The sequence below is a fragment of the Excalfactoria chinensis genome, chromosome 9, assembly GCF_039878825.1.
Source record: "Excalfactoria chinensis isolate bCotChi1 chromosome 9, bCotChi1.hap2, whole genome shotgun sequence".
NCBI classification, from domain to species: domain Eukaryota; kingdom Metazoa; phylum Chordata; class Aves; order Galliformes; family Phasianidae; genus Excalfactoria; species Excalfactoria chinensis.
Window position 1 is genome coordinate 8,963,223 of NC_092833.1, and position 115,049 is coordinate 9,078,271.

Sequence of the window (115,049 nt, forward strand, 5' to 3'; positions counted from 1 at the left end):
CAGCGCAGGCTGCGAGAACCGGAGGGTGTTCCCTGAAGCAGGGACATTAATCACCGCCGTTTTACACATCACTTTGTTCGCATTTCTTCTTCTACATAAAAAGGGTAAGAAGGAATTGTCATCAAATGACTGGGAGGAACAATAGCTCAGCTCACTCCGTCACCGCCCCGCAGAGGCTGAATCACCACCGCAAGGCACATCGTCCCCGACCCGCCGTTCATCTCCTGCATACCGGTGACTCATTCTGGAGCAGGGATAGGAGCGGAAGGCGGACGCCACAGCCCCCCTGAAGCAGCCGTGAACCGAGTGCTGATCTGCGGCTGGCATCGGTGGGTCAGGGCAGCGAGGGGGCGGTGTGGCTGAGGATGATGCACAGCCACGAGTGGAGCTGTGCGGGGCACGGAGGGCGCAGGCAGCCCCTGCCTGTCAGCTTTGGGCATGCAGGGCTGATGTTGGGCCGGAGAGCCTCGTCTCGGGGCTTGGATCTCATCTCAGCCCCTTCTGCCAGCCCAGCTTTGCAGTTAGCAGGGGATCCCCGTGCCCAGGACACTGCAGGAGTCATGTGAGCAGCCGGTCACCCTGGGGGTTTGGCTCTGCCCGGTCTCTCCCCAGCACAGGGCGGTGGTAGGAAGGCAGCGGGTGCCGCAGGCTGCTCTGCTGTAAATTAAGCGGTGTAAGAGAAGGTCAGAGCAATAGCTTGTCACTAACAGAAAAGTTCAGGCAATTAAGCTTTAAGACACATTGGAGGGTACTGGCAGTGATTACAAATGTCAGAAAAACATTTTATGGCAATAAATAAGAAATGAACGCAGACTTTTACCAGGCTCTTGAAGCCCGGAGGAAAATAAGGCCTTTTATTATTTTTTATCTTAGAAATTTCCCCTCTTCAAAGGCAGCCAGCAAATGCCAGCCATTGTAGGAAGGAGGCTGCCTTACTCCACCATCTCCGAATAGTCAGATCTGTCCCCCCATATAACTTGCTCCGAGATCTTACAAACAGACCAGCAAGTGAGCAGGAACGGCAAGCTGCTGCTGCCTGAAGGGCGGTGTGGGCATTACAGAGGAGCTGGGCTGCGGGTGGTTGGAGCTTAGCAGAGCTGGCTGTAAAGCTTCACCTCGAGGTACTGTGTACTGCCTCAGGACATGCTGCCACAGCCATTTCCAAGTTATTTTTGAAGCCAGAAAAATGAAATGGAACTCCATCAGCTCCAAGAAGAGGAAAGCCATCAGCCTCCTGGGCTTACATGGCCATCAGGAGCTGCTGGCAATGCCATCCAGGCCTGTCACCAACTGGGGAAGGCACAGTCATATACAGGGATGTGTTCTGGCTGAAAGCCTGCTCTTATCCAGTTGCTGCCTTCCCTCACAGAAACCCCCCAGGATGGCTGCAGTCTCTTCTGGAACGCTGCTATCTGCACCCCCACCTCTGCCCACTGCTGCAGCACTGCATGGGCCCCCATGAGCTCTCCTACTGCATCTCAGATCAAAGCCAGCCAGCCCAAGGCACTGCTGAGAGTGGGTTTTAAAGAGTTGCAGCTCAGTCCTAAATAAATCCCATCTGCTCTCATCCTCGCTGCAGTTTAACAGACACTCACAGGCCCCTGGGTAGTGCCTCAAGGATTCCCTTTCTCCCCACTGTATCAAATGGGGATGAATCCCATTGAAATACCCATTTCAAAGACATCGGCATCTCCTCTGCCCCATCTGCATGGGCGGGGAGCAGTGAGGGACGTGCAGTGCAGGGGCTGCACTCTCCAGGAGCACATTGCTGTGTGCTCGTGTTGCCTGCAGCATTGGGCTCCCGGCCCTCACAGAGTTCCTGCTACAACAAACCTGCTGTTTCCTGTGTCAACAATGCACAGACCTGGTGTGCTGGTTCAGCTGTGATTACTGATAGCATTCAGATTCCTAAGGCCTGAAAAACTGGCTGCAGGTCTCTGTGGCAACACGTTATCTCACAAGATTTACGGCCCACCCCGCTCCAGGTGAAGTCAGAAATACCACTGCAGTGATCCTTCCTGATGTTGCTACATTTGTACACTGCTGCTCTGATGCTCACCACTATGGGAGAAATGATGATAGGAACACTGTCACTTGTACCCAGAGAGCTCTCCAGGGGCTGTGCTGGTATCATGGGGTGATGACAGCTGTGCCCTGCTATTCCCAACCTGTAGTACTGGCTGGAGAATAAGATTAGGTTGGACTCGGGGAGGAGTACCTGGGTTAGCCTAGGGATAGAATTTGGGCTTTTTTTCTTCTATTATTTTCCATCAGTAAAGGTGTGGCAGAGGAGGTAAGTGAGGGGACCAGCACGATGGAGTTGGTCAGAAATGCAGCCCCTGCACTGCTGGGATGGCTGTAGTGGAACCACAGCTTCCAGGGTGCAGTTTCTTCCTGCTTGTCCCATAGCTGTGAAACAGGGCCAGCCCTGCCTCAGGAGAGCACTGCTTCTGCAGGACTGGGGTGGTGTGTGATGACAGCTCTGCTGAGCTCTTCTGCTAAAGCTTTCCCACGTCACACCAGGAATTACACAACATTATGCTAGAGGAGGAAGGAGAGAGAAAAACTCAGCGAGCCTGCAGTCAGGGCAGCTGCATGGCACGTACTGGTCCTATCCCTCTTCCAGATCATTATGTATACCCAATGGTAGAGCTCCATAAGCACAGAGACTCATTTGCGATCGGAGACAGACACTGACAAACAGTCATCTTCAAACAAGCACATAAACAGCAAACAAAACACTCTGTTAGCAAACACGACTCTAAAATAGCAGCCTACATCTTACCCAGCTTCCCCACCCCCTCCACCTCCTGCAGGCTGCCCTGAGCTGCTGTCTGGGTGTAGGAACCCGGTCTGAATTTTTCCTGTCAGTCCTTAAGTCCTGGGGCCCTTCCAAGGCACAGTGGGAGGCATTTGTTCCCCGCTGCCCCTCACCTGTTGTGCAGGAGCTGCAGAACGCATTGTGCCACTGCACACCTCTCAGCATGGTTGTGGGTGACACCAGTGCTCTGTCCCCTGGGAAGTGCTCCCGGAGAGCCATCCTTGGGTCTTTTCTAAGCTATGCATTCAATCCCCTCCTGGTTTGCTGGGACCAAGCTGGAAGCTGCTCATTTTTTCAGAGCCAGGGACCCTGAAGTGCCAGCAGCTGCATATCTGCTCTGCAGCAAGGTCTCTGCTTGAGTCAGATCTCAGTACAGACTTTGTGGCTCAGCAGCTGAGCCGTTTGCATGTTTAATTCAGTAACCATTTCATTCTTACACTCAATTCACTTGGGGGAGGCATCCTGCGCTCAGCTATGTAATGCTGCCAGGACTGGATTGACCCCTTTCACTTTCTGTTTCCAGAGCAGCGAGTCTCAGGACAAACCCACAGGGACAGCAGTCAGGTTCCTGGCCGTGAGATAATTTGGTGTTTAATCGGGAGATCCCCGCAACCAGCTGTCACACAATGCTCATCTCTAACACTCACTGTCCTCAACTCAAGGAACAACAAGACCTTAAGTGGGTTGGGCTTCAAGATTTCCTCGCTAAGGCTTAGAACAACATGTAACAGCTGTAGTTAAAATTACCCCATCTCTGCTGCCTCCCACCACACCACAGAAGTTATTTTTAGGTTATTAGAGTCTTACCATGGAAAGCACTGGTGACAATCTGCTCATCTCCCAGGGAGATGAGGCAGATCTCAGCCTTGTGGATGCATGGAGAGCAGTGCTGGCCAGTGGCTTTCTGACAGCCTCTGCTCAATAAGCTGAGCAGTGAACCACTTTTCTCCCATTTGATTAGTTATGTAAAGAAAAAACAGCAGATCCCCCATAGCTCTAGCAAAGAGGAAGGATGTGTTCCCCAGCAGCAATGTGGTCTCAGTCCAGACTGCCCTGAAGGTCCCTCTCCTGCCTTAAACTGGACACACACCTGTTTTTCCAGTACTGTTTGTTTTACTTTCAAATAAACTTGGTGGGCTGAAGCTACTCCAGGAGTCCCAGCAGCACCATACAAGCAGGACTCGGTGTGCACTAAGTTGCAAGGATAGTCAAGCAAAGCCGAAGGAGATTAGCTTTTAATGCGATTCTGAGGGCAAACCCTTAAACTGTGGGATTGCCAAGACTCCAGTAGGAAAACTAACAAGCTTGCTGCCCTCATGGCCATCAATCAAACTCTCCCAGTGTCAGGAAAAGTCACAAAGAAACCCAGGCATGGCCCAGACACAGAGGAGCATCCCGGCCATTGCCTCCCACACCACATACTTGGCAGCACAGTCCTCTGAACCATACTGCATTGCAGCCACTGTTATCCAGATGTTTTGCTCTGCCTTGCAAATTAGTGCCTGCTGAGTCTCTTGCGGTCTATCTCACATTCTGTCCCAGAGAGAAGGCCACGTATTGGAAAATGTGGCAATGCTCCTCCCTGTACCACCAGATGCAGCTACCACATCCACGTCACTTCAGGACCCAGGGGATCACGAAGGTCTGGAAGCTGGTTCATCACACCCAAGGTTTCATTTTAGGTTTGCCAGGGTTCTGCTGCACGCTGCCCTGCTGAATCATTGCCATCCCCCTCCTCCCCTCTTCATAGCTCAGTGTCTCTTCCTACTCCGTGGGAATAATCCATAATAATCCTTTGTAATCCGTGGGAGCCTGGTACAGATGCAGGCTTAAGAGCTGTGAACATACAGAGTCCAGGGGTTAGATGTATTTGTCACAGGAGGCAGGAGGAGATGTCTGGTACTCGTACTGAAGCCCGACACAAATGTGGACATGTGAGACTCCAGGCTGCAAATAAGCCTCTGAATGAAGCGTGCATGTGTAACAACAGATGTCCAAAGTAAACAAACAAACATATACTGAAGTATATAAGCTTTTCACTTCAAATACAAAAGAAAAAATAGAGAAGGAGCCTCAGAATTTTGTTACCATCCATGTACACATTTATTGAGCCAAAGGAGTTCAATCATGTCATGGTACATCACTAGAGCACATGAGATCCCTTCTCTTCAACTTGCTAACAACAGTTATTTTAATCACTTTGTTTTTTGCCTTTTGAGCTCAAACAAAATTAACTCTTTCCACTCTTCCCCATGAAAGGCTCTTTTGTGGCTTTTTCTTTCTCTTACCCTCTCCTTCAGTACAAAACAAATGCTTCACAGATATGTAAACATAACCACCATGGAAATTAAACTGCTCTAAAAGTTTCCTTTCTTATGTTATGGACGTTTTGTTAAGATTTATATCCTGTTACATGTACTTCGGCTCGGTGAATCCTTCAATGAGAGTTATGACCAGAACCCGCACTGCGATAGTGCCTACGGACCCTAGAGAGGGTTAAGGCCCTTCTGTGCAAGGTGCTGCACAAATACTTCGCTGTAACACACTGAGGTCTCTGGCAAAAAAATGACATTCACTAATGCTACTACAACCCTCTATGCTTCCCTCTGATCAGCGATGGCCCTCTCAAATTACAGGAGATGGAGTGAAACTCTACCCCAAATGAAGTCTGGAGTTGATGTTCAACTACCGTTGAAGAGAAGAGAAATGTTACTGTGGGCCAATCCTGATGACTGCAGTCCTGTCAGTAAAGCTTTTCATGCTCTTGGGAATGCTCGTATGGTTAACAAACTTCTGTGGGAGAGGTCTGCCAAACTGAGTCCCTTGGCCACTGAACTCCTTCCTTTGCAAGAAAGCGCACAAGAAAAGCAGACTGGTTCCTTTCTCTAGTAATTATTGGTACAATTCTAAGAGAAAAAGGGATATGTCAGCTGCTTGGTTGTTTTGAGTTCTGATCCCCAAATGAAAGAAGCCTCTGCTTCACTATGGGCTACTGTGACCAGGCCTGGAAAAGCCTGTTGGACACTCCCAGTCATCAGGAGGCAGTGGTTTGCCACTACAGCATGGAGGGCCTATATGGTGTGAAGGCTGCATCTTAAGCAGGAATTCTGAAGATTGTGGATGATCAACAGCAGAAATTATTTTGGTACCATTTCAGAGCAATTGATATTTAAATAATGATTTTATCTCGGCATTTGAGGTGAAAATAAAAAGATCACATGAAATAAATAGCAAAGAAACAACGTCCCTGCAAACATAATACATTCCTGCCCACGAAGCATCCTTTGCAAGTTATTGCCCTGTAGGTTATGTCAGATGTTTAAATGAACCCTTTAGAGCTACAGTACTCTGAAATGAGGTTAGAAAAAATTTAAAAAATGGGAATTGTGTACAATGCTCTCCTTAAAAGAAAATCCCCCCATGGGGTAGCCTAGGAGTGTGAGGCCTCAATAGACATAGAGCCGGTCTGAAATGGCTGCAGGCATGTGCGTCATGATCTGCATACGCAGCCACCAGTAGTAATCCATGGGGTGGTAGCGAGTGTAGGGGGCCGTGGAGGTGAGCGCGTGGGCAACGCTTTCAATGACGGGTGAGGTGTCTGTCGAGCCGCTGTTGCAGTACGTCTCCATCTTGCTGACCTGCTCATCAAAGTACTTTCTGCCGTAGTCTTTGCGCACGATCTCGGGGAGCTCATCCCACATTTTGTCAGCTATGGCTTTGATTCGCTCGGGGCTGTACAGGTTGGTGGCAGCTATGAAGTTGCCGGGCTCCACGATGCTGACCATCACCCCCTGGGGCTGCATTTCGTACCGCAGGCAGTCAGAGAAGGCTTCCACACCAAACTTGGTGATGCAGTATGGTGACCGGGCAGGACTGCCCATCCGACCCATCATGCTACTGATGTTCACTACACGACCTATGCAGAGGCCAGGAAAAGCACAACTGAGCTGACACGTGTAGAGCAGACACTTGACACACACAACCCACCAGATTTGTGAAAGTGCATCCAGTTCACCCTGCATATCTCTAAGAGCTGCCTGACAGACCTGCTGCTGGTGCTGTGTGAGCACTGCTGTTCCATATAACAGCCTTCAGGCAGGAGAACAAGCCCACTGCAGGGTGCTCCCTTTACATGTGGGCATATACTCATGGAGATGCAGAAAGCACAGAGCTATGGGGAACACAGAAAAGGCTGGACAGAACCTGCATAGTGGGAAATAGGAATGCTCAGCAGCAATCAGGACTGAGCTCAGACAAGAGGAAGCAGCAACAAAGCAAACCTCTGTCACCAAGACTAAGCTTGGTTATTTGCAAGGCAAAGGCACAATATTCAGGAGTCCAATGGTGCCTTATAGTGCCTGCCTCTCAAAGTGATTGCTCCTGTACCACAACTGGGAAAAACATTCTAAGTCCACTGCTTCTTTTTCTACCTGACTGCTGAATTATGGCTTCAGAAATAGAGCTGGGCATTCTCCCCTCTCCAGAAGCCACCCATTTTGGTAGTGGAGAGGACTAGTAGGAGACTGCAGCCTAATCAGAGGCTGTACATCACAGCACTGTCTATCAGTGCTCTGTGCTGAGTTGCTCTAAAAAGAGAAGGTTTGACCACAGAAATAGCTACATTCTCATGATGGAAGAAATGCTCCCTGGGCCGCATATAGCCCAGGTGTCCAGCAAGACTTGGGGCAAAGGAGAGATCCATTTCACAGAATGCCAGTCAGGAGGAGATCACTCACCCTTTGACCTCCGGATGAGTGGGAGGAAAGCCTTGGTGGTTCGCACGGTCCCCCACAGGTTCACTTCAGCTACTTCCATGTAGGTGTCCATGCTGGTGAACTCTACCTCCCCAAACGTGGAGATCCCAGCATTGTTAACCAGCCCCCAGAGCCCTAGAAGACAAACAGAAACCTCCTCTATGAGACAAATGAGATCAGCTTGGGAAAAGCTTTGCTAACAGATCATTGAACCATTTAACAGAGCCCTTATGACCTGTAGTGATGAAGCCGGGCAGAAAAGAGCCCAGAATGAAACTTAAGTCTTCTGAGCAAACACAACCACAATCAGGATCAGCCAGAAAGTACTGGGGAAAATGTAGCTTGACAGACAGTGGAATGGTTTCAGGAATGCATAAACAACTGGGATTTTCACCATACTGGAGCAAAATTTGCTCATTAGAATGAAAGATGGGTACAGCTGCCCCCTGAACTTGGACATCTATGGTAACATCTACAATAGCATTAATGATAGCCAGCTTCGTGAGAAATCCTTTGAAGAACCTCTCTACTTCCTTTGCCAATCTCTGAACACTGGCTAGGATTTATGCCATAAAGGGAGTCACCAGAAACCTCAGGTCACAAGAACAAGGCACTAATCCCAGGGTTCTGAAACAGCACCCCAATTTCCGCTAATGTCCCCTATAGGAGTTGAGAAAAAGCAGAGTGTTTTTTTTGTTTTGTTTTATGGAGATGTCATGTTATGGTGCAAGTAGGAAGCTGCATTCTGGTACGGCACATTTAAACAGATCATTTGCTCCACACTGCTGCTCCTCAAAGCATTTTGCCCTCTGATGGCAAGCGCAGCTTCTGAGGTATGCCCTGAAAATGCTTTCAGAGCCCAGCTGAGGGAGCTCTTGTCACCTATCAGTGTATGACCTTACAGCCCGCTGAATGCACTCACCTTTTTCTGGGTCCTCCAGGCTGCTGTTCACGTGCTCCACTGCTCGGTCCACCTCTTTGCTGTCACAGACATTGAGCTGCACAGTTCTCATTCGATCACTCTTCATGTTGTCCAGTTCCTTGGAGCCACCCTCTCCCTTATTCTAGAGGGGAAGAAAGAGCTGGTTTGAATTTGGCCAAAGAGTTGTGTACAAGATAAAATACGCACTACCCACCATAACAAGGAAAAGAGACTATGCAGGGCAGACAGCATTATCAGGGAAGTCCTGCAGTTCAAAGAGAAGGAAGATGAACAGGGATGTTCCTGCAAAAGAACACCATTCCCTGAGCCATCTGGCCAACAGCTCTGCCAATGAGTCAGCTGGTACCAACTGCTTTGACCCTGGGAAGCAGGCAGAGCTGGATCTGTCCCAGCAATGTAACACAAGCTCCTGAGATCAAGCTATGGTCTCCCACCACAGCAATGTGAATGTGGTACCACTGCCACTTTTGCCTGCATATGGTGCACAACAAATAGTGTGGCAGTGGTGTGGTATAAAGTAGTTGGTGAGTGGCTGCACATGTACACTGCATGTGTTTCTCAGTCACACTGGCAGCCCTGAGAGTGACAGTCCTATAAGAGGGACTGCCTGCCTACTGCTTTCTCCCTTTAACTGATCTGTACACGCAGCTCCTGCTGCCTGGAGACGTATCTGCTGCCTCCAATGGACTCCTACAGAGTACAATCATCAAATGTCTGGCAACTTGCCTGTTAGTAATTCCCCAGGAGTCTTCTCCAGCATCTTACTCTCTTCTCTCTCCATGAGCTATTTCTCTCTCCTGCTTCCCATCTCCACTCCTTTCTTCCTCATCTCAGAGCAATAGACTCCCGCAGCTTACACATAAATATCAGCTCATAGTCCAGCCATATAACTGCAGCCAACTCCTCAGATACCTTTCACATGAGCAAGCAACAAGGCTGCCATGCCCTAGGTGTGCTACTTCAGAGGTCTCACAGCCTAGTTTTGCTACGGTGCTACAAGGACACAGACACAGAATATTAATAGGAGTATGTAACTATTCCTGAATTGCTTTCACAATTATGAACTGCTGTGTTGGCCATGCCAGGGTACTTTTGTGCAGGATATTGATTACATGGATCTGAAAATAAACACTGTTTTGAAACACCTCTGTCTTTACTGTAAGAAATGCCCCATGTCCCTCAGAATCATCCCTCACCAGAAGCTCATGAACATGAAGCATGTTCCACAGAATGGTCTGATGATTGCTCCCCTGGCTGAGCTCTCAATCATTCACATACAGTGCAGAAGTGTAGCTGAGGCCACAAGGGTGACCATGTTCTCAGCGCCACCTTATCTTTCAACACCTTCTGGCTCCTCTTGCTCCTGTGCTTATCTGCCACACTCACACGCAGTACCCTGAAATTCATTAACTTAAGTGTCCAGTCTCTCCAGCATATTCTTCTCCACCCTCTCTTTTTAAAGGACTCAAACCCTTTGCCCACAAGCAGCAATGGAAGGACCTTCTCACACTATCTCAAGTGATCATTGCATCTCTGCTATCAGCCCTAAGGTTCACTGACCCCATGGCAAGAGGTGTCACAGCAGTGACAAACATCACATGTCCTCTGGTACAGATACTGATAGGAAAATACCTTCTTCATCTTGTGTCAGCTGGATCCTCCAGCTGTTAACCAAAGAGGAAAACAAGACAGCTGCAGTACACTGAATCCACTGTCTTTTGGCAATGAAGAATCAATATAACTCTCAAATGAACATCTGTTAGTAAAAATAGTGAAACTAGTGAAATAGCACTGTTAGCACAGATGCACCGTTGTGCTGTCCAAAGTCATGACTTTAAAAACCCCTCAGATTTCTTTCAGTAAAAAATACAGTCAGGTGCTCAGGATCTGCCCACTCTAGGAAATGCTCCTAACAGAGTCGGCACTGCACATAGTTTGTATCTGCATGGAGAGTGCGTACCCTGGGGATATGACAGTGCCCTGAGCTGGAGTGTGTTCCTGATGTGCAGCTGTGCTCTGACAAGTAGTCATGTGAAAATAACACTGAAGTTTCATACTCATTTCCTCTCAGTCAGGGCAAGGTCAAATATATCCAGTTTACAAGCGCAAAATATGATGCTGCTTATTTCCGCCTTTATTTCTTTCTAGATCCAAAATAAATACTAGCATTGTTCTGCCCCTAAAATCAGCACCACCAACAATACACTGATTTTATAGCACGTGGTTCTGCTCACAGTTTTGCTAATGAAACCTGTGGCATAACCAGAAATCAGTTCAGCGTCTTGCAGTTTAGTTCTACAGGGTTAAGAGCCTGTTGTTTTCCATAATGAATATGATCTGAAGATATATAGTACACCAATTTGTTGACTGTGTCATTTATAGCATTTTTCTGATGACAGCTACTGTTACCAGTCTTACCATTGTCACACAGGCTTTGGAACATGGTATATGAATCCAGCTAAAAACTCAACAGTCAGTTACCCAGGGATACAGTAAAGATTTTTGCTGGTTCTTGGAGAGGAAACAAACATTGATCAAAAAGTTCTGGCATGCTGCTTTATGTCAGCTTATGCTGAAGTTGTCAGAGGCCAAGATTTTCCACTAACATGCTGTAGGGAAAATGCTCAGCCGTGGCCTGAAACAGTGATTGAGCACCTGGTTGGAAGGCAGGGCCAATCCAGGGTTGCTCAGCTGCACACAATGCACCTGAGTGACTGGAAGGAGTGGAGCCATGATCCACCCCTTCCTAGACCTCATTTAAGGGTTGGCAGTGGAAGCGAGGGCACCTCAGTAGACATTCCTGCTTACTGAAAGTCTTCTAAAGGTAAGCAGTTTTTCTTCTTTTGCTTCTGCATCCAGAGGTTTCTATTTGGACTTGTTTGAATTTGCTACAGCCTAGGATTGTACTATTCCACTATTACTGCTGCACTTTCCATCACGCTATAACATTATGTATGCATTCAGCAGCATGCATACAAAAGGCACCAAAATAGAAGGGAGGCTTCAGTAACACTTAAATGCATACTTGTGTTTTTCTGGCAGCTCAGACTGAGGAAGTGAAATAAGGAAGTAACCCTGTGGCTCTGACATTTTTGGCTACTGTCAATATACAGGCAGGCTATTATTCTGAACAGTAGGTCTGTAAGTTTACAGTATTATCTTCCCCAATGCTGATTTCTTTCCACAAAAGGATAGTAAAAACAAACAAACAAACAAACAAAAAAAAACCTGCTAAAACAAACTCTTCTATTCTTTGTCTTCTCAATGTCTTTAGAAAAGCAGTTGTTTATAGCAAGTATCCTGTTCTGCTGTAAAGCCTGTAGAGGGAGCCAAAGTTATAAAATGAACCCTCGACTCAAAGCTGAGACCACGAGTCAGAGCAACCTGAATGCATTTCTCAAACTGTGGTAGAAAGTAATAATTTAAGGAGAATGTTGTGATAATGGCAAGACTAACAACAGAAAGAACTGATAATACCTACAAAAGCACCTGATAAAGTCTCTTTAAATAATGTAACTATTTAGGAGATGCTCACAGTGATTAGTGAACAAAAAAGATTAGGCTCAAAATAACTGATTCACCCCAGGATATTCTGAGAAGTAAGCTGGGAAATAACTGTGCAGCTGAAAAAGAAAGCCTCCTAAGTAGAAGCTAAGACCCTCATTCTTCATGACCAAGTACATTGGACTGCTCTTGGAGAGCAAACCAAAGACTGCATTGCTGAGTTATGCGTGTCCTGGTTCTGCCTTGTATGTACTAGTGGAACTATTGCTTTCACATTGATTTCAGTGTGTAACTTCAGTGCATGCTGCATCATGGTTGTATTCATGAATGAAGAAGAAAATGCTCATACCACGTGCTATAAAATCACTAGTGGTTTGTTGGATGTCATGACTAATCGAAATAAACTCTGTATCATTATGTATAACCTGAATGCAGCTCCAAAGGTTCAGACTACACTAATCCTAAAATCATTTGCAAATAAGACTGTAAACTCAGATTTGGGGTTTGAGTCAATTGTATTTGAAAAAGACCAGGATGTCTTAATTCAAATAGGACTGCTTCCAAGCCCTGATGTGCTCTTGCTATGGTCTAGACCAGGTAATGCTCTATGAAATTCAAACATGCGTGTCTTTTCTGCTGAGTGATCAGCAACCCTCCTCTTCACTGGCAAAATGTTGTGGAGAGTGGAGATGAATGACAGGATTTACCATGTGTCTGTTCATATGCCACAGATGAAGAATAAAGCTTTTGGTTTTCCTACCTTTTGCAAGCATCCAGCATAAATAATGAAGCCTTTGGCATGTAGGTGCTTGGCCAAGGCAAATCCAAACCCAGAGTCACAACCTGTTATAAGCACAGCCCTGCTGCCAATCTGCAAAACAGAACAAAACAATGCGCTGAAACTGAGAAATCAAAAACAACGATCTGTGTGCACTGAACAAATGGTGTCCTTGGCCAGGAGCAACCTGTTCTAGGGATGTTTTTCACTGCCACACAGTGCCTCCTGAAGACAGGAAACTATGGCTTCATAACAAACATCGCTCCAGTGAGGCAGGATCACTGTCCTCCCAGTACTTCTGGCAACAGGCTTTCAAGGCAAAAAGATCAAGTAAACCAGCATTCTCTGTCAGTTTATATCTAGTTTGGGAACTGTCTGGTTTATTTTCAGATTTAAGGAAAAGCTTTTCCTTTAATAGAAACTGTCCTTATATTTTCAGAATAGGCAGGAATCCACTCTTCCCTACCTTGCAGCCTGTACGGTGTGGGGAATATAGTTTATCTGAGGAAGATGATGACAGGTCAATATTACTGACTGCTCATTTATCTTTCTCCTTCCAGCATGTAAACCCTCTAGCACTCTATTTTAAAAATTAAGTAGCATCACAAGGGTTGTACACTTGAAATTAAGTCCAGTCAGTGATTAGACTTCTATTCAAATTACAGGTCTGAAAAATAAGTACACTTCTTTTCTTCTCCAAATCCCTTGCCATAACACAAAGAGAGGCAGCAGTTAAGTGCTGTGTTAAGAACTGCATCATGTATCAACCATTCTAGCAGCACCAGGTGTGTACACAGCAAGGTGCTGCTGTGGGTGGGATTAGGTAATGGCTGGTTGCAACTCATTTCAGCTTATCTCTGTTAAAACTAGAAGCTTGGCTTTTCTTGGGATACAAGAGGACTGATAAGAGTTACACCAGAAGCCTGACAACACAAGGGCCATACAAGAATTCCTTTGAAACTCTGTCCTAGGCGAAATGTGCATGCTCATGTACTACTACAGAGCTGAGTTCTATGCCATGTTACAGTGCCAGGTAAAAGGAAAGAGGATGTTATGCACTATTGCTTTTTTTTTTTCCTTTTCTTTTTTTTTTTCCCTCCCCCTGTTAAGTTAGTGCTTTCAAGGAAAGTACTATTAAAGAAGAGGGTCAGTCTCCAGAGTGAGATGTGAGAGCACACCAACTTATTTACATCACTTTATACAGACATACTCTGGAAAGAGTGCTTTATTAAGAACATGTCATGCAAATTCCCTCCACGCTAAGGTGGAAGATTTCATCTGCTGAGTAAGTTCCAGAAATAGAAAAAAAAACAGCGGTCTGATTGTTTATTGCTATCCTTAGTAGCATGTACCGTGTTGCGTCAATGGAATCTCTGTGCTAGGAAAGAATGTGGAGTATGTTGAAGAGGTCTAGCTCAGAGTTGTTCTGGCAAATAGGAAAGAAGAACTTGGTCACCAGGCTCCAGAGAGTTTAAAGCTCCAGCTTAGTAGAACTAGCTCTTGGAAACCACAATAATACTCACCTGATCAACTTCACTTGCATAAGAGCGGCTGCCAGATGAGGACAAGAGAGGGAAGCAAAATTTTTGCGTGGGTCTGTTAAAGGAAAAACAACAATATGGAACAGTCAAACATGGAATATCCTGTCCATACCTTGATGCTGCAGAATACATATGAGAAATGTATAAAGGCAACACCATATTCTACATAATGCAGACTCTTCATCTGAGAAGACGAGCTCATCTACAGCTCAGTCTGAGCCTGTCTGTTTCCTACAGTAGGTAACGCTTCTTTCTCACAAGGCTCTGATGCTATTTCTATCTGTATGGATATAAATGAGAATTCTAAAATAGCTCCTGGTCTGAAGGCACAGAGTTGCCTCCACTTGCAAAATGGGCAGTACAGTGTTTTCATTTTCAACAGCAACAACACTCTCACATAGAGCTGCACAAAGCAGGGGTAGTGGAAGTTATACATTTGTCTATTGAAAATATGCTGCTGTGGCACTGTCTCTGATATCCATCCGAATGATTTGTTTGGAATCATCCTGCTGTTTTTATACACAGCTATACCCTTCTGTCATCTATAACACTTTTGCAGCATGTACCCATTAGATCCTCTTAGATCTCATATCCCCTCTTAGCAGGTGTTAAAACAGATGTTTTTGCACAACGTTTGCCCCACAGATCAAAAGCTACTCTACAAAGTATGTTTGACTCTGAGGAATATATAGTGCGTTCAAACATACAGATCAGAGCAAAGCAACAATGCCTTGCAGAGGAGTATCTGTTTAGAGAAGCTTTGTTACCAGTAGTATGTTATCTTAAGCCTTGCTATCATTCTGCAAAGCTGGGTCTAGAGAACACACCTGACCTTGCCCTCTGACCTTGCCAGCCACCTCTCTGGGCTATATCAGCTTTTTCATAGTTTGCTTTGAGTGCTGTCATGACCTGCTGCCTTCTTGCTTTCCTCCAGATACGCTGTATTTCAGCTGCTCTCTGGTTCCTCTGATAATATCCTTCAGTAGAGCTTCTCTTCCAGGCTGAATTTGCTTAATCACTCACAATTATCTCTGCTCAGATATCACAGGCACTCCCAGGGTGACCTATGCAACACTGAACTGCAAGCTGCAGATGCTGGCCTCTGAGCTGCATGTTCAGAAAACAAGGCTACAGAAAGGTTCTAACAGAGCAGAGGCTTTGAACTAGGCGGAAAGAGAGCTGATCTACAGTCATATGATACAACAGACGTCTGCTGCAGGTCAGTATAGGAAATATCTAACAGATCAGCTGTCTTAGCTTCTCTAGCAGAGTTGTAAAGAGCAATCTTTGCTCTTTACAACTCTGTCTCAAGAGCCAACCTTGACAGTGTGGTGCCATTATCAACATTGACACTGAAGGTGTCAATTCTTGCTTAGCAGACCATTAAGTGGCTTCTCTACAATCGGTGTCACATGCTGTTGTGTGGGAACCCTGTTCTAAAGCTGGTGGAAGTACTCAGTTTGCTCTAGGTTTGGACTAGCAGGGTTCTTGTCACAAACCAGTACGAAGATGTTTGTTGTTTTCAGAGATAGGAATTAGAACAGATAATTTTCTGCCTATTTATCTTCAGGAAAAAAAAAAAAAAAAAGCCTTGTTATTCAATCTACCTTTCTTTCTCACTAAAATTCTTATGAGCTTTCCCATTTTACGTGATTAATTATCTCTTCATTAAAGTCATAGAAATGTGATGGTTCCTTGCACTGCACCAAAGCCTACTTGCTGATATTCAGGAATGCTCCAAAAGGTTGTGGAATCTCCATCCTTGAAGACACTCAAAAGCATCCTGGAGATGGTCCTGGGCAAGCAGCGTTAGGAAGTCTGCTTGAGCAAGGATGTTGGCCGTGTGACCTCCAGAGGGCCCTCCAAACATCAGCCATTCTGACATTCTGTAAGTAAACTGCCCCGCTGAAATCAAGTAAGGCCCTGATGTATGCTTTACTCAAGACCTCGTTCTTCTTCTTTACCAAGTTACTTACCTGAAGTTGTTCCCTAGATTCTTGAAAGTCAGGGTTTTTACAGGAAGGTTCAGGAGAGGCCGGGACAGCTTGGTTGCCAACATGCTTCCAATCAACACACTCTATCAACAGCAAACCTGCTCTTCCTTAGCTCTGCAAGGCAAGATAGCGCCTCACCTTTAGTTGCTCAATTATTTTGTAAGCCATGCTGACTCTGTACATTTTAAAGACAAAATAAAGTCCAAAGGAACTCATCTTTCCCCTTTGTGGTTCCTCACCCTGAGATAAACGGCCCAATCTTCTGCCACCTCAACATGCCTTTAAATAAAGAAAAGGCTACGTGTGGGCTGACAAGCAGGAAGTCGCCTGAAGAAAATGTCCGTTTCTCTTTGTTTAATGCATCTTAAACCGCATTCTCTGACACAACTGAGAACTGAGTTATTTACTCGTGGAATTTATTATTTGGAGTAAGATATATGATGTAAAACAGGTGACATTGTGCTCCATGTTCCTGAAGCAATGCAGCTCATACAGCCACGTGGTTAAAAATGCATTTCCTTGTAATGGAGTAGCTGTGACCTGGGGAGAACGTGGCTCAAGAGTGGGAATTAAGCTCAGAAAGCCCACTACGTTCATTTCCTTTCTGTTTAAAGCCGATCTGGTATATTCACCCCATCTTAAAGCCCCATCTCCTTCACTGCAGCTGAGAAATGCTCTCTGTTAAGCTTTATGTATGTTTCTATTGAATTCCGCAGTTTTAGGGCCTGCTGGAAACGGGCCTAAACTTGAAAGTGCTATGAAAGAGCTGCTGTTGGCCGCAGCTCAGCAAAGAAAGGTCTAGAAAGCTTGCATTATAGCGCGCCTACGTCGCTCCGCTTACAGGAGGGACCGGGTGGCTCCGGGAACCCCCGGAACGCTGCCGGTGGCCCAGAGCCGCCCTTCGGCCGTGCCCAGGCGGTGCGGACCCATGCTGGGCGAGGATGCGTCCCTGGGCGGGGAAGAAACAGCCGGGCGGCCCGGCGAGCCGCTGTCACTCGGCTGCGCGGCCCCGCGAGGGAAGATGTCGGCGGGGCCCGGAGGAGAAGGAAGAGAAGAAGGGGCGCAGCTCGCCCACCCCCTCCCCGCGGGCACTCGAGGTTATCGGGAGCCCCTTACCTGCAGCCGGCGGGCGTCCCGGGCGCTGCGTTTGAATGAGGCTGGGCCGCTAACCCGGCGGCTGGGGCGCGGCGGGGGGCGGGCCGGGGGAAGGGCCGGGGCGGGCGCGGGCGGCGGCGGCGATAGGCGGCGGCCATAGGCTGAGGCCGTACCGCCGCGACCATGCGCGGTCCCGCCGTGCTGCTGGCGCTGGGCGCTGCCTTGTGCCTGGCCCGCCGCCTCCTGCAGCGGCTCCGCCGCGCCCTGCCCGTGAGTACCGCGGCGGGGGCCTGCGGGCGGCGGGGCGGCCTCGCTCCTCTCGCGGTAGGCCGCTGTGTCGCCGCCGTGCTGGGCCTCGCCGCAATGTGGGGCTGAGGGAGGCGTAGTGTCGGCGGTGCGAGGGGGAACCGGGCCGCTGAGAGCCGGAGCCGGGTATCTGCGGTAGCTCCTGGGCCGTTCTTTGCCGAGGCCGCGGTGTGAGTGCTGGTGCACGACCGGCTGTGCTGCGCGGCATTCGGAGTGCTGAATGCACGAGTCTTCATACGGCCTTGGAAATTAGGAAGTGAGCGTAATGGAGTAAAAAGCCCCATGCGTAGAATAATTGCATAACCGGCCTCCTTTAGTGTGTCTTCAGAAGTCTAGGATTGTGTAGGTGCTCTTAGTGGGTCGGGGCCAACTCAGCTCCTGGTTGTGCTGCAGGAGGAATCCCCGGCTCCTGCACCCTTGGCACTTCCCATCGCCATCCTCTGCCTTCTGTGGCATGAGGAACCCCTGGTGATGGTGGTACCTGAGTAGAGGTGGCACCGTGGCCTTCTCCAGACACCCAAGTAGCAGCTCAGTGTCTCCATCATGAAGGTGATGGATGGCGCATGACTTGGCCTTCAGCCTTTGCCTTTGGAGGCCTTCCAGGTGTAATGACTTGTGCCTGGCTTCTTGTGCTTTAGCATGCCTATACAACTTTGCCCTGTGAATGTTTATTCTGCTGAAGCAGAGGCAGTGCCTGTGCATCGTAACCAGGCAATCCATGCTAGCCAGAACTGTGGGAAAGTTAATAATTCAGAGGTTCCTCTAGCAAAGGAATCTTGTGTCTGGTGGCTGTTCTGCAGGTAGTGGTTTCTGCATGTTAGGAAGACCTCTAGAATATACCTTTAGTTCCTTTTCCTGGGATTGAAAGCCCCAGGTTCATAAATAAGGAAGAAGGAAAGTTTACAATGTAACTGCTTGTTCTTATCTTCAAATTAACGTACCTGATAACAAGGAAATGATCAGGGAGGTCATCTGAGGCAACAAGATGCAGAAAATAACATGGCACAAAGTAGTAAAGGAAAATGTCAGGGCAAGGATGGTGGGCTCTGAAACTATGGGAAGACTGGGGCTGACAAAGTAGCCTTATTTAACTTTTACTGCAATAAATGTGTGTACTTTGGATAAATCACCTTTGTTGGTAAAAGCTTCTACTGTTTAACAAAGCACTTGTATCCCAGTAGGAAAAGCTTATGGAGTGTGTGTGCCTCTGAGTATAATAGCAAATAATTAACGATCACAGGAGCCTTCTGTACTGTAACTTGTTACTCACCTTTCTGGTCACTGTAGGGAGCTGGGAGGTATTTTCCTCATCCTTGTTTTTTGCATACATTTTGGTGGTTGGTTTGTTGTGTTGTTTTTTGTTTGCTTGTTTTTAACCAGAGGAAACAAAAAAGCTGCCATGAGTTAAACTTGATGGAGATAGGAACACAGCCCAGCCATTTATGGATGGATTGTCCTTTATTTCATGCACCTGAGCTGCCCTTACCACACTGACTGATAAGGGGCAGCTGCCTCTGGCTGAGGGCTGCACTTCTCCTTTTGACCTTATTGGTCTTTGGATGTGATCAGAGCTCTTTATGCGCTATAGTTCTTAATCACTGTATGTCCTTTAGCTGTAGCTATCTTTAAAGCTTCAGTAGAACTAGCCTGTAGCTGGGTGTGCTTTTGTCCTGCTGTAGGAATGGGTATTTGTGTGGGAGTTGATATGATAAATGCAGGAGAAACTTTTCATCAGCTCTCGCTTCCACTTCTTGATTGTCCTTTGAAACAATAACTTGTGGATGGGAGAGGGCGTTGCTCATTTGCCTGTTGCTGTTTGCTTAGGCTCATTTAAGTATGTGCAGTAACTGATCACTATCACCCTGCAATTATCCCTCATTGCCATTTCACTGCCATGTGTCAGCAGATCAGAGCACTGGGGGCTGCCTGATTTCTGTCTGAAACAGTGGTTAAGCAAGATGGTGCAATTCCTACACAGGTAGTATAAAACACAAATACTTGTAATCCAGATGCCATTAATATGGCAGTGGGAAATATTAGTTGTGAATGCCTCCACAGAGATGGAAACGACCTCACTTCCTTACTGCATTCTCCAGGCATTTATTGCCATGTCACGTTATCGTCTGACAGATACGGTTTCAGTTTGGAGCAGTCTGGAGCTCTGCATGTGGATGGCTGCTTGTTGGGATACATGTTAAGAGTTCACTGCTTCACAGCAGTGCCAAAGAAAGGCTTTCAAGCAAAGAAAGGGGGGTGAATGTGCAATGTTTTGGTACAGAATTCTATTAGGGATTTTGAGTTCTGTTTTCAGAACTATCGCAGGCCCGTTATGTCAAAGCAGATGTAGTATCAAATCTTCTTTCTCAATTTATCTGTCTGTCAAAAGATAATAATGTAGGAGAGAACTGCGGGATTTGATAAATGGTTCCTGTTAAGAGTTCGGTGCTTCAAAAGGAAGCCCTAAGCTGTAGTCACACTCCTGTGTGCTAAAATACAGCATGGAAAGTACTGCATAGAGTGGGAGTAAGAAGGGTACAGACAATAGACACTGCAGTTAAAAGAGCTGCTGTACTGATTGGACAGGTGACATACTGTTATTGTAACTTCTTCTGTGTAGTTCTTTCTTATATGCCTATGAGCTGATAGATCACTAATTTAATTTAAAATACCTCTGTACAGTTTTGGCCACTAATACTTGGTAGCTGCAGTTTTAGCTAGGGTGTCAAGATAACACAAGTTGTTACAGGCCAGTGATAAATAAACTTAGGATTTCATGGTAGTTGGGAGCTGGTTATGTTTCTGCACAGGAATCTTGTGTTCTCCTTTATGCTGGTTGCCCCAGCAGAAGCTCCATACAGTCACTGGGTCTAGATTGCTGTGAGACAGGTCAGAGGTCATTGTGATTTGTATCTGTGCCCACCACTGTGCACAGGGGCAGAGAGCTGAGCTGCAGAGAGTCATGGCTGGGTTTTGTTGCATTTAGGTTGTTGCTGCTTTCAGAGTGATACTTGTCCAGAATTGTGCACCAAATCTGCGATGGTTATCTGAGCTCCCTCTGGTCTGGAGGGAGGTTATCTCAGCTCTTCTGGAAATGTACTGAGGTGGGCTATAGGGCCTACCTTTCCTTCTCTGTGAATTTCACAAGGGCATTTGACTGCTGACTTGAATGGCCATCTTTCACGTAGTTCAGATCAGGTGAGCTCAGTCCCACAGAGTCCATGTATCAGCCATACAGCCTCTTAGTTGCTAGCTTTACCTTCTAAACACTGCAGGTCTGCAAGCTGCTCTTTTGCTGTGTAGCTCAATGCTGTGGGTACCTGCATGATTGCAGTGTCTGATGATGATAACATATTGTCTTTCCCCCTACAGGCTGAAGGGAAAGCAGTGCTCATAACAGGCTGTGACAAAGGTTTTGGACATGCCTTGGCAAAACAGCTTCATGCAAAGGGATTTACTGTTTTTGCTGGATGTTTGCTAGCGGTGAGTAATAATATTGATCAGAATTCTTCTGGAACTGGAGAAAGATTTTTCTCAAGTAACAGCCTTTTTATTTGCAGCTTCCATTTGCCCTAATCCAAAACCTGTGGGAGGTAAGGTAGGAAGGGATCTTTATGTATCTTGTGTTTCTTCATCCACCTGTTGAATCTTGTTGTTCCTGTAATTCTGAGCTCTTTAGGGCAGGAACTGTCTGTTGGCTGCATGTCTGTACAGCTTGCACAATAGCTTGCAAGGTTTGAGGTTGCTGCTGGAATGCAGCATAATTTGCAATAAACCTGATGGTTCAAAATTGCTATGGCATTGTGCTTTCCTGTCTTCTCGGGTATCTCTGTTGCTATATTTCGTTCTATCACTTTCCTCTAAGAACATTTTACTGAAACTTCTCTCCAAGCCACCTTGGTTGGGTTTATCCCCGAGTGCTTCTGTAGCTTCTCTGGAAGCTGTCTGCTTTTTGGATAAATGAAAAATTCAACAAACCATACCCTTCCGATAGCTGTAGGTCTCACCTTCTGTCATTTGTACTTGGTAGGTAGCATCGATTGTAAGAGATAAGTTTAGGCACACTGAACCAGAAGAGGCTGCAGCACTGCCAGTCCAGTCCTGCTCTTGCAGGAAATCATGTGTAATCCCCTATAAATTGGGCATGGTCTGCTTCCATCTGAAGCTTTATCCCTTTTTTTTTTCACTTTATACTGTCGAAACTTATGTAGTTTCCAGCATGAATTGGTCAAAATCAGTTCATGCTCACTTGTTTGTCTAATCTGATTTCTTATCTCTTCTCTGGATCCCATCCCTGTGATGTATTGACAATGTGCTCAAAGCTTCTCTTAACATTTGTTTTTCTAGTCTAAACAAAGTTGCCCATATAACTTCTCTTAAGCATCCTCTGTTGCCTTAAGCACTCCCATCTAAATGAATGTCAGGCTTTCCTATTTATTTCACACTCTAGTTTTTGTCCTGTTCTTCAACTTCATTGTTGGTGGCCATCCATGTTGTGCTGCGTTTCTCTGTACCTCTGATTTCTGTCATACACACTCCTGTGTTATGGATTAAAGTCACTGATGAAAAATAGTGGATGAGATTTGTCCTTTGGGAACTCCAGTGGTGACTCTTAACAGAAAGAGTATTTTCATTCCAGTATTGTCAATTGCCATCCCTCTTAATGGGTGCTTTACATCCTCATTTCAGTCTCTCACTTTTTAGACATTTTGTTTTCTTTTGGTGCAAGTGCTACTTCTAATGCTTCTAATCAGCACAAACACTGGAGAGTTAGAGAGGAAAACTGACTTACCTATTTCCTTAAGCCAAGGTAAGAGGTAAGTAAATCAAGTGTAGTAAGTAAATTCAGTTGGCAGTATAACAGTCATCACTTCTAGCACTAACAGATGACATTAAATAGATAGTGAACTTCTTTGTTTTTGCTCTTACTACTTCTCAGTGGAACAGATGCCATTTGACTATGTCTGCTCTAGTCCAGATGCTCAGAGTGATGACCACAGGCTGACGAAAATTATGAAGGGAGAGAACAATAGAAAAGCAGCGTGGCCATCCTTGTCTGTGTGATTTCAGCGGAGGTTACGTTCTTCCTCCAGACCAGCAGGGAAAGTTATTATCAGCTGACATATTGTGTAACTTGAGAGCAAACAAATCCTCTTGGAAAGCTGACGTTGTTTGGAAATTTCCATGCAGAGGCTCTGTGAATCCTTCAGTAATTATGTCATTTGCTACTTTGGGATGTCTGTCTTTGTAGTGGTAGCAAGTCAGGCACTCACTTTACACAAGAGCAGGTGTAAGGAGCAGAAAATAAGTAACAGAGGGGTTCTGAGGAGGCTCTTTCAAAAGGCAGCACACTTTTGCATTACAGAGGAACAGACACTATTTGTAGCTTCATAAAGAAGTGAAGTGCACCCAATATGAGCCTTGTTTGTTCACTTTATTGACAGACCAAAAAAAAGTATATATTTCTGGTTATAGGCTTGTTCTTAGAGTGGCCGGGCAGCTGCTGGCATCCTCTCTAATCTGGTCTGGCCAAAATTGTTGTGATCCTCTCTTAAACTGTGTAAGTGGAAAATTCATCAACAATCATAGCTGGTCTGCAGGCAACTTTTAAGATGTTAACTGAGTGCTTTGATCCTGAAGAGGAAGAGAGTAGGAACAGGTTAATGGGGGAAAATGTCCTCAGAAATTTGATCAGGAGGTTGCTGAAAACCTAATGGTAGAATGTGTTTGGGGTGAAATCCAGAGCTGGCTCTTCCAAGAAAAGGAAGCAGTCACTGCAGAAAAGGGCGATGGGTCCAAATGAAGTAGGAGACAGCAGTGAAGGCAGAGAGCTTTTAGGTAAGATCACTATTGAAGAGTAAGGTAGGAGTATGTGAGTGATTATTACTCATGAGTGAAGCTGTGCATATGCAGTGTGGTTTAGGATGCAGCCACCCTGTGAGAATTGGCAGTGTACAAGTAACGCTTATGGCAAATGCATAGAAACTTGCTGCTTGTAGGTTCACTGCAGAGTCAGAGCAGGTATGGGAACAATTGACACAAAGTAGATGGCAGCCTATTAGCTCACTCATAGTTATTCTACCACTGCTTACTTCCTTTCATGCTGAGAACTGAAGGTTCCCTGATGTACTACCAGTCACAGAAATCTTGTATTAAATGGAAGTCAGTACACCATGAAGTGCATGAGCAGAAAGTAAAAAAATAAAGTCATTTCAAAAGTACAGCAGGCAGGTTGGGGTAGAATTGTCAAGAATCAAGTGTAGAAGGAGTTCTGTTTAACAAAGGTAACTCCACAGGGAATATTTTCCTTAATATATTAGAATAAATAAATAAATAAAATCAATTAAAAATAACTGAAAAAATAGGAAGTACTGAAATAATTAGTCTTTTCTCTGAGTTTACTGAAAAAATATGATTTGTTTTCAGAGGAGATAAGGGTTTCTGTTTTGCAAAATGGGAAAAGGGAAGAATAAGGAGTGTTCACATCAGTGTGTAGTCCAGCTGGAAAGGACCTTCAAAGATCATCTGATCCAACTGCCTGGTCGCTTCAGTCCTAACCAGAAGTTAAAACATTATTGAGGCCTTTTGAACGCCGATAGGTCTGGGGCATCAGTTACCTCCTAGGGAGCCTGTTCCAATGTTTGACCACCCTCAAGGGGAATAAGTTTTTCTTAATGTAATGAATGTACCAAAAGAGCATTGAGAGGGTGAGCCAAAGTGTTTTCTACCATGGGTGATATCTTCAGGAACTCTTGAAGGTGAGGGCATTTCCAGAAGGCTGTAAAAGGGCAGATGCTGTAGTTGTCTCTCAAAAGGTGGTGGACCTCTGGGGTTATCAACCAGACAGTTTACCTGCTGCATACGAGATGAAGATGCAACACACACAACTGTCGATTTGATGATCTAGGCATTTATAGTGCCGTGTGTGATGTACAAGTTCACTGGGAACAGGTTGTGCCATGTCAGCCTAATCTCATTCTGACTAAGCAGCAGCGTGTTTAAAGGAGAAGGAATAAGTGCACCTCAAATAAGGGTTTTGATGCAGTCCCTCGTAATCTGACGATCAAACTTACGCTCTAAGCCTGTGACTGCTGTTCAGCCCCAGTGAAATTTTCTTGGAAGTGCCCTGGATCAGAGTTCACATAGAGGAAAAATAAATATGAGCGTAGTGCCAAGCGGGGAGGATTGCATGTCCCTGTGGGAGTAGTATTCAAAACGATGCCAACAAATCAGTTGCAATCTGAAAACAAATAGCTGGAATCTGGTAATGACAAATACAAGCTTTTTTTCCTGAGGAAATGCGAAGAAGGAATGGGTGGGTAGGCAGCAACGAGGGAACTGAAGGTGACAGGAGAATGCAAGCACCATGAGTCAGCCCATGTCCTGCTGTGCCTGAGTTGCTGTGTGGTGCGGGTAGGTCTGAGGCACGTGCACATGAGAAGGAGATGAGGTGTGGGAGAGCTGCCAGTGGGATAGGTGGCACCTCAGGGATGCTGCTCAGCACTGGGCTTGTTGCTTTTTGATTCCCAGTCAAATCACTGCAAGCGCCCAAGCCAGGGCCAGTGCTGCCAATGGGACCAAGATGTAGCCCCCCACCCTTCTGGTGGCATCCTGGATAGGATTGCTTGCAGGGATAGAGGAACCAGCCAATGTGTGAAGAAGAACAAATGCCAGGTTCAAAACCAGTCTTCAAAAAACCAGGAGGAGGAACCATGGGAGCATATAAACTGTACAATGTGCTCGCTGTCCCTGAGGTGCCTTGAACTATTGGTTTTATAGCTAAATAGTGTCTGGAATGGAGTCTTCCAAGATAGCTGTGTTTTGTTAACAGCGATTAACTTCTAGCTGGGAAGGTAACTTTGTAGATGGAATTGCATTGGCACAGAGGAAAATTTCTTTCACTGTGAATGGTACAACTTATATTGGATTTTTAAACTGCTGATCTGCAAGTTTTTTCTCAAAAAACAACCAACCAACCAAACAGTGCAACTATTTCTTTATATCATGAAGGTTATAATATATATAAACAACAAACAACACAGGGAAAGGTGTGTTCTGTGCTCTGTGATTACAGCTGTAGTTAAGTGTTTGTTTGCAGTGAGATACAGTAAACCTCTTCAGAAGCAGAATTAACTCCGCTTTATTCACAGTTAGGTATCTGAAAGTCACTTTGTGTAATTCAGAGCTGAGATGCAAGAGCATCTCCCAGAAATACAGAGAGACATCGCACAACCTTCACTCATTTCAAAGGGAATATAGTATTTTGATGACTGTGTTATTAAGTACTTGTAGTGTCTCTTCTAGAGATTCCTTTTATGTGTGGATAAGAGTCACAGTGCGCTGGAAAACTTCAAGTCTGTCTTTTTGTGATACTTTGAAATAGGTCAGTTGTGACGTGATCTGCAGCCATAGGGACAGAAGCAGATTCCTACTATTGCCGTAAATCTGGAGTAATTATATGCTCATATTAACAGGGGTACCCTGTTTTTCTCAGTGCCCAGATGGAATTTCAGCTCTTTTCCTTCATAACATGTCACTGTTCACTGAACTGCAGGTGGAGGCAGGATGGTTTATGCTGTGCTTATTGAATAGGTAGCTTGAGATGCATGTAGGAAAACAAGTTGTTACGGTTTTACATTAGCTTTGCTGTGGAGGCAGCGTGTTGCTCTCCTTGTTTGCCCTTGTGCTGTGGGTGGGTGTTGGTATCAAGTACTAAAGGAAGAGTGGCGGCCAGGCATGTGACTCACCTATTCATAATTTCTTCCTCCCTATCAAGGCAGATCCTGTAATTCAGGGAGTAGTTTGGCAAACTAAATCTCCAGCCTGCTGAGGAACTGCACGGCTAATCTGTGCTCTATTCAGTTTCATTGTATGGTGTCTGAGCATGGCTATCTATCCTGTCTGGAAGCAACCAGGTAAAATTTGAAGTGTGAACCACATATGGGTTTGGTATACAAAAAAAAAGCAACCCCAGAACAAACCAACAGATAGTAACAGAATGTCTGATGGTAACAGCAGTAAGCTGTTAAGAAGCTGAGGGCTCGTAAAACTATCTTTATTATTCTAAGTTAATCGTACATTACTTTTCTCAAACATATTTGAGAAGGTGAGAAATGCCTGGTGGAAAAGACAAAAGAAAGGAAAAGGAGAGAAAGGAAGCCATCATATTATTGGTAGAGCAAAGAGCCTTGTTCTTGTTTCTTTGGACAGAACTTCCTCCTTTCATGCTCCGGCCACACAAGACAAGATTATAGACATCTTCACTGTTCATGCTTTCCTGTGCATCCTGTTCTGCTGCATATTTAGAGCAAAATATTACTATTATATAGGTTATAGGCTTTCTGCTGTATCCTGTAGCATCAAACTGTTTGCTGGTAGGCATGCCAGAGGTGGACCTACTGTTTTGCTTTCTGATAGTGCCATCTCATTAGATGCTAAGCAGTATTTTGGAATTAGATGAGTAAGGTGCCTGATTGACCTTTTGCTTTTAAGCCTAGAAAAACTTCCTCTGATCTGTGTATAAATGTTTGCTGTGTTACCTATGGAGCATGGGATGAGAGCCACCTGAGGCCATCCTGAGCTGATGCAGTATATGACATTGTTACGATTGTGGAACCCTTCATGTGAGGAGCACACAAAGGCTTTTAACCAGTCAGAGCAGTGGGTCACTGATGTAGATGTAAGGGCTGTGCTGGAGGGAACAGATTATAACCATGGGTTGCACAGTGGGTTGTATGTCTTGTGTGCCTGTTTCTGTACCAGGTTTACACCTCTGCATGCAGTTTTTCAATAGGTGGCATTTCCTGTCCCTGTGAATTTGTCTGCAGCCTTAGCAAGGCATCTTTCTTTTCTGCTGAACAGGATAAGAATGGAGACGGAGCCAGAGAGCTGAAGGACATGAAGTCAGATCGCATGAAAGTGCTACAGCTGAATGTGTGCAGCGACCAGGAGGTGGCTCAGGCTGTGGATTATGTGAAGATGACCCTGAAAGACCCAGAGGAAGGTGTGTGGGGACCTTTGTTTTTCTGGGCCAGATGATTCTTCAGATGATACAGGTGACAGGATGTTCCATGTCTACTCTCACACTGGGCTGGAATGGAGCAGAGGTACTGGGGAAAGGGTGACTGATTGCATTGCTGCTGCAGCACAGCTTGGCTCCTGGATTGGGCTTCAGACAGCTTCTGTGAGTGGTCTGGCAATGGGATATGAGCTTACAGACAGAGCCTGTGTGATACCTCACCTCTTCCCACATGATGAGGCTGTGAGGTTTCCTTGCCCTTTCTGGGTTTCTGTGCAGCCTCCGTGTGAATAACAAGCTGGGCAGCAGCTACAGTGTCTGGCTGAGGGTGGACTGAAGTTTCACATCTGTGTCTCCAGCATTAATGGATTGTGTGGCTGGATGGTAATTGCTCCTGAGGCTTGGATAAGGCTACCATGAGCCTGTTCTAATTCATATAAATGCATAAAGCTAGTAAATAACAGTTCTAATCTTCTTGCAAATTATGTAGCACACCCTTCCACCTAAAACGAGCATATGAAACTGAGTTACATACAAGCTCTGTTCCCACACATGCTCTGCATGATTTTTCTTCCTACGCAATTATCCAGCCCTCGTCACACATTTCACAGCTTCTCGAGCTTTCCCTGAAGAACCCAGCGACAGCAGTGGTGGCACAGTGCCATTTCCCACTGTGAGTTAACTTGTAAGGGGGCAGCTCTGCTGCTTCAGTAAATGCAGCAGTGTTCACAAAATCTTGTGTGCAGAATGAACAGTGAAAGCTTGTGCCCTTGATCAGCAAGTTGGACCGGTTTCTCCTGCTCCTAAGAGCCTTACCTTGTAGTTGGTTGCTGCAGCACAGAGTGCAAAGCAGCAAAGACCTCTTTTTAGGAGGCATGTGACTGAGGTTTGGAGCTTGCTTATAAATAGTGCGCAGTAACATACTGGAATATAGTCTGCATTCAGACTGAGGTGCACTGCACAGCAAGTGTGGCCCTGGAGGTAGCACAGAACGGTCCTTGTATTAGACTTCTCTGTCTCTTTCCACTGTGTACATAAGGCTAAACTCATTCTGATGTTGGGAGTGCCACTGTTTGTCTTCAGTGTTATGTAGTTCCCACTGTATTATTGACATTAAAGAAGTAATAGTGATAAGGCTGTGCTCTATAAACACACCACTGTCCTGCAAACAGCCTTGTGACCATTTAAGTATTAGCTCTTTGTTCTGTTTGTAACATGGCCTGACTGGGACAGACTGTGAGGGAATGCGTGGTTATCACTGGTAAGACATGACTCCCCCTGTGCCCCTCTACGTGGGGTGGCCAGAAGTTTTCAGGTGAAGTGAACTCAGCTGGGAGCAGGAAAAGGGAAGGCTACCACAGCCATCATGAAAGCCAGCCTAGCAGGGGCAGGTGGGGCTTTTAAAGTGATCCAGGAGAATACATTCTGTTGACATTAATTGGGTGAATGGGGGAATGTTACAACTTGCTTAGACTATGTTTAGTAAAATATGCGGTTACTGTCATCCTGCAAACAAATCTAGGCTGGAAGACTTTCATACATGGGAGCAGAGGAGGTGTGGAACAGAGGCTGGGCTAACAGCCAAACTTTTTTCAGAGGTTGATAAGTTTTTGTGTCAGGGTGGCATGGCACGGGTACTTGTGACAGCAGGGTCTGAGATCCCTGTGCGCAGATATTATTTCCTACTCCCATGTGTGTTCTTAATATTAAGAAGAGGATCAGAAAGCAGAAAGGGGCACCAATTCAAGCTTGCTACTTACACAAAAAATGACAACAGCAGGACATCTAATTAGGACAACTCTTATCTTGTTCCAGCTCTTCTGTTTGTACTTACTGCAGTTTATGGCTGCATAGTCCTGTGCTTCAGCAATTTCACAAAGTGTGGACTCCGTGCTAAAGTATTTGCCATGGGGACTCCTACAGTAATGACTTCAAAGGGTCAAATGCTCAGTGACCTGCTAAGTCTTGGACATGTAAGGAGCTGAGTGCAGGAGCTTTGGTAAGTGCAGTCTATTTAATCCTGATGGGACTGCATGCACAATAGAAGTTCTTATTCTAGTTCCAGTTGTTTAAGGGTTGGTTGTAAATTTGCCATGTCCTGCATTAGTTAGAATTGAGGGAGTCCAAATATCTGGACTGAAGTACAGGAGCTGGTAACTGGGCCACAATCCTGCAGGTCAGTACTGAACGCTCTCCGAATTAGTGCATCACAGCCTGGAGTAGTGAAGTAGATGAAGAAATCTAAGGTGGTTGTTTTCCTTCTGTTTTATTGTTTGCTTAATTGAGGGAAAGTCCAGCCCTCTTCAGAATGCAGAATGGCATGATGAAGTCCATGAGAGAAGACAAACCTGGGACCTACAAGAGGCATAAAAGAGGGCCAGCCAGATCCAGTCATACAAAGTAGAGCCTCTGGCCTTAGAGGAGACGTTCAGGATTGCTATTCTTGTGGACCCCCCTCACTATCCCAGAAGCTCCAAAGAAGCCCTACAGGCTTTATATCTGGTATCTTTAAGGTCTTTTTTCTCTTTGTTTGGTTTTTATCTACAACTTTTTTTTTCCTATGGAAGTGTCCAGTTCTTTGTCAAGGTGCTGGGTTACTGCGAATAGAGCTGCTTCTCTGTGACTTCTTCCTTGTCCCATTCTTTAACTTGTTGTTGTTGTTGTTGGCAGGTCTGTGGGGCCTGGTGAACAATGCTGGTGTCTCAACTTTTGGAGAGGTGGAATTTACAAGTTTAGACAACTACAAGGAGGTGACAGATATCAACCTGTGGGGCACCGTGAGGGTGACAAAGGCTTTTCTGCCCCTCATTCGCAGAGCTGAAGGTATATGCTGGGTAATGTGGCAAGGTTCATGTATATTTTGCCATGCAGCAAAGAAACATAGATAAAATGTATGAACCAGCCTGCTTCAAAGAACACCAAGGAGGATGTCTGCGGCATGTAGGCAAAATAGACAGCATTGTTTGATGCATTGTGTTCCAGACAGGGGGACTGTCTAAGCACTACACAGCAGGTGTGATCTTAGGCATTCCAGGATATCAAAGATCTCCAAGCATTGCTGGCAGGTATGAAAGGAGAACTTGGACCACCTTTAGAAGAAGTGTCTGATTGCCATAAGAAAGATACTTCTGGCTTCCGAAGTCGCATGAGTGCTTAATTTTGGACAGCTGAATCTTTCCCTTCATGTTACTCAGCTCACAGACGACTGCAGAGGGGTTGTCATGGAATAAATGAGTCCGTAACAGCCATTTTAGATGGAATACGTGAAGGTGGTTACCATCAAAATTCTATTTTATGGAGGGGGGAAGATACCTATGAGCAAAGCTCTGAAGGATTTCTTTATTTAGTGTGTGTGGGAGAATGCTGGTACAGCTATGTGTTCTGTGAGGACAGAAAGAGGCTATATTGAGCAGATTGCTCAGATACCACTTCCAGAAAGTACCCACTAAACAAGCTCCATCTTACTACAAAATGCCACTTATCAATCAGGTCAGTAAGTGGTTCTCACAGTCCCTCCAAACATGGGTTTGCTCTGTAATGAGAGCAGAGCCACCCACTTGTTTCTCAGCTAAAATTTCAAGCTGCAGAAATGTGTCATACTCCATGGCTGTGGAAGTGCTCTTTGTGATGAGATTTCAAGGGCCTGTTTTGTAAGCGTGGACAAAACTGTAATCCCACATATGTTGGAAAGACAGTTCCCCACAGAGGGGTGGCTACCACTGCCCCCTAGACAGTGACCTAGCATGAGCTGCCAGGGCTCTGCCATTAGGCTGACATGGGCTGCTCATAGGAGTTTGAACGAATGCTCTTTGCTGCTCCATAGACAGAAGCACATCAAGTCTCTTCTCCATTTATCCCAAGCATGTGCTGCTGTAGATAGTCCTGACCAGCCAGTGGGGTGAGCAAATTACAGTGCTTGTGCTGCAGGTTCTTCTGCTGGTTCTGCTGGTGCATGTGGGTGTAAGAGCATACAGCTAGTAGCCTGAGAAGATAAAGACACTGACTGACTTGGGAATTAGAAGGAAGGAGATGTCTTGTATGCTTTGTGCATCCTTAAATGTGTACCACCAGCCAGATGAGGCTGGCCTGATGGAGTCTAGAGAGAGAGAGAGGCTCCTGAGAGAGGATTTGGACACTACTTCAAGATACAGATTTTACAAATCAGTGCCATCCAACAAAGCACCTTTTTACTAGAATGTTGTCACTGCTGCTTCTGCAGCCCATGCTGACCTCACTGGGAACAGCCAGTTAGTCATTTCTCAATGCTTTTTTCTCCTCCAGGCCGCGTAGTGAATATCACAAGCATGTTAGGAAGGATGGTGAGTCCATCTCGCTCCTGCTACTGCATTTCCAAGTATGGGGTGGCAGCCTTTTCCGACTGCCTGCGGCAGGAGATGTATCGCTGGGGGGTCAAAGTCGTCCTCATCGAGCCCAGTAACTTCGTGGCAGCGACCGGCATCCTGACAGAGGACAGCATCGACAAGCAGGCTGAGGTGCTGTGGAGTGGAGCCAGCAGCACCGTGCAGGAGGACTATGGGAGGGAGTATTTCACTCGCCACGTGGCCCTGATGAAGTCCTTTGTTAACAGTGGCCTGAAGGACATGTCTCTTGTCTTGAATGACATCACCAACATGCTCATCTCCGCACACCCAAACAACCGCTACAATCCCATGGAGACCTACTGGTGGATGAGACTGCAAGTCATGACCCATCTGCCCACTGCCATTGCTGACTGGCTTTACATTCCTGGAGCCACACTGTGAAAGGCCATCCTTCAAGCATCCTTCCAGCGCTTGTTTGTACACACAGTTTAGAGTTGACTTAGTTCTACGCTGATCACTGGTGCATCTCCTCTTTAGATTTTATGTGCCTTCAGTTTAGTTGGGTTATGGCTTCACGTTTTGTGTTGTGGGATGCTGAGAAAAGTTATGTCTTTTCTGTCTCTTTCCTAACTTGGTCTTTCCTCTGCTGCCCTGATTAAAGTTGAAAGGTGTTTTGCTTTTAACTGTGGAGAAGCAAGAGAAAGGTTAACATAATGGGTCAAATATGTGGCTAGTGTAACTAGGTCAGCTGAGTTCCCCTAGTGATAAATTGGACTCATTACTGGGCTCCTGGTTTTCCTTACAAGGATAGGCTGGTAATAGCAGAGTGAAGCTGTTGCTATGAGATGTCTCAAAGGGAAAAAGCTAAAATGGGAAACAAAAGCAGTTTTCCATTTGATTAAAAATGGGTCAGTCACAGCCTTATTTTGTTTTCACAGTGCTGGTAGGAAGCTCTGCTGCTCCATAACTGTTTGCTCTTTCCATGAAAACAGCCGCACTGCCTCTAAACAGCCTCATTACCTAATTGCAAAGAAGGGCTGTTCCCTCCCAGCACTGTGATCAGGAGCTGCTGGAGCCAGGAGCCGGAGACAGTCTGGGCAGGGAAGAGCCCTGTAATAACTCCTGGTGTGTGAGCTGCCCCTCAGCCAGTGGTCTTTCCACCCACTGCCGATGAGCTTTGTGAGACAGTCTTGAATCTGAAGTAGCAAACAAATTTGACTTCTTTAACTGCAGTGTCAGGTACCAGTTGAAAAAAGGCACCGTGTGGTCAGTTTGGTCTGACTCTGAGCTCTGGAAGGATGTTTCAGGTGATGTGTTTCTTTTGAATCAATACTGCACAATGAAATCTCTATGTCACACACGATTGTCTCCTCAGAACTTCATGACAACTGATATGAGCTACTTCTGCAGAATACCCCCGAGGGTCTCTCCTGTTGGCTGTATCCAGAGCATTCAATCATTTTTCCAAGTGCTGAGGCTGCCAAACCTCACACCTTCTGTCCTCTTTCCAAGCGGTGACCACCAGCAAAGCAGCTAGTGGGGATCTGCCCTCTCATTCTAGGGTGTCAGCCTCCCATTCTGCTGCTACATTTTGTTCTGTGTTGTCTTATGTGAGATTAAATGAACATAAGAGCTTGTAATTTGCTCTTACCTCATCTATCTCAGGTAGCTATGACTTTGAAGCTGTGCCATAAACTTTTATATGCTGCTGTTTGTAACTGCTCGGAGGCTGGATGCAGCTGTGAATGCTGTGATGCCTGAGGAGGCAGCTGTTTTCCTTTGGATATGCTGCGGAGGTAGCTTGTATTACAGATAATTTCTGAAAATGCTGTCCATGCAGTTCTTTTTTTATTTCAGATCATAATCACGTGGAGACTGTCTGGGATCCAGCACCCAGAATGATTCCACAGTCCTACTGAACTGCAGCTTGTTTAGGCAGTGTTGAAATCACTTCTGCCCCTTGCACTGTGAAATGGGAGTAATGTTAAGTAGCACTAATTTGCACAGAGGAAAATAAACTGTGAGATTTGTAAAGCACATGTCCGTGTCTCCAGTGCTCGTTTCTCCAACATTCTGAACGTCTCAGTGTCCTGAGCAGTTTTGTGTTGGTTGATTGTAGCCATTATTGCTCGGGTTTACTTGGAGAAATGGGAAGTGAGATGTTTGAGCTGCTATTGGAGTTGATGGCTTCAGTTATCAGGCCAGCTCTTCTGTGCAAGGTGGCTTTGTACTAAAACAGTGACAGTATTGAGATCCTTCCTCCAGCAGCTCTTGGCCTGGACTGATGGAGGGAATGGGTGGAAGGGAAGAAGGAATTGGAGAAAAGGTTCTTCAGAAGATCCCAATTTTGGAGCCGTGCCTGGGAATCGCTCACTGCTGGCTGTTTGTGTTCAGTCTTTGATGCAAAGCAAAAAGCCTCTTAAGTTGTGCTGCGTTTGCTTAGGTCTTCTCAGCTATCCAGTTCAGGGAGGTCTCAACAAGTGCACTGCCTGTGTTGTGACTGCTGTTCCCAGACCAACAGTGCACTTAGAGTTCCGCAGGTCCTGTGTTTCTTTAGGAAAAGGCAGCTGGAGAAAGGCCTCGGCAAGCACACACGTTACCGCTGTTTATATTTTATGTGGTTTCCCTCAAGTGACATTGGTGAGAAAGTGTTGATACAAGTTATTCATTGCCTCAGCATTCTACGTGTAACTAATCCAAATGCTACAGCTGTCAGGTAATAAGGATTAGCTCTTCTTACAGGAAGAACTGAGACTTGCAAGCCAAGAAGTGCCCAAGGCCATGTGAGGACCTCATGCAGGGTCAGTGTTAGGATTTCACAGCATGTGAGCCCCAGTCCCTTCGTCTGTCCCTCTGAGAAATGCTTGGGTGAGCTGCCACAGCCCAGTCTGATTTCTGCTTTGCTGGGAGCTCTGTGTGGATGGCTGGTGGTGAGAGGAGCAGAGTGCTGACGTGGAAGAGCAGCTATCAGATGTTTCTGCACAGTACGCAGGCTCTGATCCAGCAGGAGAGAGCCAAGCTGACCGAGCTGGGTCCCTTACCTCCCTTACCATCTTGAACTTCCAGCAGCTGTTTGCTGTCCAGTGAGAACTTGGTTTTAAAATCTGCTCCCTGAGGCAGATCTCTGTAGCATGTTGCATTGTGCAGTCACTGAGGGCAGATTGTTGTCTTGCTAATGAGTAACAGAAAGAAAACATTCAGTCTTTTTGGGAATGACCTTGAAGCGTGGAGGACAGGGAACTCTGGAAATCCATGTTCATTGCTGCTGTGGTAGCCTGTGAGGAGCTAGGCTGTGGCTTTCCTACAAAGGGCCAGCTGCTAAGTCTACGGCACTCCTGCCTTTTCCTGTGTGTTCTTCATGGTGCCTTAAGACATACAGCACCTTCAGTCTTTGCAAAATAGTTTTGTTTTCCTGGCCGCGTTGAGTTAGTTCTCTGTGATGCCTCTGGGAGCTGAGGAGTGGTTGTCTGCATGTTGTGTTTGCTCTGGTCCAGCTTAACACAGCAAGGGGACTCCTGCAGCCTCCCATATGAACTCTGTGAATTTGTCTGGGTGCTCCAAATAGCTCCAGGATCTCTCTGTCTGAACCACAAAACAAGTCCCAGAATAGTGACAAGTCTCAGCGTGTGACCCTGACCTCAGAGCACCCGTGGTGCTTGGCTTACACCCAACGTGAGTCCTCAACTGGCAGCACAGGGAGAGAGTTTACAGGGTGAGGTTTGTTGGGGGTGGAGTAAAGAAAGATCATCTCTAGAAGTCCAGAGAAACCAGAAGGCTCTTCTAAGCAGCAAGAGCTGCAGAGGAAGTGTTTCAGCTGAGGCAGAGGCGAGAAGTTGCTATGGAGATCCCTCGTTGATGATCTTGTATGTGTTTAGCTGTACAGGGAGATACACAGAGAATAAGAACGTATGCTTCTTCCTCTGGGCTTCAGCAGTTGTTACCGCAGCTGTGAGTGAATTATACCATAGGTCTGCTGTTCTTGTATGGTTGGAAGAGCTCAAACAGGTGCAGAATTGGTCAGGAGGTGAGTGATACCAAATGTTAACTGCTGCGTTGGAATGGTAATCTGCAGTCTGCTTGGCTGAGAGAAAAGCCAGCATCTGGACAAGTGTTCATAGGCAATGGTGTGTAATTTCTCTTAGATAACGTTAACAATCGGAATATTTCTATGCGCCACGTTCCTTCCAAATGATGGTCTCGCAGGCACTGTCTGGTTATTGAGCACCATCAAAAAGTAAAAGTGAAAAAGGCAAGGGATGTGAGCTGCTCTACTCTGCTAATCGGGCCCAATACTCTTTTCTCCTGGCCAAAGGGTGCATGTGACCAATTCATGGTGTGTTGGCAACAGCCTGTGGAGCCTATTGCTTTGACACCTGGGATGGAGGTGGATGGGTGTTGGATTTAAGAAGCCCTTTGTGCATATCTGGCTTTGAACCTGTAGCTGAGGAGCTGTATTTCTGCCAGAAACAACTCTGGGAAGGAGGCCAGTGATAGCAATGTTCTCACACACAGCATGGACATTGAAAAGCAGCAGGGGACATTGCCCGGGGCTGCTCTCCCTTCTGCAGTGCAGTCCTGTTGCTTCAAAGGTCTACATGGAGACTGGGGTACCCAGGGCTCCTGGTCTTCAACCCTCAAACACCTCCTCCACCAGCAGGGGATGCAGACAGGAGAGGAACAGTTCCTTTCATAACTGCTTTTCACGTATCTGAAGACTGTACTCAGTCTTGACTACAGAACCTTCCATCTTTAAACCTTTCCAGCCAGGTCATTTTTGAGCACTGAAGTGCATCACTGTGCAGGCAGCTGTGGCCTCCCGCTTAGGTGATGAGCGACATTCAGTCTGAGAGACTGAGAAGGTTAGACAAATAGATTCACGTGGTCTGGCAAAGAGGGTTTCGGGTGCAGAAGCTGTAAATGCACGTGCTGTCCCTACCCACTTCTGCTAGCTGGAGCCACTGGGTTAAAGCACCATGCACAAATTCAGTTGGATCTTGTCCTTGAGAGAAGATCAAAGATGAACATCAGCGTTATCATCTGGAAAAAAGCATTCAACGTGTTCAATGAAGGTTAGAAGGCTGTACTAAAGATTACTACAACAGCTACATCTGCTCCGCAAGGCGGCTGAGCCCTGCCCTGCACTGACTGCTGCTGGCCCAGCTGCACCCACTGCAACAGTGCCACCCAGCGTGCCTCAGCTGGAGGCTCCTTATGTGCTTTACGGATTGGAAACCATTCCATGTGTCCTAGGCCTTAATCTTCCTAGCCTGGGGGCTGCCCTGAAGACAGTGATGCTGTAAATAGCGAGACAACAGCAGCAGCAGCAGCTGCCTTTCCGGCTGGGGTTTCAAAATGTGAGTTTTCAGCATCTTCTGTGACCACAATGCTGAAAAATGCCTTTCTAACAAACCAAAACCGATACCAGCGTATTTCTCAGCCAGCTGCCTGAGTGCTGGGGATGGGAGAGATGCTTCAAATAGCATGAGAGCTTGTAGCAGAGCCAGAGCCACCTCTGGGGCCTGGCTTGGAGCCAGGTGGAGTGTGTTCATTCTCAGCAGAGCTGGAGGAGCCTCAGGGATGCTACCGACACGGCCGGATCATATTCTCCCTTGGCATGTGTTCAGGGAGGTAGCACAGCTGTGCCTTCACCTAGAGCAATGATGTGAAGTAACAGTTCTGCCCCGGTAGAAGCTCAAGAGGCACGATGGTGCAGTGACTTCTCCGGCAGCCTCTTGAGCTCCCTCTGCCTGTGATCAGCATCCTCGTACCTCTGCCGCTGGAAGGTATTGGAAAGTGGAAATCCAAATCCGCTTTGTTGTTACAGCTCATGTCCAAATGGCTGTTACCTCTTCCATCAGCTGAATCATTTTTGCAGCAGAATAGAAGACATTGCTCCAGACTTCTGCGTGAAAGCTGCAGAAGTGAATTAATCATTCCTGAAATCCCCTGACTTGCACAAAGCTCACCGTGAATGGTGTCCGTGTGCTATTTCAAAGCCTAACTGTGGGTTGAAACAAAGTCAGAGCACTGAGTGCAGAATATATGTTATTTATTTTCCTTGCAGTGTAAGCTCCAGCTGGGGAACACTCAGGCCTGTGTTGCAGCCCAGCAGCCTCACTGCAGCCACTCAGTGTGCAGCCATCCCTTCTGTTGCAATGATTTGCAGCTCGTGCAAAGTCCCACCGCAGCTCTAAGTGTGCTCAGTGACTATTTTTAAAGCGTTTGAGAAATGTTTCAGATTGCTGGGAACCACTTAAGGACTCTGCCAAAAAGTGGATACGTGTGGGAAGGAGTGCATGAGCCAGGCTGCAGTGCTGACACCTGTGGCACGGCACAGCATGGCACAGCACGGCATGGCACAGCACGGCATGGCACAGCACGGCATGGCACGGCACAGCCTGGGGAGCTGCTGCACCCCTCCTGGCTCCTCCAAGTGGAGCTGAACACATGCTGTGCCTGGTACACAGCACACAGAGTGATAACGCAGCAGTGAAATGCAAAATAAAACCTTGTTTGCCCTTATATAGCGGCACACAGCATGGTGTGGGGCACCTCTGGGTCAGGCTGGAAGGCTGAGATCAACACCTTCCTGAGCTCTGGTCTTTATAGTGAGCATGTCTACAGGGGTGAAGTGCTGCAGGGCCTAAGTTGTATCGTTGTTCCACCTTAGCAGTGTAGTCCTGTCTGAGGAGACTGCCCAGCTCGTACCTCTCTGTCCTTGTTTTAATTTGCTGTTTCATTTTTTCTGCTACCAGGCAGGCAGGGACCCCACTGACTTCTCTCCCCAGGGCTTTGTCCATCCTGACCAGGCTGGCCTCCACTGCAGCCTGCACGGCCAGGATTGCTTTGACATAATAGCATCTTATTCAGTTTCATGACTCCTTAAATCTCTCTCTGCCTTCTTGCATTTTGAATATGTAATTGGATGATTTCTGAGGTGGAAAATTACTCACTAATGTACATATATGAATCACAACATCTTTCGTGCAGTCACCTTGGAACACGTTCCTCCATCCCAGAGGCCACTTCTTGCTTCCAGAGCTTGTTTACTTCCTTTGGTACTGTAGCTGTAATTGGAATTTTTACACCATTTTGCACAAATAGATTTCAAAGCACTTTCTGCCACTCCTAGAAACAGAGAAGAATTCCCACCTGCCCTTCTTTTCTCTGCCTTTTCCCCTCCGGGCTCATTTTTGTCTCTATACACGTTTTGGCCTGTTTGGTCTTCCCAAAACCACATTTCCTTTAGAGAAGGCAGAAAAACACCCCAAAGGAACTTGCAGGGGCAAAGACAGAGAAAGGGAAGGAAGGAGCCTCCTGTATGAGGAAGAGCCACCCGTGCAGTGTTGGCTGTGTGCTGGATCTCAGCCCTGGCCCTGGGACACTCTCACCCCAGCACTGAGGGCAGGAGCTGCTGGTGTCCCATAGCAGAGCCTGAGCTCCTGGTCGCTGTAGCACCTCTACCACAGGCGTTTCCAGCTGCTCTGTACTGCTCCATCCTGCACAGCTGGGGTGCTGAAATCCCGCAGCAGCTCCACTACCCTGCCACAAGCAGCAGCCCCAGGAGCCATCCAGCCCCGCATCCACCGCAGCCTATGCTGCCTGAGAAGCACTTCCACATGAAGCTTCTGACCAGCACCACAATCAGTGTGCACACTGTGGTGCTCTCCGTGGCAGAGGTGGATGGGGAGACAGCATTTTAATGGAGACCCCTCCCTGCCTCAGGGTCTCAGTGCAAGGAGGGGTTCTGTTGCCTGCTGCCCTAGGCTGGCATCCCTGGGGTGCACAGTGAGGAGCGGGCAGCAGCATCTGCTTAGTGTGTTTTGTCACCCAGACGTGGAGGGAAGCCCCGTTCCTGCAGGCAGCATTCCGGGCACCTCCTGCTCTCCCTTGGCCCCATTTCCCCCACCACTCCTCCTTCCTGTGCTCCCAGCCCTGCCCCAGCTTCCTGCCCTTTGATGTGCCTCCCTCCTCTGCCCAGGGCCAGAGCCACACGCCAGCTGGAGATGAGCTCTCTGCACCCCACAATTAAACTGCTCGGGAGGCTCAGCTCCCCCCTGACCATTGGCTCTGTGTGGCCAGGCAGAGACAGAGGGACAGCCCAGGCACCAGGCAGGCCCAGCAGCCAAGGCTCAGCTGTCAACTCACCTCAGTTCTGCCTTCATGTACCTGGGGGGGGCATCATGGCCTGACTGCCTCTGCACGGGCTTTTTGAGAGGGATGTTTGTGGCTCTTGGGGCACCATGTGGGCAGTCAGGGGTTCCCTAGGATGTGCACACACATACAAGGGCACGCAGAGTGGAAGACTCAGCAAAGATAAGGTTTTAAAGACAGTAATTGGCCACACAGGGCAGCTGGCTGTCACCCAGCTCCTTGCATAACACACAGGTCCGGCGGACTCACAGATGACTGCACTGCTGTCAGAGCCATTTGCCGGGCACCTGTTGGAAGAGCCGTCATGTCGATGCAGAGCTAATTACACTGACACCTTTCACTCGGGATGAGGCAAGTCTGGAAAACAAACTGCCAAAAGACCTCGTGGCTCCTCAGTGCAACTGCGGTGCCTCCTGTGACTCCATCCTCCCCGTGCACTGGAACTGACCGTGATGGCCAGGAGCTGCCTTGCACAAGCACAGCACACACTGCCGGCCCGTGTCACTGGGCAGACCCCACGCAGAGGTGGTCGAAAGGAGCCAGTGCTCCTCCCAGCAGGAGATCCCACTGTAGGGAGGCCACGGGGCAGCACCACAGCACGGCCCAGGCCCCATTCAGTGCCCTTGAGGACACTGAGGGTCCGTGGGACATTGGACAGGCTCTGTGCGAGGCCGGCTCACCCAGGAGCACAGTGATGGGCCGGTGCAATAGGGCAGGGCTGCTGTGCCTTCTGCGGGCTTCTCCCTCCCGCTGCGTGCAGCCGCAGGGCTGTGAGCAGCCGGCCCAGGCTGCCCAGCAGCAGGGAGAGGAGCGCAGAGTCGAGGGGTGCTGTTTGCATGAGTGAGCAGCCAAGGCGCAGCCCATCCCTGACCCCGTACCAGCTGCGGATCCAAGGCAGCTGACCGGCCCTCCGCAAAGCAAAACACGTCCAGGGCCAGGGAGTGGCTTGTGCCGGTGCTGTATAATGAGAATCCCGGCACGCTTATAAAACGAGGCGCGGAGAGCTCCCTGCAGAGCTGTTCTGTGCGGACCTGGTCCCCCGCGGAGCATCGCTGTGCCTCGTCAGCCAAGGTATGTGTCTGAACTAGGAGATGCTGTGTTTGTCCGCAGACGGACCGTGCCCTGCAGCTGGAGGCAGACTGGGCTCATCTTCTGAACTCGGGGAAATGCCGCTCCTTGCTGGACGCAGAGCAGCTCCGTGCCTGGAGCGTGTGGGCAGAGTCCTGGTACCGGGTCTGTGTGGGGTGGGTGGCACAGGTCTCACCCGGCTCTGCACTGGTCAGCACCTCACAAAGGACGCTGCATCATGCCCGGGGCACAGGGCTGTGCTGCAGGACAAGTACCCTCTGCCTCCTCACAGCACATCTCGCAGGGGTTGGATCACACTTTATTTGGTGTTGATGAAGTTGTGAGCACCGCGGCACATGAGGATGCACTGTCCCTCCTGCCGCCTCTCAGAGCCAAAAGCAGCTGTTTTCCTCCTTCCCAGGTCTGTTTCCCACCAGCACGGCCATGCTGGGAACGGCAGTGCAGCTCTCAGTCCTGCTTGGTCTCCTCGGCTTGGGGAATGCACAGGTGTTCCACATAGGACCATGCCCGGACCCACCAGTGCAGCAGGACTTCGATATCAACAAGGTGTGAAGTGATTCTAAAGCCTCACAGCAGGTTAGGTGGCACAGGAGCAGTGGCACAGTGCTCAGCTGTGGGCCGGCGGTGACCTGGATGCCCCATGGCAGCAGTGATACTAATAACACCCTGCTCCTGGTCCAACCCAGCCCTGTGCAGGAGCAGCTGCCCTGCTGCAATGCCCACAGCTCACATAAACCCCGTGGGCTCAGTCGTTCCACCTCCAGCCCCTGTGCTCCAAGCTTCTCTCTTGGCTTTCTTTTCTCAGTATTTGGGAAAGTGGTACGAGATAGAAAAGCTGCCCTCTTATTTTGAGAAAGGAACCTGCATCCAGGCAAACTACTCGCTGAAGGAGAATGGGAAGTTTAAAGTGATCAACAAGGAGATGCTGTAAGTGCCGCTGTGCAGGCTATGCCTGTATTGGTTGTGCTCCCACCGCCCCTCCTCCTGTCCCAGGGGGTGATTTTTGCCCACATCCCCTGTTTATGGCTGCTGGGGGAGGCACAAACATGTTGATGTATCAGGCTCCATGGTAGCCCTGGTGCCATGGGGTGCCAGTGACAGGAGGAGCACGTGAGCAAGCAGGGGGGATGTGCCGTCCCTGCGCTCCCTGGCATGGCATGGGGACTTTGTTCTGCCTCACAAGAACAGCAGCGTGGCACCAGGCACCTTGTGTCCGGCGGGGAGCTGTGCTCCTGCTGCTCTCCAGCCGTGCCACATTGTCCCTGCAGCTCCCATGCTGGCAAACAGCTGTGTGCTGTTTGTGGGATGCGGGCGGGTTGCCAATGGGGCTGCGCACTGCCGTCCTGGATGTTCCTGTTTCACAAGAAACAGTGACACTTTCCTGCCCCGTGGGCAGTGTGCAGTTCCTGAGGTACATGGCGGATAAAGGCAATTATCAGATGGGTGGCCAAGTGGCAGAGCCTGCTACCAGCAGGGCCATGCTCGGCACCTGCAGTGGAACAAACCCCAGCTCACCGAGCAGGGATGGGCCACTGGTGTGTGAAAGAGTGTGCTGACCTGGAGAAAATGCAGGTGATTAAACAGAGGTGAACACACACACAAACGGCAGGGACTGGCAAGCACAGGCATGCTGCACAAGGTGCTGGGCTCTGCCCGTCCTGCAAGGGGAGGTCTGTACCTTTGGTGTATTCTGGGCACAGGACGGTAGGAGGGGTCTGTCCCTGCTGGTCGGAGAGGTTTCTGGAGATGTAATGTCCTGCCCACAACGTCAGGAAATTGAAATGTGATTTCCAGCACAGCTGAGATGATTTCACACTGCCCTGTGTCCTCCTGCCCTTAGTTCCAGTGGCAAAATAAATGAAATCGAAGGAGAAATCATGCACACAGACGTGAAGGAGCCGGCCAAGCTGGGTGTCAGCTTCAACTGGTGTAAGTATTGCTGATGTGAGTAGGCTGAGCTCTCTTGCAGCAGAGAAGCAGAGCCACAAAGTGAGGGGCGAGCCTGCCCTGGGGCCTGGCAGCACAGTGGGGTGAGGGCACGGGGCTCCGAGCTGGCAGGGGCACGAGGCACTTAAGTATGGACAGTACTCTGCCAGAGGACTGGCAAGCAAATTGGGTCATGGCGTTAACTCCCAGCTACAGCTTCCTGTGCAGGGCTTTGTGGCGCTCTTGGGTCCCTCTGGGCAGAGCAAGAAGTTCCAATGGGGCTTTGTCAACAGGGCCAGCAGTTTCACAGCTCAGCAGCAGCAAAAGGGTGCAGGAGTAGCTGCCTGCAGTGTAACTGAGCCTCTCTCCCCCAGTAATGCCCTCTGCCCCATACACGGTCATCTCCACTGACTACAAAAGCTACTCACTGGTGTACTCCTGCACCAGCATCTTCTGGCTTTTCCACTTCGAGTACGCCTGGATTCTGTCCCGAGCTCCTGAAATGCACCCAGACACCGTGGAGCACCTGAAGAGCATGCTCCGGTCCTACAAGATCGACACTGACAAGATGATGCCCACAGATCAGCTCAACTGCCCCGCTGAGATGTAACCACAGCCCCGCACAGCAGGCCAGCTCCAAACTGGGCTGCTTCCCTTATTAGCCATTAGTGTCTCTGTGTAAGTGAGCAAAGCAATGTTCCCTTCGCTCACAGTAGTCCGCCAACCCCGGGCACCCCGTGCATCACTCCTGCTGTTGCTGTTCCTGATGTTCCTCTCATTCCATCTCATCCCACCTGACTGCTGCAGCATGGCTGACTGCAAGCTGACGGGGGAAGACAACCAGCCCCGATACGCAGGCATGGGGCTCTGCTGCGGCCGTGGGTCCTGCAGCACGTGGATGCAAAAAGCTGAGAGATTCAGAGGAGACTCATCACGAACCCAGTTTTGGTTCTGATGCTTCTAGGCCTGCTGGGAGGACAGGGGCCAGTGCTGCAGCTGGGCCCAGGCATTCTGAGTATGCTTCCTCTGCAGGCAGCTGCCACATCTGATCTCCTCCCTAGAATTCAGATTTGGGCTTTTGTATTTAAAGCCTGAGAAGTCTCCAAATGCCCAGAACCTCATTGCAGCTCCTTCCCGGGGTCTGCACGTGCCCCCACCTGCCCCCATTGAGGCCTCACAGAGCAGCAGGTCCAGCACCTCATGTTCTGATGCAGCCCATAGCGGTTCCTACCCGGCTCGTTCCGTGCCCCGCTTCCGCAGCCCGCCCTGCTCAGCGCCTCGCTCCCCTGCAGCTCTGCTCGCATTGCACCAACGCAACTCATTAAAAATGAAACCAAGCAGCTGCTCCAGGCCCTCTGTGCTTCCACGCGCCTGTGAGGGACTCGACCAGCCCCCGCCTTCCCCCTCTGCCCCCGGCCTTGTGCTCCCGTGCTGCACCCCGCCGCCCCGCAGGGCTGCACGCAGCCGCCACGCTCTCGCCATCGCCCCTTTACACCCGCGCGCTCAAGAGCCCCATCGGCGCATGGCGCCACACCGCGGCCGCGAGGTCGCACTGCAGGCAGGGCAACACACCGCAGCCCTCCGACCGCCAGGGGGCGCTGCTGAGAAGGAGGAACGAGACTCGCCCGCCGCCGGCGGATGTGACGCAGCTCGGCTCGGGGCGGGCCGAGGCGGGGAGCGGAAGCTGGCGGGCGGCGCGGCCATGGAGGCGCCTTCGGTGCCGGCCGCTTCGGCGGAGGGAACGGCGGGGCGGGCGCCCATCAAGGGCATCCTGAAGAAGGGCGGCGGCAAGCAGCCCGCCAGCGAGGGGTCCGGGGTCCGGACGGCCAGCCCGGCCCGCGACGACGACGAGCACGGGTGAGGGCCGCGCTCTGGCCGGCGGGGTGGCGGTGCGGGGCCGGCTCGGAGCGTGGCGCTGCGTTAGGAGCCGCCGGGGAGCGCGGGGCCTTCAGGGAGACGAGCGCGTCCGTCATGCGGGGTGTCGGCCGGGGGAGGGCGGGACGGCCGCGGTGAGGGCACGGAGCCGTAGCGCGGAGGGCTGTCCGCTGTCCGGCTGAAGGACGCGAGGCGGTTCTTTGCGGGGCGACTTCATGGTTGCCGCAGTTCGATGTATTGTTTGGGAAATAGATTTCACCGTGTCGGGTTTATGTTCAGCTTCCTTACGAGGCACCTGTTGGTCTGTAAGTGTCTGCAGGACGGGAGTTCTGCGGGGTGAAGCGCAGGGAAGCTCCTGGTGCCCAGCAGAACAGCGTGCAGCCGAGCAGTGCTAACACACTGTTAGTCTGAGCACACGAGCAGCACTGCAGCTGGGCAGCTGCCCCTGGCTGTAAGACCTGCAGCTCTTGGCCTGATCTCAGCCCCCAGCACATGCTGACATCACTCCCAGACTCCCACGGGTTCACCTGCACCCCATAGTCATAAACAGTCTTCTCTATATCATGGTAATTCCTTTTCCCCTTTGGCTGGTCAGTCATTAACACAATCCGAGTTTGCAGGATAGGACAGAAAGCTGCTCGATTGCCTGTGTTAAGGGCTCCTGCTTTCCAAGGAGATATTATTGCAACAGAAGGAGTGACGTGATGTGTTGGATAGCAGAATTAAATGTCAGTAGGAATCTGCCATACCGAAGTTGTCCCTTTTTAATGCTTTTTTTTTTTTTTTCCCCTCTCTTCTCTAGCATTAATATAAGCAGAAGAAACTGACTCTGACATCAGGCATAAAGTAAAACTGGCTGTTGGGAGCCTCTGCTTCATTTTTCTGGAGTCTCTTTTCTACCGCCTTGCAGGATGAGCAGAAGTTAGAGTACGAGCTGCTGAGCCGAGGATATGGTAGAGTTGGTTTGGCACTGAAGGGGGCAGGAGTCCATCTTCTGTTGTGTGTTTTCTGATGTGAGTCAATGAATGCGTTGTTAGATTAATCCTGGAATTGCCGTGCGAGTTGAAGTACACTGACACTGCCTAAACCTGGCACGTTGTGTTAGAGAATTTCCTGGGAAGATCAGAGTGGGATATTTCAAGTTAGACTGTGTGCAGCTGTTATTTTCTGGTTGGCAGCTCTTCATTGAAGTGATTTGGTTTGGTCAGAAGTAGCACCATTTTGTACTCTGACAGAATTACCTGCAGTTATTTTCCTCTAAGACTAACAAATGGGCTCACAGATTAACATCTCCGCTTTCTTAGTGCGGCTCTATCAGCTGCCTCCCTGCTTCTTTCTAACATTGAAATTCAAATCTGAACGCCTTTAAAAATAGCTGTAGATAAAGGAGCTCATTGTGTCAGCTGTCATCTTTTAAAGTACCGTGTTCAGAAGAGCTCTCGTGTACTTTCATCATCAGCCTTGTGCTATTGTTAGCAGTGCTAATGTTCTTTGGAAGATGCCCTTAATGAAGATATGATTCAAGAGAGAAATTGGTGAAGCTGAGACATCACTGGGACAGCTTCTGCAGAGCTGAGATTGTGGCTCAATGGTAGAGACGTTCTTAGCAAACCAGATGTGAAGTATTGCTTGCCTTCACACTCCTGTTGGAGGTTCTGTGGGATGGCACTGTACAGAGTAGCTCCATTTAGCTGGATGCATTTCCTTGGCCCTGTTTGCTGGGTAGTCCTGTAAGTAACTGTTGGAGCTGGAGTAAGAGAGCCAGGCAATGTGTTCCTTTGAGTAATGCTGCAGCACAAACCTCTGACCTGTTGGCTTGTGGTATTAAAATAAATGATTTATATATTTGAAGACATGAAAGAATGCAAATGAACGCTCGTGGAATGTTTTGTCTTTGCAATCTGATTTTACTAAGGGAGAGTCTGTTTCACATATAGAAATGTGAACCTGGCCCTCTGAAGGGATGTCAGGAAGTGTTTAGTGGTGATGGTCCTAAGCTTTATTGTTAATGCTAGGCTGCTATGGCATGCTTAAGCATGCTGAATTGGAGGCAGCCAAGGGAGGTGTGTGTTTTTAGAGCACTTAGTCACCCTCCTGTGATGCTGTTTTCCTCAGAGGGCTGAGATGACAAGCTTGTCTCTTTGTCACTCATGATCATTTTTTTTCCCAGCTGAATTTTAAGTTGTGTTCTGGGGTGTGTTCCGTAGCCAAGGCTTTTCCTGTTGAAATGTAAGTTTAAATATGTGATTGTGAACAACAGGGCCACTAAAATCTCTTCCGTGCTGTATTTGTGAGTTACTGAATTGCTGGCTCTGAATCATCTAATTTCCAGGCTGGTACATGAGACAGAGATTGGGTTTTGTGTTGAGAACTCATGCAGGGTGGACCTGGGTGTCCTCTGGGTGAATGCAGTGAGCACTAGGGCGTGTGATGGGGCTGTGTCCCATCTGTCATATTTCCTCTCTCCCTAAGCTCCCCCTTTAGACTGTCATCCAACTGCTATGGCTAGTAAAAATTCTCATGCACTCTGTAACCATGTGCTCATGGTATGTTAGTCACGGGAACTTGGAGCAGCCGTTCAGCTGGTGTTTAAACAGTGATTTTTAGAACCTTAACTAGGTAGGGTTGAATAGTGGACAGACTAAACTAAACTAGAGCTCTTTGTCATCGTGAAGCTCACAACTCTTCACCAGAGCAGGCACTCCGACTCATGTTTTGTCCACTCAAATTGCAGTCCTGGTGTTGCAGTTTGCACAGCGTGATTAAATAGATAGGAAACTTTGTATGTGAACTTATGGCATTGGTTAGTTTGTGCTGAAGTTACTGAGCTCACTTGTCTGCAGTTCCAGAGTACAGGCCTGTGACACGTAGGATTCAGCATCAGCTCTTCCACTTCTTTTTGTCCCTTCCATTTCCTTCCATTGTATTATGGAGAGCTCTCCATGAAGGCTAAGCTTAGTATGTCCTTGGGATTTTGCATTATCACTTTTGTTTTATGGGTGGCATTCTGGTTAAAAGCATCAGTATTACTGAGGCTGAGTTCATACTCAAGCCTGGTCATTTGTCATTGGAGCAGTCAGTACTTAAATATGAATACATGAGCCAAATTCTTTCAGCCAACTGTCCCTCTACAGAGAGAAGAAACCTGTGGTGGAATTCAGTGCTGTTCTAGGATTGCATTTCTTGGTTTAATCTAAGGGAAAGGCCACCTCTTGGAAAGGCCGTGTTAATGCTTTAGGAAAGAATGTGGAACCTGGTAGGTCCTGTTGATTAAATCTTATATAGAATGGCTTTGGTTGGGAGGGACCTTGAAGATCCAACCCCTGGTGTGGGCTGGTTGCCAGCCACTAAATCAGGCACTGGATCAGGTTGCCCAGGGAACCTTTCAGTGGCTTCTAGACCAGCAGAGCGGGGAGTTTTCCACAAGGCAGTTGCTTCCCTTGTGGTTTCCATGTTGTGTCAGTCTGGGCAGGCTTTTGTTTCTGCAAATACGTATAAAATGGTATAAAATGGTACATTCTCTGACTAACTGAGGAAATTCTAAATAAAGCAGCATGGCCGGTGGCTGGCTGTGTAAAGCACGAAACTCCCTTTGCTTAGTTACAGCAGTGAGTCAGTTCTGTTTCTTGATTCCAATTTAAGATGACAAAAGCAGTATTAATAACCACCTTGTTCGCTCCGATTAGTTTTAGTGCAGGAAGTAATTTGTTGGTCGGTATTGTTTGTGCAGTGGTTCTGCAGATAGTGCCAGCAGCTCACCGAGCAGCGGGGAAGTGGAAGTTGGTTATTTCTTTGCATCAGGTGTTGTGGGTTGTAATGATTGTTTGCAGTAACTTGTAACAAGGAGCTGGTTAATGGGGCGGTGAGTGGCCATGACTGGTGGTCTCTTGAAGATATGCACAGGTATATGAACAAATTGATGAGCACTGGGTTCATTTAAATACTGTGACTTGTTAGGGAAAGGTAAGTCACCATGGTAATTTGTCACGACCCACAGAAGTTTGTGTGAGGTGGTGCTTAATAACCACGTTTATAATTTGAACGTGCCCCTGTGCCTTAACAATGCTTTTTTTCCATAGTGTAGAATAGAGGCTGAAAGTCATTCTCAGTGTTCATTTTCTGTGGCCGAACACAACGAGCTGATTTTAAGGGATTAAAACAAAACCACTTTGCTTTCTTGTTTCAGTAAAAAATCTCAGAAGTGGGACGAAATGAATATCATAGCTACATACCATCCAGCGGGCAAGGATTACGGCTTGATGAAAATAGATGAGCCGAGTACTCCTTATCACAGGTAGGTTCCTGAGTTGCCATCTGACATGATGCAAGTAGCAGGGTAGTTTTGCAGTGAATTAGGCTTTCTGCATCACATATTAGTTACTGTGCTATCCTATTCAATATGTGCAATGTACTAGTTTTATAGCTATCAAGAAGGACTGTCAGTACCATTTTGGAGGTCTGTGTGTGCTGAAAGGTGTACGTATCCCAGGTTTCACTCATGTAATTAATGTCTCATTTGTTCTGTTTTATTTTTAATAGTTATCATCTATGTACTAGAATATAAATTGCCACTCATCAATATTTAAGTAGATCTGGGAAGCTTTCAGAGTACTACGAGAGTCTCTTAATTGAGCACTGGGATGTTTTGATTGTTTCATCAATTGAATTTATGCAACAAATAATTGATAAAGGCTTTGTTTGCATTCCAAGCATGGTAGGAGATGACGATGAAGATGCAGTGAGTGATTCGGAATCAAATGAGCCCTTAAGAGCAGATGTGTTGAGTAAGAAGTAAGTATTGTCATAGAAGATTGACTAAGTGTTAGAATCATGTTCTTTCTGGTGGGGGGGTTTGCTTTTTGGAAGGATATTTCCTTTTTATCTAGATGCCAAATTTTGGCTGTTGTCAAACAAAGTGGTTTTCTGGGTTGATAGTCCCACTGGTACTTGAAATCTCTTGCAGATCGTTAATATACATAAGTACAGCAAAAATAATGAACCAAATTTGCATGACGTTCTGAAATCCTGTGCATTTCATACAGTGGTAAACTGGATAGTTTTTATCTTCATTAGGCTGGCTGCTGCAGCTGAGGGTAAAGGACCCAAGGTTATAGCAAGGCAGGAGGAAAGCAGTGAGGAGGAGGAAGAGGAAGAAGAATTAACACCTGAAGAACGAGGTGGGCATAAGTCGGTGGCGTTTTTATTATATATTTTTTTTTCTTGTCTCTGCTGTTGTTGGATTTTTTTTTTTCTTAATACACGCAGTTTCTGCCATTCTGTAGGAAGGATTATTGTATAAAAAGTAATGGCTAAGAGTAATTTTGTGATTTGAAAATAGAGGTGTACAGTCTTTGAAGGGTAAGTAAAAGATTAGAAACAAGCAGATCAGTTGCTCGGTCAGAACTGTTTGCTCTGGGATTTACATGAGGAGTCGACTGTAACAAGTATAATGTATAAGAATTCCTCTTGAATTCTTCAGTTTAATCAGTACTGCTGCAATTAAGACTCTACTAATTGCTTGCAAATATACAGGTTTGGGTCGGTTTGTTGTTTTTCTTTTTAATTATTATTTTCGAAGCAGCTGGTAGATGGATCCAGCAGGATATCAGTTATTCCTAATAAAATTCTCTCATGCAGTAATGTTGCGCTAACTTAGAAAACAATAAAGTTCAGCTTCTAAGGTTTCAGGTGTGTGTCATTTAGCTATGGCTTCTCATCTTTCCTGGCCCTAGTCAGCAGCTTTGAGTGTGTAACTTTACAGTTCTAGAGGAAGAGAAAAACAGTGTTGGGGTCACCAATAAACAAAGTTTAATTATAAAATTTACTTTGGGGGTGTTGGATGTACAAAGCAAAGGGAAACTTCAGGCTTAGGGGGAAGAGGAGAATATTTTCTTCTACGTGCAGTGAACGTACCTCTTACAGCTAGCTTTTGATAGCTGGCCAGGAGCCGTGTTTGGACCTCTGCAGAAGTTGATTTTCTGTTCCACCAGTATGTCTTAGTTTGCCCTACAGTTTCCTTGGAAAAAAGGTTTGTGAAACTTCAGAATGTTTTAGACCATTACTACTTACTTCTCTTGATTCAGACTTCCTCATGCTTGCAGGCAGTTCTTTTAAGAGCCCTTCAGCCATTCCAGTCCATTAATTACTGCACTTTTTAAAGTCAAACTTATTTAACAACAAGGATTGTTTGGTCATACAGACAATATGTTTTCATGGTAGGAATAAAACAGACCTACAAAGTACTTGATACTGGTATTTCTCCAAAAATATAATAGTTGATATTAGAAGTAAAAAATAACTATACATATTGGCTTTTGGATTTCATTATCCACAGAAAAAAAGAAACAGTTTGAAATGAAGAGGAAAATGCACTACAATGAAGGACGAAACATCAAACTTGCAAGACAGCTAATTGCAAAAGAACTACATGGTGAGGATGAGGACGAGGAGGAGGAAGAGGATGAAGAGATGCGTGATGCTCCAGATGAAGAAACAATGAATACAGAAGCTATCGAACATGGTGAGGTGCTGATTAATCAAATACCACATATAAGTGTTGGTTGTCCTTTTACCTGTCGGGATGAATACACTGACGTGTGAGAAGGAACAGAAAGAATGAAGTGTGTATGTAATGCTGCATGCTATCTTGATAGGCAGATTTGTAGTGTGACACCAAAACAATCAGTATCGTTAATTAGTCTGGGATTTCATTTGTAATGGCACAACAGAAAAACAAACATCTCTGCTTCAGGCCAGCTCTGTCTCCACAGCATAACTGGTTGTTGGTAGTGAAGTTGCCAGCATCCTTTTTAAAGAGACGTTTGTCCTGTAGAGGATGCTTAAAGTTGTGGCCACATGAGAGAGCCTGACCTTGTGTCATGGTGCACTTCCCTTTACCCTCCCAACTCATGCTGTAATCAGCACTGGGAAACTAGCTTGAATCCTTCCTTCCTATTGAGAGCAGTATATCTAATGAGCTGTTACCTGTCTTGCTATAACTTAAAGCTGTTTAAGAGTTCAGTGTGCTATTGTCCGTAAACAGTAATGTTAATTTCTATATGGGATGTGAACCTTTTAGCACAGCTGCTGGAAGAAAGTCTGGGACCCTTGGCTGGGAGCTGGTTTGGAGCCTTCTCTGCCATCTTTAAGCTTTTCTCTGGGGCTGTATAATAGAAGTGTGATTTTTGTGGTGGCCTTCTGGTGAATAACTACATCTGTTTAGTACCCACATCTGTTTGGAACAGCACATTGAACATGTCTGGTTTTTTAATGCCAAGAAACATCTCATGTTTATGAGACAAGTGGTGATGAATCTGGAATCTGTAAACCTCATCTGTTGCTTGGCAAGGCTATGAGGCATTAGAACAGCATGCAGACTTGGGAAGATGCTGCATGGGTTTAGCTTTGCTCACATTTGCTTTTCACAACTGTGTGAACTAGAAATTCTTCCGAAATAAGTTTAAATTCCACTAAATAGAAAGGTGATTTGCCAAATTGACTTTTAGTATTTTAAGCTCCGTGGATTGCACAGTTTACCTCCGTTATATCCTACAGGAAGGCTCATGCCTGCATAATGGCTTTGAGAGGGTCTTTTTGTATGTGAGTCTGAGACCCATTCATGGACCAAAGTTCTATGGTAATTTATCATACGCCTTATGATGGCTATTTACTAGAACTTCACTCTCCAGGGGAAAAGAGTACTCCAGTAGGCAGCATTATGACCTTTCTCCGTGGCTTGAAGCTGCCATCTGTCTGCACTGTGCTGTAAAACAGAGGCAACTCCGCTCTCCAGCTGCATTCTCCAGGGAACAGAAGGCACACCTTTGCAGTATTTTTTCCATCTCTATTGCTGAAGTCCATTCCACCTTGGCTCATAAACAGCTTCTGAGCCACAACTGGTAACTATCAATTTTAGGCTACTTGTGGCCAATAGATTCTATGAATATGACTGTATGCCAGTTTATCAATCTGTTAACTAACTGGTTCACTTCAGTGACGTGGCATATAGAAACACTCTCCATTAATTTGATGTGGTTCTCAATTCTTCACTTCTGTTTTATGATGCTCTGCTTAACAGGCCCCGGTGTTTTGTTATCTCCTAATCTCTATGTCAGCTGTCATAACGTTTGGCCTCTGTATTTGATCAGGTCTTTACAGGTCAAGTACTGGGCTCACTTCTGTATTGGCTGATGAACTATATGCCCTCAAACTGATTACATGCAATTTTTTTTTGTGGCAGGGTTGCTCTAAGAACAGTGGAATCTGCTAAGAACTGTTGATAAACAACTGTCTCCTGCCACTGCTCATGCTTTAAGAAATTCCTACACTGGGATACATGTTCAGCAACATAACCATTAAAGTAGTGTCAAAATTTTACTGGAATCCCTTTTTCCCAGATGGTATCTTTTGATTATTCTCTGACTTTCATTCAAGGGGTGCAAAAGAATCTCAAGTATCTCTCCGAAGTTAGTTACTGTTGATTTATTCATTTATTTTGGCTATGGAGCATTTCAAATCGCAAGTTTTAAAACCAGCTACTTGGATTCGTTGCTAATCTGTACTTTAGATCATGCTAGGCAATTGGATATTTAAACACTGTTGCAGGTTTGTTGTTTTCTTCATGGAAGTGGATCAAATGCCAATAATGTTCTGGTTCCTGAAGTTCCTTCTCTAGGACTGTAAGTGTGTCAGGTTGTTTTTGGATCTTTCTGAAGCTACATGGGAAGTTTTAAATTCATGTGGATGGTTTTTAAAGAGTCCTTTGACTCTTACAGAGTTTCTTATAGAGCAGAGGAGAGTTTCCTTCACTCAGTGTGTTGGATGTTGCAGGCAGTGACTCTTGTGATGGCTTGTTTTGGTTTTCTTCTGTTAAACTAACAGCTCCGACATTTCTTTTAACTGCAGAGGAAATATCAGGTTTATTCTGCATGTAGGTACAGCTTAATAATTTCTTTTCCCATTGACTTCCAAATTTGCAGAGATCATGTGGTGACATGACTGCCATTTGTTAGAGCTGACATGCAATGTCTGTTTATTCCAGTGGAATAGCATGGCTTCCCTTGCACCAAAGATAACTCCAGAGATGTGGCATGAGACATTTCTTGGTAACTGCTGTGACTGCGGGGCTCCGCTGGCTCCTGAGAAGTTCTGGGGGCAGTTTGGGACCCCCTTGTCACTTGGAAGGTTTTAATCAGTGAAGATTCCGTTGTGGTTCTTTGCATCAATGCTCCTGTCTGCCCTCTAACTCTTACCTTTTTTTTTTTGTTTCCAGTATAACTAACAGTACTGTCTTGATCACTGCAGATTTTCCTTTTTGTTATGTCTCTGTTGAGGAAAGGGCTGAAGACTTGAGATGGGATTTTAAGAAGTTTTCTGTCAGGTACCACAGAATCTGCTAATTTAAGTTGCACTTCTTGATTACAGACTGAGATTTCTTGCTGATTGACATGAAGATGGCCAGTCCTGTCAGTGATGGTGAGAACTGTTTGCACATTTATGCCTGTTTTCATCTCAGGCTACCAAGTATTTTAAATAGATGGGTCGTTCCTTTCTTGCCTTAAGTAGCCATACCTTATCTCGTACATGTGGATTCTGACAGCCAAGCTTTTTGGAGAGCAGGAAAGTTAAAGTTAAGGTTGCTTGCTTCAGCATTTCAGCTTCTGTGATGTTTCTCTGGCTACTCCTTATTTATGACTCTACGAACAATGTGATGGGCTTTGCCAGCAAAGTAGTGACATTTGTTCCTATTCAGAAACACCTTTCCTTTAAAAATTCAGTTTGAAATCACTGAAGGAAAGGTTCCGCATTTAGATTGATTTAGTGTAAGGATTTCAATGCAGACGTGTTTTCTACCACACAACAGAATCTGTCTTCAGGAAATACAAGGTTGTGATCTATAGCAGATCCCCTGACAAGCAGTACCACTGTTGTTCTCTGCTTATGGTTCATTTAGCATTCATTGCTACAATAACCTTGCTCAGATACTGTTGACCCACTTAGCTGTCAGCTGACTGGGTGTGTTCTGTTGGACTTTGACATACAGAATACATTGTGTTTTCTTAACTATAGTGAGCATCACTGTAAAAATGACTTATATCAAAAGACTGGGAGTATATGCAAATTGTTTCTGCTTGTCAGACATGCTATTTGCTTGTTAAATTGCACTTGGAACCAAGTCTGATTCTATGCATAAGCCTAACTGGCTTTGTTTAAGAAGGACCAGATATGGCTTTCTCTGATCTTTGCATGATGCAGCTGATTTATTTACAAATAATAGGCGGAGTCAGTGGGCTTTTTCATTTGAAAATTGATAAGGAAAAGTGTCGCCTCCTGATCCGGCGACAAGTTAAGGCTGCCGTGTGAACATACCGTGCCTCAGCACATGGGGAACAGACGGGACTCGCACACAGTGCGTAACGCTGAAAGTACCAGTTTAATGCCTAGCAACAAACCCTATATCGTGGTCCAGGTGACCGCCCCTGTGTGACACTCATGACCTCCCTGACTCCACCCCAGGTGCACGCAGGCACCACCTACCCAATACCCAACATCTCCCCCTTCTTTATCATCTGCAAGCCCCTGTAAAGGTTCCCCTGCATACTCCCTGTTACCCCAAAGGTGTTTCTCACATTAAGGCTATTCCGCAAAGAAATCAAACATTAAACATATGCAAAGAACAATTAAGCCGTCACAATAACATGCCAAAGAGATGCAGCTGCAGTTTGGTGCTGGCTTAACCCAACATGCCGGCAGCCAGCGGGGCCCACTTGGGGTCCCAACACAGGCGTATCCCCTGCCCATGCTGAGGAGTGGCATAGAGACTGGGAGCCATGGCCCTCCGTCAGGTCAGATCAGGACCTGACCTATTGGAGTCCGTTCAGTCAGCTGATGGTCTCCCATCCGATTCTCTAGATGACTTAAACTAAACAGTGCACACAGGAGGAGAACGTGTGGACACAGCTCAGGCCCCTCCAGCCCTCCCCCCTCTTTAAGCGCATGAAGACCCCTCTTCAGAGTCTGATGTGCACGCTCCACAATAGCCTGGCCGGTGCTGTTGCCAGGAATGCTGAAGGTATGTTAATGCCCCAAGCTGTACACCAGTGTCCAAAACGTGCACTTCTATATCCTGGGCCACTGTCAGTCTTTAACTCCTGAGGTGCACCCGTGACAACTCAAAACTCTGGGGTTCACCCCTGCAGGAAACGTGTTAGCTGAATGGCAACCTGGGCAATTCTGTACAACATCACATGCAACAATAACTGGAACATGAAACATGCTGTGCAGTGACCATGCTGACTGCTGGAACCGCCCACGTGCCACTTCAGCAGCGGCACACCGATCAACCGCAGCCATGCAGCAAGCGGCACCAGCACACACTGATTGCCCCCCACAACCCCGGACACCGTCCCGACCACCACTCCCACAAACTGCACTGTTGGCTCCAGCGGCCACTCTCCAGGCCAAGATCACAATGGGAGTGTGGCAACATCTGCAGCAGTATCCACCAGAAACTCCAGGGTCGTATGGGGTCAACAAACCAACAGTGTGTATGCAGACCCGGAGACCCCCAGCTCCACAACCTACTAGCACTGAATAACACAATCTACGGGCATTTATCTCAGGAATCAGATCGCACCCAGTCAGAATGCATTCTTGTGCCTTGATGGGCCAGTGATTTTTGTTTTTAGTTTCTCTAGCTCTTCTACTGAGTCTCCTTCTTTTGTCTCCTCTCAATCACCTAGCTCCTGTTGCTGAGTCTTCTCCTCCTCCCCCTCGGAATCAATAGGCCCCAACGAGGTGTTGGGTATGGTGGCTCACCATAGCTCCTGCTCCCCCTTGGCCGATCTAGTTAACTTTCTAAGAGCGCCAAGGGCAGGCAGCAGCTTCTGCGCCTCCTCATCCCCTGCACAAGCTCTCTCAAAAAGCTCCTTGCTTGCTTTCTCTAATGCCGACTGACTCACACAGTGAGAAACTTCATCAGCCAGACCTCTCCGCATCATCCACTTAATAAGCGGATCGAGGTCCTCATCATCCACTTCACACCACACCCGTGAAGCCATCCCCCACAGCATACTCACCCACTGTCCCCAGGTGCACGCAGGCACTTACCCAATACCCAACAAAAAGGAATTTTTTCTCTGACTTATGAATGTTCTTTGCTTGAGAACTGTGAGCGGAAGGGTGCGTCAGACCGTGCTACCTCATTTATTAGCTTATTTTGAGGTGCCTCATCTGGAATTGAAGCTTGACGTGAAAGGTGCTACGCTTGCTGGTGTTTCAGGAACCTTGTATGTTAGTTCTGCAAATTGATCTCTTAAATCTTGGGTTAAGTCATCTCAGTTTCAGAGGTAGCAAGCGGTCAGCGTTGGGTGTGCAGAACAATAGCACTATTACTTCAGAACGTGAGGGTGAAATCATTACTCTGAAGGTATCTGCACCCTGAAACTGGAAGTTGCTAAAATAGGTTGCAAGCTTTACCTTTGCGGAAGCAAAAGTGACTTCCGGAGTATATTTTAGTGATACTTGGGGGTTTGCTTTTTAAATATACAAGTGTGAATAGTTAACTCTTTGTAATCTTTCTTATGCAGCACATGCTACTCATGACCAGCTGGAAAGCAGAGCACGCAGCATAGAAGAAATCTGTCCAGAACTGTAACTGCTTGTCAGAGACACGAACATAAACACTGCTTCATGACTTTTGCAATTAAGGCTCTTAAATATTAAGAAGCATATCAGTTACAATGTTGTGTTGCCAAGATTGTTAATTTTAGACTTGTCCATTAGGCAGAAAAAAAAACCTGTCTAATTGATTTATTCCTGTGCCTAGTATTTCATGGAGAATACTGCTTCATAATCTGTCCAACCAGAATGGCATTCCCTGTATGTATAACGCTGGTTATCTTGCGTAATGTACTGTTACTCTTCATGCTTTGAAACACGGACAGTCTCTCTGTTTGTTCACTATTTATTTGACAGCGCTCTAAGTGTGGTATCTCTTACGGAAGAGCTTGGGGTTCAGGAGCTTAAGGGTACAGCATATATCAAATTGACATGCAAGCTATTTATCAGGTGTGTTAAGCAGTTGAGAAAGGGATTTGAGTTTTACAGTTTTATAACAGTTTTATACAGTTTTGTGTGCCCCCGGTGGCGCAGTGGTTGCCTGGGTTCGAATCCCCCGTGGTGCAGGGGGTAGAAGTGCCGCGCTGCTACACAGAGGGCTCGAATCCCGGGGGTTGGACTCAATGATCTCTAAGGTCCCTTCCAACTCGCACGATACTATGATAAGACATTGACCTCTTAAACTAGGTTTCAGTGTGTTGTTCCTTGTATTTTCCTAGACTCTAGCAGAAGAGTTGTGTTATTTTTCAGAGCGGTGTTTGGAACCGGTTCTTCGCTTTTGACTCGAGGCAGTACTAACATCTGGTGGAGGGAGTGTTTTACACTGGAAACGTGCTGACTTGAACTTGGAATTTAAACTGTCTCTTTCTCTTCCACTGGATGTTTTCTTTTCTTAAAACCACATCAGCTGTTATTCTGTAGACTCGTTTCACACTTTTAGTCTTTTCCAGTTGCATGGAGAGTGCCTGTGCTACCAAAAACAGCCGTGAAGGGAAATCCACATCAGGACTGAAGGTGGGCTGTGTTTAGACTCTGTTCTCTGTGTAAGGAGCGCCGCCGGTGACCTGTTCACTTGGGGTTTGTAAGCTGCATACTGAAAACCACTGGTCTACATCTTTCTGCATCCAATGAGACGTAGAGCAGCTGCTTTTGTACAGCGAAGGGTGTTTGAAGGGATATAGAAGGGAAACTGCCTAATTCACATACTTGTTTACAGCGCAGTCATAGGGCCTTTGCAGAGAGTGGCTCTGAACATCCACGTTGATGTAAACAGCGACGGGATTTGACTGGTGAATGTTCTAGTACTCAAAATAGTTCCTGGGCTTTATTACACAAAGTATACACTTCAGCTTCAGCTTGGTTATGAAATACAGTGTATATCTTAATTTTAGTCCGAATTCGGTATGTCGCAAAAACTCCATATAAATAAATATGGATCTATTTTAAACCGTTTTTGTCCACTGTACATGTGACGTTTGAATAAAGGAATGGAAGTTATTTTACAGATACGCACGTTCTCAGGTGTGAGCTTTCTGCAAATGAGCGTGAATAAAGCAGTGGCTGCCGCCGAGTGACACTGATGGGGTTACAGTGCGGATGGGTGTATCGCCACGGTACCTCTCGGTCGGTAACCGCCCCCAGCTGTGGGACGTTGAGTTCCCGAGAGGCGGCAGCTCCCTTCCCGCCGGCCGCAGTGACTGACGGGCGGCTCAGCCTGAAGCGGCGCGGCGGCCTCCTTAAGCTGCCATTGGGCTGCCGGGTCGTCGTGGCAACGAGGTCAGCCGAGTGGCGCTGGCTGTTCTCCCATTGGCTTATCTAGCTGTCATTTCTGGAGCCCGATGCGGAAGCGATCCCCGCTGCACCGCAGTGGTTGGCGCCCTCCTCCCGGTCCGCACTCATTGGCAGCTCTTGCTGCTGTGCCCGCCTCCTCCATCCTGCGATTGGCCGAGCCGCTCCCCTGTTCCTGCGGGTCGCAGCGCTCTCGCCGTACGCCGACGCGGCGAATCCCCGCCTACCTCGGGCCGCTATTGGCCGCTCCCGATGACGGCCGCCTCCTGTTGGCCGGCCGGGCCGTCAGTTCCGTCCGGGAGCGGGAGGAGGGCTGAGGGGCGCTCGCCGAGGCGTCCCCGCAGCGGCCGCCCCCCGCCGCCGGGCCCCTGCGCGCCGCCATGAGTGCTGCTGCCGGCGCCGCCCCCTCGTAGCCCAGTCCCGCCCCGCCCCGCCCGGCCGCCGGCCTCGGCGCGGCCTCGCCCCGCACTCCGCAGCGCAGCCCCGCCGCCGGGCAGTATGAAGGTGACCGTGGACTTCGAGGAGTGCCTGAAGGACTCGCCGCGCTTCAGGTGTGTGGGGCCGGGGGGGCAGCGGGGGACACGCGGGGAGGCGGCCGTGTGAGGCGCGGTCAGGGTCCCGCCGGGCCGGCCCCGGTTCCTCGGCCGCGCCCGGCCCCGCTGCCGCTGCCCGTGTCGCCCCGTGCCCGCCGCGGCAGCCAGCTCCGTGCCGGCGGCTCCGGTGGAGCTTCCCGCGGTCGGGCCCGGGCGCGCTCCCTGTTACTGGTCTCGACTGGGCGCTGCTCTGTCACGGCTGTGCGCTCCGTGCTCTGATGTTTCCTGTCTGCGTCTGTCCCATCTGGTGGCAATGCGATCGCAGAGCGGCTGTATTGAATCATGGAGCTGTAGGACTGGACGTCATTCTGTTTGATTACTGATAGCTGTTAGCTATAGAGTACGCTTAAGAAAGCAATAAATCAAGGCTGAGATTTGCAAGCAGAAGCGTGCTATCTCTTCAAGTTACGTTGCGTTCTCATCGTATTTACTCCTCAATTCTCCTTTTCTCCACTCTTGAGCCTTTTCCTTCAAGGAGAGAAACTGAGAAACCCTTTGCCACAGCCTTGTAACACACGGTGCTCTTTCTGACAGCCTCAGACACTGCTGCCTTTGGAGAAACTGCGGGAGACCTTATGATGAAATCGATGCCACCAAAATGTTCTACCAACATTTGGGCCCTTTGCTTAAAACCACAAAGCAGCAATCCTGCAGTATTTCATGTGGGGGTGAACATTTATGTTTTTTCATTATTGATTAGTATTTACTGTTACAACTTTGGTTGTTCTCAGCATTCCTATGGCTCGCCTAATGAGAGTCCTCAGAAGCCTTCCCTGCATATTGGTTGCGAGGGTTGTGGTGAGTGTCGGTGTGTGCTGACATAAGGAAGGGCCAGCAGGAGCCTTAGTGCTGCTGCAGGGAGCAGCGTCCCCGCGCTGTGTTCCTCCAGGTGAAGCAGAGCTGCAGCTGTCTCCTGGCCCTGCTGGGCAGGTGGGTGCAGTCCCCGCTCCTTGACACCACTGCACCTGTTGGAGTGGTTAAATGAACCTGTCGGGAGTGAGCAGGGCACGGAGGTGTCACAGCACACTGACAGACACACATCTGCGGCTATGGAGACAACTGGAAGGAAGTCCGTGAATCAGAGTTTGTGAGTCACCAAATCCCTCTTTTTGCAGGGAGCAGCGTCTCTTAAAGCATACTACTACAACATACAGCTGGGGACACCCGGCTTCCTTGTTTGTCTGCTTCTCACAAAGATTGTGCTGCTCTCTCACAGGCTTTGAGTTGTTAATTGGGAATGCCATAGTTGCTTGAATCAAAGGGCCGTCTGTGAGTACTTAAGATGCATATAAAATAACGCGAGTTGTAGCTGAAGCAATGATTGATAATGGATGTGAGGATTCACGTTGGATGTGTGGTGTACCGTGTCTTGGTAAGGCACGTTTCTTCTTCCCAGTGGATACAGGAATCTGTGGATGATAAAACTGAAGCGAGGGCAGCTTGTTGCATCACTGGCTTTGTGAGCTGAGTCATACCGAATGTGTTTGTGTTTGGGAACTTGAGGTTGAGAAACTGATTTCTGAGAGGACAATAGAAAAGGCTGTGAATTGGAGCTCATCTGATCGTATTTGTTTTGCTTTTTCTTCTTTCTTTCTTTCTTTTAAATGCACTCTTCCTTTGAAGCCCTGCAGATAATCGCACAGAAGTCATGTGCTTTTCCTCCACGACTCCCTTTCTCGAAGCGTGCACAAACCACTGAGTTAGCAAGGAAATGTGCTTGCAGTTCCCCCGCAGCGTGTTGGTGACTTCCCAGCAGATGAAGAAGTTGCTGAGGGAGGGGCCGTGGAGCAGCCTTTGGGCAGCAGGACCTCAGCTGCGCTGACAAGTTCCTTGTGTGTAATCAGGAATTCCTGGAGTGCTTTTTAATACGCAAATAGTGTTGTGAAATAATACTCTCTCCTTATCTTTAAACAATGAGAATTTCAGAGTTTATTGGAACGGCCTTCCGAGCTCCTGTTACTACAATGATCAGATCTCCCGATAAACGAAGCGTGCTTTGATTTGAATGTGAATCTCTAGAAAGGACAGGTATGGTTAGGTGACGTGGGAATGGATCTGCTGTGACAGTTGACAGTCTTGATAAATAATAGAAACAGCCCAGTTCTGTTCCTTGTGATGTGTGCATTTGTTAGAGCTTGTTGGAAAGAAACCAAAGCGTTTGTCTACTCCGATCTCTACAACACATCAGGGGAGTGTTTGAACTGTGGGGATAGTATCCCATCCTTATCTGTTACTCTGTCGTTGTTGCTGAATTTTAAGGTTCTGTTTTTGTTTCTCTTTTGGTGAGCGTGTGCTCTTAGGGGAAAGATGAGTTCCTGAGACACAGCTGCAGAGCAGATGGTGAGTCAGGAGGTAGATGAAAGGATGTAAACAAACTGTTGCCAATTGTCATTCATAGTGGAAATAAGTGAAGGGACAGTTTGAGTAGAAGGGCTGGCTATGGTGTATCCTCTTCAGTGGGCCGTCTGAGCAGACCTGGGGGAGATGCAACTGAAGCTGTGGGTGAGAGTGATTCTGCCAGGCTGGGCCTCTGCGAGGGCAGAACAGCACAGGGAGGTGCTGGGAAGGTCTGATTGCTCCTGCTATGGAAATAAAGATCTGCTTTCACCTCCAGCTGCATCTGATGCAGCTCATTTGCCTTTGGATAAGATTGAATCCCTTGTCTTGCACGCAGAACAGGAAGAATGGGATGTGCGAATGACAAGATTGCTTCTCTTCTCTAGGATGAAGGATGTGATTTGCTTAGGTTTGATTTTAGTGTATCTTATGTTTATAAATGTGTCACATTCTACTGTGAATGGGTTCTTTGAAAACCATTGATGGTTGTTGTTGCTGTAAATCTGCCCTGTAAGCTTTGTTTGTAGGTGTTGCATTTGATCACTCCTGCCTCCAGACCAGTGTACCTTGTAGGTGCGAGCTCATAATGCTCAGAAGGCAATAGCTTGAAAGAAATCATCTCTGCATTTGGTAGCTTCATTTTGCATGAAATTATCACTTAACGCTTACTGGGAGACCAGCTCACTGCATGTCCTGCCTTGAGAGGCTGATTTAGGACCGGTATCTGAATAGGTCACTTGTGCCATGTAGAGATTACTACATTTAGGGTCATTTTTCTCTACTCTGTATGGTATAAACCAAGTTTAGTCAACAAGCATCTGTTCCCCACGTGACAGGAAGTGCTCTGTCACATGGGGATGTGGAGCAGAGCGCCTTGCTGAGCTCAACTCACATTGGCCTGCCACAGAACGGAGCCTGTCACAGAATGTAGCCTACCTCTTCTTAGGGCTGGCACGGTACTGTGGCACAGCAGGGGCTGGCATGGTACTGTGACATGGCAGCTGCCTCCAGACACCGGGAGAGGTGGTGTCCAGGCCCAACCGTCATGGGAGGGAGGGATTGAGCAGATTCATGTCCCATCTAGCTCTTCCAAGAGCAGTTTTGAAAGCAATTCTCTCTCCGAGCTCTCTGCTCTTGGTGTTGGGGCTGAAAAGCGTGTTGTGAGGAACTTGGCAGGGCAGTCTGGAAAATGTTGCAGAATAAGGAAGTAAGAAAGATGAAGGATCTGTCAGTCAGCTTTATACACAGGACAGGTTGGGTTCTTGTATCAGTTGCTGTAGTGCTGTGAGTGGCTGAGAGTGCACCAGTGTCACTGGGGAGTGCAAAACTACAGACGTGTGGTTAATTAATGTGATGTCTTACAGCACCTTATGTTTATATGGGCAGGAAGCAAAGACTCAACTCTGATAGACTTTTGTTTTAACTCACTTGTATATGCAGAATTCAGTGTTAAAGTGTGACCAGAAGTTTAAATGTGGTGACTGTGGAGGTAATTTTGAGCCGATACTGTGCTGTGTGCTGGGGGTGCCCATGTGCTTGGGTAGTGCTATGGGCAGCTGTTGTTGGAGAGTGGCAGACTGAACGACAAACAGCAGCAAATGGAGCTGCCCATAGTGGGAGGTGTTGGAGGAAATAAAGCCGTGGTCTGTGGTGTTTATTTTAATATCCGTAGGAGTTTTTCCTCAGCTGTCTGCGGGGCACTGTAAATCCTGCGTTGGTTGCCGCTCCTTTATGTGGCTGAAGGATGAAGTGGAGAGCAAAGCAAATAGCAGGTAGTGTCATCATGAACACAAAGCATGCAGTTTTAAGGACTACAGTAACACGGATTAAACGCTGCTTTGCCTCGTGATCTCTTTGGGGGAGTCCTCACACATTCAGTAGAACAGTTATTTTCTGGGTAGCGTTCAATGTGTGAAAATTAAAAGTAGCCAGGCCTCAGATCTGGGGTAAACACACTGTTTGTTACATTGCCAAGCGCTCCTCTGCAGGGGCAAGAGCTGCCTTGTTTATGGAACGGTGCCCTCTCTGTTTTCAAATTGACAGAGCTCCAGCATAGGCTAAGAAAATAATTTGCTACAAAGCATTTCCTTTGGGTGCTTTATGCCTGAGAGGAGGATCTGAGCAGAGGCCTGTCAGAGATGGCTGGGTGCCTGCTGATGTGGCAGGGCTTTTTCTGGGATCGAGGCTCGCTGCTTGACATTCACATGGCTGAATGGTGCGGTGTGCAAGCACGGCACTGATGAATAGTTTTTAGAGTTAGAATATTAATAGTCATGGGGATTTAAAATAGTTGCGTGTGGCTTTGTGCAGGATATGCAGCCCGGCAGTGTTCAGTGCACAAGCGAAGAGCACTTGATTTTCTTACGAGAGAATAACGTGCACTCAGTAGTCACTACAAGAAACTTCTGCTGGCATTTTTGTGTGCATAAACACAAAGAGGAGCGTGTGACCCGTTTGTATGATGAGATTTTGAAGTTTCTAAACCTCCAGAGTGTATTTTTGTGTCGCACGTTGGTTATAGCACAGAAATCGGGGAGGCCACAAGCAATGACATGTGTGTCCCATCTGCCAGAATTAAAGGTTCTGCTCAGAGAACTCCAGGTTTCCGTCTTTCTGAGCACCAGGTGTTTGTTTAAGGAGGACCACGTGGATATCAAACACAATAACGTTTCTGTGCTTTTCAGATATCCTGAAGTTCCAATCACTGGTGAGCTTGTGTCTGTTTGGAATAAGACTTGCAGCTTGTGTAGCACTGAATAGATTGCGTAAGTTTGTGCGGTGATCTTTAGAATGTTGTTTGTGAATTGAAATTTGCCTCCCTTTGTGCTAAGTGGGGAGCTGGAAGCAAGCTCTGCTTCTGCTGTGCTTCCAGGTGGCTTCTGGCCTTGAGTGTTACCCCTTCTGCTGGGCGCAGGGATGAGGAATGTGTCTGTGCTTTCTGCCCTGTGGGGCCCTGGGTATGTGTGTGTGTGTGGGGGATCATTGCTCTCCAGCCCCCTCCTGCTGCCTGCAGTGTCCTCAGCTGCCCCATGCCTGGATGGACTGTGTCTCCCAGGGGTCCTTCATGCTGCTGCCTCCCTTCTTCACCCAGCAGCAATGGCAGACTGAATGCTGTGTGTTAGGGCAGAAAGATGTGGTTTGTGTGAGGCTTTGGTTTTTGCTTAGAGTACTTTATGGAAGCGTGTTGCTGGATTCTCCTGGTGAAATTCAATGTAAGGAATGTGTTGAGCATTACAGTATTGTTTTCTGTTGTATTTTTTAATAGTAGTTTCTAATTTGCTTTGGATATAAGGTCATCTAAGTAAGAACCGAGTGGATGAAGAAGGAACGGTGATGAACTGTGGATGGAAAAGTGCTGGGGCTGACAAAAGACATTCAAGGCCCACCTGGCAATGTGGGCAGTATCTACAGACTCTGTAGTGCTCATGTGAGGTTGTTGGAGCTCCTGCCTTTATCAATGATTTATTAATGAATGAAATAGACCCCTTCCTTCATTTCCTTGGGAAAAAAAAAAAAAAAGAGGATTTAATCTCATCTCAGCACAGCCATTGCTTTACTAAGGGAAAACTTAATCTATGCTCTGCAATTCTTAATGAAGAACAAGGGGTGTATCTCAAGTGCCTCCTGGTTTGTTTTAGCCATGCATGTCAAGATAAGGTGAACTGCACCCTGGTAATGATGTGTTCTACACCATTGTTTCCAAAGGAGGTTTAGGTGACTAACTTGGGTATCTGTGTGCTCTGATTGGGTAAGGTGTGCTGTGAGGGCAGGCCAGAAGTATTGGCCTTGCTGGTCAGGGTTACTGAGGATGAAACCTGCTTAAGGGACTGAGGAGTCTCTGATGTGTCACTGAGGATGCAGATGGCAGCCAAACTTGTGTGTTGTGTGAGGTAGGTGTCTAAAGTGTATGTATGGATACCCTGTCTCTGGGATTCTTCCCCAGAGGGATCTCCGGTTTGGGGTAGAATTGCTTTTACAACTATCCATGTAAATTCCTGGAATACCTTCTTCTGAAGTGACTGGTGGTGAACTTGTCAGCCTGTTTGTTCTGTCTTGCTTGATTGCTCCCTATAACTGAATGATGAAAATTCACCAGATGAAGGACTGGATGCATCCGCTATTGAAGAACATCCACTGCATTATAAATATTGATCTCACGGGATTCTGTCTGAAAACATTTACAGATGCTGTGAGATGATGTGTCATTTATTAGGAATATGTAAACTCCTGTTTTATTGAGAAACGGCAATACCTGCAGTCAGCTTCACTAGAGGAGTGAGAGCCTGGGGTCTCTAATCTCCTGGTGACTAAAAGTTGTCGGGGAAGAGATAACTAAATTTACCCTAAATGTATTTAAACCTCTTCCAAGGCTGTGGGTGTGCCATATGCATTTTGTAGTTCCCGTTTTACAATATTCCAAGTGCTTATTCTTGTTGAATCTATTGCCCGCTGTCACATATGGGAGGAATGAAGAGACTCACTTTTCTGACTGTGAAAACAGTGAACTTGAGGAAAGCAGCCACCCGTGCCTGTATATTCTCCTGTGCCTCATGCTTGTGCTTTCTGTCGTCTTGAGATTGGATTCAATTGTCTTCTTTAGTGCAAATGCTGAGGCACAAAGGGCAAACAAAGATCGTCACTTTGAAGTAGCGGTATCTGATAAAACCACAATAAAGTCACTCATTTGCATGTCAAATGCGGTTATTGTATCCGTCTGTGAGGTCTGTATGTGTCAGCACCTAAAAGCTGAACAAAAGTTTCGGGTTAGAGCTCATCTACTGCAAAACTGCTGCAACCTCCATCTGACTTCAATAGGACATCTCGGTTTGGAGGAAACATACTGCAAAGTACGTGTCTTCTTGTAGCGTACAAAAAGTACTTGCTGAGAACCGCCTGCACAACGCAGCTAAAGCTTTCCTCTGGTGTCAGTAGAGAAGATCCACCTGATTTAACTAAGTTCTCCAGAGCTAATGCTCCTTAGCCCTGTTAATGCCCCATAAGCCCTGATATGGAGGCATTGCCTCTTATGGTGGTTTGGACATGCCAGTACTTTTCTAACTGTGGTTCTGTATAAGCTAGCAGCTGAGGAAACTGCCTTTTTTGTGTTTCACTATTTTGAGACGGTAGTGCTGCCTCCTTATCTTGTAGGAAGGCCCCTTAGGAACCTTTGGATTCATGCTTGGTGTTGGTGTTACCAGTCAAAGTGGTCCAGGATAGAGACTGTGATGTGTTGCATTCTTGGCAATTTACTGCAGAAGTCTGAAGAGAGGGAAAAGCTTGAGCTTAGGGCCAGTGGGCAGCACAGCTGTCCTTGCAGGCTGCTTGGTGCCATTGGGCCTACTGCACGTCCAGTGGGGTTGGGTTTGACTCTTGTCAGTCATGTACCTTGAGTGCAACAGACCTCCCTCCTTTTGGGTAGTTACTTTATCACGTTCATTATCCTTTGAACCAAGTGTAGTCTTGCAGTAAAGAATAAATCAAGTGAGGCATGCATCTTAGAGGGGTTTGTCCTGTTTTGTTGTAAGTTCATAGAAAATGCCTAGGATTTCAGAGTGGAGATAGAGTGAGCATCGTTGCTGATTCTGGTTCGGGTTGTGAAGCTTTTCTGAGCTATTGATAAAACGTTTTGTGGCAATGACTGAAGAATTAATAATGCAAGGCATACTAATGTGGCTGAGGCAGCTCATCTCAGCATGTCATGGAGCATTCATCATCTGTCCTGCATGGAGGGGCTCTGTGCCAGCAGGGAAAAATCTCTGTGGTGCCAAACCAGAGCTTCAACGGGCTCAGTGACAGGCTGCTGCAGCCTGCTTTCTTCAGCCCCCACTCATGGCTGTAAGTCATGCCAGAAGTCACTCAGGCACTGTTGTATGCATCCTTGGTGTTACTCATAGTTTTGGGGCCCTATTTGTCAGTGTGTGCCTTTTGTCCCTCAGTGTAACACGCTCCCTTTTAATCTGTGATTTTCTTTTACCAAAAGTATTCCTTGTTACCTTGCTTCTGTTTCTAAACCTATATGCAAACAATTGCTTAGCTTCTGAAGTGTGATAGCAAGGAGCAGCTGTTCTTACTTGCAGTTTGTCCTCTGATTAATGTCTGCTGGCCTTTTTGCCGTTATGGTGGACTCTGACAGAGAGGTCAGAGAGGAGCTGTAGCTGAAATCATCAGGTGTGTACCTTTATCTTGCACTTCTGCATCTTATCCTATTTCCATGTTTTTCACAGCTAGTAGGACTATTTTTCATGTTGTCCTTAAGGTGTTTTGAAGTTCTCTTGCTGTGAATTACCCTTTCTTGGAAAAATGTAGTGACTTATTTGCTCCTATTTCCTTTGTCTTTAAGAATGCAGTCACTGTTACCAGTGATTCATAAACAACTCCGTGGCTGATTTTGTTCCAGTTGGATAATTGGGATCAGGAGTCGTTGTCTTGATGACCTTTAAATGTGAATCTCAGTGGGCACTGCAGATCTGGGCAGCGCAGGTTGAAACCTCAGTTTGTTGTCATAAAATGGGAGCATGAGTGCTTGGTAATCTTGATTGCTTACTGTGCATATCAAGAACAGTGGGATGCATGGATAGCTTGCAGCTCATCTCCCATACTATCTATATTGGGGTTGCATTGAGAAGTTAAAATGATCACCACTTTTACTTTAGCCAGTTAGGAGCCAGCTTTATCCAGCTCTGGCCCTTGCTGTTAGTGAGCTGTACATAGCTTTGTAACTGCTTTTCAGTATTCCAAGTGTCCCGAAAGTCTAAAATAAAAAGTCTACAATTGAAGGAGACAAAGGGGAGTTAATCACCATTCCATTTACTTGTTGGTTCACCACGTTCAGTGATCTTTGTCTGTCCAAGGCAGAATTGTTCTCCACTGGCAGTGGGGCATAGTAACGCTTCCTTACTGACTGCTCTCATGTGCTTTGATTTAGATATTGATAACTTGTGGCTAGTATTACATATCAGCTTTATACTACTGAACCACAGTGGATGTTAGTTGAAATAGTATGGCATCAGCAGTGCAATCAGGTGTGCACTGGGGACGATTGTGTGCAGACTGTGTGCACGTAGATCTGTGTCTTTCCAAGATTTGAAGACAACTCTTTAGCAGTAATATTGGTGGAATTATAATGGTGAGAATCTGCTATTCCCAGCACAAACCCTAATACACAAAGGTAGGCAGAAATCCCAGACTGAATAGCATTTACTTTTGTGTGCCTTTGTTCTTCTTAAAGTATGTTTAGAAGGTGAATATCAGGATTAAGATTTAGACTTCAGACTTTCCTTAATTAAAATGGGGGGAGCCCATGGGAAATTATTGTTAGGCTATTATTCTTTTGAATAATTTGTGATACTGGGCTGTATTAATTCTAGAATTAACAATGATCATTAATCATCCACAGCGCTTTTGACTGCTCCAATTTGTTGCCTCGTGTTCAGCATCTGATACATAATGAATATCCTGCCTCCTCGCCTCCAGGAATGCAGTACTAAATTGCAAGATAGAATGAGTGGATGGGCTAATGAGTGGAAGGCACAAGGCTAAGCTGTGGCCTTGATGCCACTCAGATATTTGAAGAACAGCCGCTTTTATGAGCTGTGACCATTGCCATCTTTTACACTGTAGGTCTAAGGAGGGGTCATGCAAGCCAGGCAGGTACTTGTGTGTCCGTGTGCCTTGTGCTCAGCAGTGTGTGGTGTTCAGGTCTAGTCTAAATGAATTCCTTAAGATGTGCCTCCAGCTCATGGCCTGTGGGCGACTGATTCTCCTGGAGCGGAGCTCAGCTGTTATCTTCCTTTGATTCCCGGGGTTTTTGATGTTTCCTGCCCCTTCCCCCCTAGTTCCTGAGCCTGTCCTTCATCACCTGCAGAGCCAGGTACCCAGTGACATGGTCCTGTGACACCATCCTGTCACACCAAAACCACCAACTCAGGCTTTGAGTTTCCTTCCCTTGTCTCCTATATTCCTTCCTCATTGCAGGATGGCTGTGCAGGAAGCTGTATTCTAGCAAACTGAGCTGTGATTTAGGAAAGGTGAGGAGAGGAGGAACAATAGTGGAGAGGAACATATTCCTGGGCGTCCTGATTATGGAGCATGAAGAAATTGGGAGACCGCTCACTTACAGAGCTGTCCTCCACCCTTAAGCAGCTGCTGTGCTTTTGTGCTTTGCCATGCAGTGTTTGAACATCCCACAGCCACAGATGTTTGCCTTTGGTTCGTTTGCTGAGGCAGATTTGAAGAGTTGATCCTTAATCCTGATGGCAGAGCCTCTCGGCCAAGATTAGCCTGACGCAAACCCTGGTCTCAGCTTTGAAGCAGCAGCATTCCTGGTACATGTCACAATTGGCATTGAGTCCTCGGTGTTGTTTTGTGACCATTTCCTGTGTTTATAGCTGGAGGTTTTGTCTTGGCTGAAGATGTGGGGTTTACTCAATCGTGACAATTTTCAGTGAACTTGAATCCCTGACACAGATGTTTTAGAGAAGGAGCTGCACCTTTGTGGTTTGTGGCTTCATGATCTACTAAATTAAGAAAAACTAATGTTAATGTAGCACAGCACAGATAAAAAGGGTTCTTAATGTGTTCCCTAACCCAGTATGAAATTAATTTCTCTGGATAGATGGGTACTTTCATGTTAGTGCATTATTAGATGTCTGTATCTCCATTCTAATAGGAGGACATGCTCTCCATTCTTAAGCTCACAATCTAGTGTGAGTGTGTGGATGAAAGAAACTCTTCTACTTGTTTTAGTGTGATGGAAATGGTGAAAGATGCCAGTTTGATGTAGAGAAACAGAGAGAAATGGAGAGCTGGGTGCTGGAGCACTCTGATCCATACCCAGATGTACTGTCCTATCCCTCTGTCCTGTGGCTCAGGGCCAGCCCGAGCTGGGGGCTGCGGTGTCCCATCTGCAGGGAACCAAGTGATGGAGGGGCTTTATGTCCACCCACCCCCTGACTACAACTGTAATTGCTGAGCAGATGTGCTGTCTTCATTCTGCTGCTCTAACTGCCCTTATCTCCCCTCTTAATCTCAAATCTCTCTCCAACTTTTTAGCTCTTTAAGTCCCGTGGAGCTAGAACTCCCTGCTAGTTAAATACACACGAAACAATTTTCTTATCAGATCTTGCAGCAATTCTGTAAACAAACCATTTAATCATGCTTTTCATGTCTCTGCCAGAGAGACAAATAAAGTTGGTTGCACTGGCTGTAAGCAAACTAATACAAAATAATATTCTAAATATTGAGATGTTTATCATTTCCTTCCCTGTTTTGAAGTGTTTGTTTGTTTGTGTTCCTTTCCATAGTTCTTTCAGAAATGTGATTCTATTCTGTAGACTGAAATGCAAGTTAACTGTTTATGGAAGAAAAAGAAGTAAAACTGCCTGCAATCCTTTTTGGTGTGGATCTAGAGAACAGCAGAAGCCAGAATGTAACTGCAGGGGAATGTGCTTGGCTATAGAAGGAGGATGTCACTGTGGGAATGCCTTTGGATACTGCACAGGAATGTAATTCTCTATTGGGGTGAACTGCACAAAGCTGGGAATGTCATGCGTAGTACTGGGGCACTGCAGGCAGCTGGTTGTGTTTTTCAGATCCGTCCTTTTAAAATAAATAAAATAGCTCTCCCTTACTTTGGGGCTCAGCCAGTTTTCTTTTTTAATTTTTTTTTTTTTTTTTTCTTCTTGGCTTGAACTCATGTGAACTGCAGAGGAATTAGCATGAAGAGACAGTAAAGCTGCGGTCCCGTGTGCTCTCTCCTCGGTTTAAAGCTGGCTCAAGGAATTCTTGCTCCAAATTGTAGCTCGCTGCCTGTCTCACTTTTTCCAGGAGAAGGTTTTTGGGAGAGCAGAGGGGATGACGACTGAACTGTGAAATTTACCCAGTCCAATTTTCCAAAATCCAGTGCAGAAAGCTTCCCATTTCCTCGTGCTTTCCCCAGGACAGGCTGCAGTGTTTGAGCAGCGTGCCTTCATGGGATGTTAGGTGAGAGGAGCTGACAGGGCGAGCTGCCTGGGGATGGGACAAGGGCTGGGAATACAGCTGTTCCTACTGAGTGTTCTGTAACTCGAGAGCACAGCCCCACTGGGTCAGTTTTGTTGTGTAGCAGTCGTTGCCAGAAATGAATACATGCAAATCCTCAAGATGATAGAGCCTGATGGAACTTGGGCTCATGAACTCTGAACAAAGTGCCTTCCTCTCTTGGTCTCCTGTTGGTTTTTATTCTGTTAGCAGTAAGGGAGAGGGTATCAAAGGAAATGTCAGCGTTCAAACCAAATAAAGTTATTGTTTAGAAATGCTTTATGAGAGCAGCATTTGGTGGAAGCTTGAATTTGTCTGGTCCAGTAGATGGAATCAGCCTTGACTTAGAGGTGAGGGCTGTAACTGTCCTGGGCTGTATTGTAAGGCCAGCTGATTGTAAGTGTGGTATTTTTTTGTACTCTGTTGCTGTAGCTGTGCAAAAAAAGGGATGGGAGGACTGTTGGCACCAGGGGTGTCACCAAAGGATTATAGAATTTCACTCAGATTTAGTTTCTTTCCTGTGTTATTATTACAATGGGTCACTGGCTGTCCAGTGGTAGAGGAAACATTTAAATGTGGCATTCTTAAAGGTGTAACACAATGTGATCTCAAACCCTTTTTAATAAGCTATCTGACTTACTACTTTTTTTTTTCTGTGAATGTGTTTTTCCCTTTTCTTACTGTCTTTTCTTTCACTGCATTTTTGGTAGTTCTTTGGAATCTGTGCCGTCTTACACCTGAAGCTTAAGTGGAACTGCAATGCCGATTTAAATGGTTAAATGAATGTGTCCTTATCCCTTCCCCCACCTTACGGAGTATTTTTCTTAAATCAAGTTTTACATGGAAACATTTTTAACCATGCAGGGCAGCTTTAGAAGAAGTAGAAGGAGATGTGACAGAACTGGAACTGAAACTTGACAAGGTAAGCTTTTTAATTCTACAATGTCTGCTTTGGGGGGAAAACACAGGATCCTTGTTTAGGTTTGTGTAGTTGAAGTCTGCAGCTGGAAAGCGGCAGCGGCTGCTGCAGAGAGATGGATGTGGGCTGAGCACACGGTGGGGCCTCAGGGACCTGAGCTTGGGTAAGGCAGCTGCAGGCATTGTGGCCACGTCCTGCAGCTGATCCTGGGCTTGTGCAATCCCTGCTAGTCCCCTGGTCAGGACCCTCACTCACGTGTGACAGCCCCGTGAGCTGCTGGTGGTCAGCTTCCCCAGGCTGTGCTATCCCTGTTCTAAGAGCTTGGTTTTTGTGAGAACTGTGCTCTGAGCATGGCTGGGGATCTCTTGTAGTCTGCAGACACGGTTATAGCTTGCTAGGTGATGTGTGTGTGTGTACATCCATCCATCCTGCAGTCTAGGGGGCTTAACTGCTGTAAGATTTGTCCTGCTTTTTGTCCTGCTTTGTGCATGTGTATAAAATGTTTGTTGTGCGGCACCCCTTCAGTGCATTACAATCCATATGTTGTTTTATTTCCTAAACAGCAGTATGTAGAGGCTTTTTTCTTTCTTTGCAGCATTTTGTGCAGCTTGCTTTACTTTCGCATCCATAGGAAAACTATGTCTTCATTTTTTGCTAACTGTCTGAATTTATTTTACCCAGTGATGGGGTATGGGAGGCAGGTGTCTTTTACTGATCTCCTCAGCTGCTTTTTGCATACGAACCTTTGCTCCAGCTCATGTGGGTTGGCTGCTGGCAGACTAATGAAGTCAGTGTTAGGTGCACCTGTAACTCCAAAGGCTTTTCCTTTTCTTGTAACACTGTTTTTAGGTTTGTGGTTAATAGTGTAACCATTTGCTTTTCAAAATTAATCAAGGATACTTAGTTTTAGATGTCCACTGCCAATGGTGGTGATGCTGATGGCTGTAAGATACATTGTTGCTATGGGGCTGATGAGCAACATAAGTATTTAAAGACCATGAGCGTTTGTCTTGTAAGTTTGTTTCCCACCAATGCGGAAGGCTCATTTGGAGAGCTGGGGGAGAATTCTCTATTTCCATACAGAGCCTTTCCCTGTTCCTCCAGACAGGAGGTTCTGTGCCAAAAATACAAAACATTTTGTTTGCTTGCTTGTTTTCCTGCAAAACCCCTTCACTTCTTACCCTGGGGCAGTGTCCGAGTGCTTTAAACACAACCAACCAACAAAACACTCTCCTGACAAGAGATCTAGTACGCAAGGTAAGTATTTAAGCAGCGTAGTTGTAACGTGAAGCATTAGTGATTTAGTCTAATGCTTTAATCTAAAGCCAGGCTCCTTGTGTGTGAGCTAAGTAACTTTGCCCTGAAGGTGATGGTGTGTCTATACTTGGATGGCAACCTTGTTGGTTGGTTTGTCACGTTACACTCAGCTTTACTGTCCCACAGATCTGGACTAAAATATCTGCTTTTTCCTCTTCCCTGGAAGACAGACACTGTGATCAGGATAGGGATCCATAAGCAAAAAAAGGAAGAGAAAAGAAAGATTGTATTAACGGCATTTAGAGAGAGTAAACAAAATAAGCACAACCTCATGAAAACAAACTTCTTACTGTGTCATTTTCCCTCTTTTTAGCTGGTAAAGCTTTGTATTGCAATGATCGATACTGGGAAAGCTTTCTGTTTGGCCAACAAGCAGTTTATGAATGGAATTCGAGACCTCGCACAATATTCCTGTAAAGATGCATTGGTGGAGGTAAGTCAGTGGTCAGAATGGATGTAGAAAAATGTAACTTAAGACAGGCATAGCGTAACATTTGGCAAGAGAAGTAGCTGAGGTTTATACTACAGAACTGTTGCTCGTTTTTCCTTAGAGTACACCTTACGGGCGAGCTTTCTGGGCTGTGGTGCATTGCAAATGCATGTTTCACTTTGGCATTATGCTGCAGTGATGAGGGTTTTTCAAACCCCAGAACATCTTAAGACAGGAATAGTCATCTTGGGAGGAGTGGAGCAGTGAACAGGTGTGCCCTGTTTACTTTGCTATAGTTATTCCAGTTACAAAGTGTAAAAGCCGGTACTGTACAGCTGAATTCCTTGAGTTATCTTTGGGGAGCTGGGCCTAGCAAGCTGTAATCCATAGAAACTTAGATTTTAAATGTGCAGAGCTCACATTGATGAAGTAGTAACTGAAGTCTTGATAAGCTAATTTAGGAAACTTAATATTTCCCATGTATTAGTGTGGAGTGAGTATGAAGTTATGTAATGTGTGGCTAGAATTACGTGCAAATCTTTGTATATCATGCATGTTTAATGTATATTATGTAACAGCACTGATTGCATGTATGCATCTTCACACTGGTTATAATACATAATGCCTGTGGGCTCCTGTATAGCCTTTGAGTGTTACTGAAGCTTGTTGTCTTGGAACTTACTTGCTTAAGATGCAGTACAATGACAAAAATCCCCTACATTTGGTCCAGTTTCACTTCTAATCGGTTGTAACATTTTTATTTTTATTTTTTAATTCTGGACAGATTTTTCTTCTTTCTTGTTAGAAAAGCTTTTAGCCAAGGATGTAAGGGGGCGTTATTTTCTGTTTCTAGTTGATACTTCAATTCATCTTGGTAATACTAACCATACCAGCTGTGAGGCAGCACTTCATGCAATAAATGTGTATGTTTGGATGATTACAACATAGTAACCAAGCTTTTGGGGTTAATTTTAAGCATTAATGAATATGAAGTGGTGTGATTTTAAATTTTTATATTGTGTTTAATTTATGTGAACTTTGGGTAGTTTAGTCAGCTTAACTTGATATTTTTTTCCTGCTTTGCTTCAGTTTAATCCTTTATATATCAGTAGGCAGCAAAAACATTTTGTTTTGGTTGTTTGTAGCTTCAATAGATTTACTTTATGATATCCTCATGGTCTCCTTCTAACAAAATGGTTTTAGTTTGAATAATCACGTGCAGGGAAACCTCTTCCTAAGTTCTTTACTTCAAAGCTGCGAGCGTTGCCTTTGTGTTGTGTATTCAGTAGGACTGAATTTAAAACTATTTTGTTTTTCCTCTCTTTGCAGGCTAACTTGACAAAGTTCTCTGACACCTTACAGGAAATGATCAATTATCACAATGTAAGTGATTTTTGGCTGGAATGTAACCCTGATGGCTCAACTCCAGTTACAGTTGTGTTCTTTCTTTCTGTTCTTTCTTCTTCTTCCTTTGACCCTACTACTTCTTTTCTGTTTTCCAGAAAAGTGCTGGAAAGCAACTGAAGTATCTCCAGGTGCTAAAGATATGTAGGGTTTTCTTTATGGCACTAGGAACTTAAAATGCAATTCAAACAGTTTTAGCTGAAATTAAGCTTGTCAGCATCAACCTAAAGTTGTTCCCCAAGGCTGGGGTGTTTGTGTGGTTTTTTTTGTTTGAGATGCATGCTTAGAAGGGAAGAGAAATAAAGCAAGTTGAATGTCTTCTCCTTGTATAATGAAATAAAGTGATAGCTTAAGAAGAGTAAGTGGACAGTGACATTTTGGCAGAGAGGCAATTCAAAGGTTCAAAGCAGCAGATATAGGAATGGGCTCCTTTCATGTCAGCAGTTTCTTCAGATTAGAACAGGTGAATAGAGCTGTCTGTCTCTTACTGTTCATCATTCTTGCTGCTGGTTGCCCTCTTAGCCACATCTTTGCTCTGTGCTATGTTTCTTTTGACACACATGACCTAGGCCCTGTGTTCCTGCTTTTGTTTGCTACATGATTGTGACTTGTGGCACTTTGGCGAAGATCTTGCATATCCCAGCTCTTCCTCTGGGGAAGTTTGAGTGCAGATAGCAAAGAAGGATACATAAAAGAAGGCTTTGCAGGTCACAGTAGAGCTACCTGTGAGTTCTGACCTGCTTTTCTCTTCTGTTTCCTTACTGTGCTCGAGCATGCTGAGTAGAGCAGTGGCTCTTGTCAAAAGGCACGAACATAAGAAGTGAGGCATGGCTTAGGATTTTAAAGTAGAGCTTTGCCAGATTGACTCTGTGGCCCTGCTTAGCTTTGTGTGAATCTACTTAGTTCATCAGAACTTATGAGCTCAGCACCAGCTCTGCTGCTGACCAAGTTGGCAAGAGAGCTCTTGTGAGTGAGGGGAAGCTAGAGGAGGGGAAAAAAACAGCAGGCACTGTCCAGAGAAAGGAGGGAAGGGGTAGGAGATGATCCCACTGAGATCTCCATCCTCTTACTGCCAGTTTTTCAATATGTGTCTTTGCTACAAAAAAGGCTGAGACCCAGAGTGATGTAACGTGTGCAGATTTGGCAGTGGCAGAGTAGCTTTAACAGCTTGTAGCAAACAGCAGCTTTCTCAAATTTGGTGTGAAAGGTAACGTGTTGGGAAGGCTGTAAGTCTAGTGAAATGATGGTCTGGGCAGGGTTTTCTGTTCATTTGAGGAAAAACGTGATTTATTTAATTTTTTGTGTTTAATTTTTCCCCTAACATTTTTTTTCCTCCTGCTTCTTCGTTACCGTAAGTAGAATTGCAAGGCTCATGCTTCTGGGAGTCCAGTCATCGGTGGAGTTGCCATCTGGTTGTGTTCATTGTGTATTGATCTTGATTGGTGCGCTCCTCAGGCACTGGCACACTTAAATGTCAGCTGTGGGAGTAGTCCCACTGTGATTTCCAGCTTGTAAAGAAGTGCTTTATCTGTTCTAGTTATCTGGTATTTTGGTTTTTAAAGGGAAAATACAAACAGCGTTTTCTGGATGCTCCTTGTCTTACTGTTCTATGTCTTACTGTTAGATTCAGGTTGGATGAGGCCTCGGGAGATGCTGGTCTGTCTGCCTGCCTCTAGTGGGGTTAGCTGCGAGGTTGGGTCAGGCTGCTGAGTGCTTTTTATCATGTTTTGTCTTGAAAACTATCAAAAATGGAGATGGAATAGTGGATGTAGTGCCACTGTTAATGTGGGCTTGAACTCAGTTGTGTTTTCCTTCCTTCACTGTTTTCTTAAAGGAGGAAAAAACGAGGTGCTAAGGGGTTTGCTCTGCGGTACTTGGTACTGCATGGTTGATTTTGTTTGTTGGTTTGGTGTTTTTTTTTATTCCTAGGTCCAGTGTATAGGGAGATTAAGACTCAAACTGAATTTTTGACTTGTTCTTTCAGAAAGATTAACACACTTAAATCTTTACATTTTGGAACAGGTTGTGTTCAGTTGGGACAGCCACTTCTTCCCTGTATTCTTTTAACTTAATCAGGATGTCACAATCGAGTGTATAGCTCAGCATAGCAGCAAAGCAGAGACTGACAGTCATCTTTAAAAGACAAAAACCGTATTTGAGTTATAATGTGGGTCAAAGCTAAGTTGAGTTAGTGACCCTGTGTGAAGAGATTGTAATGCCTTCGGCACTGCACTTGAGTCCAAGTGCCATCAGAACAGGCTGGAACATGAGGTACTCTTCTGTTGTAACATCATTTGCTAGATTTTTCTGTATTGCTTTGGTGAATGTGATTCCAGTCTACTTTCTTGACTTTGTACTTTGGGAATCTAGAGCATGCATCTCAACATCTCTGTGCCATGCTGGCAGTGTGCAGCTGCAAGTAGACATGCAGGAATGCTCGTTCTGGCACACTGACTCAAACCTGTCTTTTCCAAAGGTGCCCAGTCACTGAAAATCCAGAGCTGCCTCTTTCAGTGGAATTTAGAAATTGTGTGTTGTTTTTTAACACGAGTGCTACATCAAAAAACAACTTGTGGTTAATTTAGTTATCTACTTTGTGCCTTCCTGCATAAACATCTGTGTGAGTATGGGCCGATATCGTCAGACTGTATTTAGTGCTATACTGCTTTTTATTTTATTTTTTTTGGCTACACAGTGGAGTTTGGCTAAGATTTTTCAAGCGAGATGTTTTTAACTACAGAGTTGATGTATGACATGAATAAGTATTCAGTTCGATGCACAGAATCAATTTGGAAACTTAGAATGGCTTAGAATGCATTACGGGATGTAGGGATTCATAAACACTGTTGATGTGCATCTCAAAAATGAAAGGTTGTGAATATCCTGAAGTTACTGAACTACGTGTTAATGCTTTTCTTTCAGATTCTGTTTGACCAGACTCAAAGATCAATTAAGGCACAGCTTCAGACTTTTGTTAAAGAGTAAGTAAATTTGCACTTGTTATGGGAAAACCGTAGATAAACCTGAATTAAAAGCATCTGATGTGAGTGAGTTGGTGTAACATCTCTCCTGAAACTCACCAGCCATAAGCTGAGAAGAGCATATTTGAGCTTGTTAAACGTCACTCAAAAATCTGAGAGGCTTTTGTTTCAGCTGCAGAAATGTTTCAGTGGAAATAGTTCCAATTACTAACCATAAATTACGTGTTGTCATTCTCCAGGTTTGGAAGAAAAGTGCTTACTAAGGCTTTTCCCACTGAGCACAAGATTCAGTGATGTAAATTCCAATTTTTTCCTTTCCTTGTAAGAGGACAGAGGGACTGCAATGAGACTTTGATTTCTTTATTTGATCTCAGCATTTGTTGAGAATGTGAAAGCAAAGAAACTAGCTGTAACAGCCTAACACACGCTGTAACAGACACAACACCGGCTGCTTAGTGAATCTTTAAACACTTCCTTTGTGCTTTGGAATTCGTTTGCCATCTATCTTTCCTTTGTTGCAGAGATATTAAGAAATTCAAAGATGCAAAGAAGCAGTTTGAAAAAGTTAGCGAAGAAAAGGAGAACGCTCTAGTGAAAAATGCCCAAGTTCAAAGAAATAAACAACATGAAGTAGAGGAAGCAACCAATATTTTGACTGCAACACGGAAATGTTTTCGGCACATAGCTCTGGATTATGTTCTTCAGGTAAGTGCAGCAATAATGCTATCTTTTCAAACTTGACACTTCTGACCTAAACGTATTTGGTAAGTTTGCTATGCTTTAGTTCCTTAAATAATTAAAGTATAAACTGTAGCCTAGCCTAGCAAATACAAGTGACACAAAACTTTCTGGTGTGGCAGTGTAACCTAAATGAGGGGTGTGGGGAGATTGGCAGCCGTTGCTGTAGTCTGGGTCCTTGTGCCCATTGACCTACAGCTCATTTGTCTTTTGGAATTTGTGTGTTCTAACGTCGTACAGTTCCTATGATAAAGGTGCCTTTATAGTAGCAAGGCAAAGTTTCAGCATCTCTTAATTAATGCAGGCAAAAAATGAATTCACCCTTAGGAATCCCTTCTGCTTGGATGACTCTTTTCTGCTGGAAGAGTGGCTTCACAATAACAGCCTCTTTGCAGCTGTATTGACTTTGAACTGCATTTCAAACCCCTTGCTTTCGTCTTATTTTATCCCTTGAGCTGGGGGTTTGTTCTGTATGAATTTAATTATTTTCACTGCAGACGGTTTTCCAGAATACAAACTGTGGAACTATAGAACTACATGCTGGGTTTGGTGTAGAATTACAGTCTGGTTTTGATTATAGCTTCAGTAAGCTTTCCTGCTGCTGGAATCTTTGAACTGATATGGAGGTGTTGAATTACAAAATTACACATTTTTTTCTCCTGTTGTATGTGGCCTTTCCAGCCAAGGCAGGTCTGGATGACAACTTTGAGGATTAGATAAAGAAGATAAAATTAAGTGAATGTCAAAAATTAAATCCATCCTTTTATCTATATAAAGTGAAACATCCCAAGTTGTGGAGCAACACCACTGGCTAGTTACTTCAGCAGCTTAAAAGTACAAATGTATGCAAAATGTGACTGTCGTTATTGTGACCTTGCTTGTTTCAGTAGCTGGGGGGTGTATCCCAGTTTTGGAACACTTTAGAAAGCATCAGCTGAAGGGAAAAATAAGCGTGGCCCAGTCCATTCTTTGTCTCAAGACACAGAAGGCAGCGATGCTGCCAGCAGCGTGTTTAAGAGGTTGGTGAGCAGGATTAGCTCATGCTGTCAAAAAAAGGATTTGAAATGTTCAATTCAGTTTCTTGAAAATGAGTGCAAATTTTCCTTGTTTCAGAGGTTTGTTGTATTCCTTCTAGACAACGGGTACTGTCTGAATTTTCTCTTCTTGCCTAAGAAAGTTGTGACTATCACTGTAGAAGTATCACTGGAGGGTTGCAAGCTTTCTATGACGGCATCACTTCAGAATCATTAAAAAACTCTCATACAGCTTCTGCAGTTCTGGAAGCGCCACATGAAATCAGATATTTGATGTCTTATGCTGTGATATGTTTATTTGGCACTAATCTGAAGTTTACCTCTGGGAGGGAAAATCAGCAACTTTTTGTTTTATTTTATTTTATTTTTTTTAGATCAATGTTCTCCAATCTAAAAGAAGATCAGAAATCTTAAAATCGGTAAATATGCTTTGATTTCTGTATAGGATATATTGGAATACGTCAACATGATAAATGGCTGCAAAGCAGCATATTAAAAATGAATTTGTCCTTTCATCCATTAAACATTATGAGTATAGTTGGCACTTTGATGATGGTCAGCTTGGTCTTTACTATAACCTGGCACAGAAACTTAGGTACTTTCAGTAATCTCTTGGTTCAGATTTGAACACTTTAATAAGGTTTTCATTGTTCTTTGGGATGTGTTTCATGGTTAAAATTGAACTTTGCTTGCCAAGAATTCTGCTATTTAAGTCTGCTATATTCATTTATAAACAATAAATACTTTTCATAGTCTGTTCTAAGATGGATTAAGCTATTTGTACAAAAATGGTATTTTTTATATAAATAGCTTAGGGTCAGCTACTATGCAATATGCTTTAGTATGCTGTCTGCTAAATAGACCACAAAATTAAATGGTGCCTTTGTTTCAAAGGTCTAAATTTGTATTTTCCTTAATTTCTTTAAATAGCACAAAGTTCAGTTGGATCACAGCATTACAGCTGCTTGTCACTGTGCTCTGACTCTTCCCGAATGGTTTCCTTTATGACTGGACAGTCTTACCTCAGTTGTGTTCATAAAAGTTATTGTATTGCAGTTAGTAAATGAATCATGTACTCTCTCTACTGTACATCTGCTAGTTGAATAGGCAGCACTAACAAATTTTTAGGTGACAGGAATTATCGTAACTTTCTGTCCTTAATTAGCTTTTATTTGCTAATGGGATTGATTCTGGAAACATCTTCTGAAATACTTTGTGTGGCTCTTTGCCTTTACTTTGCGTACTTACAGCACTGAAAGCAGCACAACTTATTGATGTAGGTTTGCTGGGACACAACACAGCAGAAAATAACTCCAGATATTTTTTTGCTGTATTTGTTTACTAAGTTCTGTTCACATGGGTTGGTTACAGGACATTTATACAATTACTGATAAACATTGAGCCTTTTCAAGAAATAACAACTTTTTTTTCCCCCTCTAGATGTTGTCATTTATGTATGCCCATTTGACCTTTTTCCATCAAGGCTATGATCTTTTCAGTGAGCTTGGGCCCTACATGAAAGATCTGGGTGCACAGGTAAGACTTGGTAAATAATGCTTTATAAATAAACAGCCTTATGCTGGTGTGGAAGAAAGGTCTATCTGTGTACACATGTGAGGCACAGTGTGGATTTATTCTTCAAAAAGAAAATGTAGTGTGATGAAGACAGAGCCTATGTATTTAAAGTGGTTGGAATTAAAATTGCTAGAAAGCTGCCCTTTTCCTAAAACTAATACTGCATTTAATAACTATTAGTTAAACAGAGCTGTAGAGTGTCATTTAAGTTTCTCTGATACTCTGGATACTGGGTTTTCTTCTCATTTAGGTTTTTTGTATGTGCCATGTGTTGCAAATGTGTTTCACAAGAAAAAGTAGTATTTTATTTCTGTGTTATACGCTGTGTGAGTTAATAGTAGCAAATTACAGTTAGACTGTGAAACAGAAGTCTGATTTTAATTCATTCAAATTTGAGTTCGTACACTGAATCCTTCTTGCCCTGCTTTGTTCTTCAAGTGTAAGAACACATAATTGCCACACTGGGTTCTCAGTGAAGGACTCCTCAAAATGTTAGAGAAACAGTGGCCAACAACCATATTGTTCACAACCTGATCTACAGAACAAAGCCAGCCCGAATTCTGAATGTCTATTCATGTGTGAAGGCAAATAAATGAGAGCAAGCAGATGCATCTGTGTTCATCTCAAGCAGATGTGTTGCTGAATGTTTATGAAATTCCCTTGTTCTGTCTTCAGCTGCAGCCCATGGCCTTTGGTGCACCAGTAGCAAGTTAAAGGTATAGGTGCATGTGACTGTCCTTAGCACTGGCTGTGTGCCTTTTATTCTCTCACATCCATCCATTTTGAGTTGTAGTTGTTGAACTGTTGTGCTTTGGTAGTATAGAGTATAGAAGAGAAGATGGGGAAAGCAGACAAAAGCTGTATGGCTGGTGGTGCTTTATGCTGCCAGTTAGGTTTTGTGTTTCTATTTCATTGAGAGTTAGGGATGCAGGGTTATTTTTGAATGGCTGATCAACCATTTTCTTCATCTCTCCAGTAAGGAGTTTTCTGTAACATTCACTTTGGTGCCGGTATCATAGCAACTAAAGGAGTTTAAATATAGAAAATCCAAAGCTGAGACTGTTTAATTATTTTGCAAGTGGAACAAAGCTGGGTTGACATCCCTAAAGTTGTACAACTTGTTCAGTTTTCCTGTGGCAGACATTGGCTTTTAAGTAACAGATACAGACTTGTAAATAGCTCATGGAAATGTAACCGTCCATGATTCTGCAGTTTGTTTTGGTTGAACTGTCTGTGTTTGACAGGCGGTGAAGGAGGTCTGGTGAGACATGAAAGGGGCTTTTCTTAGATTTTTCTGAAAATATTCTTGGCTGCTTTTGTTAGTAAATAAATTCTTACTCTCTGGTAAATTCTGTGTTCCTATGAGGTTTAATAGCACATGGAATAGTAAAATTAAAGCAATCTTAAGTAGTACAGTAGTACACATCAAGGCCTGAACAAACTAACTTATTGTCTAAGAGGGTACCTTAAATCTCCTGCCTTATTTTTCCCTTATGGTTTCAAAACTTTATATTTTTTATGGTGACATAATAGACATGGATATAGCAAGTTTTATTAGTGTTTTGTTGTTGTTTTATCACTAATTTGATAGGGATACTAACTTCAATCAAATCTTCTCTATTGTGACAGTCCCTCTGCAAAATCTGTTGTTTCTGAAACAAGCAGCAGTTTGGATTTTCCTATCCAAGATGCTGTGGAGCCTTGCTCAAGTACTGCTGGTGACTCGATCAAAGCCACCAATACAAAAACCCGGCTGGGGCAATTTTCTCCTCTTTCTGGAAGGGAAAAATCACTATCATTTGCTCTTTCTAGTTTTGGCTGCTGTAGCCAATGCTGCTGCATAGGCCAGTCAGCCAGCAGGAGCGGTTAAAGCATGAGTCATTCTCTTCGGAGACTGAGCACCAATGCGGTATAGGAGTCGCATATGCTTGGCACCATGCTGTTCTTTGAAACATTTCTCCTAAGGCTTACAAGAAATGTACACCTTTCATAGAGGTTAATTCAAGATGATAGTACAGTGCTTTAAGCAAGGCTTCAGTGGCTATTAAAGGTAAACACTTTAACCAGAGAGGTGATTTTTTACTATGCAACTAAAGCAAATCATGCAATGTCTAGACATAATGTGTTCTATTTTTTTTGTCAGCATTATGAAATCTACAGAGCCAAATTTCTTTTGAAATCTAAAGATCCCGTTTTCTGTTTCTCTTTACAGCTGGATCAGTTGGCTGTAGATGCTGCGAAGGAGAAGAGAGATATGGAGCAAAAGCACTCCACTATTCAACAAAAGGTACTTTGGAGAATGTGAAGGGTACACTGCACATCCATTTGCATGTCTCCCACATCTATGCCCAAGAGTGCATCTCTGCATTGGAACTGTGAAAGATGTTATCTTGAGCACAGAGAATTAGACTTGCACATCATTAAGCATAAGATTGGATTGTAGACATTCACTTTTATATAACAGAATATAACATTATGTTTAGTTTTGACAGGAACATAAATAGAATATTAGGGTTGGGTTGGGGTTTTTTTAGGGATCCCTAAACTTTTCACTGGAGTTCTTAATTCCAACCATGTCTTGGATTCAGTATGTCTGTGAAAGTAGCTATCTCTTTCTCCTGTGTACTGTAGGAGTGAGAGATACACTGCAGAGTCATACAGTCTTGTGTATTGCTCTCCTCCTGAACTGTGCCAAATGACTACAGCACTTTCTTATAGTCTGGCAGCTGCTATTGCCTATAAAGAGGCAAAGTAAACTCTTATATAGGTTTTGTCATGTAGGGTCTTTTTTTACATGCAAATATGAAAGTGGTAACGTGAAATTGTTGTTTTGGACAGATTTATATGCATGATAACTCTTATTTTTGTTTACTGACAAAAATGTAGATCATTATGGGGGGAATAACTTGTTTGGATGACTCAGGATCTCTAGATAAGTATTGATTTTGCAGGTATAGTGCTAGATGTTACATATGTAATATATTCTACTGAGCTCTCTGATAGTGAGCTAATGCTGCAGGTACTTTTGAAGTGAGTTCGATACCAGTTTAAAGATAATGGAGCACTTCTTAGTCTTGTTGAAATACACCCTGTTTCTGTTCAAGTGTCATAAATGTAAACAAAAAAGTGTAAGTGAAATCTGGGTAAAGGAATTCAGTAATGAGAACATGCTAGTATTCCAGTTTTAGATATCATTAGTAGGAGTCAGTATAAATATTACTGGGAAATAAATATTACCTGGGAACAGGTGAGATCAATACTTGTGTTCAAATTTGCTAGTTCCAGGAATGGGCAAAAGTTGGGGTTTTTCCTCCTAGAGAATAGCAGTGCTTGGTGAAGGAATTTAGTTGTGGACAATTATATTTAACTGACCAAAGAAGTAATAACTTGTTACCATGTATTATGGTTGTTGTTGCCAGTTGTGCTTATGTTCTTTTTTTCCTTAAATGCTGCTTAAGGCTGCTTTACAGGTAAACTGTTTCTGATAGTATTAGTAGTTCTTGAATCTTTCAAGCTTTGTGAAACTAGATAAGCTATAACAGTGTGTGTGTATGTATAAATGTTTTCTTGGTTTTATGAACAAACAGCATTCATTATGAGATTATTAATTTATTAAGTATTTTAATGGAATCATAATTCTATGCTGTCACCAAAATAGATTCAGTATGTTTGGTTGTATCACATGTTGTCTTCTGAAGTTTTGTTTCATGTTATAAACGTTGTCTCTTGTCTTTATCAGTGGAGTTACTGATATGTTTTATGATAATGCATAGATAAATGGGCTTTGGAAGGCATGCTTTACTGGAAGTTCCTCTTACAGCTCCTCCATTTTATTTTATTTTATTCAAACCTGTCTGTTTTATCTCCCACTTGCTTTTCCCAACCTTCCCACCAAGTTTGTTTCCAGTGCATCAGGAGTTCAGAGTCTTGAACTGCCTTAGACCTCAGATCTTGTTCTTTACAGCATTTTGTCATCCTTTCAACCTGAGCAGGATGTCAGCCTGTTTCTATTTTTCTTGTCATGTTGCTTTTCGCTGGGCTGCCCCTCAGGCATATGTTCCCAAATCTTCCAGTACCAAATCCTGACGTGTTTTATAACTATTGAAACTTCTTGAGCTGAATATCTCATGAAGTGTTTATGGATTTAATATACTGAAGTTTTAATCTGATGCTTCAGAATGATGCCTTTTCTTCATTGTGTGGATAGACAGCAGTTCCTTTTCTGAAACCTATAGGTAAGTGCACGTGTGCACACCTACCCACCCACTACCTGTGTTTGCATACATGTGCATATGCATGCAGAATAATTGCACTAATTAAATAACCCATCACATCCTTATAATCATCATCTTCTTTAAATAGACTGTTATAAGAGTAGAGTAGTCATGGAAGGGTTTGGTCACCACTATGATTTGTTTTCTTAAGATAATCGATGTCTGATTTCTATTTCAAATTTGTGCTCTATTTACTCAGCAGCTATGCAAGAAGCCATTATTTTAGTGTAAGAAATGCTTTTTTGCTCCTCATTATTTGAAGCAACACGCACTAGGGATTACCTGTTACTATAACTTGTTGACTTATGAGATTTAAATATCCCTTGTGAGCAGCATTATGGCCTTTTGGTTCCATGACAGAGTAACATTTTGTTCTAAAACCAGGGAAATGGTACAGGAAGCATTTACATCCAGCCGCAAATAGTGTTTTTGTTCTATTCAAATCCCACTTTCACTTGAAAAACAAACAAACAGAAAACCCTACCTGTAAAGAACTGTTTAGGAAACAGCTGTGGTGAGAGTGATTTGAGTAAACAACCTAATAGGAAACCAGATGCTACCATAGTCTTAAAGCAGTCATTAACCAGAACTGCTGTTGAGACGGAGTAATGCATTTCTCAAAAGTGAAGATGTGCCAGTAATTCAAGTGGCTGTATGCTCAGTGATGGGGTTGACTTCTGGCCCTTTGTCTTGGATTGTAAACCTAGTAACTTGAATGTGGTGTTGTTCTGAGCTCTTTCTCAAGGGACTTTCATCATGAGCATAATAACAACCTATTCTTTCGGTTTGCCTGTGCAATGGAAGCAACTTCCCAAAAGGGGGGTTGCATGGTGAATGTCTTCTGTTTTGGTATATGCTGGAGCAACTTTCCAGACTATTCTTTTCTTTGGTATTTGTTCTCCATTATTTACTGCCTTGTAAAAAAATAAATAAATAAATAAGGACCTTAATTTTCTTAGAAGAAGCAGAATACAAAATGTCAAACAATATCTTTGCTTACAAATTCAAGTTTAGAACACTGATATGCTCCTGATGGTTTCTGAGTAAAAAGGACTCAGGTGGCTTTTGTGATGTGCTGGCAGTCAGCTCTGCCACTGAAAGCTAAGGTTTGGGATGTTTCACTCACAGGAAAATAATGTGTGGAGAAACACAAAGAAAACGTGAGCTGTGAAATGTCTCCAGTGTATGTGATAAGTTTCTAAGTCAGTATAAAAATGCATTCACTGAACCACTGTTGAGCAGCATGCTGGGACCCGCCAGCTTAACTGTAAATGCAGGAAGGAAAGTTTTTCCACTGTCAGCTGATTTCCTATTCCTTGTGGACACGTTTTTTTGTGTGGACACAAAAGCTGCCATAAAAGCATGCAGTAGATGGCCAGCCTTGAAAAATCGATACCAGAATAGAAACCATAGATGTTAATTCCTTTAATCGTAATTAAATGTACAGTATCACACTACTGTGTAAGCTTCATCATACTAGTTTAATTTTCTGAATTCCAATCAGGTGAAGCGTACTCCAGACCTCACTATCTCCTAATGAGCAAATAAATGATATTTAAAATGCTCCTTATTGGCCGTGTGTTTGTTTAAGGAATATAAGACTCTGAGTCACACAGAGTGACTGGATTTATTAACATGTGATTCTCTTATGCGGGTTACTGGAAAGATAAGGATGTATTTCTCTCCACCCCTGATTATTTTTTGTGGTACGTTAAACTTTTCCACGATCCAAGACAAAAATAAACTATGATGTGTGACCTCTTTTCCCTCTTCTTTAATTATGAATTAAGAGACATTAAGATCAAACTAAGGCTATCTAGTTTTCCTTCTTTAATTTCTTTAATTGCAATGAAGGCAGTTAAATGTTGTTTTACTGGCTGCAACTTTCAGTGAAGTTTTATGGATAAAGCACAGGGAAGCTTTAAGCTCCCTCCCCCAAGCTGGTAGTGTGAGCACTGTTAGAGCTTTATGTCTGCATACTTTTCTGCTTTTATCTGCTCTGTGAAGGTGCGAGTCATTCAGGAAAGCCATTGAAAATAACCCCAAAGGCATTTCACGAGGAAGGCTTATTATTTTAGACAACTTGGGCTGAGAAGGTAGCAAGATAAATGATCCTGTTGACACGGTGTGTGTCTTCAGAGCTTAAATCAGTTTCATTGGAAAAGACAGTTGCATTTTCTGCAGAAGTTTTCCATACGTGAAGGAAAATGTGATTACATGGTAGTTTGGGTCGAAAGGACTGAGAGAATGCATATTATCTTTCGCTAGTCAAGGAGTCCAGGAGTCACTGAGGCAAAAAGATGCAAATCTTTAGCAGGTTTCATTATGTTTGGGAGCTGGTAAGTTGGAGGGATTTGTCATCTGGGGGGAGGGAGGGAGGGAAGGGCTGCCCGTTATTTGTTTTTCCCCTCTTCTCCATAGAAAGGAAAGGACTATTTTTCCAGAAAGGACTTCAAGCAATTTGAGAACGTTATTGTGTGTTATATAAGCTGTAATGCTATGTTAAAACTACCATGATAAGGGCTTTGTGAGGTCTTTAATGCTCAGTACATTCTGATCTAGAAAAAAGACAGAAAATCAAGGTCATGAGATACTGAATAATGCAAAAATGTGTGATTTTTGTGAAGCTTTTGTTTGTAATCTATCAGGATTTTTGCAGTGATCTTCTAGCCGTGAATTAATAAAAATCTATGTTTTGCATTTCAAATTTAGCCCCTCTATTAAGATGGGTAGTGAAACACGTGAGTCGCTACGTGAAATCTGCTGCTGTGCAGTTGGTGTGGAAAAGTGCCTGCTTTTCCAGCAACGTTTATGAAATATTCTGCCTCCCCAGTATTTAAAGGATTGTTGAGTTATGAGGCTACTTTCAGCGATGTCTCTTAGGCCCTCATTGAGGAGAAGCCATATGTTACTCCTCTACCTTAAGGACATATTTTACTAACCACGAGGTTCAGTAATAGCATGAATATTTTAATTTCTTTTATATTATTTATATTATTTTGATCTTTGGATATAGTTTGTAGCTAATTCCATGTAATTCCATGTGTAATTCCATGTGTGCTGCTTCTTGCATCCCCAGCGGCTGTTTGTGCCTTGCTCAATGAGCAGGTAAGATCAGCTTGTCTTAATTAGACAAGTCTGGAAACAAGTAAGAAAGTAGTGGAAAATTGGTGTGTTTCTTCTCTTATCTGAGGAGCTACAGGGATAAGTTGGTGATACTTGCTTAAAACCCAAATCTATAGGGAGATATATACATTGGCAGCACTGTCTCTATTGTTGACAGAGCTCCACCACTTCAAGTTGGTGAGTTTTCTTCTCTCATTTATTTAAATGTATTTATTTGTGGGATGTAAATAAATAATACTTCATAGTCTGGTACTGTAACTTTTCAGTGAATGAGAAGATTGCTGTTCCTCCTCCCATGCTTTTATTTCTGAGCTTTCGTTTGCACAGGAATTGAGGGAGGCGCTAGAAGTTTAATGCATTTGAATGTCTACTTACTGCTTGTCCTGATATGAATGAGATCATAGAATGACAGAGTGAGTCACAGAATAGAGCTTGGGTTGGAATAGACCTTCAAGACAGTTCCAACCCTCTGCTGTGGGCAGGGCTGCCACCTATTAGGCTCCATGCAAACTGGCCTTGAATATTTCCTGGGATGGGGCACCCACAGCTCTCTGGGCAGTAGTGCTGGTGTCTCACCATCCTCTCTAAGTGAAGAATTTCTTCCTAACAACTAATTTAAATCTCCCTTCTTAGTTTAAAACTGTTCCCCTTTGTCTCATCATTATGTGCATGAGGAAGCGCTGAGCAGATTATTTGGACCTCTGTGAAAAAATAAACAAATCTGACAGCGTTGGAGAAATCCCATTTATGACTATGTGTGCAAAGCTCAGGAAAGATGCAAGGATAAAGACTTAAAATGTAGGGGATCATTATCTACAAAGTGCTCACTGTAGGTTTTCAGTAGCTGTCAACACTTATTAGGTATTAACAACATATGCTAGATATTAATCAAATGATAGCTTTTAACATGATTTTTTGTACATGGTTTAGCTTCTAGAAAATATGTTAGATTTGTTGTCTAGAGCGCAGCCAAGTGTGCACCTCTTCTTGGAAATGCAGCCGTTCTGATTCAGAGACTTTCCTTGTCCTCCCTTGTTCTTTCATGTGCTTTGTGAAGACCGATAGTAAAATAAATAGAGGTTTCTGACCTATTAAAATAAAAATCATCTCCAGCATCTGATCTCCTAAAAATATGTTTCAAAAAAGGTGGTGGGGCTTAAACTCAATGTTACCAGCTGAACACTAATCCTAATAATTACTCTTTTTGACATAGCCAATTCCTGAGCTTCTAATTGAATCTACAATGTGCTATTGGTTTTTTTTCTTGTCTCCTTCCTTTGTATTAGGATTACTCTGGTGACGATACGAAACTAGAATACAATGTAGATGCAGCCAATGGTATTGTTATGGAAGGCTATCTGTTCAAGCGAGCCAGCAATGCCTTCAAGACATGGAACAGGTAATTACTCAGAACCTCTGTGTTTTTAAGAGACTGCTTGTTAAGCTCAGTTCTGCTCTGACTTATAACCTGTGCAGCTGACTGATTCCATGGATCCAACAGAACCCTTGGATCGCTCTGTGAGTTTATGTAGAGAATACTTCTTAGCTGTTTTTCCTTATTGTATCTCCTCTTTTATCTCCTAGAGGTTTGCAGGCCTTTTGTAAGAATGTGTCTTGAAGTTTGGAGAAGTCCTCTGTATGGAAGGCTTGCTTTGTCTGCGGTCTGGCTCTGTCATTGCATTTTGATCTTTTATTTTGAAACAGAGCATTACGATTATATGTGGCTTGCTATTTGAACATGTATGCTGGGAAACTAAGTGTTAGGTGATGGCGTAGAATAGAAGCTGCACAGCTATTGGAAGCAGGGGAACATGGCAGAGAACTCAAGAACTGTTGTTTTTCCTGAAAGATAAGCGTTGTTGTTCTTTACAATTCCTGTGCTGTGCAGTAACTTCTGTGTAGTAGTTTTGATGGTCCTGTTGGGAATTCAAAATACACTGTCAGTCTTGTCTGTTTGAAGATGTTTATTTTACTATTTAAATATTTTTATTAGTGAACAGATCTTTCACATTTCCAGTAGTGTACACTTTTTTCAAGGAAATGGATGCTTGAGTATTTACAATATAGTTGAATGCAGTTCTTCAATTGTAAAGTTAGTTTGATACAGAGCTTCTCTTACTATCTCTCACTCTGCAGTTTTGCAACAGTGCTTCTGTTAAGCAGCTAGCTGTACTTTGAAGGTCAGGGTCTGCATTTGGCTCTGTGACCACTTCCAACCTTAATTCCATAGTTCTTTAACATCTTGGAATGTCACAAGTCAATAGGAAATTGGGATTGCTTCACCTAAATACATACTACTGCAGTTGAATAGACCATATTTACATTAGCAAGTGTGCAGCTCGTGTAAGGGGCTCGCCATGGACTACCTCTAGTCCGGTCCTGTAATCTGATTATTTGTAATTGTAGTGTACCTCCTGCCTTAGTTTCACCCACATGAATCTAGAGTTCTCCAAGACAACTCTGTGAAGCACCAAAGAATGAAGAAGGGATAAAACTAGCAGATACATTTCAAAAGCCCACTCCTGGTCAGAGGTAAAATGTTACTGTAAGCAGTGGAAGCACATTTTGAGAAAAACTCTACATTAACAGGGCAGAAAACTGTCTTCCACTGAATTTACAACAGGTTCAGAGAGTCCTTTTTGTGGGGTGTTTTGCAAGGTTATCTGCAGCCTCTTGATAAGTGACTGAAAACAAAACTCCTGCTTCAGGTTCTTCTGTTGTATGTTATAAAGGCTTTGCTCACTGGGAATGTAACGTAACAGAAGTCATAATTAACAAAAGTCATAGTGTAAGTTTACATATTTGAGCATCTACAATTAAAATGTTTGAACAGTGTCATTTAAGAGCCAAGGTAAGCAGCTCAGTAATAAGTCAGAGCTAACCTACTCTAATATGTAGTTTATATTTGCTTGCAATTTTTTTCTGTTTGCCATGAGAGTATTCAATAGAGCTAAGCCTTTAATCTTTTTTAATCTGAAGTTTCATAGCTTATCTCATTGTCCTAGGCTAGTTGGATGTGTCAGAGCTAGGCAGTGAGTAGCGTTTGATAAGCCATCTATAAATGTGGCTTAGAAGCCATGGTTTTAATTTTGTGCTTCATACAGTCACAAACCATTGTCGTCTGCTGTGAAACTATTACTACTAAGATACTTAAAATAAAAACCTTAATGAAGACAACTGTTAGTTATTTGATCTATCCCCATTCTTCACGTTTTAATAAAACAGAAAAGGTTTATCCTGTTTTTATTCCTGAATATATTTGTTACTGCTTGTTGTGTTGCAGGCACTGATGTAGCTTTTGCCCTTCAGTACTGACTGAAATTCAGACATTTGTTAGAGGCTGGAATGTGCTTCCAGCTGCAGGAAAGGACTGTCTCTACTTAAAACGGTTCTGAGCGTAAAAATGTACAATAAAGGAAATATTGGAGGAGAAAACACATAGAGAATGATGTAATTTATATGAGGGAATTCAGAGCAGAAAACTGAGGACCTTGTGACAGAGAGGCTATTTTCAGTCTCCCTGTCAGGTAGGTAGTTTACTTCTTCATGACGTACTTGTCTTTTGTGAGAAGGCAAGGGATGGAGAATCAACCAGCTGAAACAAAACCGCACAGAACTCTTCTGGAGGGAAATACTGGAGTTTCCTGGTGATCAGAACCGATGGCGATGTCACTTATCCCAGCTAACTGCTGTCAGTAATGCCAGCTGTAATATGGTTGTTTCTCTTTTCTCTCTGTCATTATCAATGTTTGATGGTTTGAGAGTTTTTAAGGTATTCCTTGATAACAATATTATGAAAAGGCAAAAAAAATCACTGCATTTTCCAGTGTTAAAAACGTGGACCAGGAAATGCTACAGTGAACTTTTCCTGGCTTGGACACATCACTATGATTCCATCAGATAATGTTGTGATGCTTCTGTGCATCCATGGGTTCCATTCTGGATTATCCTTGGACAGCTCCAGTCACTGCAGGGGGGAAAAATTTCAAATCCCAATTATTTTTTGCTACAATGGTGTCGTTTCTTCCTTGGGCAGTTGGCAGCTTGGTTTGCTTGTCTGCAGTTAATTTGCACTTTTGCATCAGGTGTACAAAATTATTTGGGACAATTCTGTTTGGAGCTCACCTGATAAATAGATTGTGAGCAGGTTAAGAAGGAAACTATAAGAGCTGCTTGTCATTTGGCATTGCTTTGTTCTGAAAGAGCTTAAGGTTTTGGAATCTTCTTTATACTGTATCTGTGTGTATGTGTGTATTATGGGTAGTTTTCATGGAAGCCAGTTTCAGTACTGGGGAGTCTCACAGCAACTGGCATGGAGACCTAGTTTTGGAATGTATATATATATATATATGTGTGTGTGTGTGTATATATATATATGTATATATAGATAGATGGTATCTTTTTTATACACAAATTTTCTGGAGGTATCAGGAAATGAAATCAGTTGAATTTAATGTGAAACAATAGGAGAAAGACCTTTGGTCTTTAGAAATTCATATTGAAAATGGGTCTGTGTTAAGAAATGTGTGTGTGACTAAGAAAAGCCTTTATGAAACAGTACATTCTGAATAGTTTTTAGGTTGGATGCGTTAGGTAGGTGTTTTCCTTTTTAATTCGGCTGTATTTTCAGATCATGCTAATTCTTTGCTTATTTTGCTCATTTTGCATTTTTCATTCCTGTTCCTCCTTTCCCTTATGTTTTAATCCTACCCCATTTTTTCACATGACAGGAAAAAGCCAGATCACATCAGGTACCAACCAGCTTCTTTTATACCTTACCAATGTTTCTTTGGCACGCAAAAAGCTCTAATTAACCCCGCATTTAATTTTGATTACTTGCAATGGATGTAAAGTGGCTCAGTCTAAGAAAATAACAGAAGGATTCTGCCTGGGATGCCAACCTGCTGTTCAACACTTGTAAAAGAATTAGTAAGATGGAGCTAGTTTTAGCTACAAAGGAATTAAAGTTTATGCACTCAGACTTCTGAGCATATGAGATCAATGTTTTGACTTCTTTCCTCTGTAGATTGATGGTTTTTTTTCTCTCACCAACTACATTGGAAATAGAAATGTAACTTTTGAATGTTGTGCATTCTTAATCACTGTTTTATGTGAATGCTGATGGCAACCAATTAAGGACATTGTTTCCTTTTGGAAATGAATAAGCACAATTCAACGTAACATTCAAATAATCTAACATGATTTTCTTATTTTTTAGTACTACTTGTAGCTCTCAGAAATTTGAAATGCTTTTCAATTAATGGTGTTGCTTTTTATTTAAGAAACACTTGTTTTTAATTGTGTGGGTGTGAATGATTGGAACCCATTTAGTTTCTAAATCCAAACACCTGTACTGAAGTACTCCTATAAACTCCACAAGGCAGTGCCAGCTGCTTTAAGATTTCCCCAGAGGACATTTTTCTGTTTCACTGTGCTTTTCTCCTGCCTTTAGACAGAAAGTTGCATCTGAAGAAACTTTGGTGACTTTCAGCAGGGCAGCACCTCTGGCCTAAAGGTGCACAAACAGGAGATAGATATACCCTACAACAGCCGCTTCAGTACATATGCCATAGCTCTAAAGTTGCTGCCTGTTAATGCTGCGAGCCTCCAGCACTGTGTTTGCAGCAGTAGTTTATTAACGAATTAGTTTGAATTTACAAAACAACATCAAACCTTACGCCTGAGTAAGATGGCTGTGGTGCTGATATGTCAGAAGGGAGGCTGCCACCTATATATATGCTAATATAATACCCCTCACACACATACACCCCATCCCCAAATGCTTTTTGACTGAACTTGGCAAGTTCCCTTGGAGGCTGCATTTCCCTAATGCAGGTCACTGTTCTGCATTATTCTGCTCCATTATCTTAATGCAAAACGTTGAGGGCTGTTGTGGTGGAAATCCAATATTGAAAGGAGATTCTGTTGTTGATTTTAAAATGAAATACATCTGCACAACATTTGAAAGAGTACTTGTAAAGAGGTAGAATCTCATCTGTCCACTAAGTATTAACTTTTCTAACAAATACTAGCTTTCCTGATTGGAATCTAACTGTCTCATGTATTTTAATTTTTCCTTTTATATTTTCTTAACCATCTTTGTGTGCTTCTTTCTATGAATGGCTTGTTGTGATCGAACACACTTACGGAGCCCTCTTGTTACTAATTTTAGTGAACCATAACTTGATATTCACAAGGTCGTACTGCAGCGTGTCTTGTTCTTCACAGTATTTTGCACACTGTTGGCACTCCAACTAGTTGGCCGTGCAGAAAACAGGGACGTACAGTATGCATAAATGGGATAATTGTAGTAACTGAGCCGTTATGTTACGGTGAGCACAGGTTCATATTATAAACCTGTACAAAACCAATGGATGCGAACTTCACTGCAGGACTGAATTATTTTTTGTATTATGAAGTTTTTGTGCAGTTCAGAACCAGTGAGGATTGGTTCCGTTTTGTGCATCCCCAGCAGAGCCAGAGGCCGATGGCCGTGTTTGCTTCTGTTCTCATATTTGGTGATCTGACAGATGCAGTTCTAGATCTGAGATGCTCAGAATTTTTTCCAAAACACGGACTGTTCTTCCATTTGCTGTGAATTATATCCCATCTGAGCAGGAGTTGGACAAGGAAGGGGGACTTTTTTTTTTTCCTTTAAAAGTTATCATTTGGATTTTATTGGATGCCTTAATTGATTTTTTAATAGTTTCCTATAAAAAGAATGAGTAAGATCCTACTTAATAGTTGCTTTGTGTTTAGATGCAATATTTCCTATCTAAGAAACGCCGATGTAGAGAGCCCTCCATGGCGTAGCAATAGTCTAGTTTTGTCTAAGGGCTAGGTAAGTTCTTTGAGAGCTCTATTCCTGACAGTATTTCAGGAGTAGTTAAAATGCTTTAGTACTTTCATTATTTAAGCTATTGTTAAACTACTTGAAGTTGTAGTTTGCTGCTAAAATATAGATGTAAATGTTCTTTGATATGAAAATGTTTTGTATCTTAGCTTTACTAATGTCATAACACGAATGTATTTGTTCAGGATTCAAATTATTTGAACCTTGCTTTCTTTTTTTTGTTTTGCCTCTGCTCTCTTTTTTTCTCATGAAATACTTGTCCAAACTGACTGCAGAATTAATACCATGAATTCTTTTTCACTTACAGTCTCTCTATAGACTGTATCATATATAGACTTATCAGTCAATAAGTACTGTGGAATCAGTTTCATATTGTTTGAATGTCTTTTTGTTTGAATAGGCGCTGGTTCTCCATACAGAATAACCAACTCGTGTACCAGAAGAAATTTAAGGTAGGTATGGAAAGCTGTCTTGGGACAGTTTGATGTGGATGTTGGTCTTCCTCATCAGGGTAAGAGAAGCATAGAGTTGGCCTGGCTGTACTACCTGGTCTTGAACAACAACTTGAGTACTTCATTTTCTAAATTAGTTGTACCCTTTGTAAAATGAGATGAACGTTGTACTTACAGATTTAGAGACTTGTAAGCAATGCTTTATTTGTTGTGCTTTTTGTTACCTTGTTGCAGAGAAGACTCACAAGGAGCACTGAGAGCTGCTGATAACAAAAGGCTTGTGTACACTTGCTGGCAGACAGAGTGCTGCATAGTGTTCTTTGGGCAAGTCCATAAGGATTTGCTCTTTCCTGTTACTAGCTGGACTCACAAACCCAGTTTTGCAATCGTAGAGAGGAGAAAATGACATGAAAGTATTTATTACAGATGCTTTGTACACATATCTAATACTGAAAGTGTAAGGCAACTCAGCGGTTGGTGTCTGTTGTGGCAAAGTACAACTTTTCCTGTCTGCTGTATACAACAGCAGCTAAAGCAGCTCTACCTCAAACCTAGAAGTCAGCTTTGTCAACTAGAATTTGGGCAGGTGTCCCTCTGATTTACTCTTCTAAGAAACACTTTGTGCACCACATAGCTGTAACTGCTCTTTGTGGAAGAAAAGAAAGAAATAGAAGTAGAGAACTGAATGGAGAAGGCAATAAGTAAATAAAGGGAAGTTCATCGTTACCGATTGTTCGTCAGCATTAACAGCCCACGTTCAGAGCCTACTGCTTGTTAACTGATATGCTATCAGATCAGGAGATAAACGAACTTTGGTTTTGTGGTTGGGTTGGAAACAAGTGGTGGAATTCATGTTAGTGCATTTTGGGCACTTTCTGATTGTGAATTGCAGTTGTGTTTTGATATATTTTTTTATATTACAAAAAACACCTTTAAAATTGCATAACTTTAGAATGGATATCTTTAGAGTTGAATCAAGTTTTCAAAACCACTGCATTGTGGCTTCTCAATTTTGTACTTGGTGCTTAAAATGTGTCTTGCTTAGGTGTAACCTGTCTGATTTCTGTAGAAGTTAATAGCACATCCTCTCAGGAAGTATCTTTGAGCTCCTTTTAAATGCTGTTTTTTAAGCTGTTGACTATTTACTAGATTGGGTTATAGATGACAAAACAACCTCAGAATTCTCACAGAATATGACCAGGCATGGAAATTGAAATAAATATTTCCTGCCAAGTATGTCCAATCTCACTTATTTCAAATTTCATTTCTGAAGGAAAGATGTATGTGAAGCAGTAACATTAAATGAGAAATAATCCTCAACTTTCTTTCATCTCTGCCTTTTATGTTTTCTCTCCTAGGATAATCCCACGGTAGTTGTTGAAGACTTGCGGCTTTGCACAGTTAAACACTGTGAGGACATAGAAAGACGTTTCTGCTTTGAGGTGGTTTCTCCAACAAAGTAAGGAGAAGTGATGGAGCGTGTTTATTTAAAAATTAAATGGATAAATAACGTTGTTAGATTCAGTTGCCTTGGAACACAGGATGAACGTGTCTCTTGGGACAAATCAAAACAGGAAAAATATCTGAGCAATTCTGTTCTCTGAAACTTTGGCTGGGAGAAAGTGATGCTGTGTGAAGTATTCCTAGTATTTAATTTACTTCTGGCATTAAAATAAACATGTGTTCCTATGCTTGATGTCTTGTAGTCATGGAGCTATTGTGGTTTAGTTAGTAGTAGCTGGTTTTAATTATCAAGCTGCTTAGTAGCTAGAAAGTAGCTAATGAGAAACAAACAAAGAATGTTTTCCTTTGACTGTCCATGTGAAAAAAATAGTTTTTGTTTTTTTCCTCACAGCTTTCAAGTCATTTTCTCTTGGTTTTTGTGAATGAATTAGGGACTGGCAGCTGCCGCTTGTGTAGACACTCATGGGGGTAAATCATGTATGAGGACCAGAGATTTGGAATAAGAAAAAAAAATAAGGAATAGGAGATTAAGCAATTCTCTGGGTTATTCGAAGAGTCATATCCATGTGTTAAGGTTACCTCTAAGTAGTTTTGAAACCAGGAGTTTGCAGGTCATAAGGTCAGCTGCCTTATCTGGAAATAAGTGGATTTATTGCATGGTACACAATAAGCAATAAACATATGTTGATAGCAACAAACTTTGACAAGGCTCTATGTTTGATTGAACTTGTTTGATGTAAGCTTCTTGTTTGGCCGCTGTGTCTGAGGGCATTATGTGGTTCTCCACAGAAGCTGCATGCTCCAAGCTGACTCGGAAAAGCTGCGGCAAGCGTGGATTAAGGCTGTTCAGACCAGCATTGCTACAGCATACAGAGAGAAAGGGGATGAATCTGAGGTGAGTTTAATCTACCAAACAGCAACTACCTTTAGATCCTAAGGAGTGAAAATAGCAAGAACTTCTGGAGAGAAGGGAACTAAAAATAAAATAAATTCCATTGTTTGTCTAGTGGAAAATGCAATGAAATGTTGAAGACTCTGATCGTCTAATTTGTCTTCCATCTTACTAGCATTTCTTTGGCCTGTGTGTTTTGAAGTTTTTCTGTCACATTGTCATAATTTGTCGTATTATTGGATAACTCTTACATTGCAGTCTGTTATTTCTAAAAAGCTGAAGATATTTTCCAGTTCAGTGGCTTTCCTTGGCTTTAAATGCAGAGGCTTTTTTTCTCGAATTCTAGCGTGCTGTCAGTATTTCATTATTCACAGGATCTTCTTTAACACTGTGCATTTTTTGTTTCTTTTTCAGAAACAGGAAAAGAAATCGTCCCCTTCTACTGGGAGCCTGGAATCTGGCAGCGAGACAAAAGAGAAGTTGTTAAAGGGAGAAAGCGCTCTGCAGCGAGTTCAGTGTATTCCTGGTAATGCTGCCTGCTGTGATTGTGGTTTAGCAGATCCTCGCTGGGCCAGCATCAACCTTGGAATCACGCTGTGCATCGAGTGCTCTGGGATACACAGGTTGGTGGGCTCTTCAGAACTATAATTCATTTAAATTGGAAATGCGATGTTTGCCTCTTAAAACGGGCACTAAGGCAAGATTGGAGACTCCTTTCAGAAATCAGAGTGAATGTAACGTGCTTTATTGGCATAAACCAATGCAAAGTTATCTGAAATAAGACAGTGCACGTTGTTACAAGCTGCTGTTTCTTTTTGCTATTTAGGAGCTTAGGAGTCCACTTCTCAAAAGTAAGGTCCCTGACCCTGGATTCATGGGAACCTGAACTTCTGAAGGTAGGATGTTCTTTCTGAAACAAGAGCTTCTGTCTGCTGCTCAGGTTATTTGTCTAAAGCCGAGGTATCTGAATGTTCATGCAGGAAAAAATTGCATTTGTACTCAGTGCATCTCTTCTGCTTTTGAGTAGAAAGTTTATGATGATGTATTTGTTAACTCGCGCTGCTTTTATACAGCTTGCTGGATTCGTAGCCATTCTTGATACAAACTTTCAAGTCAGAACACTTTGTGACGCTTTTAGGTGCACAAATGCAGTTGTAGGTAGGAACTTTGATCTGATACATTCAACATATGAAAGCAATACAGATAAATAGTGCGGCGGGCTCAAAAAGTTCTGTGTGAGATTAAAGCATGGAAATTCTTGAAAATTTGAATGCCAGCTGTTAGAATGAGATCCTGATTTGAAACGCTTCTGGGAGGCTGTTCTGTGTAACTGCTGCCGTGTGCTGTGTATGTGCTGGAATTCTAGTTGAAAAATGAAAGTCGTATGACATTGAAATACAGAAATAGGCACTGATGCATGTGTGTGGTTGGATAGCTGATGCACTGCACTTGTTTGTAGCTCGTGTTCTCATTCTTGCATGTTACGCTTCTGTTCAGAAGATCAGGAAGACTGTAACAACAGGGATGTTGCTTGACCTGAAATAATTTTAGCACTAATGTGTTGATAATGAGGGAGTAGAAAGAAAATCAGAAGAAAAATACTTGCAGTGCTCCATGTCATGTTCACATATGTAAGACTTTAATGTTCTACGTGGTAGTAGAAGCACGTAATCTTTCCACTCTTGTCTTGGACAAGATGGATCAGTATTGAGTGAATTGTGTCTTGCCAGATGGGATAAGAACTAACAGCAAAGCCTGATGGAAAGCAATGCTTTTGAGGCCCACAGCTGTCATAATGATTGCAGGAAAAAAAGATTCTTGATATTCATTTTCTTAATCCTGTTTCGGAAGGGGATTGTACTTAACAAAAATACAGTTACTGTAATCTTACGCTGTTTGGTCCCTTTATTTGCTGATATTTCTTTATCATGAAATAAATCCATACATATTTTTCTAAGGGAACTCACAATACTTAGTGAAAATACTGAGCTTTAAAAATAATCTAAGGAAAAACTACTAAATAAATAGATAAAGCCATTTGCAATTGTATTTGAATTTATTTATTTTTCTTCATAGCTTATGTGTGAATTAGGAAATGATGTTATAAATAGAATATATGAAGCAAAGTTGGAAAAAGTGGGAGTAAAGAAGCCTCAGCCTGGAAGCCAAAGGTAGTAATGTCCTCCACTTTCATTTGTTCATCCTTTCATTATAGCAATAAATTATATTATATTAAACAACTTGTGCCATCCTTTAATACCAATACAACTAACCTTCCCCTTCTTAGTATCTGATTTTTTTTTTCATTTCCTCTGAGTCTTACTTTGGATGACTTCAACTCCAGCGGTCTAATAACTGTGCTTATTTCCTTTGTCCTGTTACTTCCTTCAGCCTCCAGCCTGATAAAGGTGCTGCCACTCAACTGTCTTTAACACTTTGATTTGCTCTTCTCCTTATAAGCAGTGCATTTTTAGTCCCCTTTGGCTTCTATAATGCACTTCTTTTTCTGATCTCACTTCTTCCTTCTGATGCTCTGCCACGTCAGTATGGGCAGATTGGTGTTGTCTCTTGTTTGCTTTGCACCGTTTCAGCCAGCTCTTGTGTAAGGTGCCCTGGAAGGAACTTATGGCTCTGACTTTTATTTACAGCGACTTTGTTCTTTCTTTGATTTTTGTTCCCTAGTTCCTGGAATGCTCTTTTCTCTCTTTCTTGCTGCTGTCTGCCATTTCTGTTTGTTGATGTTTTTGAAGATAATTCCTAACATTTTGTTTCACCATAAAGAATAAGTCTTTTAAAGCTTTTTTCTAGCTTTCCAATTCTGTGCTGCTTGCTGTCAGAGTTTCATGCAGGAGAAAACTATAGTTTATAAGGTACTGACAATTTGGTGATGTTATAATAACATTAATACCATAGGAGATGTGCCAGATATTCCTTCAAGTGATAACTGCTTTTCAGCTACTTCAGTAGCAGCACTTTTCTAAGCTCTTTCATCATTTTGTCCCAAATGGCGTGTTGCATGAAGATAATACTGGGCTCAAGGAAAAAAATACATCGCATGTGTTCTGCAGCTGGTGGTTGTACCTACCTGGGGCTTTCATTTTTGCTCTCTCATACAGTCCTGATGTTCCTTTAACAAATATTGTTACTGAAGAATCTAAATGTGTGTGATATTAGTTGGTTATTGGCCATATAGAAAATGTACAGAAGGGATTTATATCGAGAGTTAGCGTGCAGTAACTAATGTTTTTCTCCCACATGCTACTTTCTACAGTGTCTGTCTGAAAGAGAACGTACCTATACAAATATGGCATTTTCTTTTAACTTCCTCAACTTTTCACAAGCTGCATTCTTCTGAGGCTTATACAAAATTTCATCAGTGATCCAGAGAGATTTGGATAATGTGCTCTTCATCGTTCTGAATCTGTCATTGAGTGTCCTACATGCAGAGCCAAAGTGCAGTTGGATTACTGGCATTAATATGAAGTGAATGTTCTTGTAGAAAAAAAAAGAATAAAATCTGAGCTTACTAACTGTGGGCATTTTGTGTATGACAGACAAGAGAAGGAGGCGTACATCAAAGCAAAGTATGTGGAAAGAAAATTTGTAGAAAAGCAGCCTGCAGCAGCAGCATTGTCTCCACTTGAATCCAGAACGAAAGTTTTACCTCAAAGTCAGGAAGAGAAAAGGCACAGTGCTCCTGAAAAATCCCTCTTGGCAGTAGAACAAGGTGCGGCATCTCCAAGAGGTATCTACAAGTTTCTCTCCTTAGCTACGTTACGCGTGTTCTTCTTAAAGTATTTGTAAAGCTTTTTGTATTTACTGATTTCCTGCCCCATGCAGAGTAGTCCTATCTCTCTATCAGTGGGTCATAGCTTAGTTCAGAGGTAGAGGGGAAAAAAAAGGCATATTGAGAAATGTGCATTTTTTTAGGTGGGAAGTTTGTGGACTGGGGATGCTTACCATTCAGAAACATATTAACCACTTTCTTTCCTCCGTATTTTCATCCTTAATTTTTCCAATAATGTTCTTTCCTGCCCTATTCCTTCCTTACTGCCTGCTTTGTGCTTTGCTAACTTGCATGTCCCAGCGGTTGCTGTAAGTAGCGACGAGGCGAGGCGGGAGTCTCTGTTCTGTCCTGATGAACTAGATTCACTCTTCTCCTACTTTGATACCTCTTCAAAGCTACGTAGTAGTAAGTACTACAGCTGTGGCATGTTCAGTATTTGCACTAGTGATCCATTGTGTGTTGTGGCCATCTCCCTGCCTTTAATCCACTGTCTCCGGGCTACGGCATTGCTCAGTTATTTCATGAAATAATTTAAGCTTTTTTACTTATCCTGATTTTCTACCTTTATGATAATCTTTGATACTACTGTTATGAATTCTATAGCTGAAGTGTGTGACTTCAGATTTATTTGAATAGTTGTGTCATAAAAATAATGAATAATTCAGGACAAAGTATAAGAGCTTGCTTTATTATCATGGTGTCTGTGAAGAGTGGGTAACTTACAATCTGCATAGTAATGCTAATTTCTCCCCGAAACAGTAAGAAGCAGTGACAGTGGGATCCAGCAGAGTGTTGATGACAGCAGGGAACACCTTGCTTCTACTGTATCAGCTAACAGCTTGTATGAATCAGGTGTGTTTGGCTTTGTGTTTCAAGACGAAGACTTAATATTTTTTTTGCTAGTACATCCCGTCAGATGGTTTAGTACTTAATGATAAAGTTCACGTGTCTTATCCCACTGTGCTGAAACATTTTAATAAGGGCAATAATTGCCTGGGTTGCCTTTCTCTCCTCCATGCTAGGTAGCAATAAATGTCACAGAACCCAAGTTCAGAGAGTTTTTTAGTCTGTCATATTGAGCCAGAACTTCTTTCTAGCAGAATGGAACACTGCTTCATCTTAACACAGAAAAGTCGCCAGAGAGATGCAGTCGTTTCATAAAGAACTACGATGTTGGAGATGGAATTCCTGTTAAGTCACATATTACAAGCTTTGTGTGTTACTTCAACATTCTTGCTTAATTTTTGTTTTCTACTTACATGGGAGTGGTCATACCTTTAAACATTAATCCACATATCTAAAGCCTATATAAACTGATAAAATGATCTATTACCAGTATCCTGGGCTGACAGACATATGGAGTATAGCTTGTTAACGTATGCAAAGCATTTAATTACAAAGCAAGCTTTTACTTCTACATCATAGCACCCTTCTGAGGTATGTTTGAAATATAGTAGTTCACAGCTGTGGTTTGTAGGCAAGCAGTATGTGCCGTAGATCCTCTGACTGCACTGTAGAAGCAGTTATTAAGTATATATATGTATATATTCACAAATGCCAGTAACACAAAGAGAAGGTTTTCTGGGCAGAATTCTGAAGTGTCCATACTTGAGTGCTGGAATAAGCTAAAGGCACGTATGAAGATTTCTGGTAGAATGGGGCACCAGTGCAGACCTTTCTGTGAAATCTGAGCTACTTTATGCCAAAGGTGTTTTGGTTACAACCCAGGAGGTACCTTACAAAAACAGGGATTACAGATAAGCTTCTTCTTTTAAAAATTTCTTTCAGAAGCAGAAAGGCAAGAATCTTCTGTGTTCTATGACTCCAGACAGCTTAATCCAGGATTGCATCTTTATCGAGCTGCCTTTGAGAAGAATCTTCCAGATATGGCAGAAGCATTGGCCCATGGAGCTGAAGTAAATTGGGTCAATATGGAAGAAGACAAAGCAACCCCACTCATTCAGGCAGTGCGAGGGGTATGTGATATACAGCATCCTGACTGATGTGGGAGGAGGGGAGGGGGAATAATAGGGATGTTTCTGTGTCACTGCTTCTTTTGAACTACTTGCTCTGCTCATGAATGATAACATGATACTGATATTGTCTTTATAAAGTTCTTTCAAAGTTATTTCTGAACTATTTTTCCCTGGCATTGTGGTCAGTTTTTTGTTGGTTTTTTGTTTGTTTGTTTGGTGGTTATACAGCCTGGTAGCGTTCAATATGGAAGCAGTCCCTTTAGTTTCCTTTACCCTAAGACTCAGTGGTAAGAAGGCAGGATGGTTTTCATTCTGATTCTAGAGATCTGGTGCTAAATTGTTTGTTCTGTGCTTCTTCCATAGGGTTCACTGGTAACTTGTGAATTCCTGCTGCAGAACGGTGCCAATGTGAACATCAGGGACATGAAAGGAAGAGGACCTCTACACCACGCCACAGTTCTAGGACACACGGGGTACCTCACTGTTCCAGAATTTGACAGTAGTCACTGGTTGCTGCCTTTATTAATGCAAAGCTTCTTCGCTTCCCCCATATATTCAGACATTTTAATTTATTTCAGATTTTTCCCTTAAACTTTCCTGATGAGAGTTCTTTAAAACATTACTTCCCCGCTCATCTCCTAGCAGAACACATGCCTGTAAACACTTCAGTCCATGTTGGGAAAGTGTATGTTTGATAATACTTCTGAAATAACGTGGGTTTCTGGTAAAGAATCGTGAAAATTTTCCTATGAAAATGAGAAGCAAGTAAGAGAAATAGTGGTGGGTGAGAACCAGAGCTGTTTCTGGTTCATCTCACACAGGTATTACATTTTGAAATGAAATGTACTATATCACATGTTGGATTTTGCAATCAGGGCTTCAAACTGAATCCTTGTGCCAGCTTAATTCAAATGAGGACACATTGTGTTTTGTGGCACCCTTTCTCTTTGCATACATGAATTCTGAATAGAGTGCCAAGTTGACAGATTGAGAGTTTAAGGTCTAAGCTTAGCCACCATGCCCTGCTTGTGTAGGTGATTTACATACACATATGTATATACACAGGAATATAGATGAAAAATAGCCAAGAAAAATGAGGACAGCTTCTACTTGCATCTGTGCCTAGGGACTCTGCACTGTATTAGTTTATCCTGCTCAGCATTTCTCTTCTATCACAGTAAGAAGGGTGAAGTTTTATGGCTCTGTGACCTCAGATGGCACGGGAAGGAAAAGGTTTACCTTCTGTAAAATATACTGCATCCTGCTTGTTTTTTTTTTTATTATTAGCTTTTTCTTCCATTATTGTGATGGAAATTATTCTTAAATTATATCTCTGAACAGGCAAGTGTGTTTATTCCTAAAACGAGGAGCAAACCAGCACGCTACTGATGAAGATGGGAAGGACCCACTGAGTATAGCTGTAGAGGCCGCCAATGCAGATATTGTAACGTTGTAAGTTTTGCGTTTCATTTCTAACTAGGTGTTTTTCATGCTGCTTCTATTTTATAATGAATAACATGTCAAAATTCCTACACATAAAAACAGGGAGGGTAAAATAAAACTTAGTGCACCGAACATATGTGACCTCGCTGTGAGGTTCGAGAGCATGCACTAGGTCTTTGAATGGCAGTCTTTTTTCGCTGCTTTAAAAGTGACGTTGTTCTTTTTCTGTTTCCCAAATCGCAGGTTGCGTTTAGCGAGGATGAATGAAGAAATGCGTGAATCAGAAGGGCTCTATGGACAGCCAGGTCAATACTCTACTAATAACCATACCGAGATGCAGTATAAGAAATGTATTCAGGAATTTATCAGTTTACAGCTAGATTCTTAGGGTCTGAAGAAAAATTAAGATAGCTTTGTACAATGTTTTTTTAAACAGTATATACACGTTAAAGCTTCATTCTGGTGCAGCTTTGTCAGGTTATTTAGGAGACCTAAAAGGAGAGTGTTTAAAGCACGTAGTGATGGTAGTTTGGTAGTACAGCTGTTACCAATCTTTTTTGCTGCTGGTTGTTTGGTTTTCTCCTACTGACATTTCTCTGAATCTGATGTACTGTTAGGATTTCTCTGACTCTGATGGGCAGCCTTGTAAGGCAGGTTGCTCAGAGACACCTGAGAGGTTCATCTTAGTGTAAGATACCATTCTCCTTTCTTTAGAATGGCTCTCTTCTTTTTTTCTTCATTTTTTTTTTAAAGAAAAAATATTATAAGCCAATGTAAAAATGTGCATCGAATACTTCAAAATATCTCCAGACGATTCTGAAAGTATTATTTCTTCCTTTTAAATCGTATTTTATTAGTTAATATCTTAAATGAGACAGTCACTCTTGATTATGTATTTTTGTATGCACGGTATCTCACCATTCAGTTTCTTGCAAAGTATCTGTATCACGCACTTGAGCCAACTCATACTGGAAAATAACAGTATTTAATGAGTATGTGCAACTTATCCTCAGGCATTCTGTCCCAGTTTATAGTATGTTCATATGACATTTATGCAAGCCATTTCCTCTGTTACGATATGCTTCCATAGGAACCTAATTTAATTTCATGCAAATACCAGTAATGAATGTATGGTTAATTGTCAGGTTATTCAAGGCAATCATAAAAATATGTTATCCCAGGCAGCAGTGAAAGAAAAAACTTTTTAAGGCTGAGTGCCAGGTGCTGTTGGCTCACTTCCCATCATATTTGTCATTGATTCATAAGGACTGTGTACTTTTGTGTCGTGCCAGTCTGGGGCTGGAATACACTCAATGGGCCGTATTGAGTGTCCAGTATCCCATATGGATGGTATCAAATGAATGGAACTTCCATATTTCACGAAGCTTCTCCTGAAGAATGGTTGTGTTTCAAATTGATCTTTAAACGAAATTCTTAGGAAATTCAGAGTAAAACAATGAAAGTATTGAAGCTCACTCAGACATTTATGTGCTCTCTCTGGAGGAGCAATAAATGAATTAGAAGTAACTCATAACAATTATGAACATGATATGGAAGAATCCTCCACCCAAAATGCAGCAGGTTACATATGTGAAAGAAAACAATCTTTTGCCTGTTTGCTCACATTGCATTTGAGTAAAGAAAACAAAAAGCTTGGTACATCTTTAATCAAAGATACCTGGGCCTTCTTAACAGTAGAATCTGAAGACTGCAGCTGATGCAATCTGGTCCAGATGTTTTTGTGTAGACAATCTCTGATAACTGTAAAGGGGCAAGATTAATCATGGAGAGTGGAGCTGGCACAAGGCATAAAGCTTGCCCCAAATCAGAGGGAGGGTGTTTTAACTGTTATAACTCTGACCATGAGCTGTACAGGGCAGTGTCCCAGCCAGAAGATCTGACTGTCTCTTTGGATACAGCAGTTCTTTACTTGCTGAAGTCTCCTAGAAAGCTGAACAAGTAATTGAGTGTTTTAATGTTAACGTCTGCTAGCCTGTTAGGATTGTGAAACTGTGCAAGTGTAAGCACAAAGCCCCTCTTTGCTGTTAGAATAGAGTAGTTCAGTTGGAAGGGACCTTCCAGATTCATCTAGTTCAGTCATTCTGATGAATGTTCCCCTCACTTGGCCATAGGCAAAGCAGGTCTTTTTCACTGCACAGACATACTTAAGTATCTGCGCTACGCTTATTTTAGAACTCCTCTTTTCCAAAATTGTGTTTCTAAAAGATGAGGACTTTTGAGACAATTGCACGTTTGCTGGGCGATATGTGAGGGTAAACATCGATGGAAGTTTGTCGTCACAACGAAGCAGACTGCATATTCCTCTGCTTCAGTAACGCAGTTGATAAGCAATTACTAACGTAGCCGATAGCGTCAGCATTTCTGATTTTAATATACCTGGCTGGTTTTAAGCTACTTAGGGAATGTCTGTGTTGCTTTGCAAGGTATAGCTGGTCTTCCAGAATAATATTCTTAAAGTGGGAACTGGCTGAAACAAGCTTGTTCCACAAGATGCTCATTTCTGGTGGTAGAAGCCATACGCACCATTGTACTGATTCTCGTATAATACTTGAGTGCTCATCTTCTGGTGCTGCAGTATGTCTGCTCTATTTGATATTAGAACTGCTACTCTTTCTTCCTATCTTTTCCTGAATGTATCATGTGTGCCTTTTAATTTATTCTGGTGTTAAATGGTAAAGCAGTGTTTCGGTATTTTTGTACATACAATCTGCACTTTAGTGAAAACATTGCTTGGAAAGAGAATTTCCAGAAATAAACTGTAAAGTAAGGTTTTAAAAGAATAAGGTTTACAGCATTAAATATTTTAATGCAGCATACAAACTAAAGGGGCACTTTATTTTACTCTATTTTTGTATGTAATATTTTTGTTATGTAATATAGTGAAAAACCAGAGCCACAACGTATCTTACTAAAATAGCTTTTTTTTTTCTTTCGAGTTTATTTAAGAGAACTAAATATGGCAACTTGAATTACAGTACTAGTTCACAAATGGAACCCGTGTCTGTATTAAAAGCCTCGTTTCTTGCATCCTACTAGTTTGATTCTGATTTGTGCTCCTCAAACCTAGTCTTGGGATGGATCTTGCAACTTCTTTCGTTCTGTGCTTATACTCCGCTGCAGGCAGTAAGCAGAAACTTGTCATAAAGTGTGTTGTGTGCCTGTTTCATCTCTAGAACGTACCTGAAACTAAACCTGAAAGCCAAGGGATTTCACTAGAATGCAAGCTTCCTAGCAGAGTAGTGTGGAATTTATTTGTCCTTTACAATCTGTGCAGAGTTGTCACTACACTTCTGTGTAACCCCACATACCGTGTGAAGTATTTGCAGAAGGTCAGTTATCGCTTCTGAAAGTGTTTTCGAATGAATGCAGCCTCATCACCAGTATCTGAAACTGGAATGGTTCTGGTATTGGAAACATGCATTAAGAAGATGGAAAAACAGAGCAGTGTAACTTCTCACACAAAAGAAATCCTTTTAAAGACTGTCCTTTTGAAAGCAGTGGTGGGATTGTGCTTCCTGTGCAGTCCTGCAGTTGTGGGGGAAAATGGGGGAAGGGGGAAAGGAGGGGCTGAGAATCACATTCAACCTATGTGACAGTAGATATTGTTAGGTTGATTTCTTTGTTGTATTATTAATCAAGCTGTCAGCAGGGAGCTGTAATGCTGGCATCTTGTCCCATGCAGTCATCTGCTTTGGGAGGACAGGAAAATCTGGATGGCTGAATATTTCCTGACTGGACCGAATGCTTTACACATTTAGTTCCCTTTGAACAATGGGGTGTGGTTAATGTTTTAAAATGAAACGAGAACTCAAGGCTCAGAATGTTGCAGTAGATGGAAAACAAACAAACAAATTCTTCTACCACTTAAAAATGGTAGAAGAATGACCTGGCAATGCCTCAAGGAGTAATTTCTCTTGAATGTCATTTTCCAGTTTGGAAAGAGAAGGGGAGACAGAGCGAGTGCAATTTGCTGCCCTCCCTTACTCTGCAATAGAGCCGTGCTTGTTGTCAGGTTGTTCTTAAATACACAAAGGGTCAAGATAAGAAACACGGGGAAAAATGTTTAAGGAAGGTATTGTTACTCTTAGAGATAAACCTAGAGGATATAATGGATGTCCAATGATGCAGTAAAAATCTATACTTGCTTAAATAGTACTTGAAAAGCTTTTATGACCAACAACTAATTACTTAGGATTGCTTTTTATTGCTTGCTGACTGTTTCTTTGGTGGGGAGCTCTGTCTGGTTGTTAGACTTCTGGCCTCTGTTTCCCAACAAAGCTTCACTTACGCCGTAACTCTAACTTCCTGAGGGGAGTCTTGGTTAGCAAGTCCTTTCAAAAATGACTTTTGTTCTTCAATAGCTAATAAACATCTTTTGTTTTACGTTGCTTTGAAATGCTTGCACTTTTCCTTTCTAACTCTGGACTTTCCTCTGTGCGGCTGCCTTTGAGGTACTATTTCAGGTATAGTTTGGCTTTGTTTCATTTGCTTCTACAGAACGTGCATGCAATTAAACAGTCTCTGAGTTCACATCAGCATCATTCCATCTACAAGCAGTCCTTACACCATCAATATATGTTCTTACAGTGATTGGTAGCATGGTAGGGCATTTGTGTAGTGATGAGCAATGTTTCAAACGTTTGTGATAATGAACCGTTTCCTTTCTTCTCTTCTTTTAGGAGATGAAATTTATCAGGACATTTTTCGTGACTTTTCTCAAATGGCATCAAATAATCCAGAGAAGCTAAACCGTTTCCAGCAGTCAGATTCCCAGAAGCCTTAAGTGTCAAGAAGGAAAAGAACCTGCTCCTCATAGTGCAAGTCGTCTTTACGTTAACAGAATGAGTTGTATGCGTTTTGTTAGTTTGGATAAAATGACCACTCTAAATGTAGCTGTAGATTGTGGTAGCTGGGGAATTGCATACAGGTTTTTATGTTGTACAGTACGTATACCTCAGCAGCTGAAATATATGTTTATTAAAACTAAAAAATAAAAAGGAATACCTGCTAGCTCAGTATAGAAGTAGTACCTGTTAGCAAGTACCACGTTCATCTGTGACTCGTGTGTGAAGTTAGCAGAGCACAGCTGTGTGTGTTGCAGATGGTGGCTGAGGGATCGGATCAGTTTTGCTCATCAGTATCCTCTGCTGTCACCTGTCTCACTATTGCCATAAAGATGCACCTCTGAAAACAAGGGACAACAAGGTCTAGGTTGCATTTTCTTGGACTGTTTGGAAGGGAAATCAGGTAATGACTTGCTGAATTGTCCTTCTGCCTGTGGGCCTGGAACTTACAGGATTCTCTTGTTCCTATGCTGACACTGGTTAGAGGCAGGCTGTTAATAACAAAGTATGAGAGCTTTTCTCTTTTTCAAGCTCTTTGGCAGTGGAAGCTTTAACACCAGGCTGGCCTTTATGCTGGTGACTGCAGGTCAGTCACAATAGGTGTATATCCCGAAGGACCAAATTTCTAAGAGTAGTTTATTTTCTTTTTTTATTTCCCTTTCTAAAATTAAGACTTGCTGTGAAGGAAGTAACTTTTAAATGAGCACTTGGAACCTTTCATGAGGAAAAATAAATGTAATCCTGCTGGACGTTATGTGAGTTTTGTCAGTATTTTGACATCTGGACGTGAAAATGGAGATGTTAAAGTAAAAAAGAATGGAAAGTTGAAGGTGTTTGTGCAGAACAGTCACGCAAAGGCTGTTTGTCACCTTTTATCTTTGCTGTTCTCACTGCTAGCCCTAAGCTGCGTATATAAAACTCCATATGGTAATACAGCCATCCTAAATTTAGGTCAGTCAAGCATGGTGTAATAATATTTCCAGATTTTATATTCATGGCTAAGCTAACATTTGCAGAAGGAAATGGAGGAATTTTGCTGCATGTTCTTGCAAAGTAACAAATGAGCACAGTCTGCAGCTGTATTGAGGGCAGCAACACAAACTGCTTTGTTCAGTGAGCTCTGCTCTGCTGATGTGCATGCATAAATGCTGTCTGCAGGTACGTGCTTGTGTGTCAGGTTAGGTAGTGCCTAGATCATCATCAGCTGAAGCCATAAACCAGCAGATGCAGTTCTTTACTCCGTATTTGCCTTAAGGAAAACTTGAGGAGAATTTTTAGTTACAACATCCTTGTGAGTTTTCTGTAGTCCTCTTAGCCCCAGCACTATGTTAACCTCCCGGATATGGAGGAAATGAATGGGGTTTTCTCCAAGTTGCTTGATGACCAAAATTGGGCAAAGAACTTTTGTAGGTCATGGTAAAATTAAACTTCCTAGCATGTTAATGTTTAACAAGGCTTTTCACATACACATTATTTTGCAGAAAATGTATAGCCATGCATTTAATCTGGATGATTCTTGACGCTAAGTTAACAGCGTCTGAAAAGTGAGCACTAAGTTTTCCAAGCAAAAGAATCTTGAAAACAGTTTTTGCTCCATGTGAGGTGCGGTTATGTTAGGAAAAGCAGATTCTGCCCTTTTCAAGGGTGTGTTTAGTTGAATAATAAGCAATTAATAGAAATTACTGCTTATAGATGATTCATAACCTTTTTGAATAACTGTCTGTGAAATAATGTACTTCCTAATCTGTATTTAGCAGCAGTGGATGCTTTGTTAGTAGATTTTAGAGGAAGTTAAATGCCCCATGTACAGACAGATGTGGCTGTGTATAATGTATGCTTTACACATAGATTTCTTTTTTCTAAGATGTGTGTCCTCTGCTGCCTACAGGACAGGCAGTATATACAGTGTGATTGCTTGTAAAGGAAAGCTCCCTACAGCTTAGCGGCATAATCCCTGTCTCGCTCCTTGCTGCTGAGACTCCCAATCCACATGGGTATTTTCCTTCCCAGCCACAAAAATCTGTCAGACTTTGCAGGATAATTTCCTGTCAGCAAAAGCTTCTTCCCTGTAGCTCTGCAGATTCATTTGCGTTCTGACTCTGGAAAGCAGTATCAGACTGTTACGTGGGGTCTTGCTATCAGACTGTTCATGCTAAAGGGCTAGAAACATACCTATCTTTAGGTCATATGATTCTCTTTCAGGAGATTTGGAGTTTCAGTAGATGAAGGATTAGGTGCAGCACTTCTGATCCCGCAGCCTTGCTCCCTGATCTTTTTAGGTACAATTAGGAAGTCCAGTATATAAGTGACACTTTTCAGGTCAGGTGCAATGCATGTATTAAGGTCTTGCTTATCAGCAAAAATGAACATATCGTTAAGCTGTGTGCCATGCAGTGAGGGTGTCCCAGTGGTTGCTGGTAGGCTCAGCACTCCGGGGCCTCTGCCTTGCAGGATTCAGCCCTTAGTGAGAGAAAACATGAATAGCTCCCATGCTCAGAAGGTCTGGATTTCCTTGAGTTCTGGCCCAAGTGCTGATGTTCTGTTCAGTAATTCTAGGAAACTTCTATTTTTATAACAATACAAATCTGAGCAGAACTTGGTGGTAGACAGTAGGGCTTCCCTGCTGGTTTGCACATTGTACCTTATACCAGGTAATGGAAACTTTCAACTGCAGTTCGTGTTTCTCAGTAAGTATGAAATACTGCGTCTTACTCGGTGGCATTACAAAGCAGTAGATTCCTTTAAAAAAAGAAAAAGAAGAAAGAAAAACCAATTTAACATCAGCTTCTATATGAATTCCTGTGGTGATTTACTACATAGCCCATTAAAAGATTGCACAGTGTTCCTCCTGGGCAGTTAGACTACATGTTCCCTCTTGGGAAGACAGATGTATAAGAAAGAGCTCAGCATATATTCTAATGCATCTTAATTTCAGGGGTATCATTTCCTTATGTTGCATGTGCAGATAGTATCTATGGTGTCTCCTTAGTGATCCATATTGCTTTGATTGTTCACGAGCTTCCATGTTTTGTTAAAGTTTACATGCATT

General features: G+C 44.0%; 5 protein-coding genes and 1 long non-coding RNA gene across 14 annotated transcripts; 5 read left to right on the forward strand and 1 right to left on the reverse strand.

The window, feature by feature from the left end:
* Positions 1 to 4,900: 4,900 nt before the first annotated feature.
* Positions 4,901 to 17,579, reverse strand: BDH1 (3-hydroxybutyrate dehydrogenase 1). Its single transcript, XM_072344352.1, has 7 exons — positions 17,452 to 17,579; positions 16,318 to 16,449; positions 14,324 to 14,396; positions 12,783 to 12,893; positions 8,498 to 8,639; positions 7,558 to 7,710; positions 4,901 to 6,737 (listed from the first exon to the last, which is right to left on the reverse strand). The coding sequence occupies exons 2-7, from the start codon at positions 16,398 to 16,400 to the stop codon at positions 6,268 to 6,270; spliced, it is 1,032 nt and encodes a 343-aa protein (XP_072200453.1). The 5' UTR covers positions 16,401 to 16,449; positions 17,452 to 17,579; the 3' UTR covers positions 4,901 to 6,267.
* LOC140256098 (uncharacterized) lies at positions 11,280 to 16,284 on the forward strand. Its single transcript, XR_011904639.1, has 3 exons — positions 11,280 to 11,342; positions 15,381 to 15,560; positions 16,016 to 16,284. It is a non-coding gene; the product is annotated as an uncharacterized lncRNA (long non-coding RNA).
* On the forward strand, positions 17,187 to 34,110 carry LOC140256096 (D-beta-hydroxybutyrate dehydrogenase, mitochondrial-like). 4 transcript variants are annotated; one of them, XM_072344347.1, is made up of 6 exons: positions 17,187 to 17,432; positions 21,106 to 21,216; positions 21,294 to 21,326; positions 27,595 to 27,736; positions 30,422 to 30,574; positions 32,033 to 34,110. In XM_072344347.1, exons 1-6 carry the CDS (start codon positions 17,277 to 17,279, stop codon positions 32,512 to 32,514), a joined length of 1,077 nt encoding a protein of 358 aa, XP_072200448.1. In that variant the 5' UTR covers positions 17,187 to 17,276; the 3' UTR covers positions 32,515 to 34,110. The 4 variants fall into 4 exon arrangements, with proteins under 4 accessions (XP_072200448.1, XP_072200449.1, XP_072200450.1 ...); XM_072344349.1 differs by lacking the exon at positions 17,187 to 17,432 and adding an exon at positions 17,491 to 17,700; XM_072344348.1 differs by lacking the exon at positions 21,294 to 21,326 and having other exon boundaries at positions 17,189 to 17,432.
* A 7,090-nt stretch (positions 34,111 to 41,200) lies between these two features.
* On the forward strand, positions 41,201 to 44,581 carry APOD (apolipoprotein D). Its single transcript, XM_072344356.1, has 5 exons — positions 41,201 to 41,298; positions 41,716 to 41,862; positions 42,122 to 42,243; positions 43,157 to 43,245; positions 43,617 to 44,581. Exons 2-5 carry the CDS (start codon positions 41,740 to 41,742, stop codon positions 43,850 to 43,852), a joined length of 570 nt encoding a protein of 189 aa, XP_072200457.1. The 5' UTR covers positions 41,201 to 41,298; positions 41,716 to 41,739; the 3' UTR covers positions 43,853 to 44,581.
* Positions 44,582 to 44,749: 168 nt separating this feature from the next.
* On the forward strand, positions 44,750 to 59,243 carry PPP1R2 (protein phosphatase 1 regulatory inhibitor subunit 2). Of its 3 annotated transcripts, XM_072344355.1 has the most exons (7): positions 44,750 to 45,099; positions 49,304 to 49,411; positions 49,828 to 49,908; positions 50,191 to 50,294; positions 51,452 to 51,637; positions 54,541 to 54,591; positions 57,705 to 59,243. In XM_072344355.1, the coding sequence occupies exons 1-6, from the start codon at positions 44,765 to 44,767 to the stop codon at positions 54,543 to 54,545; spliced, it is 819 nt and encodes a 272-aa protein (XP_072200456.1). In that variant the 5' UTR covers positions 44,750 to 44,764; the 3' UTR covers positions 54,546 to 54,591; positions 57,705 to 59,243. The 3 variants fall into 3 exon arrangements, with proteins under 3 accessions (XP_072200456.1, XP_072200455.1, XP_072200454.1); XM_072344354.1 differs by lacking the exon at positions 54,541 to 54,591; XM_072344353.1 differs by lacking the exons at positions 54,541 to 54,591; positions 57,705 to 59,243 and adding an exon at positions 52,806 to 53,015.
* Positions 59,244 to 59,873: 630 nt separating this feature from the next.
* On the forward strand, positions 59,874 to 112,749 carry ACAP2 (ArfGAP with coiled-coil, ankyrin repeat and PH domains 2). 4 transcript variants are annotated; one of them, XM_072344390.1, is made up of 24 exons: positions 59,874 to 60,074; positions 73,335 to 73,392; positions 75,020 to 75,139; positions 76,466 to 76,519; positions 79,463 to 79,521; positions 80,043 to 80,226; positions 81,668 to 81,712; positions 82,734 to 82,829; positions 85,081 to 85,155; positions 91,555 to 91,667; positions 97,522 to 97,573; positions 98,932 to 99,032; positions 99,827 to 99,932; positions 100,344 to 100,552; positions 100,756 to 100,825; positions 102,006 to 102,100; positions 103,484 to 103,674; positions 104,017 to 104,121; positions 104,476 to 104,568; positions 105,505 to 105,692; positions 106,056 to 106,165; positions 107,034 to 107,144; positions 107,379 to 107,440; positions 111,836 to 112,749. In XM_072344390.1, the coding sequence occupies exons 1-24, from the start codon at positions 60,022 to 60,024 to the stop codon at positions 111,937 to 111,939; spliced, it is 2,454 nt and encodes an 817-aa protein (XP_072200491.1). In that variant the 5' UTR covers positions 59,874 to 60,021; the 3' UTR covers positions 111,940 to 112,749. The 4 variants fall into 4 exon arrangements, with proteins under 4 accessions (XP_072200491.1, XP_072200492.1, XP_072200493.1 ...); XM_072344391.1 differs by having other exon boundaries at positions 103,484 to 103,656; XM_072344392.1 differs by lacking the exon at positions 104,017 to 104,121.
* Positions 112,750 to 115,049: the final 2,300 nt, after the last annotated feature.

Bases quoted from the DNA above. Each gene is read 5' to 3' on its own strand.
- BDH1 (XM_072344352.1), bottom strand. From the start codon at position 16,400: ATGTTGGCAACCAAGCTGTCCCGGCCTCTCCTGAACCTTCCTGTAAAA. The intron at 14,397-16,317 runs GTAAGTAACTTG...TTCCTTTAACAG, and splicing joins AATCTAGGGAACAACTTCAG to ACCCACGCAAAAATTTTGCT. The intron at 7,711-8,497 runs GTGAGTGCATTC...TTTGTCTTCTAG, and splicing joins CCTGGAGGACCCAGAAAAAG to GGCTCTGGGGGCTGGTTAAC.
- LOC140256096 (XM_072344347.1), top strand. From the start codon at position 17,277: ATGCGTCCCTGGGCGGGGAAGAAACAGCCGGGCGGCCCGGCGAGCCGC. The intron at 27,737-30,421 runs GTGTGTGGGGAC...TGTTGTTGGCAG, and splicing joins CCTGAAAGACCCAGAGGAAG to GTCTGTGGGGCCTGGTGAAC. The intron at 30,575-32,032 runs GTATATGCTGGG...TTTCTCCTCCAG, and splicing joins CCTCATTCGCAGAGCTGAAG to GCCGCGTAGTGAATATCACA.
- APOD (XM_072344356.1), top strand. From the start codon at position 41,740: ATGCTGGGAACGGCAGTGCAGCTCTCAGTCCTGCTTGGTCTCCTCGGC. The intron at 41,863-42,121 runs GTGTGAAGTGAT...TTCTTTTCTCAG, and splicing joins AGGACTTCGATATCAACAAG to TATTTGGGAAAGTGGTACGA. The intron at 42,244-43,156 runs GTAAGTGCCGCT...TCCTGCCCTTAG, and splicing joins GTGATCAACAAGGAGATGCT to TTCCAGTGGCAAAATAAATG.
- PPP1R2 (XM_072344353.1), top strand. From the start codon at position 44,765: ATGGCGCCACACCGCGGCCGCGAGGTCGCACTGCAGGCAGGGCAACAC. The intron at 49,909-50,190 runs GTAAGTATTGTC...TATCTTCATTAG, and splicing joins GCAGATGTGTTGAGTAAGAA to GCTGGCTGCTGCAGCTGAGG. The intron at 51,638-52,805 runs GTGAGGTGCTGA...TTCACTCTCCAG, and splicing joins TACAGAAGCTATCGAACATG to GGGAAAAGAGTACTCCAGTA.
- ACAP2 (XM_072344390.1), top strand. From the start codon at position 60,022: ATGAAGGTGACCGTGGACTTCGAGGAGTGCCTGAAGGACTCGCCGCGC. The intron at 79,522-80,042 runs GTAAGTAAATTT...CCTTTGTTGCAG, and splicing joins CTTCAGACTTTTGTTAAAGA to AGATATTAAGAAATTCAAAG. The intron at 104,122-104,475 runs GTAAGTACTACA...TCCCCGAAACAG, and splicing joins CTCTTCAAAGCTACGTAGTA to TAAGAAGCAGTGACAGTGGG.